This window comes from Chiroxiphia lanceolata, chromosome 5 (assembly GCF_009829145.1).
Source record: "Chiroxiphia lanceolata isolate bChiLan1 chromosome 5, bChiLan1.pri, whole genome shotgun sequence".
NCBI lineage: Eukaryota > Metazoa > Chordata > Aves > Passeriformes > Pipridae > Chiroxiphia > Chiroxiphia lanceolata.
Genome location: NC_045641.1, coordinates 29,853,370 through 29,997,548, shown reverse-complemented (window position 1 = coordinate 29,997,548; position 144,179 = coordinate 29,853,370). Strand labels below are relative to the sequence as shown.

Genomic DNA, 144,179 nt, shown 5'->3' with positions numbered 1-144,179 from the left:
AAAGAAAAACATCTGTTGCAAATAGCCCTCATGGCTAGGCTTCGCAAACGAAGATTTAGGAAGGCTCTATCCATGTTTGTTACAGGCACGCTGGTGGCTAATGAGGCCAATACGAGATAGACAGATCCGATTGCAAAAGGCACAGCAGAAAGACTCCCTAGGTGGTATATTCTGCAGGACACGATTCTTTCTGCATTGTCTTTTCTCCTCGAGAGTGATCCTGCGTGCGTTCTCAAAGGAAACAGCAGCGTTATAGATGGTGTGTCTCCAGGCCTCCCGATTGGAGGCCAGAGTAGACCAGTTATGTTGATCAATATGGCTGAGGCTGGGCGCGGGGTCTCTCTCTCCCCCCTCCTTCCGCCGCGTGCCTCAGCTGGGGTGTGGGGTCTCTCTCTCCCCCCCACCTTGCAAATAGTATTTTTTCTCAAATTACTCAAAAGTCTATTAAAAAAATTATCAAAATGACCAAGTTCAACATTTTTAATACGAGAATTAAAATTTTAATATGAGAATTTGAACCTTTGGTTCAAATAATCTTTCAGAACTCCAAAGTACTTGTAGTAGAAACTGTAAATGAGAGACAGAATCCAAATGAAAATCTATAAATATTGATGTGTGATATTTTAATTTACTCAAATCAACATGTCTTGTTTAATAGATTGCTGGAATGAACATCTGTAAGAGTTTGGTTTTTCATTCTGATTCTAGCTAAAAACTTTTGTCCACATGTCAACTTTCCCAAGAAAGAAATACAATTTCCTCATTGGCCTTAATGAACCTTTCCTCATGAACCTTAACTTAACAAGTGCATGATACACTGATTTCTGTCAGCAGATCACAGTGAGAATATACTGTGGTAGAAATTGACTCCATCTTCCATTCCAAACTATCTTAAGCAGTGCTGTTAATATAATAGGCTTGTGGGCATATATTATACAGTGACATGAGGCCTAACCTTTCTCTTTCAAGCAGTTTCTCATTTCCTGACTTCAACAAACATAAGAGAATATCACATGGTGAAAGAATGCTGTGAAAAGCATATTGAATCATCTGGCACTATTTAAACCATGAGATGACATTTTATTTTGCTTATTCTACATGGAAATTCCTAACATCAGCTCTTGCTCAAATACATCAGTCTGGGCTCTGCTGTTTCTATTCAAACATTCTTTACTCTCCTCTTCTTTTTATATCTTGTTGTATCTTTTTGTCTTTTAGCTTGAATATGGATTTCTGTAGATGTCTAAAAGGAGAAAAACACCCAGGGGTCTGAAGTTTTAATTTTTCTTTCTGAAAAAATATGAATGCAGAATTATTTAACAAGACCTTTTTTTCCTCTCTCTTTTTCTGTTTTCTCTAGACCTCTTCAGAGTCATAACTATTCAATAGGGTGTTAATAACAACTCCTCGATGGCTGCCCTAATACTTCAGGGATGCTCTAATGGAACCTTCAATATGTAAGTGTCAAAATAATGGCATTATATGTGTTTAAAACAATTGATTTCTGGCAAAGTGACTAGTATGCTCTGGAGGCTCCATTTAAATACCACAGTGCTTCTCAGTCCAGACTACTCATACACCTAAAGCTGACCATTCTCTTAAGAGCTTTCTTGGAGGAGGTCTAGAGCTCTCAACACCTTGAACGGCTGAGCCCCAAACACAGAGTTATTTCCCAGAAGAGGTAGCACTTAGTAAAGCTATAAAGGTAACAATTCAGGAAAGAAAGTATGTGACAGTAGGAAAAGGAAAGAAAAATTAACAAAGCACAATAAGGCATCACTTGCATACCTCTAGAGACAAGTAAACAATGCATTACAGCCAGCAAGTAGCAACTGATTGCTGCCATTTGAACAAAGGGGAAAAGGCTGTGTTGATAGCAGGGAGGATCTTAAGACACCACATATGTTTTCATGGATTTGAAACCCAAAAAAGTACTATTAGATCTTCTAGTCATACTTCCTTCATAGTGCAGGCCATAAAAATTCTTGCTTCTCCTTCTATTCAGTAATGACTTGTGTGCTGGCGAGAACAGTCTGCTCCCCAGGGGCACCCCCAGCCTTAACCGGAAAACTTCAACAAGGGAAGAAGTGGGTCTTTTGGCCCTGATAGTCTTGTTACAGCCCATCCATTCCTACAAAGGTTTATAGCCAACATGCACTCCAACACCAATATTACATTATCCAGTGACATATAATTATACATGACAAGCCATGATTCATTGCTTGCTTCAAATGCTCCCAAGTGTATCTTGGTTACTTGCCACCACTGGCAATGGCAGCAGCTCTCAGCTGGACAGGACGCTCCAGTAATATGCTACTTCACTCTAGTGCACGTACTGCAATTTGGAAAGACCTGGCATGGCTGATAATTAATTTGTAGCAGCTATGGTACCTTTGTCCATCATTGTTGCCTAAAGAAAGATAGAGACATTTGAATGTCACAGAAAACTTTTGTTTATCTCAAAATTGATTTCAAATTCTCCATGGTTACAAGGGAAATTACTTCCTACTTCAGCTGACTCCATGGAAGACATGAAACTTAGAGCCAGGCTTACTCAAGGAAAAGGGGAATATGAGATTGCAGCATTAGTTATGGTATTAGAAAGGCCTGAGCACTGTAACCTTACTGTGTTCTTTAGAGTAGTTCCCAGCAGATTTGGGGATTGCTTCAGTGCATATAAAAAAGTACCTTTTTTGAGCATAAGTTATAACAGGTAATTTCCACCAAAAACAGAAAGAAGAGTACATAATGATATTTATCGCATAATATAGATTTCCAAGCTTTCTGGAATTAATTTTTGGGGTTGTTTAGGGGTTTGAGGTGTTTTTTTCTGTTTTGTTTCACTTTGTTTTGTTTCACTTTGTTTTGTTTTGCCTGTTTTAATAGTATGAAGAAAGTTGGAAACTTAGGTAACCCTGCCTGAGTTCCAGTCATCCTAGTAATAGTCCAACAACAACCATGCAGTGTCTGTGAAACATCCAGGAGATGCCAGACAAACTATCTCGAAAGTTTTTCCAAAACAAAAGAGACTCTTTAAAGACATTTTATTATTCATAAACAGTTATGAGACAGATAGCAATTTAAGGAAGACAAGCAACTTCAGAAAGAGTGGAAATCCTGAATTCATGCCTAAAATTAAAATAACTTCTTAATAGACTTACAAAGGAATTAATGAATGCTCTTTCACATCTTTACATAAAGCCAGACTCTGGCAGATGTGAGATAGATTATTACATGCAACATAAACAATATTCAGTCTTTTATCCTGGCAGCCGGGAGTGTACATCTCCATACTTGAACAAAAGACCCTTTCTAGCTTAGACAGGTGACTCTGGTCACCAGTCACGCTCCAGGAACCCACAGGAATACCTGGGCAATGTTTCTACCAAACCCTGAAAGCCAAGCTAAGGGGCAGGTGGGGTAGAACACAGCAGCAAGCCTGGAGCAGTATTTGGTCTGAACACTAGGATTCTTCAGCAGTGTTTGCTTTTGTGCAGGCTGAGGATTGCCAGCCCCTGCCCAGCTGAGCTCTTCAAGCTGTAGCTAGGAGACTGCCTCCAACATGCTAAAAATATATCCCCTGCACCAGTCAGTGGCAGCTTATTTGTAAGTGCAGGGGGAGACCTTAAATGCTGCTGAATTCAGGCTTTGGGAAGGCAGAGAGAGCCCAGGCAATCCAGCATGAGTACACACGGGCACACAGTATCCCGCCTCAGCCGAAGTTGGTCCCACTCCTACCTCATGCACCACTGCCCTCACACAAGCCAAGATGCCACCAACAGACCTGTGGCACCCTGCCCTGATGAGAGGCCATGTCTCCTGGCCTCCAGTCAAGTGGGGCAGAGGAGACCATGGTACCACACACCCCTCTCAGGAGGAGGAATGTGGGACAGGACCTAAGGGCTCTTTCTCATGGGGAGAGCAGAGGAGGGCCACAAAGATGATTAGAGACATGGAACACCTCTTCTGTTAAGACAGGCAGAGAGTTGGGGTTGTTCAGCCTTGAGAAGAAAAGGCTCTGGGGAGACATTAGAGCAGCCTTTCGGTACCGAAAAGGGACCTATAAAAAAGACAGGAATAAACTTTTTAGTAGGTCATGTTCTGATAGGACATTACCTAATGGTTTTAAACTAAAACAGAGTAGATCCAGACTAGATACAAGGAAGAAATTTTTTACAATAAGTGTGGCAAAACACTGGCTCAGATTTCCCAGAGAGGTCATGGTTGCCCCATTCTCGGAAACATTGAAGGTCAGGTTGGATATGGCTCTGAGCAACATGATTTTGTTCAAGATATCCCTGTTTGTTGCAGGAGGATTGAACTAGATGTCCCTTCCAACACAAACCATTTTATGATTACATGAAAATTCACTTGGTGCCAACCCACATTGCCAAAGAGCACAAGCTTTGCCCCTCATAAAGCCAGTCTCCAGCTCTCTTTTCTGAAGCCTGGGTCACCTAGGTTGAGCATCGGGAGACCAGAGGCGATAGCCATCCCTGCTGTCACCATTGCCAGCAGGCTGCAGGCAATGCAGGACCTCTGTCCTTCCATCATTAGGCTGAAACAGTGCCCTGGGGAGCCCTGAGGCAACCAGGCAGTTAAATATGTAGATGGTTGAAGCTGAATTTCTGTCTCCAAACTAACTTGAGCAATGCAATATAGTGCTGAGAGTTGGACTGTGTGTGGTCAGGAATGGGAAGACTGGTTCATCTGGGTCACCAGCCAGTAAGATATGTCGTGCTCACATTGAAAATACAACTCAGGTGAAAATGGTGCTAAAATGTATGCCAGAAGAGAGAGGTCTTTTATTACCAATTATTCCCTCTTAGGGATACTGCTACCACGAACATTGTGCCAAACAATGTAAAACATAAACAATTACGAGATTCTGCACAGATATTTCACTGTCTCCAATTTCTGCAGATATCTGTGGCTATTGTTAAATTCCCATGCACATACCAAGAACACATCTTTGCAACACAGGAATATTTGGTTTTAGGAACTGTGCTTTCATAGTACAGCAGAAGCCTTGAGGAGGGAAGCTGTGAAGAACTCTGTGGGTCCATAACCACAAAGGTACCCTTGATGAACTGGACCTCTTGCATTGCACATTTATGATTAAACTTAGTTAGAAAAAAAATGTCATTTTCTTTAACTAGAAAAATCTATATCTCCTCTGTGACGTTAGTTTCAATGGAGATATGGCACAAAAAATCTATTCTACTGTTGGTTTATGACATGTTCATTCAAAACAGCAGAGAAGCACGAGCACCAACAGCAGTTTAGTTGCTTTGAAATTAATAGATTTACATATCACACCACCCCATGTACATACATGCATACAGTCACAAATTCGCCTTCCCTTCCTTCTGCCTCCATCCCCGGGATTTTCTTCTCTGCTTAATTCCCATTTGAACTAGTATCAATAATTTTTAACATATTACCTTACAGTAATCAATGGAAGTTTAACATCAATCTTTTTCAGCATTTCAGCTACTGTTACACCCTGTCATGAGTCTGGCAGCATTTGGGTGGGCTCTGGGTTTGCAGGAGCACAAAAACAGGTCTGAAAAGAGCAAGTAATGGAACACCAGGTAGTTTTTTAAAAGATCACAGATTGCATAGATCTATTTGAGACACAGCACTGAAACAAGGGAGAGGCCTACTTAGTGTTGTCTTTCCCTTTGTATTTCCACTAATATCCTGATTCCTTCAAGCTGTTAATGATAAGAATAACTTTATTAAAGTTACTGAATATATAATAAAGGACAAATAAATAGAGGGACCTGATACAGCAGGAACTGGCAGAAGTTTGAAAAGCCTGCCTGTTGTTTTCCCTTTGAAATCTTGGCAGGCATGCAGAGTACTCAGACCTGCTCCTGAAGCCTAGTTGTCTCTCTCCATCAAGCAGTGGCTACCTTTATGTAACTCCAGGTATGGTCCAGAGATGTTTATGATTTTCACAAAAATGTCTTGCGCAACCTGGATACAAAACCTTTAAAGAATACATTAGCTCTTGTAGACAGTTTAGCAGACAGCAGCTCCCTGAGACAACCACATGATGGTTTACAGTAAACAGTATCGCCTGCAATCACATATCTGCCTGTATCAAGGCTGGAGGTGGCATCCTGAAGTCCCTTGGCAGTGCAGAACCTTTTGTCTGCACCAGTTCCGTGGCTGGCTTCTCCCTGTTGATAAAAACCTGGTTTAATTTGTTTTCAAATGTGCTGAAAGGCCCTATCTATCTCAGTCAAAGCTCTCTTTGATAACATCCTCTCTTTTCTCAAAGACTGAACATGCCCTTGATCCTACATATCAAATCATCCTTAAAAGGATAGTTGAAAATGTTTCTTTAATTCTTTGTATTTGGGGGTTAACTGAGAAGGAGTCTAAAAAGCACATTTGAATTGTATCTATAAATCTAACTAGTGGGCATTTTCAGCCAGGTTTGCCAGGGTGACAATAGCTCCTTCTGCCCATACTGTCAGTGTTGAATTCAGTAGTCCTGCTTGTGTGGTCAGGTCGACCAAGTTCAGCACCCATTATAGAAACTGGTTGTCAGCTCTTTGTTTGTACAGCTGCTCGAGGTTTGTTCTCCAGTGTTTTAGGGGTCAGGCACGTTTTGCTGATGAGCTGTGAGTGCTAGTACCCTGTCTTCATTGGGGGATGTGGAAGGATGCCAGCTGCACACTCCTGTAGATGCACTTGTCCAATGGGCAGTGCACCGCTGCCTGCTACACCACCATTGCCATTGACATTTTTATAGGAATGTCAGGAACCTGAAGGATCCCCTAGGACTCTTGCACAAGTCTAACTGAGGAATACAGATGCAGAACAGCAGTATTTTCAAATATTTATAGCAGCACCCTCTTGCATTCTTTTGTACACTCCATATTCATACCTGCGTATACATGAAAGTGTATTTTAATGCATAATGTTTAATAATATTCTAGGAATAAGTATCATCAAGACACATTAATTTATGGAAAATTCAATTTTTTATGACTTGCTGACTCCTCCACTTTCTCACTCTAAATTATGCATAGATATATATGTTTCTTACAGTCATTTCTCTACTTTTTAATTTGAGCCTTTCCCATGCTGATGCCACTCCTGTTTTTTATTTGCCTTTCAACACTGTTCCCCATTATCCAGCTGTAACACAAATCTTTCTCTTCTCAAATACTTTCAGAGCACTTTTATTTCAGGTTTTTGTGCTTTTTCTTCACATGGTCATTAGGACTCCTGAGTACTCTCTGAGCTTCCTTGATAATGATTATGAAAATCTCTGAAGCTGGTTGTGGTGGGCCCATCCCAAGCAGTAGAACTGCCTTTCCTCTCACTCTGAGATGGAAAACCAAATATGCATTGCAAAACCCTTTCTGCAGTTGTATGCCCACAAGTCATACCTGCTTAAAGAAGCAAAGGCAAGGGCTGATTCAATGCAACTCCTGAACGGCCTGGGCAATGCGTCCGCTGTGAGTGCAGAGCTTGCACACCCTTGGTAAATCACACTAATGTCTGCTGTGCAAACACTGTACTTGTAAAGTTAAACACAAAAACAGTTTTCCTTTGACAAAGAGCACATACATTTTCAGTGTAATTCCTGAAATATATAGTCATCCATGCCTCAGAGTAAGACTAAGTACTCTCTGTAGGACAAACCATTTGAGAAAATATTTATTATAAAGTGACCAGGATATTTTCCACACATATTAAAAAAAAAAGCAAACAAAACAAACAAAAAGAGAAAAACCAACCAACAAACAGACAAAATCCAAACCCAACCAAACCAACAAACCAAACAAAAATAAAAACAAGCAATCAAAAAAGCCCAAATAGATCCCAAAGAAAAGATAAACTAAAACCCCCAAACTCTTGGGATGGGCAAGGGTCCAGATGATGCTCTTATTTATCTGTATTAGATAACACAATTATACAACAGCTGCAGCCATTTCAGCAGCCACGTTCAGGACAGCAAATAAATACCTTGCAGTGCTGGTCCCCATGGAACAAACCACATTTCTCCTGGTAAGAGAGGCACCACATCTATGACTTGGGGATGTGATGGAAAGAGGGATATATTACACACCATGACAGTCAGAGTGAAGTGGTGTTGGCCATGACTGATTAGGAAAGGAACTGTGTCATTCCTTATCTTGAATAACTTCTCTTATCTTATGTATATTTTGTTTTATCCCTGAAAGAAAATAGTGAAGGTTGGCAGATGGACTGGAGCACAGTTGGCTATCCTTCTTCAAGCAGCTGCGATTTCTTGTGGTCTAATTTTAGCTGACACAGTATGCATTTGTAATTTAAACCAGTCATTTTACTTTTAGGATATCCTACCCTGTCAAGACTGAACATCTGCTTTTATGATCTTCAAAATTATCTCCAATCCATGTAAAATCACCTTTTCCTGTGTCTGTACTTCCCTTTTTACCATGTCTTAGTTAAAAAAAAATGCTGGTTTCAAATCCACAGTCTTACTCAGAAATATCTCAAACAATACGTAGAGTTTTAAATTCATATGGTTCTTCTTATTGACAAATATTTTAATTACAAATCCATACCATTTCAGTAAAGGAATATGACTAATTCAACAGGTTTTCTCCAACATCTGACATATGAAAAATTAATTGATTAACTTACCCATATTTGTTGTGGTTTTCTGACACACAAGCCAAGTTTCAGGTCTCAAACTAGGTAGAGATGTGCCTAACATCATTTAAGTCTGTTCATTGCTATGTATACAAGAATTTACACACCTTTACTTTTTTTTGCCCCCCTCAGATTCTATTTATAATGTTAAATGATTGAGTTAAAAGACCAGTTCATTGAAACTCAGTTTCTAACTTGCTGCTTATGAGGAGGCTCCCTTCGGCTTTCAAGTTCTTGACCTCAACCATAGATTGCAGATGGCTCTGTTGATGTTTATAAAACACCGGTGCATGATTTGGATGTTCTTGGAAGTAGCATGACCCAAATCATCACCAACTTTTGCCTACACAATGAGATTTTCAAAATGAAGCTTTCTTCATTTACTTTTAATAGCAAAATCTGCAAAATCCAGGAAAAAAACCCTAAAATGCACAAGTTGAAACTTGCAAGCTTAGCTGGTTAGTGTGCACCTTCTCTTGTCAACATTCAATTTAGGGCAAAGCAAGGCTATTTTCATACTCAGTCCCTGACAGCTTTTTTCTTTAAAATTAGTCTTACTATTCTGGATTTATAATTTATTTTTCAGGTACAGAATTTTCAAAGAAGGCTAGAAAAAAGTCCTAGAAAAGTAGGAAAAATATCAAACAACTGTTAGGTAATTTGAAATTCTGTTGAATTGATGTTAGTTAATTAAAGTTAATAAAAAATTGTGATAAAGGCATTTCACTGGCAAAGATTATTGTATGTTGTTGCACACTATATTTCTGGACAGAACTGTTTTCAAGTAAAGCTAATGGTGTTTAAACTAAGAACTTGTAGAAACAGTAGGGACTTTAAGAAAAACAGCACATCGACTAATATTTTCCATTTGCACTTTTAATCACAGATTTCAGCAGAGTCCATGTAGTGACAGTGATGCTACCCTAAGAAATTCTTATTAGAATTTAGAAAACCAGCAGTGCTTCAGTCAAAACGCTTTAGTCCAAACCAAAATTGAAAAGAAGTTGTACTTTGTTCACCACAACAAGAAAGGGTTAGAAAAGCCCCAAGGAAAATGCGTGTTTATTCATAGATCCAAATTATATGAACTGAAACAATTAAGTGGTAGTTTAGAAGCACTAACTTTAAGCCAAAGTGCTACAATAGTGTTGCACTGCAGACTCATCAATTGGCACTAAGCTTCAAATAATTGTGTTCAGGGGCTAGCCTTCATCAATTAAAAATGATGTATGTCCCTTTGTCTGAATCACTGCTTGTTTTAAGCATAATCCATCCATCAAGAGGGAAACTTACCCATCTAGCTTTTGACAAGAATCTGTAAACTGATTGGTCGGCATCAGATGGGAAGGTTCAATAATTAAAGAATAATTAAATGTATATTGATTAGTATAACCTTGGCTACATTTGTTGCCTTCTGCTGTGCTATGGTTGAGGAGGGATAGCTTTCTTATTCATTTGGACATCTTTCACTCCCTGGGAGAGTGCTCTAAACACCCTCTGCTACCTACTGCTTTCTTGATAATTGAGATGGGCAAGGATACAATTAGTTCTGAGTTTTTCAGCAGATGCTGGAAAGTTGGGATTAAAATGTCTATCCAAATGTTACTGTCTTTCCACATGTTTATATGAAGGGAAGGGCAGACAGACTTTCAGGTCTGGGTGTCACAGAACAAGCAGTGATACAGAAACGAATGGAGCATGAAATTAAATTTTAGAATTTGTGCAGTGTTTTCTACCACAGTGATAGTCAGGTAATGAAACTCCCCAGGTTCAAGGTATCAAATGAATTTTCCAACCCCACATACTTAATCCTCGAACTCAGCTAGGTAATGATTAAACCTTCCAAAAGAATATTCGGGAGAACATACTTGGATTTGACATAGCAGTCAGGAGTTTGAAGACATTTCAGACCTTGGAATAGGCTGGAAATGTCTTGTTCCAAAGCAAAGGAGCTTTGTTCTTTACCAAAGACTATTTGCTGATCAGAGAAAACATCTGTTTAACACCATCGCTGCAGGAACCCGAACAGGGCTTTTGGAAAAAAGTAACGGGTATTAATTTCAAAGTTCACACAATAATTCTGAAATTCTGGTTTGCATAAGACTGAATGAGGATTTCTTTTTTCTTTCATTAAAAGACAAAAACAAAAAACCAACCAACCAAACAAAAAAACCCACTTCTATGAGCTTTTACTTAGCTCTCATTGTTATGCTCTCTTCATTTTCCAGCCAGTAAGGATGTTTGCATTCCAGAAGCAGAAAGATTTTAGGGTTTAAGTAGTTCTCTATTTGAAGACTCAATAAAGCTGGAACTTTCTGCTTTACTCAGTTTCAGGTCAGGTAGTCTTTTGCAGGACAATTTCTAGCTCTGTGATCCAGTCGCTTAGACACCCTTCAATAGACACACTCTCTCTTAAACTTCTAATTTATTTTATTTACTTTATATTAATGAGAAACAGAAACCTTTAATGCAACCTTACTAAATAAATTTTGAGATAAATGTGAGAAATATAAAAGCAAGAAAATATAACAGAGCTAATCTAGGATAGAACAAGGTTTCTTAAAATAGCCATCCTGTTCATAAAAAGTCTCAGGCTTTACTTGTTCAGTTCATTTTGGACTATTTTTACCCCAAATAGCTGAAATGTTACTCCAGCAGATAACAAATCAGCACATTTCTCTTGATTCTCTTGTCTAAATGATCACATTCTTAGTCTGGTATTTATTCCTACAACTGTAGTGATTAAATGCACTCATTGCCTAAAATTACAAAACTGAAATTTCATCCTTTTTTTTCATTACTGAAAAATGTACCAATTAGAAGTAAATTTTTAAACAGGGACTTTTTCCCTTCTTGCAATTTGCAAAGGATATCCAGCAAGTTTGGGGTGATGCAAAGCAATGCACAAATAACTTCTGCTCTGGATTCCCTCATATGCCATGTTTACTGTCACCAAGGGATTATGTGCCAAAAAAAAACCCCAGTGAAATTTGTAGCATTTCAACAGCACATAGCATGCATGTCAGTGAAACGAAATGCCAATGCATCCAGTGGTGATATGCCACAGCTGAAAACGCCTTCTGTGGCATGTGTTTCACTCCTCTGAAATCCATGCTAAATGTTATAAAATGCTGAAACTCTTTTGTGACATTTAACAAGCCATTCCCATTCAGCAGTGTTTTTGATGGGGGACACCATGAAAAAGCTAAACAAAATGCAGAGTTTTCTACCACATACAAGTGGCTAACTGTTGCCATTTGTGTTTTGTATCTTTCCTGACTTGTCCAATATACTACGTACATTGCTGCTGTCCCAGATTTCTGAATAGATATACTCCAGACATTGATCCAAAAAACTTAAATTAGACAAAAAAGGTCTCAAAACTGCAAAATGCTCCAAGTGTGGGAGTTTGCATTTAATCACAAGCTGGTTGAAATAAAGATTTAACATCTCAGTGTTAAAACTAATCTGAGGAAACGAGTGAAGCATTTGAATGGTGTATAATACTCCCTTAATCTAGTGACATTTTTTTACTCATATGGGTACATGTTCATATGTGCATTTCTGGCAGATCTTCCCTAGATGTACTCAGAAAGGACTGCCCATAAATGAAACATAGACTCCAGAGTCTGTGCTCTTCAGAGGAAGAACTGTGACGCCCTGAGGGTTTGCAGAGTGGTATCTTTGAGCAAGAGCCTCTGACTGAAAGGATAGGGCTGCTGCAATAAAATTTTTTAAAAGCAATAAAAGAAAATTTACAGTGGTGACATGATTTAGGAGTTCATTGGGAAAGGCGTAGCTCTGCATGCCAGAAAGTTCAGGCAGGTCCACGTGGCACAGCACAGCCAAGCTCTGCAGCAAGGATAAGCCCAGAGAAAGGAAGGGCGGTATCTCCCAGAGGTACTTTAAAATAAGATCCTCGGAGCTACAGATTTGTAACGGGAAGAAGGAGGTTTGGATTGTATCACATCCAAGTCTGTTATTGGTTTAATCCCTCACTGTCAAGACCCCAGCTCCGGTCACCCCTTCCTAGAGTAGGTGGTGCTTCTCGCTGCTGCCACGCCACTCACGCCACTCACGGAACAACAGCCTCGCACCGTAAATCACATCCTCAGGCAGCTCCCTTCACAGGCATGTCTTGGGAGATAACAGAGCCTGGCGGCTGCGCTGCCTTCCAGAACTCATCAGTTTGCAGGAAGAGTTGCCTTTGCAGTCACTAGCAGGGGAGGGGCATGGCGCGGTTGGGGATGCCTGGGTCAAGACCAATGGCTGCTCTCTTTTCAGCCCTTGCTGAAGGCTGAGAGAGCCATTGCGATGGCAGAGGAACACTTGTCTACAGCAGAGAATATTTTGGTTCTTAGCAATTGCAATAGCCAGTGTCCTCAGGGCTGACTCTTTCTTCCACTCTGCTTCAAGTTTTTGCTCACTTAAAGGGAATATTTCCTGTTCTGGTGTTGCTTCAGACAGAAATTCCCTCATTTTGCCTTATTTGCCTCCAAGCTATAGGAAGATGGCAGAAAGGGTCAGTCTGACATTTTTCATGAGAACTCATGAGTTCTTCTTTCAATGACCTGTTCACATTCTCTGCAGATTCTTTGCCACAAGGACAATCGCCTGTGCCATGTAGAGAACATGGACCCCCTATGGAGACTGGCAGGCTTCACAATTGCTTCTGAATTAGGCCTCCTGACACCCTTGCTAAGCACTGTTATCCTCTGTCTCTGGAGGAATATTAAACCAGAAAGAGATTAAATAAATTCTTCAAGATTGCATATCAAGTGTGTGACAAAGCTGGGAAAAGAACATTACAAGTCACCATCCTTTGCCTCCATTAGCTTCCACCTTTTGTTGTTATTGCTATTAATAAACACAGGCAGTATTACCAGCAGGCACAATTTCCAATGAGTAGCAGACACAATCGCCCAAAGCATTGTGAAAATACAGGAGAAAGGATGGTCTTTGTCTGGAAGAGGTTGAAACCTTTCAGTTGAAGCCTTTCAGTTCCTCATGTTGCTGGAATGTTCTTGCACAACCTTGAAATTTTCACTGGTCACTCAACATTTTACAGATGCAGCTATCTGTATGAGAAAAAACATGTAGTCCTCTTATGTAGGGCATATAGAATTCCAGTGACCTGAGTGGCACTGAATTTCAGTTTACCCTTTTTTCTGTCTTGTTGAAAGCAGAAAAGCACTCAAAGCAGATAGGATTTTTGCTCATTTCCTGCAAATAGAGCTGAGAGGAAAAGTTACTGATAGCACTGACTGACCTCCAAGAAGCACACACACAGCATGCTCAAAATTCAACTCAATAGCATTCTCTGTACCAGCCAAGCTTGATCTAACACCAATATTACAACATGTGGTGCTGCCAGATACAGGCCTGGCTGACTTTATAGATTGGTCACAGGTTTCCCTTTAGTTATGAAACAGCTTCCAAACTTCAGACATGAACACAATGTGCTGATCACTGCCAGGTATGTCACACACAGCAAATAATATCCAGGAAGTACAAGAATCTGGATTTATTTTTAAACTTATTTTTATCTAACACTTCTTAAATGCAGTAGCAGTAAGTTTCTGCTTTTGCAATTCCTACTTTATCCTGAGCTAGAGACTAAGCGATCAGGCAATGAGTAACTCCAGGCACTGAATTTACAGGGAAATTGTTGCACTTTTCAGGTGGTTAAAGTCATTAACTCATACCTTATTATAGCAGCTGAGGCATGCAATAATCAGCCCCAAAAGTACTGCTCTCTAGGTCTTAATGCTCAATTAATTTTCTGGAATCCACATCAAGAAACAAAGGAATGAAACCACAATAAGAAGAACCAGGGGAAGAGTTATTATGTTTCCTTTATTCTTTCATTTCAGTCTTGGTTTATCAGAATTATAAATACTTCAACAAAAGCCCATGCTGGTCAAGCCTCACTGACAGTCCAAATTATTCTACTACATCTGTTGACTCAAATTGGAGTAATTGCAGAAGGCAGCCATGTGGGTCAGACCAAAAGTCCATCTACTCCAGCACGAGCCTCCAAAAGTGCTCAGCAGCGGATGCCCAGGAAACAGCATACACATAGGGCAAGCAGAAACTGGTGCTTTCTCTGTGATATTCTCAGTGTTCAGTCTCTCTGTGAATCACAGATGGTTTCTTTCTATCTAATATCCTTCATAACACTTCTATTCCATGAATGTATCAAATCCTTTTTTGAAGAGGTCTGTAACATTATCATCCACAGCAATCTATGACATGAAGACCTATGAAATAACTTTGCATGATACCAAGAGGTGAGTCATTTGTTCTGGACTTGGCAATTGCCGTTTTTCTTTGACATCATGGCTTTCTCTTCAGTTGTGTGTTACTGGGGCATAGATGAGAAAACTGATTCCATAGTCATCCAGCCTCCCAAGAGCAATGTTCCTTCTTGAAAGATAACAAATCCTGTTTTCAGGGTGAGGATGTTAAAAGTGCTTAATTACAAAAGAAAAAGGAATAAAATAAGGACAAAATGCACTCAAGCACTTTGCACAGGCCTATGGAAGAGATAACAGAAAGCCTTTACTGACAAGCTACACTTCAAAGCAGTGCAGGCATGCAAGTTTCTGGACAGGGCTCAGCCTCCTTTACTGGAACAGCTGTAGAGGAATGTTATCCATGCAAGCTCAGGAAACAAATATGCAACTCTATATTCATGATCCAAGTGCTGTACTCCCGAATTTTCCTACTGCTTACAAGGCCAGAGAGTGCTTTTCTGATTCTCTAGTCTGATCACGTGGCTATTAATCTTAAAACACATTTTCTTTTAGAGATAAAAAATACACATGCTGATTGAGAATTAAAGAATACTCTCTTGGGTACCAAAAATCTGAGAGACAAAGACAATGTTCTGCATTGGGTTTTTTTAAAATAATAATAACTTAGAAGAAAAATGTAATAAAAATTATGAAAACAAAGAGAAAAGCAAGAAAGTTGACAGCATCAAATATCATGGTACAGTAGGAAGTAAACAAGGCAGGAAAAAGGACATGATAATACCTTTAGGAAAAAAAAAAGATTAAGGACAAATAAAATTTAAACCTAACTAAAATAAAAGAAATCCCAGCAATGGTTTTAATACAAGAGGGTAGAAGTACTTAAATATTTCTGGCCTCGTGGTTGGGGAAAAAGACAGATTTATATGTATGATAAAAGATTTTGCATACCATTATACCCATTTCTAAAGAGGATGCTAAACAACAGATTCCAAACGAAGATTTGTTAACAACAAAATCAGATAATTCAGATGTATGGATTTTAAAAGGGCCAGACAAGGATGTCTTTAGTATTCATCATAATTTCTAGTGAGTTTTGGAACACCCAGTAACTGCAGAGGATTAAAAGAAAGCTCAGTTTGTGACAATATGTTAGAAGTGCAAGCAGATATTCTGAGCAATCACATTCCCCGCAGCCTGCTATCAAAGGCAGTGGAATACCTGCTGTTGGTTTCTACTAATTACAAATTTTAAAAGGTAATAAAAGAATGTCAATCAATATGTATTTATGCAAAATACATTTTGCCAAGTTAACCTGGGAACGTTTTCACAGGATTATATGTTTGGGTCATCTTTTATACATTTATATGTTGGTTAATATCAGCACTGGAGGCAGAGACAGCATGGGGACATCTATCCCGAGAGAAAATGGTGGGAGACACTGGAGGAGCGGGAACCACGGGCAGCACACGGAGAGAGACAAGAGGCTCCTCAAACCATGTCCTGTTAGAATCAGAGGGATGGGTAAGTGGTCTACGAAGGCTATTTAAAGACCATGAATTAAGCTAAAGGCCACCATCAGAGTTCGAGGCAGAAGAAAGGTCCATCTAGGAGGTTTGAGTGTGCCCATCCCAGGCTAGGCATGGTCTTCAGTACAACTTTGCAAAGGGTATTGAGGGAAATCAGTATTAAGACTATATTTTTAAATATGGTATCAGTTGCTCTAAGGTTTATTTATTGCTCCTTTTATTTCAGCACATGCAGTTTTACATCTGATCTTTGCACATGATTCACAAATATTGCATTACCCCGTAAAATCTCCCTTTGACCAGCTGCAAAAAAATGTTATGGCTTGTGTATCCCACAGTGAACAGTGAGGAAGACTGTTTAATGAGATGCAATCCAAGCAGTTTCTGAAAAATTAATTTAAAAAATACAGTCTCAAATAAATGTTGTTGCCTGTTTTATGCATTGTCTGTGTGCACAAAATATGAATAAACTGTGTTTATGCTACAAAATTGAAAACTTTCTTTTCATTTTCTACTCAGTACCAGAAAACCAGTTTTAGCAAATTAATCACTTAATATGTTCTAAAACATTCCTTTGCTTTATTTATTCAGCTCTTTGTTCATTGTTAGTTTCCTAATAAAATACAGTCTTTCAAGTCTGGTTTTAAAATAAACCTAATTTCTCTAAAATGTGAAAATCCTTTAAGATTTTCAGTGAAGTAGCCCATGGATATATCTTCAGCAGTTGCCTTTTTTTCAGAAAGATTCATAATCTTTTTGACACAATTATATATTAAAGAAGGAAAATTAAAGTTCAGATGGCCAGTGCTTGTTATAAACAGGTCTGATTTCAGGAAATACTCGAATTTTCTAGACGGCACTTAGCGAAGCAAGTGTTTCTCCTCCTTTCATCCCCGGATGTTTTTACAAACATATTATAGAGTCATGAGGATTTCTGCCTGTTTAAGCTGAGCAGACGGAATGTATATGAGAGTCACCAGGCAGGGTTTGTCAGGTACACAGACAGGAGGTTTAAGACACAAGGCAAGGCAGCCTCAGCTGTTGATAACAATGGAGGAGGTATTACCCTAAGAAAATGCCAGACAATGAATCTATCAGCTGCTTCTGGCACTCAGTTCCTCCCTCCATTTCCTATTCACTCCCTCTCCGCTGACCTCCAAATCCCCTTGTTTCCTATCTTGTTCATGTGTTTTTCAGCATCCTCTGTTTTCTTCAAGCATTCTGTTGTTGGCCCCCCTTCCTTACTTACTGTGTGCTATTTCTAAGAGATCATTTCTCAGTGAGAGTCTAATACCCATTATATAAAGTGGGAGGCAGCAAAGGGTGAATGACTATAAGATATTAAGAATTAAAAAAATTAGAAAAATATACATGTTGGACTGACTCTTGCAGATCCCCAAAGACGAGAATATCTTTCCAACAACTTACAATGAACTTTGTGGGAAGAGCATTCTAACAAAGACTGAAGAAATAAACCATGCTTAAAAATGCAGGCAGCTGAATTAATTCTTTCAATTCTTTGAGTAGCTAGAACAGCCACTGAAAAAGTTCAGATTTTGGCAGCTTTTATAAAGTCAGATGTTATTTCATGGATGTTTTGAATGAGTCAAAATGGTAATAGTTAAAATACTTTACATTTTAAAAATATATTTTAAATTTTAAAATTTGACCATTTTAAAGGCAGAAATAAATTAAAAATGAAATGTCCAGTGAAATTTTCAACCAATCCAAAACAAAGCTTAAACAGCATGCTACTCAGCTACAAAATAAAATACACCCAATATAAGCATGGCACTAACTATAAACATACTCTGTGTTGCTGAAATACAAAAGAATTCTGCAGATTTAAAAAGGACATAATTTGACTTAGTTTCTTCTACTACCACAACAACTAGTACCTAAACCTAATACAAATGGAAGAGATCAGCTGAACTGTTTAGTCCTTTTTTTGAATAGTTGTGTTTCTGCCATTGCAATGACTCAATTGGACTGGGATGTGCCCCATCATTCTACTTCTTTTCTAAAGCAGCAGCACAGAAATATGCTGCTTAAAAAGCCCAGAAATGTCCAGTAGGAGTGTGAAATGATGGCTGCTTCACAGTATTCTGGTGCTGATATTGCAAGATAGAAATACTACTTTATTTATCTAGGTGCATTCTGAGACTGTTTAACAGGGAATTTTATCCCATCCTCTGGATAGTTCTTGATGAACTTCCACAAATAAAAATGCATCATGTAAGCCCACTTCCTTCCATCATCTGTGCCCATGTAGGGAAACCAGTCTGGCCTCAAATCTGGATTACAAGCATCCTATTCTCCTGCACCCTCCCCCTTCCCCCACACCAAGGCCTAGGGAAATACTTTGCACCGTGCCCAGGTTACCAATGTGGGCTCCAGGGCCCAGACATGATGCACTGACAGGGAGAGCTTCCTTTCAGCAGCCTCTTCACTGGGATATCCAGACAAATGTTGTGGCTGGGAAGTAGAAGAAAAGCTGTCTCTTAGGCATGTGAAAAAGTGACTCAAACTTTTCTTGACCTTTCCTATAAATGGAAAGATAAAACCATCCACAGCTCAAACTGTGGCTACAGCAGTGTGGTTCATATGTGTTTGTCCAATCTCATAGTGTCTGTAAGAATTCAATCAAACTGATGCACCTTTTTTTTTTTGCCCCATACTTGCTTTGGTTAAATGGCTGTTGCGGGTGTTTGGAATCCGGCCAGGGTCAACCCATGACAATGGCATAAACTTACTCTGAATTTTAGCAGATATCACCATGGGAAAACACGACATGCCACCCGGGCACTGACTGGCGACCCTGCTAATCTGAGATCCAGTCTCTGAAGAGGGGAAATACCAAACAAATGAGAGAGAAAAGTGCAAGAACCTTTTCTATTTCACCAAGATATTTCTGGTTGTTTTCTCTGAAAGACAAGTATCTTAAGTTTCTCTTCAAATTTCCCCACTATTAAATTCCTTTAGTCCCATTTCTATCCTTTCAGCACCTGAGTACTAAGAGTGTGATACAGCCGTGTCCACAAATTCATTCCCTCTCATATGAAAAAGCGTATCCTCTTCTCAGCTTTTAACTTCTTGCTGCCTTCTCATGAAGTGTTCTAATTACCTTGCCCGGTGCAGTCAGTACTTCATACGCAGCAGACACATTCCCTGTTGTCTCCTTCCTGAACTAAATACAGAACAAGACATTTTGCAGCACTAAGGGCCGCACAGATGCATGAGCAGCAGCTTCTCGGCTGACCACAGTGTCCAAGGTGGCCACTGTGCTACTGGAACTTCTCTTCAAGAATAGGTGTCTCTTTAAAGTTTTCTCAAGATCCATTTTCTCAACAAGATCTAGTCCTTTATATGCATACATTAGCTAGAACACAGTTAAGCAGTTAATTTTAAAAGAGTTTTTAAAGAGAGTTTGACCTGGCTTTCATTTTGGAAAACATTAACAGAAAAAGCTGGATTGTTCTTGTCCCCGGTCAACTGTCAATTTTCTTTTTTACAGTTATATAATTTCCAAAAACAAGGTATTTCTCAAGCCAATAGGAAGGGAGTGAAACAAGTACAGCTAGTTGCCACTTGTTACCAGCTGTTTTCTGTGTATGCTGACTGGTCACATTGGGTATCAGCTATCAAAAAGTTTAAACCATTTGTGGACAAATTCTGGGTTTTGAGCTCCAGATTAAGTGCCCTACCAAAGTCCAACTGTGTGAATTGGAACAGGCATTAAATCATCCTTGTGGAGAGAGATGGTAGGAAGAAGTATATAGTTGCTTTTGTTTTCTTGCTTATTTTAATCTGTGGTCTGTTCCTGCGCACATGCTGTAATGAGACTAGTACTACTTTAAATCAGGTTTGCATAGAAAGGAGTAGAATCTCAATAAAAAACAGAGAATCAGAGAATATGCTGAGTTGGAATGGATCCATAAGGGTCATTGAGTCCAGCTCTTAGCCCTGCACAGGACCATCCTCACAGCATGTGCTTGAGAGCATTGTCCAAATACTTCTTGAACTCCATCCTGGTGAACACTATCAGGCTTGGTGCTGTGAGCACTTCCCTGGGAAGCCTATTCCAGTGCCATTTGTACATCCTTTTTTTATCCCAGAGAAAATGTCTTTCTTAGATCAGTTCAGAAAGAGCCATCTTCACAAATTCACCAGCTCCTACTTCTGGGAAACCACTACTGCTCAAGTGTCAGTCATATGACTACTATCGGCATTAAGCAAATTTCCAGATTTTTCTCAGTTTGGTCCACAACTTTATACCCAGCTTGCCTAATGGGCTGAAAACTCCTGGATGCTATTCTCAGTCACAAAGTCCTTGTAGAAATTGCCTCTCCTCACAATGGGAAGAACATGGGGAACCACTATGATAAGAATGTTTTAATATAGCTCTTGATTCTTGTGGCTGTACTTTTGTGGCTGGAAACATGAAGAGGAGCCATGAGCACATGACCAGCCAGCTCTCCAGAAGCTGTCATCAAATGCTCTGGGAACTGCAGTTTGGCCATCCTATAACCCCCACTAAATCCCAAATTCCCACTTTTCCCATAGAGTTTCATTCAAGAGCATAGCAAAGAGGTTTTTTAATTTATATATTTATGCATATTTCTAAATTTGTTTATTATTAATGTGGATACAGACATGCAATACTCTGGAACTGATGCTGTTTAGTTAGCGGTGCTGGCTGTTGATCTCAGTTGTTGTGGTTAAGATAGTCAATCCTTAGAATTCTTCAGTGAGTGCCTGTCTCCATTTTCACTGCCTGGCTTCGCTTACTAGCAATGTGTATTCTACTTTATTTTACTCTCAATTAAAAAGCCAAGCACAAGCCTACCTGCAAAATAGTCGCAGCAGGTCTGCCAGGTACCTTCATTTGTCCTAAAACTGTGTACTTCATAAGGGCTCAAGCATCATCTGGGGGTAGGGCAAGACAGACAAATCAGCCAAAGATATCTTCCTAGCTGGATCTCAGGTGTGCAGCTGTGCCCATGGGATGAGCCTCCTGCCTGATCTCCACTGCCCTGAGATTGGCATGGGACCACAGCTCCTGCAATGCTAGTGCCCTTGAGCTGGCAACATGAGCAGATAAAGTGTGGGCTATAAAAATATTTCCTTTGGCTAAAATATCTAGAAAGGTTTCTGGAGGGAGCAAGGCAAAGGAAGCTTTAAACTGTCATCCAACGTCACTAAATTTGAGAGTTTCTGTTCATTAGCAGAAGACATGACAAAAAAGCTTAGGGTCTTCCTAGCAAAAACTGCCAGAATTCTGGTTCCCAGGCACACATCCTGACCAGCAGGGAGGAATACTGATGTATCAGTTGAAAGCAGAGGATCCAAAGTCCCAAACCTGATGGCTGCAAACACATAGGAGGATGTTCTGAGGGAGAAATACTACATGCTGGCCCCTTTTGTTGTACTTTTTCCAAGCATATGCTTTCAGTTGAGATCAGACACAGACAAGAAGGTTACATGGGCCTCTGGTTGAACACAGTATGGCCACTCATGTTCCCAGAAGGGGACACCAGATGTGGGAAGGTGTGCTGGGCAGTCTCCAAGTGCTCCTTCCTGGCTTTCCCAGCCCATCACCCTGCAGCTCCTCACGCTCCCTGTATCCTTCAGTTCATGTGAAGGAATCTCAGCTTTGGAGAGGCATGGTGTGCAGGCCCATGTCCTTCTAACGTGGAGCCAGGACACAGAGGGTGACTTTCCAGGAATGGGTCTCTGAAGCACATGACAAAGATGCTGTAGTATAGACAAAGCCTGTGGAAGCTGCACAACTGATGTCAATAAGAGAAAGATCAGAACCTGGTTCCTAAAATTACTTGCTTTAAGTTAATGTTAAACATATTGCCAAAGCATCTTACGCAATTTCAATTATGCATTAAAAAAATCTGCATTGTTCAGTTAAAGTTTAATTATATTGTCATTTACTCCGAGGAATGCTTGCGGTTTAATCACTGTTTATGTTTATTATCTTTTGGTTTACATTTTTTCCCAGATTAATAGATCATCAGATAACACCACATCAAGATTTCACATTAAGGCAGGATACTATTTTAACATTACATGGTAACTCTGAAAACCAAACAATTGTCAGCCTCATGCTGAACTCTTTGTTCCAAATTCATGTCCCTGGAAGTGCTGGAATGTCTTCATGGTGAGGTGGCCAAATCACTAAACGAGGGCTGGGGTCAGCTCCCCTGCTGGTGGAACGCTAATGACTCCATGGAGCTGAGCCAATGGGGATTTTGGCCCTCCATATAACTGCTCCCAGGATGTTCATTGTTCCATTATATGGAACATGCACATGCTGTGGTCATATAATGTCCTTCAAATAATCCACCTCAGAAAAGTGACCTTGGGAGGCTGGATATACACAGAAATAAGGAAACTAAACTGTATGTTAACCCCATGAATGTGCTCCCAAGTGGCTGCAGGACCCTTTGGTGTAACCAGTAATTTCCATCACAAACCAGCCACATAAATATGGTCCAACTGTAGAACTAATGCTAATCTCACAGCAGCTCAATTGTGGTCTGGGTCCTGATCGTGCCATCAGATAGTAGGTGCCTTCCCAAACTATTCAAAGGTCAGCCCTGACCTATAAATGCTGGACTATGTATGGAAGGCGCTTGCACAAGCCGGCATTCATGCACAGACAAGGAGTAGTCAGCAGGAATCGGATCACCAGGTAGGAGAGTCCTGCATTATCAGAGCAAGTTTTGGTTTATACGAATTTATCAATATCAGTATCAATAATATCATTATACTAACTAGAAAAAGAACTGAAGATATCATGTAAAAAAATGTGTAGTCAGAACACTTCACAGCTTCCAAACGATGAGTAAATATTGTGCAGGAGAGGAAGAGAATGAAGCCATTTCTTCCACTCTTTCTTACCTGGCTTGTTTTGGGAAAGTCATTTGTCCGCATTTCATTTCAGATCACCACGTAAGTAGGACAGAATCTTCTCAAGATGCATTCAGACTATGCAAACACCAGATTTCTCTTCCAGCAAATGTGTGTCGTTCAATGCAGTCTCAAGCACAGAAGAAAAATACTGTGCAGTCAGGAAAGATGGATTATCATAAAATAATAAACATACTGTACTGTACTGGAATATACTATACAATGCAATAAAGATAAATATGCATATATAAATTAACATGCATAAACACAAAAGTACACATATGGGTCTGTTCTTACCCCATCCCATCCCAACAAAAACATACATGAAGTTTTCTTGAGTTTTAATACAGTGTGCATTTTTGAGGACTGCAGAATTTGGTCATATTTGAAGTAGTAAAAATGTCAGAGTTTGTCCACATTCCTCAGATAAGTTACATGCTCAAACAATGTACTGTCGTGTGTACTAATACCTTTCCAAAACACACGTGGCTTGATCAAATCTATAGAGTTAATTCATATTTCCTCTCTGTAATTAAGTGACAGATGTTCCCAGTATAAAACATGCATGTGCGTGGAGACTGTTAAACCACTCATAAATGCAGGTATTTCTGTAGTCAGTGAATCACTTGCAAATAAATTCTGATTTCATTCTAATGCATTCTGCATACTCAAGGATCCAGCAAATATTTTCTGTGAAAAACTCAGCTGATGGGTGCTGCTCAACATTCACTGAGCACATCTAGTAAATCACTGTGTAGCCCCCACCTTGATTGGATGAGAAGGAAGACTTTGTCAACAAGAAAATAAGGAAGAATTATTAATTCACTTCCCATCTGAATTTTAAGGCATTCGGAAACATTCATACTAAAATTCATGAGACTTTGGGGATTTATTCATAGCAGAAAATTTTTTTCAACTCATTTGTATAGTGACTTAGTGAATCACAGAGCAATGACCAGCTCAATTCTTTCATGCTTTTTTTATTCACTATTTATTAGTGGATTTTTTTTGCTTGATTATTTTCTGTATTTGATGAGATCTTTTATATAAATATATATATAAAAAAATATTTCTGTGTAAATAAACATGAATACGATGGTGGTCACCATGACCAGGAAAAACCATAGCAGCCACCTCTATAGACATCTGTAAGGGAGGGGATGCTTTTCAGGTACTCTGCTCCCTGAGTTTTCCTAAATGGAAAGCTAGACTTACAGGAGAATGAATCAGACCAAAATTTAGCCATCCAAAAGTCAGCTAGATGGTCCTCTGCATGCAGAGCAGAGGTGGCCCTTCCACAATGCAAGTCAGCCTGGTAGTCCCAGAAGGGGAAAAATCACCATCTGGGCTTTTTATCTCCATCTGTGGGGAGATGGGTCTGTGGGGACAACTTAGGACAATAGCTTAATGAGAAACTTAAGTTTTATGTAGTTCAGCATAAGTCAGATGAATATCACCCTTTTGCCTGAACTTGGGAAAATAACCAAGTAAAATAAGGAAGTCATAAGAGATCCAATAGTTTTAGGGGTTTTTTATTACACTCTACAAAGCTTCACATACATGCTGGCTAAGGCATTTCTGAATATAGAATAATAACATGAACTGACATTGCTGGCTGCAATTTTTTCTGCTTTCATTCTGCAGAGGCTGAACATGGAAAACAAGTCACTGGAAGGGAGGGAAGCATGAAAAATGTGTCTCTGTGTACAACTGCAACCTTTCACTTATTAATTCTCAAAGGACTTACAGCAGAATCTCATGGAAGTTTAAAATCTGACAAAGCTTAAAATAAAAAGGCAAGTCCTAAAACTTTTAAGATAATAAATCATAGTGTTCAGATTGCCTGTTTCTTGGAATGTCAGTTAAGATGAAAGATTGAGAAGGAATAAAATACTTAATCATTTTTGATTACTCCTTTTCCAAGTCATCATTCCTGTGTTTCTCTCTATTTTGCCTACAGAAGATCCATTTCTCTCTGTGTAACTTACAGTTAATTTGTAGGGGGTCAAACCTTTCTATGGTTTTTTGGAAGGAGTATAGAATAATCTCTGCAATATACTGTCACAAAATAATATCCTAATGTATCATATTGAAAAACTATCTCAACTTCATCTCCAATTTAACAGGAGAAAGAAGTATCAGATCATCTATTATCAGACACAATATCATTCTACTACATATGCCCCTGAAATTGTAGAAAAAGACCATTGAAGTTGCGAAGTACAGAATACAGATGCCATGAAGTCCCCAAATTAAAGATGTCACTGGGACTTCATTACACATTGGTACCCAAGAGCAGTGTAATGTTCCTTTGCTGTGCACAGAACTACCTAGATGCAGCCAACAGAAATGCCAGGCAGAGTGATGTTTCCTCTGCAGCTTATGCAATCAAGACTCAACATAATTATTATTTTCCCACTTGGGATCTAAAATTTGGAGTTTACTTTAGGCAGGTGCAGCACAGGAGGAACTTTTGTCACTATGGCTTATGATGGGAAAACAAGTGAATAGATGAAGCACTTGACCAGGAGGAAATACGAGCTTAATGAACTCTGAAACATCATTTGAAATGAATGCTGACCAGGAAACTCTGCTGACCTCTGTGAGGGTCATCTGGGGGTGGAGGGGAAAAGTCATACCTTCATCTTTGGAAAGCCTCCTACACTGCTGAGCATGGAAGTACCATGACACCAAAAAGACAAGCAGTGAGAAACACTGAGTTCCCTGAGGCTTTGGGCAGGCCTGGCAAACTGGCCTCTCCAGAGAGTCACGTGACATTTAGGGACCCTCTCCACTCACCTATCTGGGTCATGATGTGAGAAACCAGACTGTGCACTCACAGAGAGACAGTTTGCCTGTCCAACCTGCTGTCCGGCCTCCAGCAGTAAGGCAGTAACCATCACTTGATCCCTGAGGACGATTTGGAGAAGAGGGTAAGCAGTACAGCCATGATTCCCAGGTACCTGCCCCACCTTGCAACATAATTGCTGCTGTCTTTGTGTCTGATAGCCCTTGATGGCTTTTCCTTCTGTGGACTCCCCCTCCAACATCACAAATAAAGTTAATCTCCTGCAGTGACAGGGATATTTGTGTCCCCACAGGGACATGCAGGTCCAGAGTGAGGGGCCAGCTAGCAGAGGTGGGGGGACAGGATTTCTGAGCAGCTCCTGGCAACCAGGTACTTCAGCTCCACTCCAGCCTGCCAGAGGTGCCGAAAATAGCAAGGCTCAGTCTAGCCTCATGAGCTTAATGTTCCTTTTATTGGTGAAGTAATATTATAGAACATCTGAACAACAGTTTCAGAATGTAATCTAACATTGTTTTGTTTTGCATCTTTTTTAAATAAAATTAGTAGGGTATAAAGGCATTCTGTGAATTATTCTGGCTTTCATGTGCACTGGAATAGCACGTTGGAATAAGAAAATTCAGAATAAGAGTCTGCTGTGGCAGATACCATGTTCACACAGTTAATGTACTATCTTATGATCTGAGAGAGCACATTTCCAGAATAGACAATCCTTAGGATTTTTTTTATTAAGCTCCTTATCTCTGAGCTATAGTATGGATGTTACAGATGGAGCAGGGATGTTCCTTCAGCATGTTTTAGACATTCTCTGATGGTTCAGAAGAGCCTCTCCTGAGCAGCCACCTTCACAGGTCACCACTGCCTGACTTGGTCCCCTTCATTACCCCTCCCGGAGCTCAAAGGAGACAGTGTGGCTACTCCAGGGAAAGCTGGATTTTTCAAAAGACTTCAGCTCCCACGAAAGCTGAGAGCATTTAAAGTTTCATCACCTCATTTAGCTGCCTACATGGGAACTGGTGGGTGCTGAACTCTTTGGAACCTCCTGTCCGGTGAAATGAACCTCCAAGCATTTTATATCACAGCTGACGGTGTCAGTGTCAACTTCTACATGTTGAGTAAGCAAGGTCCTGACATAATACACTATAATGACTCCCTGTGCAGCCCTTTAAGGCTTTTATGTAAAGACACACTTAGACATCTTAATAGCTCAGAGTTGTTACTTTTACTACTCATAGCTGTCTTACACATGTGGGTTTATATGTCGATTCATGTCGGTGTAGCTGCTAGGTGAATATATTCACATAAGCTTTGGAATTTTTCTTGGAAAATGCACCACATCTTTTCCCCCTTTCTGTGAAATAAATTATATCCATTTGATGAGGTGCTTTCTCTGGTATTCAAAGAGGCCGTTTCTACAAGTGTTAATCAATTATTTGACAAAAAACAGTTACAAAGATATGCCCCTTTGTATACTCACTAAGGTAAGTGTTTTACAGTCTGGTAGACTACAAACAAGTCTACATTTAAGTCTCAGGTTTTTTAATTAATCATTCTTTGTTTTCAGCTTTGGAGAGATTTCTTCATCTAACCGTCAAATTCCTGAAAAAAGGAGTTTATGTTTGGAGCTGTACTGTAACAAGAGAAACAAGCCTTTAAATTGCATGTATACTTTAGACAATACATGTATTTTACAAACATGCTCCATGTGGCTATGTTTAGCAATTTAAAGTATATCGCAGTGAGTGAATGAACATTTAAAAGTAACCATGTAAAGGACAGGGGACATCTCTGGATTAATCACTACAGCTTTTGAGTGGTCCAGGATACGTTTGTAAAGTTTTATGTTGAGCAAATTTAATATTATGCAGAAAAATCACCTTTGCAGGATATTTCATCTCTGCATTCCTGTGTCTGCCTTTCTTCCTAGCAGAGCCAACATGGCCTCAGGTGCTAACAGGGGTTCAGCTCCTGGGAGTGGAACTTCTCTGCAGACCTTTCATAGCTGTAGGACTGACTGTTCAAGCATGTGTTTGTTGGTAGATGATGGACTTTTCCATTGGTACTTGCCAGACTGACAAACCAGACCAGCTCCTCTTTCAGGTGTATTCCTGATGCTGCTGAGACTTTGAGAAGGCCTGTATATTAATATGTGTGGATTCATTTTTGACCAAGTAGACTCTGAACTCAACTCAGGATGAATGGATTTTTTTTTCCCCCTTAGCCTCTAGCAATATGTAAATAGGTGAAATCATCTCTTACATTTGAAAAATAATTAAAAAGGTAGAATACTATCTAACTAAATCCACTTTTTCAGATCTGGCATTTATTTTTTCTCTGTTTACAAAAACTAGGTCACAGTGTGTGTTCATTTCAAAGAAAAAAATTTAAATACACCTTTCAAGCATAAATTAATGCTTCCCAATTATATCTTTCCACGGTGTTCAAAAAACGTTTGTTAAAATAACAAATTTAGCATAGAAGAAATGAAAAAACACCTAGTAAAAGAGAAAGGCTATCATAATTTACTGACTAAAGTTGTAAAGTTATTGGTTCTAGTAAGGTTAAAAACAAAGTGATAAGGCTAGTAGCATCACTCAAAGGATATATTTTTTGGTTATGATTGTAGTGGAGTTGCTTGAAGCCCCACTCAACCTAGTCTTGAACATTTCCAGGGATGGGGCATCCACAACTTCTCTGGGCAGCCTGTTCCAGTACCTCACTACCCTCTGAGTAAATAATTTTTTCCCAGTTTGTAATCTAAACTTAGCCTCTTCCAGGTTAAAGCCATTCCCCCTTGCTCTATCACTACATGTCCTTGAGGTGAGTCAGATCAGAGAACAACTCTTGATAGAGATCAACGAGGAGAAGAATTTTGTTTCCCTTACAATGCTTGATACAGCTGTGGTTTCCCCCAGGAATGGGACCTGTGCTGATAGCTGCCAGCAGTAGCTCTTGCTACCTTCAGGAAAACATGAGCTTATTCCTTGTTCACCTGAGCCCTCTTGGCTTGATGCAAACAACATGGTGAGCTGCAGTGACAGAACAAAGCATATGCACACTTCTGTTTGCTGTGGTCTGTGGCTAGATATGGACTAGCTCTTAGTTAACATCTGAAGTAAGGAGTGACTGAAACAAGACATGAGTTTTAGATATGCACTAGCTCTTAGTTAACATCTGAAGTAAGGAGTGACTGAAACAAGACACGAGCTCTAGCATGCCTGCTGGTGGTCCTGCCACAATGAGTCTTCACCCAGGTGTGGGTCCAAAGAAAAATGGTCCTGTCAGGGTCAAGGCTGTAGGGAGACTGGAGGGAAAACTGGCAGAGATCAAGACAGAAATTTGCACTGCTGCTGCCCAGTTTGACTTGACTGTATGGATAAAAATTTGTCCTTATGAATAAAATGCATTAAAGCTTTTCTCTCCCTCTCCAGCTTCAATTACATTGTCTTTTATCTGTTATGGTTTGACCCCAGATGGCAACTAAGTTCAAAGCATCTGCTTGCTCAGCCCTCCCTGCCTTCAGGTGGGATGGGGAGGAAAGTCAGAGGGGGTAAAATAAAACTCATTAATTGAGATAGGAACAGTCTAATAATTGAAACAAAGTAAAATTAATAGTACTAATAATAGCAATAATAATAATAGGGGAGAGACAGCTAAACCCCAAGAAAAACAAGTGATTCACAATCCAATTGCTCATCACTTGTTGACTGATGTCCAGCCTGCCACCAAGTAATGATTGGCCCCTTCCAGCCAGCTCTCTCCAGTTTATGTACTGGACATGAATATGGAATATCCCTTTGGCCAGATCACGTCAGCTGTCCTGGCCATGCTTCTGCCCAGGTTCTTAAACAAGTCCTCCCTGGCCGAGCAGAGGAAGTTGTAAAGTCCTTGACTTAGGGTAAGCACTACTTAGCAACAACCAAAACATCACTGTCATATCAACATTATACTCATACTGAATCCAAAACAAAGCACTGTACCAGCTACTAAGAAGAGAATTAATTCTATCTCAGATGAAAAGAGGTAATTATCACCCCAAACCCCCCAAAAAAATTCAACTCAATATTAAAACACTCTTCATTACTCTGGCTAAGAAAGGTACTAAAAGAGGATAGATGCTCAAAAAAACTGTTGGTAATGGTAGCACAGAGGTAATCAGTGAGGTTTTCACATGGGAGTTAATTTTGAGAAAACTCAGTAGCATTGCCATTTTCCAGCTCACATTCAACATGTAGCGGGACTAACGACTCATCCTCTAATCCACTGGCTGGAGAGGATACCTCTGCATGTATGTCCACAGGCAACCATGTATTAATATAAGTACAAACAAAGCTGGTGTTCCTGGCCCCTATTGTTCAGAGCTGGCAATAGAAATAAAGCAATAAAACTGTTAATAAACATTTTGAAATACCTACTCAGTCACAGCTAAACCAGACCTAAACTCCGTATTTTTTGGAAACAGGAAAGAAGCAGACACTTCATTTCTGTGCCTCAGCTACACATGAGCACAGCTCTTCCTTGTAAACCTGGCAGGCTCAGGCTTATGGATCTTAAAGTTACAATAGCGTTATGTGCAGAAAGCTGTTCCCATTCATCCTTAGCAATATGTAATTGTGTATCTTTTTTTGACTTGTTCCACAGGAGATACAAAAAATGTTGACACAAAAATAAAACATGCCTGGGATATTCATGGAGAGGTGAGAACCCAGAAGACTTTTTCCCTCGGTCTGGAAGATTTTTTTCAGGACGGTAAATTCTCTGAGAACTGCCAGAATTTAGGACCTAATTCAGCTGTAATTGCAGAGTAAAGTGTTTCATCAAATATGGGGTGAACTGGACTAGCCTTCACTTAAGATGAGCTATAGATATTTATTTGTGCCTCTGCCTCTCCTGAACAATGGAATCATCCCTAATAATCACTCACAGGAGGATCCAAGCCCCACTGATCAAGGGACTGTACATGCAATAAAAAGACCATCTAAAGGAGTTTAGTCTATCTAATGTACAGGCAATCAGAGAATCATCTGAATGCCAACTGTATTTTCTTAGCTGTTTTTTTCTATCTCAAATGTATACAATATGAGGAATTTCTTTAAAGATCAGTTGAATATTAGTTGAAAATCAACTTGATAAATACAATGGCTAAAATATATTTAAAATGCATTCATTCGCTGATTTTATCCACTGGTTATTCAAAATAATAGCATATAATTGAAATTGTTTTGGCTAAACCAAAATATCAGTTGTCCCAAACACTAAAATGTCCTGGCTGAGCTCCTAGGTGATGACAGTACTATATTTAGTCACTGAGTACCACCAGCTGTCTTGCTAACAGAAGTCTGGCATTTTCCTTAATTGAGAGATGCAGTATGTGTGAAATGATACCACTCACACTCACTCATGATAATACTAGCATGACCTAGTTGAAAGCTTTTGATTTTTTTTTTTTTTTGCTTCTTTGTTCAGAAGAATAACAGTTGGTTCAGTACAATGTTAAAAACTGAAACCTATCCAAGGGGTTTATAAGGAATTCTCTTTAGATTATGATCTAGAAACCTCATTTTTCTGAGTCCCCTGGCAGGAAGGGCAGGTGAGGGGGATGAAATGGAAAATATAGCCTTCAACATCTGACAATTACCTTCCCAGTCACCCATATCTTGCAAGTTTGGGTGATGTTTTCTTAATTTTTTTTGCCTGACTGAACACTGAGCAAGAGCTACTCATGGTGTTACATTCTGGTGGACATTACTGCTTTCTGTCAACCTCCCACTTTAAAAGCAACTGTAAGTGGATAATGGCCTTTGTTGCTGAATAGTGAGTCTGTCCAAAAAATGTAGTTTTGGACACAAAAAATTTATTTGCAAACTCCGATTTGCATTCCTAGAGTATAAATTTCAGAGAGGAGTAAACGGTCCTTTTCCCCACTCTTACTCCTAAGCTGTGTTGCCCAATAGGTACAAACATCAGGTCAGAAATGTAACTAAGTGCACCGCTTCCCAGGAGAGCTCCTTGGCACTGGGGTCTGGGCAGTGGGCAGTGTAGCTCATCTATTCTCTCTTGTTGACATGCTTCCACTCATATTCATAAATAAACATTCACTGAAGCAGCAACTAAAAATCTGAAGTTCCTCTTATCAAATGACCTAATTATCATCTTAGAGAGATGTATAGTATTTTTTAACCAATGGGTAAGTTTTCATTGTTAAGTCGTCCAGCCATAACAGAAGAGCCATGAGACCCCCTGCGTCAGCACACGCTGCAGCTTAACATTTGCAGTACGTTCTGAGTGGGTCAGCCTGGGGTTAAAATTCTTGCTGTGGACCAGACAAAAAGGAATTGGACCAAAGGTTTCTCACCTATGATGTGAATATACAGCACCGAGATCTAGGGCACGGAAGGAACAGCTTTACTACCAGCTTCTCCAAATTACCTCATTCCTCTTGTGAATGTGGCCCTTGGGCTATTTTTACAATGTCCCAAAGTGAAACCAAGCTATTCAAGGTGAGTTAAATGTTGCAAGCAGTCCAGCACTGCTCTTTTTTTTTGATTCAATGAAAATGTTGAAAAGCCTTGTCTGGGGAAGCAGTCAACTGCAACAGTCAAAAAAGATGGAAGAAAGGTTATTGAGCAGGAAACATCCTCATTCACTGTGTCTGCTCCTGAAGGGCCAGCTAGAGCTGGTGTGTGCAGCCAACCATCCTTACTGAGAGTGAGATGGCTTGTGAATGGGCAAAATAAATATTTAATAGTATTTATAGTCACTACAGGGAGGTGAGGAGACTGAACCTGAACCTGCAATTTGAAGAGGTGAATTTGGTTCCCAGCTGGGCCACAGAATTTCTGTGCAACCTCAGGTGAGTTGTTTGCCCCCTGGATGTGCAAGCCCAAATTCTTGGAGCTCTGTGAAAGGTTTCTCTGCTTCTGTGACCAGTTATACCAGCTGGAGATCTTAGCACTGATACCTCACGCCCCTTGGTATAACAAGGTGGGTAGTGCTTTCCTAGATCCTGAGGACCTTGGACTAATGATAAAGTCACTAATGGGTCTAATGGGTGCCTGTTGTGATGGGCTCATAAGGACCTAAAAAACCAGAATGAGTAAAACAATAACACGGCACCAGCAATTTATTGTATACTAGACAGCAATTAGCTATGTACTATATCACAATGCTATTGTAGGCTTTTAAATCTTTAAACACAGAATGTTTTCCTGTTCTCACTCGATGCTTCCTCCAAATGGGGAACTTCTGGTGTGTATGGCAGATCAGCGGTTCACATATCCATTGTTCCACGCAGTCACATTTTTCAGGAGTGAAGCTGTGACTTTTTGCTGCAGAGGTGATTACGAAGACAGCTAAAGCTATACTGCTTAGCAAAACAATGTAGCTGGTCAGAATTTCTCACCATGTATTAACTGTGAAATGTACTTGAAAACTGAGATTTGAATTAAAAATCAGTGTTCTTACCTGACATCATTTGAAGGTCACTGAGCAACACAAGAATGCAAATGAGTTCTGGCCTGCTTGTTAACCAGTGGTTAACAAGCCCAAAGAGATGAATAGGAAGCACATAGCGTTTCCCTGCCTGCCAATAAGTAAAGATCATCAGATCTGGTTTTCTGTTTTTCTGTTCCACGCTTGTATCTGCCTGGGGAAAAATCTGGAAGGGATGAGCAGGCTCTCAGTCACTGTTTAAGTACCTTGCTTTTCATAAAATCATGAAACAGAAGTGTTTTGTTTGTCATTTCAGTTCACAGCTTCTGCACACTAAATGGCTTCAGATTCCTGCAGAGAGCTAAACCTGGTGTGCAGGCTGCAGCAAGTAAACAAGGTATATCTTAACGAACTTCCAAGTAACAACATGAGGGAACTTTTTAACATGGCTCTACTTTCATTACTCATGCTAAACTCCATGAGTGCTCTTACAGCCTCTAAGCCCTGAGAAAAACAGGGTTTGTCCCTGTGATTCCTGATGTAATATGACTAGGAGGCACAAACCTGACCCTAATTTAATGCAGCTGAGTCACATGCCTTTGCAAAAAGACTGGGTTAATTCTTTTTAGCATTTTTTTTTAAGGGAAAAGAGAAAATTGTTAAGATCTGCATCTAATTAGCAAAGATGTTTGGTTTCAAGTGTATGCCCAGCAGGGTGGCATTTAGTAACATCGCTGTCTGTTCTGGCAGTAGCTGGTCAGACTGGAGGTGTCCAGTTCTACCTGCTGTTCAAACATGATCTGAGAAATAGGCCCTTCCCAGAATATTTTAGGATCTCAAAATAAAATCTGACAAGTTGGGGCAAGCAAAGAAAGAGGGCTTGAAAGGGAAAGAGGTCAGGGGAAAAGGAAGGTCATATGACAGGACGGTTTGGCTTACTCCAACTCCGCCCATGCTCTTTTAAGAAGAGAAACAAGAGATCCTAATAATATCAGTGAGTACCTTCCATCAGTTAACACTTTGGCATAGACATTGTTGTAATAAGGGGTCTTGAAAACCAACCTAAAGGAAAACAATCATGGAATGGTTGGGGCTGGAAGGGACCTCTGGGGGTTATCTGGTCCGACCCCACATGCACAGACAGGGACATCTAGAGTAGGTTGCCCAGGAACACATCCAGATAGCATTTGAATATCTCCAAGGATGGAGACTCCACAACCTTCCTGGGCAATCTGTGCCCATGCTCAGTTGCTCTCACAGTGAAAAGATATTTTCTGATGTTCACAGGAAACCTCCTGTGTTTCAGTATGTGCCCATTGCCTCTGGTCCTGTCACCAGGCAACTAGGAATAAGTAGAATGTTCTCTAGGAAATGTTTTTCACTCACAGATTGCAAGACTCCAGATTTCTGTGCTCACAAAGCATGGGACGGATTACTTGATAAAATTCTTACGAAATTATTCACAAAGCACAGCATTTAAGAAAAAACAGGTCAGCTGCAGACACTGTAACTTGAAGACCTGGCTTGAAAAGCAAACATACAAAAATTGGAAATTCTATATGCAGTATCATACTTTGCAGTAAGCCAGGGGCTGCATGTCCTGTTTGAAATTGCTTTGCTTCTTAAGATTTTCATCAGGGTTGTAATACCACACTATCACTTCACATGCTTCGACATAATTGTTCTCCTTTCTAAATCAGCACCTTATTGTTGCTCCAGAAATCTAAGCTTTCATTTTGAGCATATTAAAATCATTAGCATAATTAACATTAAAGGAAAATGTCAGGTAGCCACTATAAGTTCTCTGATGTTGCAAACACCATGAAAACAACAGCTTCATTCATCTCAAGGCAATATTAACAGTGGAATATTAATTACAGGCATAATGCTACTTCTTACATCAACATTTTAATCTATTTCAGAGGTCACTATTGTGAAAACAGCAGCAGCAGCAGCAGTTGTTATGGAAAGATGCAACAGGCAGCGTGCAGCTTGTTGTTGTCACTGATGCTGTAGATCTCAAGCATTCTTTGCTAAAGTATAAATTACTTACCAGAAGGACAATATTCTCCAGGTTTTGCACCAAATGAATCTGCTGCCCTCTGTTCCCAAAAATCACAACTAGGTTACAGATCTCTATGTCTCTCCACATACTAGTTCTCCCAAGTCCATTTCCACAATGCATTCACAGTTCTAAATTAGCCAACTGACAAACAACTACTTTAGCACTGATGGTATTATTTCAAATCGTGGCACAGAGCTCACTCCCATCCAGCTGCTTTCATCCTGCCCCAGATTATTTGCTGACTCACAATGATCTATTTTTTAATAGGCAATGTCAATGGTTGCTAGCAACGTATCAGTCAAGTAGACCTACACAGCAGAACATCTGTATTATGCTCTCAACACAGAAGCCAGATGTCTAATAGTACATACTAATGGAGAAAACTGGGGTTGTGGTTTTTCTTCCCTTATATGAAGACTTGACTTAAAACAACAAACATCTAATGAAATTTGCACAGGAACCTTCTGGAGCTGGCAGGCTATCAGGAGTACTGTTTAGGCCATCAAAAGCCCACAAGTAGTGTGTCTGCAGCATCTGAAGTTGCCTAAAAGGCTTTGAAGACCTGAGAACCTTTAAAGACCTGAATCTCAACACTGGAAGGTACATTTCTGAAGGGTGCATTTGGTGAGATGATTGTCATCCAATTCAGGGGGCTACAAACTGCAAAAGATGAATTTTTAATGTTCTCAAGTCTTTGGGAGCAGGGAAGAAAGCAATCAGGGGACTAAAGGGTGAAGCAGCACCTTATCAACTTCTAGACACTATGTGTCTTCCTGCTTCAGATACCCAGCTGTGAAGAGCCTCTGAGTAGGAAACAGGGAAGGAGGAGGAAGATTAGAAGTGAAAAAAAAATTACTGTTTGGCGTGGTCCTCCATCGCATCAGAAATTGGATGACTGAAAGTAATGAATTATACCAGACATTCCTTTGAGGCTGCATCTTTGCCAAACACGGTGACTGTGCAAAGAGACCAGCCAGGGCCTCGGGTGACACATCTGAATGACCAAGGCTGGTGCCTCTTACAAGTAAGCCAAGGCTTGTCTAGCTTAGAGGCTTTGTGTGAATCTGAGGTTGTTAACCCCTCTCTAACCAATTGTAGCTTTTACAAGTTGATTTCTTCCCTTTCCCATATTCTTCCACGAGGGGAAAATAGGCCAGTTCCAAGCTAAACATTTTTTCTGGCTTTGGTCTATCTTGACTAAGCTGAGCACAAATGAGTAAGGAGAACATGATAAATCATATGACAAATTACTCTCAGTAACTGAAACAGAAATCACAAAAATTAATAAATAAATAAATAAGAAAATACAGAAGGATCCATCTATAAAAGCATGTCTCCTTTGCGTTGTTCATTTTTCACTTCCATACATAAACTGAACAATATTTCCACACCTATTTATCTTATGATATTTTTATGGATCTAACCTGTTTTTTCCTCTCTGAAACATTCTAGCACTGTGGTTGGAGAGCACAGCTGGGATACAGTTGTATACTGTCCAGCTTTGATGAGCTATAAACGTTTGCCCTCGTGCTAACATTGTGACATTGCCCACTGTTTTGGTTTCTTGAATGCTGGTGGTTAAAAGGCAGATCTGAAATCCCCAAAACCGCTCCTTTTAGCCAGCCATTGCTCTCCTTTTGTATCAACAGTTTCTAATTAAACAGCACCATACTAGAGGACCTAAAGATCATTAAAGGTGCACTCGGGGTGTCCAAGAATAGAAACACAATGCAGGTGTTGTTCCTGCAGTTCAAAACAGACTGATCAGTTTCCTCATTGATTAGCAATTGTGCTAAATGTCTTATAAAAGTCTGACCCTAACATTGTTAATAACTTTGGTCAGCCAAATAAATTCTTCCAACTTTTCACAGTGGAAAAAGCTTTCTATTTTATGATTTTATACCCCTATCATTAGCAATCTTTGAAACAACATTCCACCCCCAGGTTGAGTTCTGTGGTTACGAACTTCATTTGATCACTGCCCCATCAATTTGACATTAACTGCTGCAATTTACAACTGCTCTGGCTTTCTATCTATTATTGTCGTACCTCTGCAAGTGCAAAAAACTGCTGCCCAGGGGAAGTCTGAAAGAATGTAATATCTTGTTAAAACCTGAAAGGGCAACAGGGGTGGGGGGAACAACCTCCCAGAAGAGAAAACCAAAGGTTTGATAATGAATAATACTTCATTCTCTGCTGTGAACACGGGTGACCTGGCATGTAGACCACAGCAAAGTAGTGAATAATTCACTGAGAGAGTCACAGACCTCCTGGTAGACCACAGCATTGCTTTGTCTCACAAATATGTTCTCCCACAGAACAGGGCTCAACAGGATGTTTTAGTCTACAAATGTTTAAACAAAAGGAGGGTGTGATGGGGTATGTAAGGGGAGAACCATGCATGGAGCAGGCCAGCCTGCATGGCTGTTTTTCCATTAGCAGCTGATTGATAATTCTATAGGCACTGAACATAAAGGTGACGGAGAGTAGAATGGCTTTGATGGAGATGAGGCACCGAGTTCATGTCCAGTTTCTAACCCAGACAAGAAACCAACTGCACCTTCAGAAAGGGACGTTTAAGCAATATTGATTGTCTGAGCTGAAGCAATAGGACATGGACATTTTGAGCAGCAGCTGGAATCCAGGCTGATTTCTTGACCTTTGTGCTCATAAAAGGAAAAGCAACCAAAGGAACCGTTGAGGCTGGAATATGGTCCCAGTTTCCATGTGAATTGCTTTCTTTGCTTTTAAGGGTTTCTTAGTCTGAGAGACAAATTTGAGGCCAGATTGTTTCTGGTTTAGTTTGCAAATGTTCATGTCACTGAACACTATTCAGGTTTCATGTCCTTCTGTCTCTGAGCCCAGGGCTGTGAATATGGGCCTGGGTCTTGGGGGCTATGCTGGGAGCAGAAGAGTGGTGCAAAATCCCATAAATCTCATCTCTGCTCTGGGTTGCAGTTGTGTTTGGGAACAAAGCTGGCAGGCACTTTTTGCTAACTTGGATATCAAACTGTTTATAGAAACTAACATTTTAACAGCTTTTGCCATTTCTCTAGATTTCCATCTTTGTAGCCAGAAATATTCTGAGGCTTATCTTACAGTATATCTGAAGTTTAAATTGTTTGATCTGATAGGGCTTCTGAGTGAGTCACTTCTATATCCAGATCCTCTCATATTACTTTACTCACACTAAAAAAGGTCTTTTGATTTAATTGTGGTCATTTCCTGCTTATAAGATAGTTAATGTCTAGCCTGTGCTTTTCTTCTCTTATCCAGACAAACTGAGCTATTCTCAGGTTCTGTAATTGGCCAAAGTATCAAGCAGAGTATCCTCAGTTCTTCCTCCTGATTATCCTCCCATGTTGCACAACCTCCTATAGATCCTTTTTCTAACATACCAGGCAGCACCTTGTCCTCTCACATGGTGAAGGATATATCTGGTCTGTCAGCCCATGTAACAGGAGCAGGATGTCCAGATGCTAAAACTTTAGTTTGGAACTATGTATGTCCTTTGAGCATGGGGCAATGAGGAGGAGGACATGAGTGCTCATGTCCCCACTGGCGACTGCTGTGCCTGGCTCAGGAGGTCACCAGGCAAAATAGATCCTTCAAAAGTGAGCAGGGTATAATCATCAGTGCATGGGAAGGGGACACAGGGACCAAATGCAGGACTCTCATGCTGTGCATGACTCTGAATGCACCACAGAGGTAAGAGAGCTGCAATCGCATTTCAAGCAGGGATGCTCTGAGAGTCACTGCACAACACCTCCTGCAGATTTTAATAGGTGCCCCACCTCCTTCAAAGAGACCATTACAACTCCAATGGTTACTACACTACTATTTCAATCTGCTTCTTTAGCAGGGTGTTGCCCCTGCTGTGTGAGCATCACTCGCTATCACTGACCTGTTAATAAGACTTTATCTACTGATAGCACAGGCCAGGCCCTGTTTCCATGAAGCACACAGAAAAGGGTTTTCCTTCTCCAGTTACTCCTCAGAAACAGGGCAGACAGAATCTAAGCCTTTGCCCTATAAAATTTGCATGTTGTTCTGAAAGTCAAATGCAAATAATTCATGAATTTTGTAACCATCTCTAAGGGAAGAGAAAAATGGTAGGCAGAATTGGAGTCTGCTATTTTTACCCATGTGTCTAGTTGATTACACGTCATTCTTCTCACCCAGAACTAAATATCTTAAATGCAAATAGCCAGAGGTTGTTGTACATTTTTTGCCCTTTCCACAGCTGTTCATTACAGAGCTCAACAGCAGCTGACAGCAGGTGAATATGTGGATGATGGGCCATGGATATATTCTGTTAAATAGAATGAATAAACCATTAAATGATCCTGTTTCTTGACATGCCTGAATGCAAGCTGCATCTACAAGCAAAACAACACTACATTCTGTGTAGCAAATCCCTCCTTTATTTTGCAGCACATCAGTCATGAAAATTTTATGCTATAATCTTTTAAGCAATTATAACCTCCATTTATTTTTAATTATATAGAGTATCCTTTTGCTTTTAGTTCTAGACAATTGAAATAAGAATGCATGGACCTCGAGTATTAGACTACTTATATATGGTTCATTTTTTAAACTGTATTTGGTGTTTTATGTGACTTGTTTGACCTGGGTAGCAATGAGTGACAATGTATTGTCAATTTTTGAGAATCAGTATCTTCAAAATTCGCTAATATGCTAATTTAGCTGTATGTTTACATGCCACTTCTATCGTAGGAATTGAAAATGATTTAGAAATATCTTTTTAGAGTGAATGCATATTGCATGTATGTAACATGTATGCATGTATACAATGTAGACATAAATTGCACATTTTAAGCAAAAAGAATTAAATATGAAAGAAATTATAAAATTAGTCCTAAAGCATCCTCTCCAAAAAATAAGTACAATATTTTAACCACTTTTGGATTAGAAATATGATGCTGTATTTGGAAGTGCCTCTCCTCAATGACAGGTTTATATTTTCTATAGAAATATTACTTCAGATGTAGCTTTGCTCTCCATTTGCTAAAAAAAGAATTTATTTTCCTGTAGCTCTGGGAATGAAGGACCTCCAACTCTTTCCCCGACAACACCGTCCACACAGACATGACCCTCTGATGTGGTCCAGGAGAGCATGGGTTTTTGGAAGGTCAAGCATATCAGAGCATTCCTCTGTAAGAGGAGGAATTAAGAGGGAGAAATGTAGGACCAAGCTGGGTTGGTGACTCCATCTGAAGGATGGTATGTATCCTTGGCACAGCAATTGCTCTACCTCCAGATCTGAGGTTGGGAAAACAAAGTGGCCAAAGACCATTAAAAAGTTAACCATCACTGCTTTCATGATCTCTTGTGTCTCCTTGCTTAACTCTCCCCATCTTGCTTACACAGCAGAGCTTTTGTCTGGATTCCAAATCTGGGAAGAAGCCTCACAACCTTCAGAGACCAACACTGCATTACCTACTCTGGGAAATTCAGGAGAAGACATTTGTCTTGGATTAGTAACACCTGCCTCTGTAAGACTTGCATGAGTGGTGTGTAAAACAGGATGAACTGCAGAAGTGAGGAGTTCTAATAGCACTAAAGGTCAGGCCTTCTTCAATTCAGTAAAGCTCAGGGAGAGCAAGATTTACTAAAATCAAAACTCTAGGGTCTACGATTCACAAGCTTTAGTAAACCAGAGATATCTTATCCCACTGGCCCACAAGGAAGTCAGACTCAAATTCTCCATAGCCTGATGCTATTGTATTTGTGTGGAATTAGGTTGCATTGTACAGCTGGCATAATTCTGTTTCTTTGCAGCCAACTGTGGACTAAAAGCAGGAGAGAGATTTAGTAAAGTTTAATCCTTTTTTTCTGCCAACTTCTGGAAACATGCTGTGTGCTCTATATTCGGAGCTGTTTTCTTTAGAAAATTCTTCTGGAACAAGCTTCCAGGGAGCCCTTTTTCCAGTCATACCTGCTGCTGTTTGGCCAAAATTTTGATCTGCTGTGCTTTCAAGACATCTGTATAATTTCTCTTATACATTTGAAATCCATGAAAAAGTGCCATACAGTTATCTGAGGATTGTCACAGGTCGAAAGGAGTGGGCTTTGACATTAGCAGAATTGAGGAAGCTTGGTAGCAGAAGCATATAAAATATGCTAATAAGAAGATCTGAAGACAAAGAGCAAAACCAAAAAATAACATGTAGGCTACAAAAACATAAAATAGATGAAAATTTATATATTAATTTATATAGTAATACATATTTTAGCAGTGTTTAGAGAAGTTGTATAATAATTAAAAGCAGACACAGAACTGTCTAGCTATACAATACTACAGATTTTTGCATGTAAAGACTATCATAAAAAATGATCATTGAACTAAACCCAGTTGAACAGACCAGAAAACAAAGAGCAGTGCTGTCAGCATACCAAGTTTCAGTAAGATTAATATGCGTTGCAAGTGTTGTTCCCGATGTATCTCTCTGCACTCATCCATCATCTCCCTCCATGAAGCCCATGTGAGCTTGCGGCCTTTTTGCTGCCTAAGGCAACCTGGTGTCTATGTGTTTGTGTGTAAATACAGATTATTTGTCCAGTCCCCAAACCAACAGTCCTCACACAGTTAATAGCCAGTAGGACATTTTTCTGTCCCCTCACTGGGAATATCCAGGCCTTGTCCTGCTCTCACATTCACTCCAACTTGAGCAGTTAAAAAAATGGTCTTTCAGAGTCGCACAGTAAAATTGGTGTGAAAGAAAAGCGGGGCACTTCTAAAGGAAGAAAATATTTTAGACGCTTATGTTAAAACTATGAAAGACTCTGTGTTAACTACAGAGGAAGCCTAAATGTATAACTCGACCTAGACACCCATTTGTACATGGTTAACAACTGAGGGAATTAGGTGCTTAGAAAGATGCATTCAAACCACACTGCACACATGAGTGGCTGCGACAGTCACCCAGAACCTGCCTATAACCTGAGTCCTCATGGGACCAATGCCTGAAAACAACCATTTCTGGCTTACCAGAAATTTGTCTTTTCTCTCTGGTGTGTTGAAATTAGCTTAGACTAACTTGCTCTCTTTTTAATAAGAACGATAACTCATAGTGATACTTTTACAAGCCCTTACACACAGCATTAGCCTCAACTCCCAGTTCCCCTGGGAACTATATATACAGAATCCATAGTACGCCTCATGTTCACAGGAGAGATGAGGGAGAAGTGGGAATTCTCAGAGCCTTGTTCCTATGTGGTGCCATCTTCTTTCTCTCTCCCCAGATTTTCACTGGTGTCATCTCTGATGTCATTACTAGCACAGAGCAGGGATAACACATATCTCACAGGAATGTTGTGGGTGTTAATTAATAAATGCTTGTAAAATGCTTGGAAACCTTCAGGCTGAAAAGTGTATAAAATCTTTCCTGGAATTATTGTTCTTATTTTCTGTATCCAGATACTATGTCTCCTGAGGTCTCTGCAATCTGAAAGTAGGTCAAAATTCAGCTTTTAATAAGTTGAATTGGGAACTCTGAAATTTTCTTCCAGACACAGTTTTGTACTGCTTAAATTAAGAAACATGAGGCCCTCTTCCCTGCACCCAAACTCCGCTGTGCAACAGCTGAGGACAGCAATGAAGAGACCAGATGTGCTCCTCAGATCCAGCCAAAGTGCATTTGCAAGCCAAATGTTGACCTCAAAGTGCCAGCCCACTCCATGCTAACATACTACCTGGTTTCCATGGGCTTCTACGGTTTTATCTTTTGGCTCCCAAACAAAAGACATCCACACAATATATCATTTAGAGCATTAAATGCTTCCTTTTGGATGAACCAGGATAAGCCAAGTGGATGCACACATTCGATTCATGCCATCTAACGAGTTAGAACATGGGCTGTTAAAATTCTCTGTATGTACCAACCGGAATGGGATTAACTCCTGCAAGAAATACATGACATTACGCTTTTCATTTCCATTCTGTAGGAGCAGACACAGCTGAGACATACAGTGTTTCCTGAGGTTAATGATAACCTGAGGTTAATGGTTTCTGGCTGAACTTTAGGCCCTCAGCTCCCCCTAACCTGTCATTAATCTCCAGGAAATGCCTGAAACCAAGCATATTATTTAAATCTGGCAGCAATTAATTTATCTCTGGACCTTACAGATGCTCATATTAAATTAAAAAGAGGATGATTTATGGACAGTGCCAATAATGTCCAGATCTAGGCAAAGATAGATGTTATCCTTAATATTTAAAATTCAGGTTTCCTTTTTCACTGAGTCATTGACTATCAGCTGTATTAAAGGTTTTTATTTAATTATTCTATCAAATAAGATCTTTTCCCTAATTATGCCTTTTCAAAAACACTTTATCTTATATATCCTGCCAGCTGCATCAAGATTTTACCTCTTTTCCTCTTTGGGAGTGTTTCATGAACATTGTTCACTGTTGCTTCTGAATCAGAAAATAAGTGTATTTTTAGCAACTTACTTAAAAAGAAGCAATCAGAACAAATGCAGTGGTACGTGTAAGAAGTAAGAATTATCCTCCTGCTCAGCAGTAAGTCTATACGTCTCAGACAAAATAACAGCTGTGGTTTTATTTCTACATATTAAGAAGATAGACCAAAAATACAGTGTAAAGTTTTCAGTTTCTAGAGAGCCAGAAAGTAAAGCTGTACTTTGGTTTCTATTCTCAGTTTGTCTCTGACTTTTAGGCTGGTGCTGCCAACAGTGTGCACACTCTCTATTACGGCCCTCTGAAGTCTTACCAGAGCTCTCAGTGGTGTGCTTTGGCAATAGGTACCACTAAAGCAGACATAGGCATCAGTGCAGTTGGCTCCATAATTGCAAACAGCAGCCATAAATCCATTGAAACTAATCCATGTACCAACTGAAAGAAAATCCTTAATCCCACCTCCTTTCTGTTGTTTAGCTCTCACTTTCAAGTCTTATCACAGCACAATATTGTTAGCCATACTGATAAAATGGAGTCTTCCAGACTCCTTAAAATCTGAAATTCTGCTATAAAAACAGCTCAAGAAAAATATTCTGGACCTTCTGAGTAAAAGATGATCTGCAAGGGGACAAAAATCAGAGCTGTGTATTTTTTCCTTCTTTGAAGAGAATTCCTCCTGTAATATGTCTCATAATAAAATGATTACTGAAAAACCGCATTTTATGCTTTAATATTTCTGTAAACTGATTAAACCAATTCCCTATAGAAAAATTACTGCCTGCATTGCAATAAGAGCTCTACAGATATGCTGGATTATTCCACTCTTAGAGAATAAGAGGAAAAATTTCACATGTGTATATGTGGTCACACATCTGGCTTTGTGCAGCATTAGCATTCCCTTTCCTGAAATCAATCTCTCTTGACTATTTTTTTCCTTAACAGCCTCTTCTCACATGCTGGTTCTGCTGCCTTTCAGCAGTTTTATGTATAACCCACCCATGGAGAAGAAGACAGGGCAGGTGCAGTGGTTGTGCTATTCTGGTGAGACTCCTCCTCGCTAAGGTGGGTCTCAGCCCCAGCACTGCCTTCTCTGCAGTTGTTGCTACCGCTGGTAATACCAGTCTGTACATGTTGGGAGTACATCTACACTGCTGTACACATGTGGCTATGAATACTACTGTGAAAATTTTGTGTGAGTAATGGAAGACAGACATCAGCCTCCTCCACTAACGTGGCTCCTTTGTTCCTGAAGAAAATTATCTCTTTTAAAGTTCTGTTCAGAAATGCTTTTTAAACCCACTTCTTATTTTTATGAGCTTATCTTCATATAGCTTCAGCATACCTTTTTACTACAATATTTTGTCTCCATTTTGAAAATATCACTATATGTGTTTCAGCCACAGGTGTTGCCTCTTTCGTAACTTATTAGAATACATATACTGCAGCATCATTTTTTAACAGCTAAAAAGAAGTTACAGAAATATGTCTATAAAATGCCAGCCAGGGAAGGTAAGGGCAGTTTCTGCCACAGCTGTACCTTCCTTTTTTCTGCAGTCATGTGCAGTGCCCATTTCTTCCAGGGTGCAGTCGAGCAGCTAATGAGTCTCATTGGTGCACTGGAACCTCCTGTTTCAGCTGACACAAGCAATTTGGGGTTTTTGCCTTGGGGCAGTAAAAGTGTTTTAACCGTGACAAAATAACTGAAATGCCCACAAATTGTAATGACTTAAAACATATTTCTAGCATTCCCCTAAACACTCAGGATCCGGTCTGTACACTACATAGTTTAGGAATGATTTGCTATGCACTTCACTAAACCTTGGTGTGAAAGATATAGAACGTACTATCACGTGTGTTTTGTGGACATCTTTATGACAAGAGTCAAATTCAGTGATGTTTACATGCTGTTTGGCAAATGAATAGTATTCCAAGGGAAAAGAAGTCAACTGTCATTATACAACCACATTTCTTATGGTTTCCTGATTTTCTGCCTTCTGGTATACCTAAATCCTCTAAATATGAGCTACCGAATCAGCATTTTGTATGCTCAGATGTGATTAAAGCTGTTCAGAGGACACGGATTCCATTTTGCTGTAAATTTCGAGGTTTCAGAATTAGTTTTCACTTTTCAGAGGAATGAAAATAAACCCCTCAAACATTTTTGTAAATGGAAATTGTTATGAAAAGTCTGTTTCTGAATATAAAACCTGATCTTTTCAGCTCATGTTCTTTTTCCTTTAGCTGTAAGTGACAAGGGAACCCCAGGCAAAAACTTTCTCAAGAAATATTTGTCAAAACTGATATGTTGATATAACATTTTGGCTTTGATGAAGTGACATATTTCATTTCACTGAAAATATTCTGACCAGCTCCAGATGGGATTGACTTATTTAAGTTGAGAAAATGATTCATTGTTGGAGTCTGAATAATCCAATAAAATAATAGAGTAATTCATGGGAGAGTCTAAATAAGCCAATAAAATCAAAGAAAAAAGCAATGTTCTTCAAATCAACATCATTGGATCTGAACTCTTGTCTTTATGTATGAGATAAACTCATAAAATATAGACAAATTCAAATAATAGGAAGTATGATTATGTCCATCCAGTATAGACTCCTGGACAATATTGGCCATTTCCTTTAGAATCTTGGAGTCTTAGGAAAGTAAGGTCTGAATCCAAATTTCTCCTGTGCTGAAGAACTTATACATGTAGAACACATCTGAGAAAAATTTGTGAAACCTGTTTTTAAAGTTTTCTATTAGAAGAGAGTCTAAAACTTAGATAGCTGTTCCTTTATTATTAGGGTATGCTGATAATTGAAAATGATCAGCATTGTTTTACTACAACCTAACCTGCGTTCTCCTGATGAAACTTCAGCTAATTAGTTTAAGCCAACGTTTAGAGGGTAATCAATCATTGCCTTCAATTGTAGTAGTTCCAGGTGTATTTCAAATATATTAAAACTTCTCAAGGTCCACACTTGTAAATCATTTTTTTTAACTAAATAAAAGTTTTCTTGAAGAGTTGCCCAACTATCTGTGTTTTCCAACCCTGTCTTTTTGAAGAGAAGAGCAAATGAATAAATTTTGTGGAGCAATTTCTGAATCCCATTCATATTACCTGACCAGTCATTTCAATACTTAACCATATATTATAGTATTTGGGCTACATTTTTTACACCAGTTCAGTTATTACACCATGTTTAGTAAGGGACCTCAACCTCGATTTCAACAAGAGAAAGGCAGGCAAACCATCCACCAGTTCACCATCTCAGACTGTCATAATGACGTCTGGATTTAAGTGGAGCTCTGAACAACAGCATATGTCATGAAAGCCTTGACATGGCCACCAGATGCAGAAAATGTAGGGTGGCTGACTTCTTGTGAACTTCACACTTATCAGGAATTGGAAATTCCTGCCTGAACTACAGTTTTGAGTATCAGCTGTGGAATTTCCTGAGCCATCTCACAAAGTGCAGGCACTACATCAATAGCTTCTGCCAAGCCATAGCTGTGATCCAAACATCATTTCCTTTTTAGTCTGTCAAGAAGATTGGTGTGCTATCAGCCCAAGCTAGAATTAAATCACAGAAATCATTTTGCTGAACAGAAAAGAGGGGACGAATAATCATTTGTTTTGTTTTAAAAATCAGAGAAGACCAAGACTTGCCACATTGATTTTATCTCAAAATCTATAAACGGAAAATGTGACTGTGCCTGAACAAGGCTCTACCACAGTCGATCAAGGAAGATAACTTTCAAAATTAATTTGGGATGTTTGCCTAATTAATATAATTACAGTATCTATTTGATCCAGAATTGATGTAATTTGGGTGAGGTTCAATCACCAATAGGAAATAAAGCCCGATTCCTAGTCTTGTCTCTTGGAAACAGGCTGTCCAAGCCCACATAGATCAGAAAATCTAATTCACACTGTTTTCTTTTTAAGAAGACTCCTGGGGCCAATGGAAACATATGAGGTTTTATATCAGGTCATTAAATAGTCATGCTTTGTCCTTTGATTTAATTAAAATCTTCTTAGCTATTCAGACTTCTGTGCTGCAAGCTGAAATGTAAATGAATGACAAGATGAATGGTTTAATATAACATCTGCAACTCTATATTTCTTCTTACCTGAGAAGTTAAAATTTGATAATATATTTTTAACTCCACACAACCATCACTTTTCAGTGTTCAGAATAACCACTTGTGTTAGAAAACTAGAAAATATATTTTATAGTTTCTATACTACAAATATTCTCAGAAAAATTACCTTCTCTTTTTCTGTCCAACAAATGTTCAAACTTCCATGAAGTTTAAGGGACTGAACAACATCATACAGACCATTTTGATGTTTTTATATTTTGATTAATTAAGCACACAATTGAATTGATACTGTTTATAAATCAATTTCTTCCTTTTTTATTCCTTTGTTGAATAGGAAAAACACTTAGTCCCATAGCTATAATCTATTTTCTAATATACTACTAATGATTTATTATAGATGTCTCTCAAGAAGAAGAATAAGGTTCTTCTGCATTCTTCCTCTGCTAACTTCAGCAATATAATTAGACATTTTATTTTATTTTTGCTGATATCACTAAGTTCTAAAATCTAAGAAAAACGTGTATTCCTTGATACCACTGGAAACAAACATTCAACACAGATGTTTGTGTTCTGTGCGTATTCTGTTTTAAAAATGTCTGCTTAGTGTAGATGATAACCTACTCAATTACTCTCCGAGTATTTTTCTCTGCTAGACAAAACATCTGCAATTCAATTAAATGTTTCATCTATTTTCTTCCTATCATTCCAGGATATAAACCTTGATTCTGTTAATCCAGTGCTGATGCTTGTTGTGAAAAGGACATTTTGAAATTCTTTAAAACAACACAATACTTGAGAAATTAGAAGAAAACAGAGTATTTTAACTTAGGAAAAGTTACTATGGGATCAGATCAGTGATTGCTCCATAATCACAGCTTTTCCCTGGCAGGCAATTAGAGAAGATCATATATGCTGAATTTCTCTGAGGGCACTGAAATGCTTCTGTTCCAACTCCGACTAAAGAAAGAATTAACAGTTTTACAGCTTAAAATTCCATTAACAGTTTCTGATTTTTAGATAATTTGGTAATAATTTCTGCAAGAAAAAGTCATAACTTTCAAACAGGGTATTTGCAGCAAGAGATCTCACATAGATTGCTGTGGAGTAGCATATCAGACAGCCTGCAAAAATAGCTGACATTTCTACAGATAGGCTAAGAAGTGCCTACTTGTCTCACATAAACACTTTTGCAGGCTATTCTACATGACACTGACTTTTGTAAGACCGTGTCATTATAGCATCTGAGCACATCCAGGCAGGATTAGGTGAGAACATTAGTGACTGTTGAGTTTTCTTTCACTCTCTGTCTTTTCTTCCTTGTAAGGACAGTAGAGGACATTTTTCCTTCTAGGTCCATTTGCTTAATGTGTGTCCAGTGCTTGTATGAGCCCAGTTACTTTGGAAAGTCAATCTACTGTCTCCAAGGAGGTCTCTCTGCTCCAGGAGGTTGTACTTGTCTGTTGGACGGAGAGGTGCCTGGCTGCCGCTCACAGCTCCCCCTGGGGACATCCCTTGGGTGTCATCCCTAGGCTGATGAATGCATTCAGTGCTCCCAACATCAAGGCACTGAGTGCAGGGGCGAGCAGGGGCACAGGTGGCAGCCCCAGGGGCCTCTCCTGTGGGAGTTTTACCGGTGCTTCCCTGGTCATCAGATTTGTGGTGCTGCTGGCTGCCTTCCCCGGGATCCTGGTCCAGTTCCTTCCTTGAGGTATCTCAAAGGCTGGCTCTAAACACTGGGCTTCATCTTATATCAAGAAGACTAAATTTTGGAATTCACTGTCTGTACAGCTGCCCAGATCCAAACTACCTCTCCAAGCTAACTTTAAAAATGGAGTGGTTTAGAAACGAGTTCTGCACCTCAAAATTGTCTGTGTCCTTTGTCTGGAGCATGTACTCCCTTCCCAGCCTTATCTTTTTCCTTCTCCTCATTTGCATCACACTTTTAGCTTGCTAGACCAATGTGCTTTATGCCCAATCTACAAAAGACAAATTATTCAACCAAACGGTACACAGAGGAGACATCTTATGACAATTCCACCAAGTGTTAATTCCAAGGGATTATTATTTTATAATAGAAGCTAGAACAAATTGTTTTTTGTGAAAGAAAGTCTGCTTTCTCAAATGCATAAAGTTTATATAATGGTCAGAAATTGGCCAGTTCAGCAGATTTTATACACATAAATACTATATGTAATATTTTATGTATAAATGTTCCAAGTTTACTCTAGTGTAAAGCTTTCCTTTAAAGAGTAATTCTCACCCCATAATTCACTTTTATGATTTTCTTAGGGCTTTAAGTGTAAAAGATCAATCTGGTTTTGTTTTACCCTTTTTTTTTTAAAAAAAAAAAAAAGGAAAAGGCACAGAGCAAGTTAATTTTTACATTTAATCTGCCAAAGGCACATTGTCAGATATGAAGCTAAACATGTCACTTTTGCAGACACATGCACACACAGATGTGCACATCCAGATACACAGTAACTTTTTAAGACTTAATAACAATAGAAATAGTTTCATGTAAGTGGAAAAAGGGAGGCCCCAACCAGAGTCGATGACTGCAGTAGGCTGTGCTCATTCTTGGGCTTCTCTCCAACCCTCCCTCCAGCCCTCCTGTTTCACATCTAGTGTAAAGATATTTCTCTCCCCCAGACAGTTTCTCACAAATCTGAAACTTGGGCTCTCTGCCAGATGCTGGAACTTGGGCTGAGTCCTTTGCCTGACCATGACCCTCTCCACGTCCTGTCCCTTTCCTTTGGTGTCAGACAGCAATAGTCAGGTTCTTTGCTTCTTCTTCCTCTTTCTCTCCTGCCCCGTACGCACAGAGAAGAGCACTGACTCCTGCTCAGCCATGGGCACACATTCTCATGTGTTTTAATATGACCTCAAAGGAGAGGATTTGATGAGGTAACTGAGGAAATCAGGTATGTTTGGGCTGGAACGTAATCAAACCACAACACAAGTTCTGGGCCCTTCCTGGATTCGTCAAAGTCAAGGATAGGGCTGCAGGGATACCTGCTTATTCAATCTCCTTCCTTCTTTGCCGGCTATCCAGCTTTCAGACGTACAGTGCAACCACCCACTTTTTGCCCCCCAATATTGTATTTTAGACAGAAATTATTCCCAGTATATTCTAGGATCTAAACAATACCTGCTGCCAGAATTGCAAAACCAAAGTCATGCATGGTTTGCATTACCAGAACTGACTCCACTAGGATCTGAGGTGCTAATACATTTTCTCCCCATATAGACTGTGCTGTACTTCAGAGCTGCAAGGATTCCCTTTGCATTCCACTTCATAATTTAGCACTTTTAAACTCATGTACATGCTGCAAATTGGAAATGTTTTTACCATCACTATGCCATACAGAAGTGTTTAAATCCCCTGCTCATCCATGCAGGCGTTAGCGCACAAATAATGGCAGCAGACACTCCACTGCCACTACCTCCCAAGTCAGAACCATCTTACTGCTGTGACAATTTCACAGGGATGATGCTTAGTAAAGTAACACTTTGGGATCAGACTAATGTAGTCCCAAAGTTTATAGCATAGCACATGGAGTGACTTACAGGATTCTTGCTGCTCTTGAGCAGCTTACAGTTTCTGGTGTGAATATTCCTCAGTTATGTTACTATTTTCTTGGCAACAACAAGAGATTTTTCCAGTCAAAGGAGATATGTCCAACTCACCAGAGGTAGTCATTCAGACTGACTACCAGAAATGAGAAATAAGCATCGGTCTCACAGGATTGAAGAAGATTCCTAGAATCACTTACACTCATGATTATCCATGGTGCTCATATGTTGGTTACTTTTCAAGTAAAAAACAACTATGGTTCCCAAGGCAAAAGCTGGGTGCAGTTTCAGAGACAGTTTAGTCCAGGAACTGCTGCTGACAGTGACAAGCTTAGTTCCCAGAAAGCCATGTAATACATGCTCACACGTAGGCATACATCTAATACTCTCAATACTATCTCATAAAAAACACCAGTTTGCAACATTGCCTTCAGGCACCTTACACTGAAAAATCACTAGTAAAAATAGGCATTTATGTATACATGCCGACACACACACACACATCTTATGGTCGCTGGTGCCTCTATGCACTCAGAAGCTCTGCTGTAGAGAAACTTCCCCAAAAGAGTGCGAGGGAAATTGCTCTATCTATATTGTTTAGGCAGTGTTTGGTACCAACCAGCACCATCCTTGCTGTACTGGAAGAGACACATTTCCTTGGAGCACAGTAATCACTCTTTCAGCAATTTTTGCATAACTGCTAAATGAAGTGTGTGATCCTGTAAAAGAAAACCTACAAAGAGCACATCAGAGGAAGGGGACTAGCATCTTAAATTTGGCATTTCCTATCCTATGAGTGACATCAGTGCAGATTTTGTATTTTATTTTACTATGAGAATTCCTGTCCTCATTGTAAAGATATTTCTCCACTACAGCTCACAGGAAGTTTGATTTGAAGTGCTCCAAAATGGGAGTACACCCTCTTTATCTTGTTTCTGGATCCACATCAGAATTGGCTAGTTTAATGTATCACCATAACAACAGCTGAGCACTTCGATTTAAGTATATTTTCTCCACTATTTTGTTCAAGTCATAGATTATGTGAGACATAGATTTCACACGCTTATTTTGAAACAGGCAAGACAACCATTTTTGACTGTCCTTGGCATGCAACAGACCACAGGCTAAATGTTTCCTTGATCCCAAGGAGTAAAACCACTGAAGAAAACACTTTACAGGCAATATAATTGTTGTGTGATCAGACAAAATTCATACTTCTGATGAGATGTTAGTAGCTTTTGATTCAGTTACCATTTTTTAAATATTTCATTTCCATTCCTAGCAAATCTTGAATCAACATAAATAAATATATCTAAGCAACAGATTTCATATATCCATATTTTCATGGAGATTTTTTTTTTTGTGAGCACATCCACATAGATTTTCAGATGAGCTTTAAAATTTCTCTACTGGAATCAAATGTTTGATAATAAAAACTTTACCTAAAGAAGCTCATACTATCTGAAGGAACAGTTAGACAGGGTTCATCTCTGATGGGTTTAAACCAAGCAGGATTCTTAGTTTTAGAAGTACTCAAATAAAATTTTGTCTCTTTAATAACCAAGACTTTTTCATATTAAAAGTAGGAAAATAATCATAAACCTCCACAACTGATTCCCTAGAGAACTCTCTTTGCTTTACTCACTTATTGGGGCTGCAGACACCAGACACTAAGACACATGTGGAGACCAAGCTTCTACTTGCTTCTGCAATTCAGATATTGAACTATACAAATAATTTTGAGACACTGTGAAGAAAAAAAATCTCAAATATACATGATGCAATATAATTTGGAAGAGGTTTCCAGCTCTGTCAGGTACGAACATCAGGATTAGTTTAATGAAGGAGTCAGTTCTGCCATACTCTATGAATAGCTATATGTGTCAGACGCAAAACAAAACATTGGCCAATATCAAACAAAAGCAAATGCATATCACACCCTTTTGTTTTTTACACCACTTCTTTTGAGTGGCTGCATAACATGAATACTTTTTAGTTTTCATGTTAGTGATGCTCCTGGTGATATAAAAAGCCAAAATAACATCCTGAATGCTGGAATCTTAAAGCATTGCAGATGCCTTTGAAAGCTCATTTACACTAGTTCAAATATCAGCTGTAGAAATCAGTCAGCGAACTTCTCAGAGATGTTCTCTAGCACACTGTAAATGGATAAGATGTAGATCAGCTCAACACAAATCCTCCTTTGGACTTTCTACAGATGAGACCACAGCTGAACACCTGTAGAAAAGATTATGTACAGATGTCTTCAAAGATTCAAACAAAGAAGAATATTAAGGCAAACAAGGTGCTGTGAATTCAAGAAACTATATTTGGATCACTAGTCACCAAAGCACTGCAAAAGTCAGACTAATTTGCCATCTAAAAAGCCAAAAAAACTAGATCTGTCAAATAAATGTGAACCTCCACCAGCCCCTATTCTGTTTCATGGTTAGAAATACCCATGATTACTTTGATTAGGGAGCTGAGAAGATAACTTAATTAAAAACTAATAAAGCAGCTTGTTAAGATCATAGCAATGTTCTACCCCACAACTATGTAGATCTAGGAGTGATTTACACAGATATGGATCATTCACTGCCATATTTTAGGGGTAAGACCCAAATTTTTAAACAACACCCAGTGACATATGTATTCACGAGTATTTTCTCAGACAGACCAATTTTCTTAAAAATCTTGATTCTGAAAGAGCAAATGGATGTCTAGAGTATTTGAGGCTGGACCAAAACCCACTTTCGATATCAATGTTACCTTGTGCCCACAATGCTCCAACATAGGTCTCTTGTTGTGCCAGTAGCAATCCTTTTATCTCCACACTTTTATATGATTACCTACTGACTCATTGAGAGGAAAGGCCACAAGCTATTATTTTGAAATATATAGATTTAGTGGCAATTCAGGTCAAAATATTTCATCGCAAATACAGTTGTCATGCAAAGTAGTTGAAAATATAGGACAAGCTTTTCTGACTGAGGCAGAGACTAAATCATCGGGAACATATTGAAGTATGCAGTGCGTATCTTTAGAAACGCTGGCAAGATTTCCATGGAGTTAACAGATTCTTATCTTCCCTATAACTGAAAAGGATGAACCAATGCAAGGAAAAGTGACCCAATTTCAAAAGAGGGTGCTTCAGATATTCTTCTCTGACAATCTAACTAAAAATTCCTGCTCTGCATCCAATTCTGTGTTCATAAAGTAGTTTCCCTTATTGCACAGGATGTTATGAGGTTGTCCACACTAAACAGTGCGAGTGACTCAGTAGTACAATAACAGTCATCCAATACCCTAAAATAAAAACAAAAAGAAAAGAAAAACAAACCCAAAAAAGATGAAATCATTGAACTCTGTTCTTCCTTGAGAAATTCTTTTGAGTATGTTATGCAACAGCTTTCCATGAAAAACTTCAGCAAATCTCTCAAATTTGAGACTCATTATATGGTCTCAGTTTTCACTGATGTATGCTAGTAACTTCAACAGGACCAGGTTGAAATGCCTGTACATAGATGTATGTTCTTGTTTAGTCATTAGCAAGCTCCCTGTGATCTCTGACAATTACAGCTTATAGTCTTCTCACCTGGGCAAGAGTTCTTAAGGAAGATTGCTACTAATTGGCAATGGGGAGAAAACCACCCTGTTTTGAGGGGGAAAACGGTATGGCTAGAGCTGTGATGTGTTGTTTGCCCTCAGAGTGCCAAGGGCCGCTCACTATCAATGCCCTCAGGCCATGGTCCACACTATTCACCAGAATAGCCATAAATCACAACCCCTGATGAAACACCTTCCACAGCTCCTGAAAGACAAATTCAGCATCTTTTATGGTATTGTTGATGCTTTTAGTATGCAGTGAAGCACAAGGCATAATAGGGAAATTTTTCCTACTATGCCCTATTTCCATAACCTTCTTTACATTTTCTTTAAATCCCAGGCATGCATTTCTCTTCATTATGGAAAATTTATACTTAATTTAAGGCCCAAAGCAAAAATGCTGCTTACAGGAATGCTTTCTTGAGTCTTATTAACTTATGAACTCTTGGTGTGTTGCCGAACACTCACAGCAGCTTTTGGGTTATTTTCCAACCTACATCAAAATGTTTGTCTCAAGGGCCTGAATTTTTTTAATAATTTTCAGTGAGGGAAAGAATAATTTTCTAATGTTAGTTATGTGTGCTGTAACTGCACTTCTCTCTTTACGCTAAGTTTTGCAGTTCCTCTACACTTAAAACAGAAGGGAAGTATTACTCAAGTGCTAGGCAAGTGATGTGCAGGTTATCTGATGTATTATTCCTTCTAGTAACCTTGGGAGTCAGAAGAGGCCCTTGGTCACACAGTGTGAATCTATATCCAAAGCTGCTTCTGTTTCAATGACTCAGAATATTACACAAAGGTCACAGCAGACTCCAGGTGAACTAGAAGGCACTGCAACAAGTATGACACGAGCTTTTGATTACAACAGCCCCTGTCATTCCCACATACACTAGATCCACATTCATGAGAAGTATGTATAAATTCAAATAATGATCTCTAGCTAGCAGCATTCACACCTGAAGATGAATCATGGACAGTATGGATTATTCAGGTGTGCACGCTCGGAACAATGACAGACCTTCCTTCTTTTCCTATAATGCCTATTTGTACAAACAGTCCCTTTCCCCCTTAATTACATGAAGCCAGAGCTGCAAAGTAAACACATTGCTGATAGGATGCGGAACACTTAGAGCAGAATATCTGACAGACTACAACCTCTACTTCAGCATGTATTAGAAAATATTTAGGCGATTAGTATCCATACATTTCCAGAACCGTGAGGGTCAAAATTCATTTAATAACAATCACTGACCTGTATAAAGACTAATTAGCTTCCCCTGATGCCTGAAGAAGTAGATGTAGTGTCACTCAGTCAGAGATGCATGAGCACCAGAAAGCCCCTCCTGCCTCTGTGCAGTTGAAGTAGGACCTCCATGCACATCACAGCGCAACACGCCAGTTTGTGCTCAGGTTCAGCTCCTGCTCACAACCAGAGCTAGAAGTCAGTGTGTATTTTGCCACTGTATTTTACCTCAGCAGTTTCTGGAAAACTTGAGAGTAGATTAGCAGATTTTAATTCTTTCCACTATTTATCCTTTTCCTGGCTAGAAACAAAGCTCTTTTTTTGTTAGCCTTTTCAGACGCCTTGCATGGCTACTGAAACAGTGAAAACTTCAAGCTGCAGCAGCACACAATAATGCCAGCAATTGTGAACATTTATTGCCTCAGCAGGAGACTGCAAATCAAACATGGCAAACCAGCAGCTCTCCTTTCAGCAAAAAAAATGTCCTGCCTTCACTTCTCAAGGGATCAGAGCTTCTTGGCCTCTGGCCTTTACTTCTTATAGAAGAAAACTACTTACATCTATAAGCTCCAGAGATCTGTTTGACTAGAATTGATTCTTAAAAGCAACCTGGAGTGGACCTAAGTCCACAATGGTATTGCTTTATTTTGCTATGTGAGATAAAGAAGCCACAGTGACCTTCTAATGCAACTCTAAGATTAAGGGCAAATAAGCACGATGGACATGGATCTGCAAACACCAGTCAGGCTTGCTCTTTAATACATACCACAAAATAGACACAGTCACACACTTGAGAGGAGTCTGGAAAGAAAAATGGTATTATGTCTTGCTTGTTTTTTTCCTGTGGAGCAGGGAGTGTGGGGATTAATCAATACATCTGCAATGTGGATAAGACTTTGGCTCACATGGAACAGGGCGAGATCCAGCCAGAGTGGGCAGCCCCTTGCTGGGGCTGCATTCCACTGCCCTGTGCTGCCCCGGAGACCTGCCCAAGAAAATCCAAGGATGTCACCACATGGGCCTCCCTTGTGTACCAAGGGATTTGCTAAAGGAAAGAGGAGTTCAGGTTAGCTGTTCCTGACTTTCCTCCAGGCTGAGCCTCCTGTACCACACTCCACAGCAATACTACACCAAATCAGCCCTTTCAGCTCTGACGTTACCCGGATTGGGTAAGCTTTAAATCTCAGGCTGAGCTTTGCAGCTTAGAGACAGCTCTTTTAGTATGTGCTGGGTGATTTTATGCTATGTGTAGTGTATGTAATTCACCATATATCCCTTTTCTCATTGCAGCTTCAAAGAAACATACTTCTAATTTAAAAGTAATTCATTCATTTGGAGCTACAGGCAACCTTGCGTGACCCCAAAGGCAGAGACAGGTAACAAAGACAAGACCTAATCCTGAAGTATGTTAGTGCTGAGTTTTGTTGGGAATTTTGTCAGAGCTGGGATAAGAGGAACTGGCCACAAAGAATTTGTGGAGGCACGACTCTCTCAGAAAATGTAACCTATTGAACTCTACCTAATTAGTAATCAGGCTCCTTTCATTCATCTAAATTACAAACACCAGCAAGAGAGGGAGGGAAAAATCCACACTGATGCTTTACATCAATTAATTCCAACAGAACGTCAGAGTTTATGTATTATTAACCTCCTATATAATTATACCTCTTACAGTGGTTTGTTAGATATCTTAATTTTTCACTTTTTTTCCTACATCACTCAGTCATTTCTTTCAAAATTTTCTCTGTCATTAAATAGTTCTTTTCTTTTTTAAAGAAAAAAATCTCACAGTTCTTTGGTTCTGATTAGCCATATTTTATTGCTAATGTTCATCTAACTTCAGTAGTAACGAGGACCAGACTGTGGTCCCTTATTCACTGTAGCCAAAAGCTGTGTGAACCTATGCTGACTTCAGTGTAACCCCTTGTGTGAGTATCTGTTCACCAATGGAAGAGCTTCACAATCTGGCATGTGGTGCTTTGTCACGGTCATGGGCACACTGACACTTCTGTGTTCAGAGGACTTTTGAAAAGATAGTGGCTTATTGTTATTCTGTCATTGATTTAAATCTTGACAGTCTTATAAATAAGCACAGGTAAAAAAAAAATTGTCTTGCTAGCCCCATTTTATTGATGAGGAAATGTGGACAGGGGGATGATGTACTGTGTCTAAGCCTTGCTTCATAAGTATTTTAGAAATAAGATGGAAAGTGACTGCAGCACTCAGTACTGTGGCTTACAGGCCATAAGGCAGATTGTCAGAAGACTGCTGTCTGCAGCTCCTGAGTTCATGCCTTCTGAGGCCAGGATGAAATCCAGACCTAAGTTGCTCCTATCTGTTATTTGTGTATTTATGGGGTGTCAGTCACTGAAGTACTGAAATGCCAGAATAGCCCAAGGCCACAGACTCAGCATCCAACTGGAGTTCAGATCTCAGGAATTCCTCTGTCCCATTCCCATGCTCTGTCACCTCCTCTGTGCCACATGAAAACAAAAATAAAGCTCAGGCAACCTTTATATCTAGGACTTTTTGATTTCATATAATAGATACAAGTACACTATCACCGCTGCCAGAAAGTATTTACCCATTTTGTCCACCTTTCTATAGGAACTCTATGATGCAAAAGAGCAGTGCTGCAATCACATGTATCAGGAGACTTGTTTCAGGATTGCCATAATAAGACAATTGCATTCCCTTTCCTTGGACTGGACATGAAGGAGTAAGAGAAACAGTGGTGATAGAAAATAGGTGTTAACTTTCAGCTGTGTCTCCAGCTTGCTCAGCAAAGTGCTTGTTCATTGTCTTAATTCACTCTCACACTCTTTTTTGTCTTGTTCAAGACAAAAAAAAATGCAGCTTGGGAAAAGAGTGAGGCAGTGCAAGAAGGGAATAGCTGGATTTTTTTTTTTTTTGTATTCTTTTGTTACCCTAAGTGATTACCTTTTTCTAGCAATAAAAATCATGTTGTGAGCAGTGAAGGTCTTTTGTACAGGTCTTACAAACTACAGGGATTTGGGAACCTCAAATCTAAATCTTCTGAGGAATCTAGAAAAGTTAACTCTTGCCTAAACCACAGTTAAAACAGAAGAGAACCAGGCTCACCTAATGAAATATAACTGACTGTATTTGATTTAATTATCAATGTTCCTTCTACTGCTAACAGAAAGAAATAGGCAAGACAGCTAAGGAAGGCCAAGTAAATTTTACTCTATTTCTTTCTTTTCAGTAGTTACATAGGGAGTTTGTTGACTGCCTTAAACACGGTTATCTATACGAAACTCCTATTAGATAAATCCCAATCTGAGTCACCACAGTTTAAACAGCTTTATCCTTATAGTTTTTGGATGATGAACAGTTTGACACAAGGCGTGAAGTGTATAACCGTTTATTTTATCTTCTTGAAATAAATTTCATAGCTTATAATTTCCCTGATCTCTCTGAATGACTCAACCCTAAGGGTCTAATTCAGTAGGTATCATTCAACCACAATTTCTCTTTAATGAGTAAACACAAGCGCCAAAGACCTGAAGAGCTCACAGAATTTTCTCTGCACTCCTGTCTTTTAACTTCTCTCCAAAGTCTTTTCTCTCACCTAAGCTCTCATCACCATCTACAGCTTTTAGCAGCTGGTGGTCATGATAAAGCAGGTCAGCTGCTGAAATTCTTCAGAGAACTTTTAACAGTCAATTTGGATCAACAGTCTACAGGAATAGTGCATTTCTGAAAGCCATACTCACTTTATACCCCGGTGCAAATGGCTAATGTTCAGATATGTCAAACAGCTCAGGATTAAGTGTACTAGAAAGTATGAATTTAATTTACTCTGTTTAAGAATTAGAAGAGAAGCTTATTTTTAAATTTCACAGTTGTAGAATAGTCATTGCGTTTGAATTCAGGATTGTTTTCTGTGAGATTGGGTGGTTGGTACCATGTACAGCATTAATTCAACAACACACTTAAACACAGAGAGTTCTAAGCAAGCAAGTAGCCCTAATGAAATAAAAAAGTTAATATTGCACAGTCCTTCAGTAGTCAAGATTTGAAAGTCTGAAAAATCATTTCTATTTTTATCTCCACAGAAAAAGCAACAGAAAAACATTTATTTTTTAAAAAAACCTATTCATGCAGTAGCTAATGGCTTGACTTTGGACTGTAGCATTATCTTGATAAACTTTCTTTCCAAGGTACTGCTTAGTTTCCTCCAAACCAGGGAGAAAGCAAGCAAGCAAGAAAGATTGGCATGGGGTTGTGTTTGAGGCCAAAATTACCCAGAGGCAGAAAGTGGTGAGCAGCCTTCCTTGAGACCCTGTTCCAGCAACATAGTATGTCTTTTGATTATAGAAAAACTGCTTTCAAAGGCATCATAGCAACTCCTGAAGGACTCTCTAACTTTCAAAATGGGACAGAGAGTTACTGTTTAACACTGAAATACTGTTTATTAGATAAACATTACATTTAAGTAGCAAGAAAACACATGAAACCATTGCAAAAGTTAATGTACTTTCTTTGCTGCAGCTTTGTTCTTCATTTTATTTTTCTTGAAGAAAGAGTTTAATATTAAATCACCAGCAAAATAAACTGAAATTTACTTGTTCAGTAATACTGTGTGTTCTCCATCACTGATTTCAATTTTTGCTCCTGAATAATTGCTTTCTTTTTCACAACTCAAGGATTTTCCCCTTGGTGCAGGAAGAAAGTAAAAACTCCTCTGTGTGTGACATCAGTCTGCTGCCACAGCAATGTGTGTAATCTTATATGTAACCTTTCAGTCTTAATTCTACTCTTAATTACACTTGATTCATGCTGTTGGCTGCATATTTTTGAAGAAATTTAAGAGAGGAGATCATTTACAAGACTGAGTACAGCTCTTCTCCCATACTAATCTTACTTCACTGGTTTCAACCAAGTTGCTCCTGATTTATATTAGTTTACCAGAGATCAGGTTCAAGCATGAAAATTATCAGGAACTTATAGACCTTTAACCAAAACAAAAATATTTTTTCTCATTAATCAGGAAAGGCTATGGAAAAAGTAAGTTAGTGACTTTACATTTGGCTGATATGTGGGAACATTTGCTCAAGTACTAAATCCCCCTTTAAAGAAAAATAACATGTGCTAAAGCTTTAAAAAAAGTCCAAATAGAGGATTAATTGAGGAGATTGATTTCAGTTCTCCCCACCCTAATTTAATAGGCTTTTTCCCAACTGGGTTTTAGGGAGTTTGGTCTTTTAGACCACTTATTCTTAACAGCAGTAAGGAAGAAATCTGGAAACTGATTTATTGTGAGGATTTTCCATTGTACTCAATGGACATTCTGTACTGCCTTTTTTTTTTTGTTTTTTGCCTACTTTCTAGCTAATATGAATCTGTTAGAGTTTATACTTTGCATCTACTAGTACCATATATCGTCCTTGGACATTGAGCACAAAAGACCTGGAGCCTATTAAAAAAAAAAAAAAAAAAGAACATTTCATAATAGTATTTTACTACAACATAGAGCTCTTATTTTCAGGTTGCTTGGGATTGTGAACTTGTTGATACAGTAATGTGCTTTAGAACTGCTGTGTGTTAGCTGAGGGGCATAGAGGTAGGTCAAGCCTGAGAACTACAAGTCTCCCACAACAAATACAGCATTTGACCAAAGACCAAATCCTAGTTTGGTTTTGGGTCATAAAGATACAAGTCCCTCATCAATCAAGTTCTTTTCTGAACTGATCCAATTCCAAGACATTAACTGAGGACAGAGAGGAAATAACTCCTTTTAACAGATGATGCTCTTGTAACTGCAGCACCACGACACACCAACAAAGACAGCTGTGTCCCATGCTGCAGGAGCCAGGGCTCAGGGCAGCTCTCGCAGTCATTATTACAGGTGAGGACATGCTGTTGGAGGCAGCTATTTCTCCACATTGCTCTAACCTCCTGCTGTTTAAAACTCTGGCACAGATCAGTCTCCCCTGCCTTTACTACAGCTCTGCTAGCAGATTTCGTCCTGCTCCTGCTCTGCATACACCGGTGTAACTCAGAGCAGAGTCAGACATGCCAGACCAGCCCCTTGGCTGCATTCACAGACCACACACCAGCAAGCTGAGCCTTACCTTGGCTAGTAACACCTCAAGCTGGTCAGAAACCAGAAGGGGAATGCTTCTGGATTTTTAACAGCATAGTTTTTAACTGCAAAAATGTTCTTCCAGGTTTATTTAAGCCACAGGAGATCAGAATGGCAGAAAGTGGATCAGCTCCCCAGGAGAGTATTCAAGACCATGTTGGATGGGGCTTTGAGCAACCTAGTCTAGTGGAAGGTGTCCCTGACCATAATAGGGCAAAATAGCAGAGGATGTTGGAACTAGGTGATCTTTAAGGTCCTTTCCAACCCAAACCATTCTATGATTCTATGAAGAGTACCCTAGAAACACCCCTTTCTCTCTAGGAACAGATATGCCCATACCACAGCCAGAAACTGCCAATTCTGTGATGCAAAGCATGTGATCTGGCCCCTGTACTACATTTCCTGTCAAAGCTGCACCTACAATTTATGAAACCTGGTGATCTTTTTTCCCCTGTTCTGTTTTAGATCAGGCTGAAAATTCATCTGAGTATTCAGAGATTTTTAATATCATCTTTTTCTGGCTAAGCAATTGTAAAGTTTTATTATTTTCCCACACTGCAGGCTCTCCGAAATGTACTGCTTTTATAAATGTAGGAAGAGGGAGAGAAAATGGGTAATTATATCTCCTGTCCCTTCTTATCAAAGCTGTGTGTTAGAAGAGAGGGAGAAATTGAGAAAAAAATGAGAATTTATTGTAGGCATTTCTCAGTTGAATGTCTTCCAACTAAGCTTCCTCTCCCAAACCTTGTGATTTCAAAGACTGTGTAAGATACAACTTATATGCAAGGCTTTAAATGTGGGGGGTTTTGCAATGCAAGAAAATAATGTTTCAAGTCTAACTTAAATACCAAGGAACAAAAGTGTGTTCAGTGATATCTCCCAGAACTACAGCTGCATTGTGATTGTTTAGAGATTTTTAAATACCTGGCCTGTCTATAGAAACCAGCTGTGGAATAAACCCCCGAACCTATTCCTACAGGAACCTGAAGGAAAGCACAATTAATGGATGTTCTCACTCACTCTCCAAATACTGTAGCATGTGCTCCTTTCCCCAGGACATATATGAGTGATCTCAAAGGGGCGTTTGCCTGTCACATTACGCTCTGGATCAATATTTGCCTAGTCCTGTCAACCTCAAGCGCTTAAAAGTCATGACTCCTACCCTAGGCCAATGTGTGATGAGCTCTCAAATACTTAGATGCTTTTTTCTGACTATTTCATTTTGCATTAGAAAGCTGAGATCATGTTTTTAGATCATATCTCTCCTTCCCAGATATCCATACAGTATTTACAGTACTGCCAGATCCAAAATATTGAGAATATTGAGAAGTACTTTTGGAATTTCTTTACAGGAGTCCCACTTGGGAGCCTGACCTGCGGTCACTCCACACTGTGGCTTTGTTTGGGCATTACATCTCCCTCAGTTCCATGCAAATTCAGGGATGTTCATGTTCACATCTATAATATAACTTTGCAAGCAGCTCAACCCAGAAACCAAAAATAAGAACACGCTCTCCAGCTACAGATCAGTTCAGCCCCCAAACTCACATCTGTTTCTTGACCTAGCATCACCCCTGCTCCTTTTGCAGCATTGGAGGCTCCTCATCCCATAGGTCAATCTAGGGAGGGTTCAGCCCTTTCCCATCCTCCTTAAGGATGACTGAAAAGGGAAGTGCCCTCTGCTGACACAGCAAGATGAGGAGAGGAGGGAGTGGGCACCAAGCCCACAGTCCTTCTGAACTGTTGGATCGTTTCATGATACCTTCATCTTCTCTCCTGTGCGGTTGATTTTGGGTCCTCCCTCTCCCACATTCCTACAGGAAATGTTGCCTGCTCATGCACAAACGGAAAAGAGATCTGTGGGCTGCCCCTAGCAGCCCTGCTGTCTTTCCTGTGGCTGCTGGGGACAAAGCAGAGGCAGCTACTGAGGACTGCAACCTGCTACCCCACTGGGACCTCAGTGTTTGTTGCACATGCTCATAATACCAAGTCCTAAAATGAGACAGTACTATTTCTTCCCACCTATCCCATACAGCCCCACTCAGACTGATCATATTCAACCACACTAGCAAGAGAGATGAGATGTTGTGTCTAGAGCTGCTTTCCAGTGACTTCTTTTATTTCTTCAACTAGAAATTCCCTGGCACTCCCTTTCATCAAATATCCCATTTATCACTGTTTCTCATTACATTTAGTGACCAAGCTGTACATAAACATGCAGCTATCAGTTACACTCACAGTTCAACACTCAAGTAGGAAAATTGTTTAATCACTCAGTCACCCGAGAGGCAAGCTTCAAGTTTAGCCTCGGTTTCTGAGGAAGATTTTTGTAGTTCTTAGTTTAAAACATTGTTATAATACTTTGTTAAACCAGCTATTGGAGTTACCCCAGCACCAGTGAGAAAATGAGGAAATCCTAATTGATTTAGGCATAGAGCATGCATCAAATTCCTTGAATGAAAGCTGTACAGGATGACATGGGTGTTATGAGTTAAGACAAACCTGAGGGCCCACATGAAAGTCATGTACACCATGGAAATTCAGTTTTGAGGTGAATGTGTGTTGCAGTCCAAAATTCAGATACCAACAGAAAAGGAACTGCTAGGATAAAACAGGAAACCTTGAGCCATAGGGGCTGGGGAAAAACCCACTGTCTAAAAGACCAGACAAGATCCATTGACCTGCCTCCCCCAGCAGGACGTAGAGAGACTTTGCATGGTGCTATCAGATATCCCATTGTCTTCTCTCTTCCTGGGGAAGAGCTGATCACCCTTCCCCAGTATAATCTTGCTTACTGGAAATACCAAATCCTTTTTCCCCCAAATGTAAATACTGGACCCCAGAAATTTAAATCCCTTTTTCCCCTTATGTCACCCCTGCTACTGGAAATGCTAATAGATTGTGGAATCCCCTATTTGGCATACCCTGCCTCCTTTTTAGCATGTTAAGCCCCTGAGACCCTTAAATAGTGGTTCGCATATTCAATAAAGGTATTCCAGTTTTTGCCTCTATATCTGGGATCGTGTTAGCTTTATTGGGCTGTTACGAATGTGGGCTTTGGATTTGAACTTAATGTAGGATAGACTTTTCACATTTTCCAATGCACCCTGATTCTTCATGTTTATTTGATGGTCATCTGTTGGTTTTCTGAAACTACAGCATTTCATAGGTAAGAAAGAAGAAGAATGGTTATCTGTTTATGAGTATAAATTCTACCTAGTCAGTGTGATGAAGCACAATGAATACTTCCACACGACAGTATCTTTAAAACTAGGTCCAGCCTACCAAGTAAGACTGAAGAGCAAAGAGCTGGGGAAGAGTGTTGCTGCATCCCAAATCCCTATTCTGTAGTATCAGGGAAGTTATGAAAAATATGTAGGCAGGGGAGGTTCCCATAAGATTTAGAGCAAAGAATATGGAAATCATACATGAAATGAGGTTGAAACACTCAACAGAGTTAGGAAACCTAGCAACCTAGAGGCATCTGCCTGAAAAATGGCAGGAAGAGAAAGTGGTGAAACAGGTTTTCTATGAAATACAAATAACAGTTAAGAAGTTTGCTACTGATGAATCCCGTAGCAATAGGACAAGATAGGATGGTGATGAAAAACTCAGTAGGTTCTGGTTATTCTTTTTATGTTGGAAGTTATTCTTTATATACTTTGTTCAATCTCTTGGGACTGGATTAGCAGCCAGTAATCATTACTGGCTGCTAATCGTAATCTTTCATTACGATCGTACTTGTCAAAGAAATTGTACTTATTTACATCTTTTCATCTCTGGAACTCCTTTTCAAAGGACCCTTCTTGTGGTGACTTAGATCTTGCATGTGGGACATGAAGACTTGCAAGCATCTTACAGATTCAGAGGGAGAGTCATGGAAAGCAGAGCTCTCCACCACACTGATGTATAACAGGGAATCAGTCAAAGGAATCAAGGGAAATGCAATGCCTCCAACAATATCCACAATCGGAATGATTTTGATAATTGTGTCAAGATTTATTTCATTGTTTGACCCTTCCCACCTCAAATGTATTTACTAACACACTGTCTCACCCTCCACTACACCTCCTGCTAGCCTGCTGCATCAAAGAAGTATAATTTTGCACACTGATAGTGACTCAGCATCTCGAAGGTACAAGGTCAGCTTTTTCCATTTGAATTGGGAGGGGAGGCATGTAAAGAAAGCAATGTCAGAAAATTTCAAGCAGTGAGGAGAGAGCATAGGCTCTACTAGATTCTGTTTTCCAGGTAAAATTCTGCTTTCAAAGTAACACAGCTACTTCTCACTGACCTCGGCAGAAGTCAACAGTGAGTTTGTTCTCTCGATATTTTTGTGAATCAAGGAGAGAGAAACTGGTTGTTCCAGGATTTCCAAGTCCAACAAATGCAACAAACATACCCACAACTTCATATACACTTTGTGCATACTCACATATTACCCTGCACCTTGTATTTCATTTTTGTTTGTGAAAAAAAAAAACAAAAACAGGAGCATGTTTCTTTTGCATTCCATTTCTGTGAACAATAAATCAGGCTCCAGAGAGCTCATAAATTTTGCTTATAGGAGTCAGACTGATAAAAAACATCTTTTGTAGATACAGCGCTGCACCCCTCATTTTTGAATGCTCTCTTCCTGGAACAGAAACGAGTGCCCTGACCCCCAACAAGGGAATAAGGGAGGGAAAAGCTCTTGACTGTTGCTGTCGTATCTGTATCACCATCCAGAACCCCTGTGTCTTGTTTCTCCCGTATGGTTTTCAAGTCATTCCTCTGCAGGGTAGGAGATATTAATTTTAACCCTTAAGCTGTGAATGGAAGAGTAACAAGGTAGTGAAGCCTCAGGTGAGTGTTCTGGTGACCAGATTGATGTACAAAAGATGGGAATCATGCTCTCCACCATCAGCTATGTGAACCTGAGCCTGAACTACTTTCAGTAGGCACGCACTCCCTTGATTTTCCAAGACAGGACCACCTTTTAGGAAGTACCAATGCAAGTGCAAATTTTCAAAAGAGACTGCTCTCCTCACTATCTTAGTATTGTCTGCAGTGTCTTTGACTAAGTCTTAACTTCAAAACTATATATATATATTAGAAAAGAAAATGCTTTCACTTAATGAATGCCATTTCTTCTCTCTTTTCCCCCTTTTAAAATCTGTTTTCATTTTGCGTGTGTGTTAGCTGCATTTGATAAATCATGAGCTAGAGGTCAGTGAGATTTTGCCATGGTTTGACATAGATTTGACAAGTACTGACTAATCCTGACAAATTTCCCACTGATTGCAATTCAAGGTAGATTTTTGCCACTGGATCAAAGGATAGAGACTTTGGAAGATACCTTTGTGGGTGACCAAATTTCTTAAATTAGTACAATGAGAAGAATGAAAGCGATCCTTGCTAACACAAGCACAAGAAAATACTGCTTTCTAAGTATCAAAGAAATTGCTGAAAGATTTTTACAAAAGGTTGTGAATCTGTATTTTTCGTACCCAGTTTTAAACACATTAGGTCAGATGCTTTCCTTTGATGCAATTAAACAATGTACAGCATAAAATCATTCTGTACTACAGAGAATCTTGAAGCAATTGTTTGGGTTCAAACTGAAAGAGGGAAAATTTAGGTAGATATATGGAAGAACTTCTCTACAGTGAGCATGGTGAGGCACTGGCACAGGTTGCCCAGAGCAGTTGTGGATGCTCCATCCCTGTAAGTGTTCAAGGCCAGATTGGATGCGGCACTGAGCAACCTGGTATACTGGGAGGTGTACCTGCCCCTGGCAGGGGGGGTGGAACTAGATACCTTCGGTGTCCCTTCCAACCAAAACCATTCTATGATTCCACAATTTCAACACTAAAATGAGTCCTGAGACTTTTTTTTCTTCTCAATTAGCATAAGCTGACTGAGTAATTCAGTGTGAGTTTGACAAATCCTGTTTTGCTGACTCTTTTGTTTTGACTTTCTGGAGTTTCCATTATGTCGTGTTTAACTACATAAAATGCAAGCAAAAAAATATAAGGCATATTTAACTGATAAATCAGGTGGCTTGACATATTTTCATATCAACCTTGACAGATAGATAGGCAGAGTCTGAGAAAATGACAGGTCCAAATGAATAAGCATGCCTTTTTATATCCAGTACCTCAGCTTACTTAAGTGTTGACACCTCAGAGAAGCAACTAATATACAATAAACCGTACAGGGTGGAGAATGAAAAGTACAAAAATTCGGCAACACTCCCCTCTGACTAGGTCTAGAGAGAGACTTAGCACTAAAGGGAGATGTCAGGGCTATAGCAAATTGTGATGTGACACTGCATGGAAGAGAAGAAACCTGAAATACAGATGAGTGCTTAATTATCAACTGTTCGGGTAGCATCACTACTGAAGAGACTTGATATTTGAATCTGGCAAAAACTGTGGGGAAAAAAAAAGAACAAGCATTCAAATTCTGTAAACATTCCTGATTTTCAGAAATGCTACCCACTCATTATCCCCTTTCCCTTCTGTTGGATTTCTAGCTCTTAACCATCTCCAAAGAGCATCCTTTGATTTATTTACTTGCAGCTTTTATGTTTCCATGAACTCCCATGTTACCAAGTTTCAGAACTCAAATGTTTTCTGAAAACGCATTTCAAAGTAATTTCAAACTGCTTAAGGAAGCAGAATCTTAAATTTGTCAATATAGACACTAGCAGCATAGTGTGTTCAGCCAATACGATAGTAGAAACAGTGTAATGCTGCCTAACACATGGCAATACTGATAATTTGAATAATGAACACCAAATTCTGAAAACAAGATATGCCTTTAAAACACAGAAAGATTTATTGTATTCTTTCAGTACTGCAAATCTGAGGATTTTTTTACTTTGTTTGGGGTCTGTTTTTTCACATTTATTTTTTGAAGTTACTTTTAACAAATGTTGAAAATAACCAATTTGTTGATACAATATAAAGACACAATAAAATGCAATTTGTCTAGCAGAGAGGAGAGAGAAAAGAAATAGTTCTGATGACATTACCATTTCTGCCCCACTGTAGAGGTCTAGCTAAAATGCTATTTAAATTTGATTGAATTCTATTTATCCTTTTCATTTTTCAAACCAATGGTTATTTAGGCAATGTGCATTTATCCATGTGCATGTATGTTACCTGCAAACTTTGCATTTATGGCTTCTGAACTGGTTGTTACAATGCATGCTGTTGAGGCAAAAAGACATTAAAAACTGTTAAACAACTCATATCTAAATCATAGTCCTAATCATAACTGAAAGCATATTCCCAGTACATGAATTTCAAATCTACCAAATATTTGTGATCTGTGTATTACTGCACTCATCCTATCAGCATCAAAACAATATCATGTGAGGTCATTATTTGCAACTAATAGCTGCATGCAGCTACATAGCTTGAATAATGATTACTTCTAAAGAACAGTTAATCCCTGGTGTTAAAAAAACCCTAACTTTATCAATCCTTCTGAAATATTTCTTTTTTAATTTGAAAAAGAAACATAATTTGCTAGATTAGTGACCTTCCAGTTTACTTCTTCAGGTGAAAGAAGATCTAATTCTTTTAACTTTTAGAATGATAGTAAAAAAATGTTGAATACTTGAAAAAAGCACTTACATATGCTGGGGACTGCTGTCAAGATCAGGTTTCACTTTTACCTGAGTCCAACTGACTGAGAAATTATTTCATTAACAGTGTTTATGAGTAAGACTAATGTTGACGTTTTTATTGTTTCTTAGAGAATCTTTTTCTAGGTATGCGACATGACTGAAGACAAAATGATACTTTCCACTGATTTAAATATCCAGCAAGTCAGGTCCTGTATTCATGAAAATAACAAATCAATTAGTAAATTCAAAAATCCATAAGACTTCCAAACCCAAATTCTTATAGCAATGTAAATTTATCCATGTTAATTTTTGGCATTTAGTATGAAAAAACACAAGTTAGCCTAAAGGTAAATTTAGCAGAGGAGTTAAATATTTAATTTGTTTTTAAGAATGTGCTTTAATTTTTGTAACTGGTGCATCGGTCACATAATAATGGAGGAGACTAAAATCTATAATAATAACAGCATCCTTGCATTAGACAGAAGTAATACATGAGAAAAAATAGAAAATATTTCAGGCTACGGATGTCATCTGTGTCCCCGTACATGAATAAGCTCTTTCAGATAACACTTTTGTACAATCATTCCTCAGTGTCTCAATCAGGTAACTCACATTTAATTTCATTTTGATTTAATTGCAAGAATTGTAATTTCAAAGAAAATTATCAGTACAGAATCCAATAGTGTTTTATCTTAATTACATCTTATTCTTCATGTCTCCTGTTCTTCTCTGAGGATGATGAATAATTGATTACATGATTTGCCACAATTATTTGATGAAAAATCAATGGTATTCAATCAATTTGTTTAGCGATTGTACTTTGCAATTTACATTTAAGTAAAAGATTAAGATCTTCTGCATAGTTAAATAACGAACTATATTTAAATAATGTTAAAACTGTAACACAGTGAAACAAAAGTTAATAAAGTTAGGGTTGTGATTTGCACTTGTGCCATCATAGAGAAGGAAAAGGAAAAATGGTGTGGCATATTATCCCTAATTTCTAACACCCTGACTTCCCAAAGTGTAATTTTTAAGTAAACTGAATTTAATAAGAACAAAAGATACTTAAAGTCATTATAGATATTTGTACAAAATAACATTTATTGCCTTCTATCAAGGCTGGGCTTTTTTTTTCTGTTTAGTAGATACAAATCTGGGTTGATCTTATGAAAGGGCTAATCATCAGGTGTCTTAGTGGATGTGGGATCAGACATATGCTCTCAAAGCTGTTTCATCTCTCAAAATGGGACAACAGAAGGTTGTTCAATCTCAGTGTCTCCTGTTCGAACAGAAACACCTCCAGGTAATGAAATGGCCACACTCCTGGGGCATACAGGAGATTGCTAGAACTAGGAAATAAATATGCGAAGAACCACTGAGTTTCTGAGGATTCATCTGGAACTAGAGAAATGCAGGGAGTTTTTCCATTGTTTCTTGAATACAACTAGTTTCATCTGAGACCACTCAGAAGGCAGAATACAATCATCCATGGCCAGAATAGTTACAGAAATGTTGGGATGTTTTCCAAGAGCTGCTACAAATGTCACTACAGCTCACAGGACTGACTCCAGCTCTGGCAGAAGGGAGCACAAGGCATTGCAGCAGATCTTGGAACCAGGACTAGGATTACTTAAATGGATTGTAAACGAAATGTTGATTTTTTGTCATCTCAGTCAAGTTGCCCATTTTATCCTAGCCCACAGAAGATAACTAGGCTAGAAGAACCAATGGAGCACTCTGATCAAAGGCAGAGCAGGAAGCCTTCATATAAGGATAACATTTTGGCAGAGATGGATAGGACTTAGAAAGTTAAACAACCAGCGAAGGTGCCTGGGAAAGAAATCCATAAGAAATATTTTTTTAGCTGGCCATGCAAGGATTCAGCTGACTTCTAAACAGAGATTAGGAGCAACTATACAGCTGAAAAAGTTATGGAGCCATAGGATAAGGCCAAACCAAACAAAACAGGCAAAATCAGCAGGAGAGATCTTACGCAAAAATGAAGGACCATTGCAAAAATAAATCAGAAAAGAAGACACCGTAAACTGGAAGAATACTTGAACAGGAAAGCCTAAGAAGCCATCCCCTCTCCAAAATACAAGCATGCACTCCAGCTTTGTCCTGACTCTGTAGCCGGATGCAATTCCCTCCCTCCATGCATGCTACACTCAGGTTTACTTGGGAAAAGAAATCAAACCTGGATGCTGTGATGGGAGTCATAGTACTCTGTCCCTGCTTTGACTGACCAGTGACCAGGTTTCCAACTACCCTGCAAAACCATCCAGCACTCAGAGTATGTCTGATGTAGATTGTTGAGTCTCATGTGGATACAGAAGAGGAAAGCAGTACACCTGCCAAGGTTGTGGGGAAAACAGCTCTCTTAACCATTGACATTTTGAAAACTCATTATTACGACTGGGGGTTTTTTAAGCCAAATCTATACAACTGATAAAGAACATATTGCTGGGTGCAAGCCAAAGAAAAAAGAGGGTTTTATAAGAATTAGCATTTGAAAACTTGTGCCTAATTGCTTCCGCCAGTCCACATGACTCCATTCCAAGTAACTTGGTAACTTAGACAGGCTTTATTTCTATCCACGTGTCTCTGTGAAGCAGCCCAGAAACACCCAACACAGAACTTGAACAAGGTGCTCTTGTTAATATTAATAATTTGTGTGCTTCTATACAGATTTTTGTCTGAAAAACTCAAGTGTAGCATAAAGATTAACTAAGCCTTTGCTTAGACTTTGCATGCAAACAGGGAAACTGAGGCATTCCTACTGCTACTTAGAGGTACAAATAGGAAAAGAATGGCAAGGCACACATTGTGGGATCCCTTCCTGAAGAAAGACTACGGAATAAAAAGAGAAAGTAAAAATCTAATGTACAGCATTATAGAAAGTGAGCAGCAGAAATTAAAGCACCGTTGCTCTCCTAAAATGCCCAAATGAAGACAGTTTGTGCTTCACACCTTAGAGAAAAGCTAAACCAAAACCTTGAAGAAATTCAAATCTTGCCCCTAATCCAACACAAATTTTGTTTTAATCCACAGTAAAACCACCACAGACACGCGTAGGGTGGCCTAATGTCAGTATCAAGACTGCTATGCTTCACTCAAACTCTCCATCTCGAGGGACGGCCTATTTCTATTCCCCATACTTACACTGCTTTAGTAACTAGACAACATAGTCTGACCTGTATCTTCTGTACTGGCTGAATCCAAAAGCTCTAGATGACAGGATCAGGGTTGGAAGGGACCTCTGAGGGCCTTTCCAACCTGGTTCAGCCACCACTTCCAAGCCAGGCTAGCCTCAAAGCTATATCACTGATAGACTACATTTATGCTACCAAGCTAAGGAGCTACTTTTGTTCACTTACCGGCAGTTACAGTTGTAACTCTGTAGGTATGATTTCAATATGAAAACATGTGACACTTTAAAGATAATAAGAAAAATTTAAAGTATTCACTGGAAGAGGTAGGATTGGAAAAGAAGGTCTGGTGGATTGCTCTAGGCATTTCCTTCCAGGGTACCCGTATGAATCTGTGTGGATGCTTTCCTCCTACTTCAAAATCGCACAAAAACTTTTCATATTTCACATTTTTAAATTTTAACCTCCTGCAACATGGGCCAAAAATTCCATTCCTCACATAAAATTAATGATAACTGTCAGCATTACTTTCTGGAGAAAAATCCTAAATATAGAACATATTCTAGAAAATATTTTTCGTAAAAGGGGCAATAGTCTCATGGAATCTGGGGCTTTTACTATGTTACAGTAACAAAGCTGTGACTCAAGCCCCTTTTAAACTTGCTTATCAGTATGCAACAAAATCACAGGACAGCTAAGTAGTTCCTATAGAAAGTTCAAAAAAATTGATGGAGAAGATTATATTCCTTTCCTCAGCAATTGCATTTGCAGGTTGTATTTTTTTTATCTTATTTCCTGAGGCTTGCAGTAGCTGTGTTCTCTCTTGGACATAAAACAAAGTCCTGTATATACAAAGAGAAAACTGTCTGTGCTGTTTCCTCAGGACTACAGTTGGTAACTTGGACAAACTTTATTTCTGTCCATGTTGTGAAAAACAGGGCAGGTTATAACACTATTAAAGCAGCTCTGCTGGATTTGCATTGCAGACATGGCTGTAGAGTGGGTAAATTACATTACTGTAGCAAACTTCCCAGGCTATCCATATGGTTAAGTAGAAACTCAGAGTTTATAGCTTAATTAGAGGCATTTGTGAGGATCAGATAAACAGATATACAACTTAAAAGAGTGCATTGGCCATAAATTCTTTCATTCCAGATTCAGATCTGCTAATATATGACTTCAAACACCTTTGACAAGGTTATTGAACAGCCAAGCATCTTATTTCCTATGCCTTTGGAACCTGAAGTGGGAAGAAGTAAATGGCAGAAATCATGTAATCCTGCCAGCAGAGCCTAAACATATTTAGATCTTTGTGATAAGTGTTACAGAAATGCTTGAGTAGATGGCAGGGAAAAACACAGGACAAGGAACAAACAACTCTAAGGGGAGAGATGGCCCTTTTGCCATCTTTTGCCACCTTTTCTTTGCATTCCCTTTTTAATTAATTTTTACAGTATTATGATATAATTTATTTTTATTACATTATATATTTTACAATACATTTCTGTTTTTTCACACTCTTCCTTCATCCTCTGTGTTTTTTCTTAAATTACAGATGAAATCCAAACTCATTCTAATGGAAAGGGTGATAGAAGCTGACTCTCCTGAGGTTTCACCTGCCTGTACAAGTGTCTATCTTTTCTCTCTGAAAACTTCCACAGAGATGCAATCTGGAAGTGTTTATTTTCAGACTTGGTTAGGATTTAAAAGGCATTGCTCAGCAATGTGATGGTGATATTACATCCAGGCTGCAAGGAAATGGCAGAGCAGAGCAGCCAGGGCTTGAATTGCAGTTGAAACTTTTAAGGTGACAAGTAGGTTTAACACTCTTGCTGTAGCAAAGTTGTAGCCTTGGGTTGTAGTCTGAAGTTGTTTCCTGTGAGTTACATTTTTATTTTTTCATTTGCAGAAAGATGATTTTGACCAGATTGGAATACAGATAACAAACTTACTCAGCTAACACAGGAAAACCAAATATGTTTCAAAACAAGATGGGAAAATTGTCATTTCCGTTTCCTCATGTAATTCCTTTCTTAGAAAATCAAGACAGACACTGCCACACAACAGACCAGATTTCAGCTTAATATAAAACAACTTTTGAGGTTTCAAACATATTTGTTTCACCAAGTGGGGAGAGTTTGTGACTGCTTAGAAGTCACTCTGGCAAAGTTATCTCATCTTCCAATTTGCATCTACAGAAAAAATATAACGTTGAGTTAAACGCCTTCATTGTTACTCATTCTTTGATGTTTCCACAGGGGTTTTAAACACTGTGAGACCACTAGAGAACCAGGAGCTCAATCCACGTTGCTCAAAGTGAGTTAGGTGCAAGACGCTGAAACAAGGGCTGCAGGCTCCGGCCGCTGAAACAGATACCGAAAGTGCCGGTAACAACATAGCAAAGGGATTTAAACGTGTGCCTCGCTGCTTCAGCGTCCCTTTAATGCCTGCCGCCTTTCGTTTTGCGCCCCTCTCGATGTTAACGCCAGGGTTGCTTTGCTTTGGGAAGTGTCCGCCCCCGCCAGCCCCCTCCGGGAGCTTCCCTAAGCCTGGCGGCTGCCGGACCCAAAAACCCTTCTATCCAGCAGTGCCCCGGCTGCCCTCGGTGGGTATGCGCAGCCCACCGACAGCACCGTGGGCCACGAATCCCACCGGAACGGGCTCCATTGCCCACCTCTCCACAGATCAACGGGAAAAAATTTCCATTAACTTTCCCCCTCCCGCTCCCTCGGTGGAAACTGGCGTTTCCAGAGTTCCGTCTGACCGGGGCAAACGGAGCAGGGAGGCTGCCCATCCTCCGCCTGCTACCCAGCCATCCCAAACCGGGGGGAAAAGGGGTTCCCCCAAGTTTTCCCGAGTCCCCCCCAGCCCCACACGGCAGCGCCTCCTCCGCGCGCCGCTGGGCCCCGGGCCGGGGTCTGCCCGGGCCCCGCCCCTCGCTCCGCCCCTCGGCCCGAGCCCTGCCCCCCGAGCCCCGCGAGCCACCGCCCGGCCTGGCCCGGCGGCGATTGGTGGGCGCGGCGGGCGACAGCCAATGGACGCGGCGGAGCGCGGCCGTCGCGGGCCGGGCGCGGGGCGGCCGAGCCCCATTAGGGCGGGGAGCGCGGGCGGGCTGGGCAGTCGCGGCGGAGGCGGCAGCGGGCGGTCCCTTCGCGGCGCGGCCGGAGATGCGCGTCCCCCGCCGGCGCTGACTCCGTGCGGCAGAGCCGCGTACCCGCTTCCCTCGCCGTCTGTGTGACGGACCCCACCGCCGCTCTCCGCTAGAGAGTACGTCGCCGTGGTCCGGCCGCGCTGCGGGGAGGGTAAGTGGCGGCTCCCCGGGGTGAGGAGTGACGGGCAGCCTGCGGCGGGACGCCCGGCGGGTTTGACGGGGCTCCGTCCGCGGGCAGCACTGTGCCCCTGGTGGCGGGGCGCTTCCCGCGGTGCGGTGGGGGTCCTGCGCCCTGCGCGGGGCTTGGATCTACAGGGCGTGACCGCGAGGAGCCGCCCGACGCCGGAGCCGGCGCTGTCCTGCACGGAGTTGTCGGACGGGGCTGCGGGCTTGGCGGAGCAGGGGAGGAGGGGGGGCGCGGGGAGTTCCGCCGAGCCCCGCGGCGACTCCCGAGGGAAGGTGTCGCGGCGCCGCCGCGGTGCCGGCTCGGTGCGCTCGGCGGAGGGGCGCGCCGAGGCCGCCGGGCTGAGTGAGGGTTCGGATGCGGGAGCTCAGCTGTTGCCTGTCAGTGGGTGACAACTGGCTCCTGCAAGGCAGCCTCCGCCTCCTCCCTTATCCTGAGCGAAGTGTCCGCCTCTGAGTCCTGCCCCGAGCGGGGACCCTGGCCGGGGGGGAAATCTCGGTCTGCCATCCCGGCAGCATCTTCCGCACTGTTCGCTGTTACTGGGGGTACCCCGTCCCCGCATCTCTCCGCCGCTGCAGCACGGACCTCGCCGAAGTATGTGGGTTTTTTCCTTCCTCGGTGAAGAGAACTCTGAAAGGGCGATGGACCCTCCCCGAGCCCCTTCTCCCAGAATATTTATGCCCACCGCGGGATTTCAAACTCCAGCAGCCACCGTTTATCAACCGACCCGGCTGGGTTGAGTCCGGGAGCCTTCGCTACGGTCCGAGCCCGGGGCTGCTGGGTCTGGCCTTGGGCAGGAATCTCTGACTGTCCCCCAGCGGGGTGGCCAAGAAAGGCAAAAGAGAGCACCCGCCAGTGTTTCCGAATGCCATCAGCTGGAGAGCGAGGAAACGCAGCGGGGGGTATTTTACAAGCGCGCTGAGAAGCGTTTATACAGCGGACTTAAACGTTAACAATGCGCATTCCCTACATGCTAAAACCTAAAAGGTGGCAAAAATGTATGACTAGCATTATTGCAGCGAAGTTCCCTGTGATCGTTGTTTAGCTGGTAACTGAGGTCTTTAAACTGCATGTTTTGCGCGACACTCAGTGAGTACTGAGGTTTTCGAGCAGGAAGGGGGTTCCCCCCTTTAGCTCTAGTTATTGTTATTATTTCTAGGAGGAATTACGTGATTTGTACTACTCCTTTACAACACAGGTATATCACAGTGGCCAGGTTTTCATCCCAAGATGTGAGTAGGTCAGAGTGGGCTTGGATGAAGAGCGAAAAGGGAGAAGGAGAGAGCAATTACTCTGATGCAGTGACAGATTCCCTCATTTCTCCCTACAGAGCCCCGGATGAGCCGGGCTGGTGCAGTTCTGCCAACAGCACGGTAAACTGTGTCCTGTAAATCAAGGTCCACAGAGCTGCTCTCTGTATAACAAAAGGTTTTGTAATGAGTAAGCCCAGATCAGTAATATAACAATTTTAACATAACTGGGCAAGGGGTGTGCATCTGTGTGGATCTTACAGGGTTAATAGCTAAACTATTAAGATTGGAGTCAGATGTGGGTAAAAGCAACAGGAGAGTCTGGTTTTTCCTAATATCCTGTAGTATGATAACTCTGAAGAAGGTAATTGTTTAAAAAAAATCTGTTTCAATTTAAGATTTATTAAGCAAGAAGAACCTTATGTAAACATCAGAATCCCTTTCTTGTTTCATAAGACAAGAAATGGCTAGAAATGTCATTTGAACTTAAAGACTACAAACTATGTGTGGATTTTCATGTGTATGTGCAAGAATGTTATTAATCTCATTTTCAACTCAATTGTTCTACTTCTTAGGGGGACTGGGGTATTTAACTCAGGCTTTTGGCAAAATGGCTTCTGCACTTTTAGGTTCTGTTCCCTAGTAAATGAGTTTTTCCTAGCATTTAATAGGACTTTTAGAATATAGAAGTAAGAGATAGCAAGTGCCTTCCAAAGAAGGAGAAATGGAGGGGGTAGAAGGGGGATGCAGAGTTTTACTTACATATGTTGTAAGTTGGGAATGTATATTTGTATATAAGAAGATCTGAGGAATGACTTGGCACGCTAATGACCCGGCTTTTCAGAACTTCAAGAGTTTGGTCTGTCTCCCCCTATGGTTATAATAAGAGATTAAATGCATTTGGAATATTTAATTAATTAGCATATGAAAATACGATGACTTTTACTTTGTCATTGTTTTCCTGTGAAACTTTTCTATGCTAATGAATGTCTACATTTTGCAGAGTAATTTAAATGGCATGGCTTTGCATTATGTTTTTGCAGATTGCTTTGACCCTTTCTAATGCTGCAAGCCTTTGTATCATAGCCTAAAAGTCCTTTTGCTTTGTCATATTAATCTATTGATAAATATGTTGTCAATGACTGTGATACACAGCTTCTAACAGAGTAGACTGAGAGTTGCTCTTAAATTTAAGGCCTCTATTTGCTTGGGTGCTATATCTTGTGCATTCCAGTGTTAACTGGATGTGCAGTGATGAAGTCCATTTAAAACAAACAAACAAGCTGGGTTGTGTTTCTGTTTTCTACCACTACCTTAACCTAAAGTAAAGAGATCCCTGCTGTGATATAAGACCATGCTCTGAAACATTACTCTTGCTAATAATTGCGAAACATCATTCGTGCTTTTGGGAAAACTGTTGTATGATACAAGATTGCATTAAGAATGCTTGATTGAGATGGATGCATAGTCACCAAGTGGCTTATATCAATATTCACTTTATCGCCTTGTATTAGGATTTAAGCTTGAGTTTGGCCAGCTCTGGTTTTTACTTATGCTGTTTAAACAGAGGTAAACTTGAGGTTAGCTCTAGCCATTAGTATATGCTTGGTGTAAGCCATGCATGCTTAGGTCCTGCTCCTGGAAATGTTTACAGAAATGAGTAACTTTTACTTGAGTGCTTAAATTGTTTGGATTAGGAGTTGTATAATGGGAAGAACCAGCTTGGAAGGATACAGCACAGCAATCACTCATCTTTTTCCCCTCCCACCTTATGGCTGAAGAAACATGTTTTGCAAGTAATAGCATACTGAATTCGTGGCACTTCTGGCAGAAATTCCCAGATAGACTATCAGATCAGTTTGCCAAAATTACGTGCTTTTTTCAGAAACAGCTCTTTGGGTGCTGGTTCATTGACAAAGGACAGTTCCAGCTACTGAAGAAAATTTCATAGGTGGTCTGCTATAACTCTTCCTCTTTGTATTTTACTTGTTTGTAATATGTACGTTATACTTTTTTTAGCAAAACTAAATGAGCGAACGACTTTTTAGCACAAACTAACAATACTTCTCAAGCATGTTTTTGTGCAAGGAGGTTTTTCTAAATTTACAAAATGAGTGAGGTGCTCATATACAAGAGGTATGAGCCAATACAAATATTTTTGGTATTTTTAAAATATCTGTAAGTGACAGCTTTTTGCAAGTTTACCTTTTCTTGGAACTCTGCCTGGAAGGCTGACTCCTTAAAAGTTCTTCAATATAGCCATAAGCTTGATGAGTTGCTTTTCAAGATTATTTTGAACCTATCAAGCTCAGTGCTTTGCTAGCTAGTAAACCTGGGGTAGACAGTCTCTCAGGCAGGCCTTTCATTTCCAGTGGATTACGCATCAACAAAAGCTGGAACTGTGTTATTTCAGTTGTTCTGCACCAAAGTCATGTACTCCTGTCTAAGGTCTGTGTTTGAAACAAGAATTTATAGCACCTGATAGCTCTTGCTGTTCTGCCTTCTGTACTTCTCTCCTTCCTTTTCCTCCCCTCTCTCCCCTCCTTAAGATGTAAGAGTATTATGGAGTGTGCTTGCAAGTTTGTATCTATAACAGTTTTATTCAGTTGTCCCCCTTTTGTCTAAGCACAGATCCTACAGCTTGCAATTACTGTCTTTGACTTTAGTAACAATTCTTTTTTTTTTTTAAATGGTTCCAGTTACATACAATATCAGCTTTGTAGAGCAGTTGCGTGCCAAAAAAGCATTTTCAACTGCCATCCAAATATTGAAATATAATTGCTTGCTTTTATATAAAGTAAAATTTGGTTCCTGTGATTTTTTTTAACCCCCTTTTTGAGCTTGTTGCTTTCTAGTAATCCCAGTTTTAATACTACATGATTCCAGAACTAGGCTTCTCTGTCGGCAGCATGCCAAATCCTGTCTAATGTCTGTCTTAATGTGGTGTATATGAAAACTGACTTCTCTGTGGATCTGATCACTGATTTGTTTAATTGCAACCAGCGTGATTAAAAATCTGCATGTCAATATCATGATGCTTATAGTAAAATTAGTTTGGTTGTTTTTTTTTTTTTAAGCAGAGTGATATTAGTCCCTTAAATTTTCTCTGAGAGAGTCTTCATTGTCCAAACATCTTCATTTCTGAATGTTTGAATGTTTTAAAAAGAAAATAACAACATGGATGCAGTTATGAATATAACAACATAGGCCTTGGATTGTGCTGTGTGGTAGGACTCTTGCATCCTCTTGTTCTGTAGGAAAGCTGCATCTTCTCTCACCAGTCTTAAAAGGACTGACATGAGAGACTTGCATCTGGAACCTTAAACACTTCTAGACAGACACTGCTGCACCATTTCTCAAAACACACATCCCTTCTGTATTCCTATGCTCCCTGCTGGAGCCCCCTGACACAGGCACTGTAATTGTTTAGCTTTCCCCATTTTGCCCTCTCCTAATCTCTTCATTAACAGGGTGCTCCTGTGACAGAGTAGTGCTGGCTCAGCAAGAGGCTCAGCCCAGACACTCTTGCTCAACCTGTCCAGCACATGGGCTGGTTGGACACTGCCCTCACCCATGGCCCATTTCTGTGGCAACACAGACACACAATAACCATGGCACAAATTGAAAGCCACCTTGCACTTTCAGGTGTGGATCAAGTTGTCTAAGAGCAGTAAAACCTGACTTGTTTTCAAGTATGTTAAAAATTAGTGCATGATTAGTGGAGATGTTTTTTAAGGATCTCTTTTTGTAATCAAGTGTTAATCACCCAGAAGTTCAAAAGTGTTTATGTAAAGACATTGCATGTGTTTGTGTGCATACTTTAGAACTAATACGCTTTTACTTTATTTCAGACTCTTTGTAGGAATTGGTATTTTCATATAAAAATAAAAGCTTCACATGCTGAGATGACTATTCAAAGTATGAATATTTATGTACTTTGAAATGAATTTTATGAAGGTGCTGAAGAAATGTCTGAACCTAGCATATTTGCATCTCTATATACAGACTCCTAAATGAGTTATGTTAGCTCTAGAACCTCACTAGTGAATTGTAAATGTCTTTTGTAAAAGTATACATACAGCTTTCTGAGAGCTTTGAACTGTTTTCTCATGCTTTGCTCATCAGAAAGATCATATGGATAACTCATGAAAGGGCTTTTTTTTCTTCCAGTCTTGTTTGCAAAGCATGGTGGATCTGTGTGATAAATATTGAGTTCTTATTCATCCTGGGACTGAAATGAGTTCATTCTGTGCCTATGGAATATGAGAAAAATATATACAAAGGATATGTTTATATTTAATAAAATTAATAGCATAAAGCGAGTGCAAAGAAACTTATAAGCCTAAACAGCTTGGCAGGCCGATAGCCAGCAAATGTCTTAGAGTACTGCCAAACACGTAGAAAGCAGACCAGGCTCTCATCTGTTCTGAGGTACCAAAAAACTATGTAACTTCCAGCCTCTTAAGGATGTTGTTTACCCAGGGTGCAGCTTTGTTCTGTCCTATCAGCAGCTCAGTATAGGTTTGGATTGCAGCAGGTATCTGCTAGAAGGTACCCCTGCCATTCAGGAGAAATGTGACTGCCTAAAAAAGCAAGCAGTTGTGCTACAGCAGCTCTTCACAGCCAGATCCCAGAGTGCATGTCCCCTTTTACAGGGCATTGGCATCCCCTTAGGAGGCTCTGGGGAAGGAAGCTGTGTTACCAGGGTAAAGCTGGAGACAACATCCACGTGGTAAGAGGGAGTCCTATGTACTGCTGTTGTGCTCAACTATGAGCTGCCAAAAAGCTGTGGAAGTGCTCTCAGCAATGGATGCTGCCGAATAGGTTGGTGAGCTCAGTGGCTTCTTTAGCTGTTTGCAAATCCAACAAATGTCAAGCTTTACCCCAACCTTTCATACAGCCCCTCTGCTTGGACAATATTTGCAGGGGATTTTGGGTGGTGTGAAGCTGTAGTTCAGTGGTCCAGGCTATTAGCCCATTTTGTTCTCAATATATAGTTTTCCAGTTATATAAAACTGTTGATTTCATGCAAGAACAACTTGTATGGTTTTAGAGTAGCTGTTAATATGCTGAAACTGAGCAATGTAGGTATTTGATTGAACTGAAGTGACCGCAGTGACAAGGGGGCATCTGTTTCATTGCTGTGGATTTATTGCTTTTCTCATTTCTTTGCAAGATGTCCCCTGACACTTGGAGCTCTACTGTCTAGTTTTCAATCTGCCACCTTTTAGGCTGTAATTTTGGAAGGTTAATTTTTTTATGTCTCTCTGTCTATCTTGTACTGTGACTATTCATAAACATTTTTAACATATTAGTGGATGTCTTATTAGCGTGGAGCTGATACTGTGAGGAGGTACTGATATGATGAGGGCTTTTTCACAGTGGTGTACTTGGCGACCTTATTTTAGGAATTGAAGTGATACCAGCCTCTTTTTTTTTTTTTTTTTTTTTTAAATTTGATGCCTAAGTCAGTGTTCAACATCTAAGTGCTAGCTACAAAACGCTCAAAGTTGGATATTCCAGGGCATATGCTTGTTCTTGCATCTCTTTCCATATTCCCATGGCCTCTGGAAGGAGACATGCTTTGAAAGAACAGGTCTCATGAAAATCAGGAGGTACATCTTGAATTATGCAACATTTTTTCTGCAGGTGGAAGTCATCCTCCTTTGTGCAATTCTGTGCATTTACCTTCATCCTGCTTTGTTGTGTATTAAATCAGCTGATATCTAATGCAATTGGGAGAAGATAATCTAGACTTGTTTTTAAAAGGAAAGTGATGGCACGTTGTCCTGCTGGAGTGCAGGGGGAGACTTAAAAACCAGTATGTGGGCTGTGACACCGGTCATGCATATGAGTGAGAGTAGGGGGAAAAACACTTCCAAACAGGCAGTTACAGTAATATTCTGCCAGAGCTGGACTCTGAATGAGTATGAATTACTTCAATCTTGCATTACTGTTGTAAATAAAACCTGATAAAACAATGAATTAAGGCTGTATTCCCTCTGTAAAGTACTCGAGCTATTTACCTTATACTGTCGCATAGTTTTGAAGGCACAGTTTAAGTGGGGATGTAGAGATACTTTGGAAATATTTGGGGGTTTTCTTTTTAATTTAAGTGAGCTTCCAGATCAGTCTGAACAGTACAATGACTGTGTTCATGCACACTAGGGTGTGGTGAAAGAGGAGCTTCCTAACCACATGCTGCTACCAAAAAAAAAAAAAAAAGGAAAAAAAACCCCAACCATAGACCATAAAGCTGTAGCTTCTGTTCTGCTGTAGCTCCAACCTATGAAGTGATTTTGTCACTTATGTCACGTCTATTACTTTGTCTGACTGGAGTTCCAGTTTCAAGTGGTGCTTTTTCTAACCACTGTAATATTAGTTCAGATGATCCTGAAGGGTTTCGGAAGATCATCTGCTTGGACTTGAGTATGAATGATGGTTAGGCACTATTTCTAGTGATGAAAATAGTTCAGATCTCTGGTCTCACTTCCCAGTTGCTGGGAGTGGAAAGTCTTTGTGTCCTTCAGAAATAAAATGGCCTGCTCCTCATTTTATGGAATAACTGTAGGAAAATAAAAATCAATGAAGTCTGTCTGAAAAAAAAATAAAAAAAAGCAGTATTTATTTCTAAACTTTTATTTTAGAAGCCAGTGCCTGAGCTTCTGACTTCCTAACACCAGTTCCAAGTCTTTAAAAAAAAAAAAGAAAGGCAAACCCTGGGTAAGCTGCGAGTTCTCTGCACCCCCACCCCCAACTAGAGCCTCTTTGCTTGTGTACTCTATCGGTTTCACAGTTCATATACTTGTGGGTTTTTTTAAATCTCCCCCTGCACTCTGGTGGGAAACATGTCTGCTGTTTCCTTTCAAACGCACAAGGCTTGATTCTCCTCTCACAATGGCATAAATTGTGAAGAACTCCACTTGAAATCAATGGAAGTAAAGACATGTAAAATGGGGTGAGAGAAGAGCCTAGCCTCTGGTTTCTATTTTTAAGTCAGTCTGGTTAACCTAAAATTGTTCAATGTGCCACTGTGACTTTAGTTTGTAGAAATCAATTGCTATGCTTGTTTCTTTTCATACATAATGTATCATTTTCATATATAATACATCACAGCTAGTACCCCTAATCATGATGCACATGTCTTTGACTTAATATTTTGGTACTACTATGTCAGTTTTGGTAGTTAATAAGTAATATGTATGGTAAAGTACTTAACTTACTAGAGTCAGATCCTATGAAAAGTCTGAGTTATAGTTGTATTCCTGTGCAGCTCCCAAAGGAAAGAAAGCTGGATTGGCTCTATCGCTACAACCTAAACTTTCTTTGTGGTTTTCTCCTGCTTTAGTAGTTCTAATCTGTGAATCTTGTTCCTCATTATCCAGGTTCAAGATATTAATTCTACATAAACAAAATTTTCTTGGTTATTGTTGTTTTTCTGTGCATGTAAAGTGTTCAGCTCTGTTCTTGTGTTTTGTACATGCTTAAGAACTTGCTACAACTTCAAATTTTCTCTGAAAAGTGAAGTACTTTGTAATAAACCTGGAATATCTGCACACAGTTTTTGCCGCTGCCCAAGTTTTGGAGGTTGTACACATTTGTTTATTTTTTGGCAATGGCTTATGGTCCTTAATTACCATCAGTAGTCAAATAACAGAATGAGATTATACAGCAGTGCTGTAAAAGCTGTTCATGCTAGCTATGATCTGTACATGTGTGGATATCTTTGAGAACAGTCACCTCATTCATTAACCAGTGCCACAGACTTCCAACTTTACCACTATTTAGTTTTTGAAATTACTGCAACGTTCTCTACCTAACTGAAACATTGCTTTGACTGCCTCTTTCTGTAGTTTAAAAACCTCCCATGAAATAGTTGCCTCCTGTAATGTATTCTAACTTGCAGTAAATCTATTGGTGCATTTGAATTTTTGTTTTCTGCTAGAGTAGCAAATCACAGGTGTCCACAAGGGAGTCTCTTTAAACTTGAATACTGTGATAGGCTTAATATATCATTTAAATTTTATCTCTAATTTTATTATGAGGAGAGTGAAATTCCTGTGGTGTTTAGCTGTTGGGTCCTTGAGCTTTCCCCTTCCATTTTAATCCACTAGCTCCTCAAAAAGTCAAGAGGTTGCTTAGCTGATACGTGGTGGCCTTTTATATCAGGGACAGAAGATGCCACAGAAGCTTGCTGTGCTGCACTGGGTTGTGGTAATGCAGATCTCAATGTTCAGTGTGGCTTCCCAGCCACAGAGGTGATGCACAACTGGCTTCTTACTTCTTGACTATAGTTATGGATTCCAAGAGCAAATCCTTCCTTGTCCCTGCTAGGTTTTGCATTACTTACATTACGGGGAAAATGGTTTATCATAGTCAATTCACTGTAGCTTTAACCATGGCTTTTTTGAAGTATAGTTGTCTGACAGGTAGCGTGGTGGAGACTAAACCAAGATGTGGTGTTCACTGCTGCTGTGAACTGCTGTGGTCTTGTGCAGCAGTGCTTGCCTACAACTGATGTGAGGAGTGGTGGGGGCAGAGAAGGGTGTATGATAGGGATACATGTGCTTGTTGGTCGAATAAGCTTTTCCCACCTGGAAGCTGGACACTTCACAGCTTTGTTCAGGTAGAGCAGTCTTTGTTGTGGAGTGGGGAACTGACTGCCTTCCAACTGCAGAGATGTGAAGATAGTCTTTCTGGTGGTAGGCTTTACTCATTTTTCATCTAATGGCTTTGAGACTCATTCTGTCATATAATTTTTGGAGCACTTTTAAGCTCTTCTGAGAGTTATTATTGTGGAGGCTGCAATACGTGTCTGGAACAGAAACTACTTTTGGTAGTATTTTTAAAGCATGAGGTCTGGTGTGCAAGTCATTTTTGGGCACAAGAGAAACAAAAGGTTCTGTGGATAGAGTATCAGAATCTATGAGAAAATTAGTCTCTAATGCAAATTGGTACATACAGTAAGCCTGAAGAAAGACTGAAATCTTTGCCAAGCAATATGAAGCACCTTATCATTTTCATAGATGAAGCAGCCTCCTATGAAAAAGATATGGGAATAGAAGAGCATGTTTTTGGCTCTTTATTAGTTGTAGTGGTTAAGAACAAATCAAAGATAATAGCGTGTTATAAGGTTGGTGACTTAAAGGCTCTGAACAAACTTAAGTAACTTTCTGCCTGTTGTGAAATTTCGTCATGTAAGACTTGATCTCAGAAAATGGAGATGGGTTTGGAGATCCAGAGCTTGAGCTTGTTTATAGTTAATTTTGAGGAGTTGTCACCACAAAATACAGAGCTGATAGTGCCATGCTTCTGCAAAACACAAATCTCTTTTGGAAGTAGCAATAAGGCCAATGTAAATTTCAGAAAGCAGTCCTTCTAGTAAATAATTCCAGAGCCATTTGCTTTCAGTCTCGATTTGTATGTAGGCATCCTGAAAGCTCTGACTACCGAACAGTTCACTATGTATCTATTTCAGCTGTCTTTAAAAGCTACCTTTTTTCGCATAGATGCTTTCTGACAAGAGACCTCAGACAGATGCTTGGCACTCATGTCTTTTGTGGCAGAAAGCAAAAACGTATGGGATCAGAAGTATGAATAGATTACTCCTGAATAATCCTTCTATTCAGTTACAGGTCTGTGTCACGGCATACACTGTAAGAAAGTGTTTAAAACTCTTTTAAAAAAAGATGCATGTGTTAAGGACAAAAGTGTGTGTGGTGGGAAAGTAAAGCAATGTTTTACATAACACCAGCAGGCTCTAAGGTTTTATCTGACTGTCCTGTTTAAGGAAGGTAAAAATGATTAAAAATTGGTATGCTATGGAAGGGTGCACAGAAAATATATATTTATTGGTATCCTTCCAGAATTACTATTTAGAGACAATTTTGTAATGTTGGTGTCTAACAGCATTCTGGTAGCCTCAGTTTTCTTTTCCATGGAACAGTTCCAGCCCTCACTTACAAATTAGCTTGCTCTGTGATACCATATGGAATAAAATAAATATCAGGACACACTGCAAAACATTTATGCCTAAATTTCTGACCAAAGTATGCACATAGTTTGCTATAGCTATGAATTTGGCCCTTTAAGAAAATCATTTTGGAAGACACCTGATCATGTGTGCACATGCTGCGCCTGTGCCACAATAGATGCACGCCAAGCACACTTCTGTAAGGAAGCCTGGGATCCTCTCCTCTAAAGCTGAAGCGTTTCTGTAGCTGTTAGGCCAACGCTGTAAGGTGCACTACCAGCATGGAGGGCAGAGCGTACCGGCCTGAGAAGGTGTAGATGCTTATCAAGTCTGTGCTGTGACAACTATCTACAGAAGAAATGCTTGAGAATAGTCACCTTGAAGCTGCATAGATGAAAAATATGCAGAATTAATGATAGTCCTTGACACTTCCACTAAAATACTGAAATATGTGACTTGAGCTCCAACTACACTTCTGGGTTTGCAAAGTAAACCAGACTACTGTGATAGGGCCTGGCTCAGCTTTTTTGCAGCTGGTGACTTCAGGGAAGGGCTGAAGGATAGGGTCTTGCAACAGGGAGGGTTAACAGCCAAATCTGATCAGGTAAACACCAAGCACAGACTCAAAGATGACAAATGTAGTAGCTAAGTGGTGGAGTATGGAAAGCTTACAGCCTGTGGTGTTAGGACTCTGGCTGCTACTGTCCAGTGCAGGCCTCGCAATCCTGGTGGAAAATGGCAATCTCTTCACTGAGGAAAGGTGCAATGGAGCTGCAACCATGGAGTCAGTGTGACTCGTGATGGTGGCTTAATGTATAGCTGAACAAAAGGTTGATGAATTGTCATAGAATGATTTGGGTTGGAAGGGACCTTAAAGATCATCTAGTTCCAACCACCCTGGTGTAAGCAGGGACACCCTTCTCTGGACCAGGTTGCTCAAAGCCCCATCCAACCTGGCCTTGAGCACTTCCATGGATGAGGAATCCACAGCTTCTCTGGGCAGCCTGTTCTGGTGCCTCACCACCTTCACAATAAAGGATTTCTTCCTAATATCTAATCTAAATGTACCTTGTTTCAGTTCAAAGCCAATACCCTTTGTCCTATCACTGCATGCCCTTGAGGTAAGTCCCCCTCTAGCTTTTTGTAGGTGCTGGAAGGCTGCTCTTAAAGTCTCCTTGGAGCTTTCTCTTCTCCAGGCTCAACAACCCCAGCTCTCTCAGCCTGCCTTCATAAAAGAGGTGCTCCAGCCCTCTCATCTTCTTCCTAGCTCTCCTCTGGACTTGATCCAGCATGTTCAGGTGCTTGTTGTGTTACGGGCCCCAGAGCTGGATGCAGTATTCTGGGTGGGTCTAATGAGAGCAGAAGGGCAGAATCACCTCTCTTGCCCTGCTGGCCACGCTGCTTTCCCTGCAGCCTGGGACACATTTGGCTTTCTGGGTTGCAAGTGCACCTTGACGGGTTATGTTGAGCTTCTTCTCCACCAACACCCCCAAGTCCTTCTCCTCAGGACTGCTCTCAATCCAGTCTCCTCCCACTCCCTCCTTGTGCTTGGGATTACCCGGGCCCCGGTGCAGAACCTGGCACTTGGCCTTGTTGAACTTCATGAGGTTCGCACAGACCCACCTCTCAAGCCTGTCCAGATGCCTCTGGATTGCATCCCTTCCCTCCAGCGTGTCAGCCACACCACACAGCTTGGCGTCGGCGACCTTGCTCAGGGTGCACTCGGTGGCACTGTCCGTATCGCCGACAAAGATCTTAAACAGCGCCGGCCCCAATACAGACCTCAGCCGAACGCCACTCGATAGAGGGCTCGTTCCGCCCGTCGCCTCAGCCTGGGAGGGCGGGGGGCGGGCGGGCGGTCCCGGCGGGGTCGCTCCGGCGGCGGGTCCCTGTCGCCGCCTCCCCGCTCACGGCACCGGCGGCCGCTGCTCCGCCCCGCCCCCGCCAGGTGGCGCCCGTGCGCTGAGCGCGCGCCGGCTCCTGCTCCTGCCGCGGCCGGGATCGGGATCAGCCACGGGAGAGGTGATGTTACACGGAGCAAGGCCGGCCGCGAGGAAAGGACAACGCTCCTGCTTTTCGCAGCGCGCTTGTGGCACTCAGAACGCTTCTGCCTGGCTGTGTTTTCAAGGCTAAAATTATTTCGGGAACGGGTTTGCAGTGGCACTAAGAGCAAAGCAAAGTGTGCTTTTTTTCATTCCCCTCACTTTGCCATCATCCTGCTTTAAATGAGTGAAATTAGATGGATTTGAGGGACAGATGACAACCTGCAATGAAAAAAACCAACAAAAAAAAAAACCATCAGAGGACTGCCTATTTTTTCCTGTTCCTCTGCATGCTTGGTCTCTGTTAATTTACTACTGTTCCAAATTATATTGAAACCCAAAGGAAAAGGGAACAAGCTTGAAGGTCCCAGCCCATCTACTCAAAGATCTGTGTAGGTGTTCATCTTTTGGAGTGACATCTTGTTTCACTTTTTCTGTCAGGAGAGGATGGACATGCCTTTGTAGGTAGAGCTGGAGAAGTGAAGTAGAAAGTAGCCCTTGGCCTCTGGTTGCCCCAGCTGGCCAGAGGGTATGGCTGGAGCCTGGCAGGCTGTGGCATTCCATGTTGGAGACTAAGCTCTTCCCCACCCCAGAAGACCCTCTGGACAGGCAAGTGTGTGTGTTGCCTGTTGTGGTGGCAGCTCCATGAGGGTGCAAGTGGTCTGAGTATGTAGGCGGAGGCAGGAGCCTTCTCACAGCCAGTCCACAAACACGGAAGACAACACAAGAAGTCTATGCACTTTGATGTGGTTCTCTAAGGCCCTGGTAAGCTGCCCAAACTAGTTTAACCAGGCCCAGAGGCAGCAGAGTGAGGAAGAAATGGGCTCTGCTGAATAGCCAAAGGAGCGCTTCCTTATCACCCTCATTCCTGGGGAGCTTTTTCCCAGAACTGAGCTTGTCCCGAAGATACAGGAGCGAGATAGTCCTGCCTGAGACTGAAGGAGAAACATGTTTTGTTAATAATTGTGAGGAGGCCATCTAGGATCAGTAACTGTTGGTTCTCCTTTTCAAGGAAGGATAGGCAGGTGCTAAATTCAGGCCTGCAGAGTAATTCTGCTTGGGATGCAAGCTATGACTGCCACTGCTTCCCTCTAATGGCCTTGGAAGGAGAAGGGGCACCTCAGGAGGTTGCTAAGATTACAGGCAGATTATGCCTTCAAACAACAGTGTCCATATCTTTTGATGGATACAGGGTGACTGTCAAATAGGGAGAAATGTGACTCACCTGGCAAACAGAAAAGGGTGACAGCCTGAGCAGCCTGCAGCCAGATTTGTAGATCAAAGCCTTCAAGCGCTGCACCCTGAGCTGCATGGTGATCTCCTCACATGCATTAAACTAGTCTAACAAAATGAACGGAATACTCAGTATTCAGAAAATTTTCTGCAGAAAAGAAATGGGGAGGAATTACTGGCCCTGCAGAACTTGGGCATCTGGCCAACTTGACCAAAATATTGTTTAAAAATAAGATTATGATTTCTCAGAACTTTAGGCATGTGGTTTGAGAGTTTTTAGTTAAATCCTTGTAAGCATTATCCTGTTAACATGAAAAATGTTAGCAGTTTTATAGACTTTCTGATAGGGCTGTGAGACAGAGGTGCTAATAATGAATCACCTGAGTGGCAGGTGTTGTAACCATTCTCAAATAGACTGGAAGGCTTTCTTTTTTTTCTTATTCTTTTACAAATACTGATTAGTCCTACACCAAATAAGACTTGTCTCCTTTTGTACCCTTCTTCCTATAGGAGAAAGAAAACATTCAGGAGGGATTTTTTTTTTGGTTGGTTTGTTGGTTTGTTTGTTTGGGGTTTTTTCGGGGGAGAGGTGATGTTCCTTGATTTCAGTATTGGGAAAGGAAACCCTCAGTGGTAAATAATTGGGTAAGGATCTAGCAGGATGGGCTTAAATGAAAGTGCCTCATTCAGCAACTCCTCTCCCTTCTTAATTGTACAATGGACTTTCTCAACAGTGTATCCTGGTATTTATCCAAGACCTTCAGCTCTGATACCTGTAAACAATTATCATTCTCCCACATGGTACACAAGCACTTGGGTTTAATAGTGTATTTGTGTGTGGCAGCAGTTTAACCTCCTCAAGGAATTTTTCTGTCGTCCTTCTGTCTTTCTCTTCTGTATCCCTTCCTTGCAGCTGTTTGTTGCTGATTTATTCCATTTATATGCAGATTCTAAATACAGCTGTTTCTATGTGATGCTACTGTCTTCTCTCCCCTATGAAGCTATAATTGCACAAAAATGTCAGTTTTTAATGGTATATATCTAGTAGTCCCTATCTTATGTTCACACCTGCTTTTTAGTTTGTTATAGCAATAAGCTGCTGATGGGAACATGATGTTCCACTATCTCATACTGCAAAAAAATGAAGTGGTTCCCGCACCTTCTGTGAGGTTTCTTTTATTGCTGTCCTCATCCTCTTCTGCGTTTGAACCGAGTACATTATTAGTTGCCTCTTGACTGGTCAAAAGCACAATACCGGGACATGGAAGCAAGAACTCATACATTTTAAGTATATTGCCTACTATTATGTAGCTTGGCCATTGGGTGACAGGGATTTAGACCTGTGGTGCAGAACCTCTTATATAAGGTGTTAAAATGAATTGAAAATCAACATCTGATGAGAGACTCTTAAAAGTACTTTTCCGGATCACAGGACTTACTGATGTGGAATATGTACAAATGAGCACAGTTTGGGAACTCCTTCTTAGCCAACTGAAAAGTAAAAATGGTTGACTCCTATGTGCCTCCAGAGAGTAGAAGGTCTGCTAAACAACAGCTTTCTTTGAGTGAAGCGTTGCTCAGCCCTGGTGCTGGTTTTATTGTGCAGTCATGAGGCATGAAAATTGCTATATAAAAGTGCTCAGTGCTGCAGTACTACTTTTTAAAAGGAAATCAAGCCCCAAATTTTTCAATGTTGTTGCATTAGCTTCCATTTTTCATCAGATAATGCACAGCCTGAATGATAAGTTTACAAAAAACAACTTTTTCAAGTGTGATAAGGTAATAGAAACAGCATAGTTGCATCTGCATTCCAGTCCTTTGAGTATCAGCCGCAGTTGAAGCACTTCAGGATTCAGTGTGTAATGCCTGTAATCATCTTGATCTTCAGCAACCTGTACAAGAAGTTGACTTCAAGGATCAAAGTTATCCATATCTTACACAGAAAAGTGTGAATAACAAATAGCTGGAAATTTACCCTTCAATGATTATTTATCTGTCAATAAAGACCTTTATAACAAGGGAGAAATGGAACTGGCCCTTACTTTTTAAACAGTTTTTTTCTTGTAATGACTAAGGTTTCTTAACCAATATGCTTTGCATTTAAAAGTGGAAATACTTTTACATGGAACTTGGAATGTGTAAGTCTTACTGCAAGTACTAACTGAATGTTTTGTCTGACTGACCATTTCTTATTAATTACAAAGCTAAAAGTAGATTGGGTTGATAAGGCATAACCCTGAAGCTGCTTCCTGTACGTGATCTTTAGTGTTTTTAAAATTCTTTTCTTATCACATTCTTATTATATCTAGGATCATGACACAGGCCTTTAGGGGATGATAGGCTGTGGTCCTGTGGGATTTTTATTTCAGTCTTCTAGCATTAGTTTTAGGAAGCTTCTATTGAGAAGGTAACACTTTCAACTTGTCAATAGCATGCTGTCTGTACTCTGGCATGCAAAGACTTGTAGAGGAATGCAAAACATTGACATCACCCGCAACAGTTTGAAGTTGATATTCCATAGTTCAATGTTTGTTCTGTGACTAGAGCAAGCTAAGATTTGGCAGGATTGTAAGCTCAAGGAAATCCTAGTGAAGTAAATAAAACTGTCAGTGTTGCTTCAATCTTAAAAAGTATCTTTTAAATGTAGACATCTCTTGCCCCTCACTGAAGCTTGAACTAAATATTGAAGACATTTCTTGAAATAATACAAAATGCATTGGAAAACAAGAACAGGGTGATTTTGTTTGTTCTGGAAGTTCAACTAAGTTCACTGAAGGGCTGACATTACATCCATGACTACTGCTGATTGCTGTCTTCACACGTCACCTTTTTGCATCATAAAACCATTTTTAAAATTAAAACCTAAAATATCTCCTGTCCCTTTCTGTAGAACCTGTAGCTCTGGTGCCACTAACTGTCTTCTTTTATTTTTTTGGGGGGGTAGGACTGAATCCATTTGATGGAACTAGTTTGTGAGCTTGGAAACAATCTCTGGAGCACAGCTGGTCTAACCTTCTCTCAGAGCAGGATCAACTGAATTCAGACCACCCTGTATCAATGCAGCGTTTGGATTTGTGGAGCATGCAGCAGGTCTCTTAATAAATAAGCCAGTGTTTCTATGAATTGTGTCTTCATAAATTAGAAAGCCTTTAGTAAACCATGTGTTCCCACTGGAAAAATGGGGATAATAGAAAAATCCCAGTTTCTTTCCTTGTGTGTACAGTTACTCTTTGCGGGTGCAGTATGGCATCATGAATATGTTGACCTGTTTGTCGGACTTCCTTCGTTCATGGATGCCTGGTTGCTAAAGTAGGTTTATGGCTGTATGGTCGACTAAGTGGCACTTGAGTAACAATATCTTCCAGTGCTGTTAGAAGGGGATTAAGATTTAAGTAGGCTCTAAGTTGCTTTTCTTTTGAAAGTATCTTCTAAAATATTAATTTAGAGGCTGTATTCATTAAATACAGGCTTCATGTTGCGGTTTGGAGATGTACTGTAAGTGATGGACAACTGAGTTTTGTCATGCTAAAGCGACTTGGTCATTAGGTAGGACAGTAGATCCAATCATTCACAACCCATGAATGGTCAGGGGTTTGTTCTCAAAACGTTTGCAAGATCAGTAAATTCTTCAGAAACAACTGCTTGTGAGTACCGTGTAGAATACTTCCAGAGGAATACATAAATAAAAGGTAATAAAGATTGTCATCTTCTAAATCTACATGGTATGAAATAAGGTTGAGAAACTGGTCATTCTGGATGAGTAGCAATCTTGCAGCTCAGCTTGAACCTCTGAGTTTGGTTTGGTTTTCATATTCAACATATTTTTATTATGCTCCCTTGCAAGTAGCTGAAGTTGCATGTTTGTACCTTTCAGACAAAATTTTTATGAGTGTGGATTCCTTCCAGGTAATTTGGTTGTAAAGGGGAAGTTTCATTAAGTCATAGTTATGCTTTAAAGAACAAAGTTTTGGATGTCCAAAGATAGCTACAGCAATTTAGTAGAAATTGGATTTGAGTGGGGATTATCATGGAGACTGTCATTCGATTCCTATTGCTTTTCTGGGCATCTGAAGATGGTTAGGGAACTGCTTACGTGACAGGCCTATCTACTGCCAGTGAGTGCTGGTGACACTGGTAGGTAAGTTGGCCATGCAGAGAAAGCATGTCTTTCCAAGGAATTCCACTGTTCTGCACTGATGCTTTTTTTGATTGGGTTTGAGGTTTTTGTGTTGCCTTGTTTTGGTTTGTTTTTTTGTGTTACTGTCTAGCATGTCAGTCTATTACTGTTTCATCAGTTTAAAGTGTTCTATACAGGTAATTGAAATACATACAAATAGCTAATTCCTACCCACAGTAAATCTATCTCATGTTCTTCCTCGCCTACCCCAATGTGCAAATGCAAAAGAACAGAGAGGTTCAGGGTACCACTCTGAATGTGAAAGTGGAATCACTCAACATGGATACAGCAATAATAGTTTGAGAATAGCAAAGGGAAAAGTGGTCACAGAGGGCCTGTGGCTTAGAGCCACTGTCTTAGAGCACTGTTTAGATAAATGCTGCTGTGATCTGCCTCTCCCCTTGTAGTGGCATTCCTGCCTGTCTAAGCTCATGGTGAACTGGTTTAAAAAAATCAAATCAACAGGAAATTTCACTTCTTTTTTTCTTTTGGCAGAGTTAGCTTTTTGCTTGTTTAAATTCATCTGCAGTCCCACCATGCAATCAGCTGAGTGCCAGTGCTGGCACAATGCCTGTTGTCTGCATGGAGGAAGAATACAGAGTCCATGCAGTATCCCAAACATAAATGGGTTTCAGTCCTGTCTTTAAAGTCCCCAGTTATGCAGTTCTTGTGCATCTTGCTTTGTCTTGTTCTTCAGTTACACCTACTTCTCTCCTTCAGGTCTATTTACATGGCTCACTTTTATGACTTCACTAATAGTGAAATGTTCCACAGAAATGGTGGCACCCACTAAAATAGTTGGGAATGCTATTGCCTGTGATTACTGCTCTCAGTGGTGCAAAGATTATTAGGGATTGGAACCCTTTGCCTACCATTTCTTCATCAGCATGGCTGTCACCCCTGGCTTCTTTGCCAAAACTTCTTGTCCCTCCCTAGCAGAGATGATGGAGTGTAGGGTGGGTTGACAAGGTTTCAGTCTAAACCAGGGATAGAATCATAGGTCTAAATCCAAATGGTAGGTAAAGAGTATATGCTCTGGGGGGAAAAAAGTGTATCCCTAGATCTAGGATGGGGGAAGTAATTACAAAAGCTGAGGTTTCGTATATGACAGACTTTTAAAAGACATTTTTCCTGTAGATAAAATATGAGAAGGTTTGTCCCTAGTGCCTTTTTTTTTTGTTGTTGTGTGATAGGCTGTGAGATGGAATTAATTCCAAATAAAAACAAACAAACAAACATTTGTATGTAACTATGTGTTTGGTTTTTAGTTTACCACCCAATCTTCTGGGTCTTTTTCTAGGGTACTATAACTTATTTTGGTTTGTGGTTTTTTGGTTGATGTTTTGATGTGGGGTTGTTTTGCTTTGTTTGATTTGGTTTGGTGTGGTTTAGTTTTGGTTTGAAGTGCCAGGAATAGACTCCAAAACCTGAGTTTACGTTTTTCCAACAAAGGGTTTTGTGTGTCTCACTTGTGCCATAATGATCTTGTTGCAGATAAGGACAGCAGTGGTAAGAGATTTAAGAATGCTTTACAGTAATTGTCAACCTCTCAAACTTTCTGGAACTTGCTACATCTTGAATGCTAGCTCTCTTCAGTGTAATTCTGCTATATAGTTTTGTAAATATCTCCTGTGTTTTCTGTTCTTAGTTTGATTGTTTGATCTGCATTGTCAGGTCTGGTGTTTATAAACAGTTGCTTGTATACGTCAGGTATACAAAAGCAGAAAAACAAGAACAAAAAAACCCTGTTTAATGCATTCATACTGTTCACCACTGTGCTCTTAATGAGGACTTCAGAAGTCCCACATCTAAGGGCTTGTAGAGAAGTGCTGTGCCAAATTGTCTGTTGCTTCCTCATTAAGCTTTACTAAGTACTGGGTTTTGGTGTTGTCAGAGATTAGTTCCTTGAGGAAGGGAAATTCTACACAATATTAAAGGTTATTTAAAAGATGGTGCTCTGACAGTCAGTCGACGGCAGCAGCAGCAGAGGTGGTAGTGGCAACCAAGTTAAGCCCGGGGTTTAGAGCTGTACATTCAGGCAGCGCAGGGAGGTTCCCGAGCCCAAGGACACTTGAGCAGCAGCCCCGCCCGGACCCGGCAGGTCTTGGCAGCCAATTAGGCGAGCAAGGGGCGTTGCCAGGACCATCTGCGGGAGATTTAAAGGGCTCCCGGAAGCGTGAATGACACGGAGAGGGTAAAGGGGAGTGTGGTGCGGCGGTTCGTGCAGGAAGGACACAGCTGCCTTCCTGTCTCTGGTTGTGTGTTAGGTGTGGGTATGGTGGGTTTTGTTTTGGGTTTTTTTGTTGGTTTTCTTTTTCCTCTCCAACTTGGCTAGATCCAGCAGTGGTTTACAAACGATCAAAAGCCATCGCTGCTGCAGCTGCCGGTGATGGAGTGTGGTGACCCAGCCAGAACACTCCCAAGAAGGACGCAGCTGTGTCTGAGTCTAGTGTTAGTACTGCAGGATAGTGCAAAAGACACCTGTGAGCAGTGTGAACAGGTGAATGATCTGCTCTGTCTAGTGGCAGAGCTTAAGGAAAAAGTGAGAAGGCTAAGGAGTATTAGGGAAAGCAAAAGAAAAATAGACTGGTGGAGTTTCACCCTTCCAAGCCTGAGAGAAGCTCAGCAGGCATCAGAGATGCCCTGCCCCTCTTGCCATCAGGCAAAAGGAGAAGAATCTAGTGGATGGGGGGGAATGGAAGTGAGTCCCTGCTCAGGGAGGTAGAAGAGTCCCCTCCCAACCCCTATCACCTTCCCAGGTGCCCTTATGGAATAGGTGTGAGACCCTGGATCTAGATGGTAGGCAGATGACACTAGAGAAAAAAATCTGGAGGGTCTCCCAGTTGCACTCCATCTGTCAGACAGATTATGACCTCAGGTATTAAGAAGAAAACAAGGGTAGTTGTAGTAGGTGACTCCCTTCTGAGGGGAGCTGAGTGCCCTGTCTGCTGCCCAGACCCGTGCCACAGGGAACTTTGCTGCCTCTCTGGGCCCTGAGTAAGGGATATTACCAGGAGATTCTCAGAACTAATTCAGCCCTCTGATTATTACCAACTGCTGGTTGTCCAGGTTGGCAGTGGTGAGGTTGACAAGGGGGGTACCAGTGTAATTAAAAAGGATTTCAAGGCTCTGGGTCGATTGTTGATGGGACAGGAGAGCAAGTGGTACTCTGTTCAGTTCCTTCAGTAGCAGGGATTAATGACGGAAGGAACAGGAAACCCCATGTTACCAATAAGTGGCTTAAGGACTGGTGCCATCAGTGGAATTTTGATTTATTTGATCATAGGGCAATTTTTACGGCACCAGGCCTGCTAGGGTCAGATGGGCTTCATCTATCTAGCAAAGGCAAAAGGATTGTAGCCCATGAGTTGGCAGGGCTGACTGAGAGGCTTTAAACTAGGTTTGAAGGGGGAAGGGGATGAAACCAGGCTATCCAAAGATTTCTTGATTGAAGTACATTATTGTGAATCTCAAAAACTGTTTATGATAAACTTCATTAATGTTTGAACTAAAGAGTGATTAAGCTTGATTTAGGCAAGTTGTGGCTATGAAGTACTTGCCAAAACTGTTACTTCATTATATCCTGCTCCTAGGGAAGGGAGATCCCGATTGCAGCTGTGTAATAAGTAGGCCACACCATGCTTTAGCAAAGAAGCCAAGAATATAATGTATAGAAATAAGTTCATTTGAGGTGATACCTATAGTTATGTGATGAACTGATGCTGAAACTCTTTATTGCCAGCAATCTGTGCTGTTCTTACTGTGTTTAAATTTTCTTGTGTATTCTTGTAAATACAGATCTTAAGAAGAAAAAAACAAGGCATCAGATTTATTAATGCAGCTAAAAATATGCAAAACAGGCCATGCATCTTCACATGGCCCATTGGACTGCTACGTGATATCTTCTACTGTTACACTGTGCAGAAACTGGATATTTTAAAAAAAAATTATTAGAAAAAAGAGAGCAGGCAAGGACTGGAAGATAAAGTTGTCAGATTCTCCAGCTGCAGTAAAAAGCAAACTCAGATTCTAGTTGCTAAGGTTTCTACAGCACTTGGCTAATAATGCATTATCTTGCTGTATTCTTGACTTTGAGCAGCTATTGTGCTGAAGTGTGGGTCCTGGCTGTCGGAGTCTTTCCCACTTTGTGTCCAGGAATGGCTAGAGCTCTGAGAAAACAGATTATCTGGCTCTTTTTTTCCTTTCTCTTTAGCCAACCTTGTTTCCAATCTGGTCTGTAGATAGTAAGCAGGGACTGGCTATGAATAATGTCTGTGTTGCTTAAAAGTGACATCTGTGACTTGCCAGGCTGCCTACGTGAAATGCTTCCAGTGATCTAGCTGTTGCTTATGCACCCCTGTAGGAGGGGCACAGTATAGCCTTAGGGCAGAACCAAGAGTGCTGTGCTTCACTTTGTTGACCTTGGGCATGCACTGCTCTATCCCGAGATCCCAAATTCTGGTGTATGTGATCCACTTTGAAATGGTGCTGAGGCTGGAGCAGGGCCACACGCCACTCCTGTTGCTGCTGGCTGTGCCTGCTCCTGCTGTCATGCAAGTGGTAATATGCCAGAAAACCAGGAATTCAGAACCCCTGATATGTTCTGATATGTTTCCTTTTCTTAAAGAGCTTATGTATCAAGGTTGACTCATAAGAATTTCACAGAGAAAGCTGAATTTTCGTTTCAAGGGTTAAAACACAAATCTTTTGAAAGTGATCATATGGACAGTAGATCGTTGTGGTGGCTGCTGAGAAGTATATTTTAAGAGACTTCTGAGCTTCATCTGCCTCTAAGAAGGGAACAGGGTAGTTGCTCAGCTGTAATTGAAACCAGGATCTAAAAGGCTCTCATTTCTCTGAGGTGCAGGCTTACATAATGCAATATAAAATAAATTTTGATTCGAAGGGCTGCAGTTACTTACTGCTTGCACCCATAATCTGGAGAAGATACTGATGACAGATTGCTCTCAGTCATGGCAAGTTCTTTATTCCACTATATTTCATGATGCTGCTAGGCTTCAGCCTAGTGATTGTGGCATCTTTCCCTACCTGCTCTAAAGTGTGTGTAGTGTTTGTACTCTGTATGTTTACAGGCAAGTCAGTGTTTGCAACCATTCAGAAGAGATGGAAATACCTTTTTTTAGGAGGGAGGAAAACTAACAAAGACAGTTAATTGAACAAAATCCACCCATTTATCTGTAACCTTTCACATCTGTTAGCTGTCCTGAGTGTTGATTTAACAAGGAATCTAGAGATACACTTAAGTACTGAAGAAAGGTTGTTTGCTGTGCTGACATCTTTCTTCTTAGTTGGTAAAAACAGGAAAATAACTCTCACATATGGGTTGTAGTTTGTTGTGCAGAGAAGTGGTTTTAAAAAGAGTTCTCATAGTGAATTCTGTCTCAGAAGCACTAATTACAGCTTTGAAATCTACTGAAGCAAATGACTGAATGCTGTCTAAGAATACTCTTACTTTGAGTTGGACTTGATGATTCTTGTGGGTCATTACCAACAGGATGTTCTATGATATTTTAAAAGCAAATCCACAACATGAGATACTTAGAAACTTAAATAGGGTTAAACTTGTCAACACCCAATTTATTTATTTTTTGGCCTTTTTATCTCGGTTTCTGTTGAGACAGTGTGTAATTAAAATACGTTATAGCTTGGGTCATGTTAACTTAATAGCATATCCTGAAAAAGATCCCCAAAACATAACTATTACTTGTTTTTACCAATTGATCATGAAAAGTCAAGGTACTGAGTTTAGTTATGCCTAAGGAAATCAGATAGGCTTGTAGAATAGGATGCCTTTGCACACAAACTGACCAAGTTTGTGTGCAATTTGTCTCCTGGATGTTCTTCTGGGACTTCTGCTGCAGACAAGCGAATAAAGCTTTACTGCTGTGTCAGTATTTTTTAAGCCAGCAGGAGAGATTTAGGGCTTGGGGTTTTCACTCCAGAGTTGCTTTTAACTTCACATCTATACTCTCCAAAAACCTAGCAGCCAACAGGATGGGTTATTCTCCATTATCCATGTAGTTACTGATTGGTTGTTTTGAGGAACTATAGTATATATATATGAAGACAATCCTTTGAAACCAACTCTTGCATCCGCACACAGGGTTTCTCTTGCAATGGATGAATAACTTGGTCACAGATGCTGAGGTGTGTATTTACACAAGTTCTGTTTCCTGTCTAACCAGGAGATGGCTCTATCTAGCCATTCCCAAAGGACATCAAGATTTCTGAAACTAGAGATAATTGGTATTCTTTGGGAGATCTAAATTTGGTGTTTTATGCATCTGTTAGATGAATTTCGGGATACCTGTAGGGAGAAGCTTGAATGGGAAGGAATTCTTAACAGAATTACAGTAAGAAAAATGGATGCATATGGAGATGATTGCCTGTAATTGGAAATCTGTTTGTAGAAGGTCAAGGTAAAGATCTTACAATAACCAGAACCTGGCTAAAAAAGCCTGGCAAGCTCTCAAAGAGTTGTCTTGCTGCTGGAAACACAGCCTTTGAGCTGAAGCATAAGCAGCTGCAAAGTATGTTTTTTTATTTCTCTACAACTGTTGTTACACCTAGTATCTACTTCCACTGATCTTAAAATAAAATAACAATGGTACATGCTGAGTGGCCTCATGCTGTTAAGCCACTGATATTTCTTCCTGTGACTGACACGGGATCAGAGAAAGGAGGGCTACTGATCCACTGCTTGGTACTTAGTGGTCTACTACAAGACTAGAGGACCCAAGAGTAGAAATAAACGCAGACTATTTTACTAAGTTGAAGCACCAAGACAAATACTTGAGAAAACCCATTAAGAGCAATTGACCCATCAGCTTAATATTCTGCAAAAAAGTGAGGAGAGCACATGTTGAGAGTCTTATGTGCTGCACAGAGTGAACTATCATGTGAAGAAAGTATTATGTGTACATAGATTTTATAGTTAAAGGACTCAGATGAAATAACAGTTACAGTCTGACTGTGAATTGTATTTTTCACCTATTAATGCAGGTGGTGATCACAGTTCTTGCAATTCATACTCTTGTGTCATCTAAATATGCACAAGTGAATCCTTGATGATTAGATCAAGTGAAATGATTACTGAATATCTTGTCTACCGTCATAGCTTCTTAGGTCAAAGAAAACAGTCATGTTTTTCTGATAAGCAGTAGATTAACTGCTGCTTTTTTCTAAAATCAAATTAAAATCAGGTAATTGGATAGTATAAAACTTCTTGTTGTTCTTGTGTTGTCTTCTCTGTTGCATTGCAGATGACTTGCTAAATTTAGACCCACACTGATAGATCTGTAGAGTATTCACCAAACATGGGCCTCTTTAAGTAGAAGATTTCAGTCTAATTGTACACTTCACTGGTGACAAATGTTGCTAAGACTCTACATAAGCAAACATTACTGAAAAAGGAGGAACTGCAATTTCCATCCCTGAAGGCTTCAAGTGAAGTCTTTGTCAGGATATTCCAGGCACAAAATGCCACATTTAAAAGTATTGTTGTAAGATTGTCTTAAAATGGCCCATAAATGTTGGTTTAGTTTCATAATATTTGGTGAAATTTTCATCAGCGTTTAATGCTGAGAGATCAGCCTTCAATCTGAAAATAAAAACCTAGACATTTAAACTCAGGAAAATTTCTACTGAAAAAAAAGGAAAATATAAGCTTTTTAAAGTTGGAATAATGTTGGCGATGTGACAGGTAGCATCTGTTTTTCTGGAGATAGGACTCAATTTAGGACTTAAGGAAGTTGATTATGGAATGTTTTGAGGATTTTTATTTTCTGCTTCCTTTATAGACAAGTTGATTTGCATTTTTCTTGATACTAAGATACCTGTCTGATCTTGAGGTAAGAATCTCGAATTAATTCAAACACTTCTGGAAACCCTGGCTAGTAAATATTAGTAAATTCGACATTATTATTGTCCTGGCTTCTGAAAAGCTGGACTTCTCTGTGAGTTTGCACTGTTGTTGGTTTTGTTTCGGGAGAAATGTGAATTTAGTTGGTTGGGTTTTGTCCCAGTGGTTTTGTGGAACTGAGTAGCTTTTGGGCACACAAAGCTGACTTGTTTGGATGTATTTTTTTCTTTTTTTTTTTTTTTTTACCTGACACTTAAATCTTTATATTATAACACTCAAGTATTTCTGACCAGTTATAAAATCTGTATGGCTCAAAGATCTTCTGTAAATATTTTGCAGTGTGACAAGGTATAAAGATCTAATCAGTAGAGGGAGCTATGTGCAAGACCAGTGGTTTTCTTCCTTTCTGTGGTCCAAGTTCTGCAAGGCAAGACGAGACCATTTAAAAAAGTTTTGAAAACTGGCTGACTTGCTATAAAAATACCACTGGCTGTTTACTTAAGGCACTGGTGTAACCTGATCTAAGATGCTTTAGGGAAATGCATTTCTATACAAATAGGTATAAACTGCAATTATCCTTTTTTCAGATGTGCAGTGAAATCATAGACTGATCAAAGAAAAGTTAATTTGAGATGCAGATCCCAACTTGTGCTGTACATGTTTGAGCAAAAAGTTGTAAAAAGAGAATGAAAAGCAGCCCATTTGAAAATCTCTTTAATATCTGTGAGGCTCGTCAGTACAAGGGATATCTTTGTCTTAAATTTTCAGAGCTCATTACAACTGTATAAATACCCACTAAGAAAAGTTATATGTACTTGATTTTTCCCCCACCCTCATTAATTCTTGTACTTTCATGGCTCTAAAGCAGGATGGCTATAACAGCTGCCTCAAGAGGCAGCTGAGACATCCTTATTACTGCTCATCTAAGAGAAGGGTGGGACAGGCAGGTGGGGAACATTTCCTTTACAATAACAGAGAATCTAGAAATCAGACTTTAGCTTACTTCGTCTGAGTCTTCTAACTCTATGAGAATTAATGGGTGACTTTTGGTGGAGTACTGTGAAATAGAAGTTTGGATTAGAAAGCTCTTAACTTACATGCACAACAGCTGGTTGCTAAACAGGTAATTTTACCAAAGTTAAAATAAGCAATTTAAGGAAGAAGATTTTCTTGTAACTTGTGCATTGCATGTAATTAGTAGGTTAAAACTTTTCCATCTGTATGATTGTTCTTTTTGCATTACATAAGTCTTCCAAGAACAGGTTTAATTACCTAATTAAGGCTATGGTTATTATTTCCTGTGGAACATTTTAATTACAAATAAAATCTGAGGTGAAGCATCTAATATTGAAGGAGAAGGTTTGTTCTGAGATTTACAGCCATTATGCTGGTATAACTTAGTAAATGTTTCCATATGAAACCTACAGGAGCAGAAAACTCTTATTTACATATATCCACCCACAAGAGCAATTCCTCTAAGGTAGCCTCCAGAAGACATTTTTCAAGGTGCTCTCAAGCCACTTCATACCTTGAAGTAGAAGGCCTGGAAATGGTTGCAGTTAGTGGTATATATTCTTATTAAATAATTGTTTCTTTTCTTAGGTACAAAGCGTGTTGGATTAGTTACCTAGATCTTGATGGAGTGGTGGTCGAGGTTCTCCAAAGCATATGTTTTTGAAGGTTTGGGCAAGGTACAAGGACAACAAATGGAATTTCTTCAAAATTCACATCACTGAAGTATTAGAAGGTCTTAATTAGTTCTTTAATGACTAATAAAAAAGAATTCTCCATTTAACACCAAGATTTTCTTCACGATAAGAAGACAATAGAATAAATACATACTTAGTACTTTCTCCAAGTTCCATGATTCTCAGGACAGAGGTTGATCTTTCAAATTAAATGTGTGAAACCTGGAAGCAGATTGGCTGAAATATGCTTTTCTGGTTCTTCAGATTTTATACTTTTTAAGAAAGGGACATTTTATATGGAAGATGCTCTTTCTCTATCCCTCAACCTCGAAGAAATCCAACCAAACCCTCTATTTTCCAGCCGTTTTGTCAACACAGCAACAAAAAGCAGATAATCCTATGTGTATGACAGTGGCACAAGAACTAGTTCTTGTACAATCGACCTGAGCTTTCTGTTAGACAAGACCTGAGCTTTGGTGTGAAAATGATTGAAAAGTAAGAAAAACTTACTCAGAAAAGGACACTATAAGGTTGAGTCCACAGTCTGCTTTTGTGAAGTGAAGGAAGCCAAGTTCTTCTTTTACAGTAAAGAAAGTGAAACAGATGGACCAAGTGGTTTGGCAGAAGCAGAAAGTTTTTATTGTTGGAAGGATTAGAGCTTAGGAATTTTGGTTTAGTGGTTTGCACACACCCTTCTGACTATGTACTTATTAATTTTTTTAATAAGGATGTGGTTTGAGATGCAGAATTTCTTGGGGGTTTTTTTTGAGAGGTGGGGGAGTAGGCCTTTCTACAATTTAACTCGTATGTGCTTAATACTATGCACTGGAAATGCAGTACAACAAAGCTCCAAAGATCAGCTCCAAAAAGTCTCTGTCTTGCTGGGGAGAGGGATATCCATGATTTGTTTGCCCTAGTGAAGGAATATGTGGTCACAGATATGTGCTTGCATTCAGGCCTTCCAGTGACTGGAAGAGTTGTGGTACAAACTAACCAGATTTTCATGCCACTCACCAGAACACGTGTGAGCCTGTTTTGGGACAGGCAATGAGAGAGGTTAATCTATTTCTTCTCTGTTGGTGAAGCCTTGTGAAATGTACTTTCTGTGGGTGGTTCTTGGTCCTAGTGGATTTCTTTCTCCTTCAACAGTCCATGTCTGGCTCAGGGCTGCAGAGTGTAGCAAATCAGGCAGGTGGAACACATGTGTCACCTGGCTACTAGGCTAGCACTTTTAGAAAAGCGGTCATGGCTTTACACAAACTATAACTATAGCTATTCCAGCTCTAACCATAGGATGAGATGAAGAGGAAAAAAAACTGGCAATTTCAGGCTTGTTAAGCTTGAGGATTTCAAGTTAACTTATTTCAGGTTAAATGCCACTTGTTCCCGCACAAATAATTAAGAAAGTTCTGAAGTCAGTTTGCGTTAGTTACTCTGGAAACAGATTTTACTGAATACAAAATGAATTATTCCACCATAAAATAGATGGAGCTACTTCTTAGAATAAACTACTTTGCATCTTTTAGCTGTCAGTGTGCTCTTTTAAATTGTACTATTATTTACTTGTCTCAGCCTGTCTAGTGTTGTGTCCTTAAGTGCTCTGGAATAATCTCGCTTGCTTATAGTCTTACCTATGCGTGTGTGTACACATACATATACACACATGTAACGTGTATCTTGTATGTACGTAGAGCAAAAACCTGCAGCCAAGCGTGTCTGCATTGTAGCTTAGTCTGTGTGCTCCGCTTCCCTGTTGCCTTGGTTCAACATCTTTCCCTCCCTGCACTTCAGAGTCCTGTCCTGAGAATAGCAACCAGACTGTTGGGAGAGAGGCAGTGTGTCTGGATCAGTACTGGCAATGGAAGTTGTAAAAAGTGAGATGGCCTTGGGGAGAGAAATCCCAAGGCCTGTATGTGTCACTTCAGATAGTAAGACAGATGATGGGGCAGGTCTTCCTTTTGCCAAGCAGAACTGCCAGGGATACTTTTTACCATCACAAAACAGTTGAGACCTGAAGCACCATTAAGATCTTAAACAGAAAGAAATCTGATGCAAAATCCAGTGGTAGTGCTGGGCAATCTGTAATTCCTGGGCACAGGAGTGAGCACGCGGCAGGTGCTGGGCTTCATGTAAGCAGAGTACATTCTCCACTGAGCAGCTTATCCTCTCTAACCATGGTATACCATGGCTGTCTGGCTTGCTCTTCTGAAAACTGTGCCTTTTGATGGAATGGTCTCTCTGCACCAGCAGCGTCTCCACTGCAAGGGCAGCCTCTGGAAGTGCAGATGCTGTTACTGCGCCTGCTACTGCTGTCACTTTTCCCTTCCCTGGGATCTCCTGGTCACTTGCTGAGCCTGGTAGATCAGAGTCCAATCTCAAACAGCCTCCAGTGCATGGTCAGAACTCCTCATCCCAGTACTTTTCCCTCCTATAAGCAGTTCCAGTGATTTATGTGGCTTAATGGCAGTTGTCTTCGTGTTACCTTTCCCTTCCCTTCTGTGCTCTGCACAGGAGTTGCCTTGTATTTTGGCCTAGGGCTATGGGCCTCCCTGAGGAGCTTTTCCTCCTCTGAGTCCGGGCTCGATCTGCTGCATGGTGTTGGCTGTTTCCCAACATTGCCAGTGGTGATTGTGCTGTTTATTTATCCACTGGACATCGTTAAAATAAAGTTCAGTGTAATATTTAGGCTATTCAGTGGATAGCTATTCAGTCTACCTAAGCTGTTGTAGTCTCACCGATATTCAGAGGTTTAACTGAAAGCAGCAATCTTTCCTGAGTTCTGTCAAGTACCGAAGGCCTATTTAAAACCTACATTTAGACAGCTTTGCACTTTGAACATTTTTCTTTGGTATCTTTTTCCTTCTATGAGCATCTGTTTCTCAGATCCAGACTGTTGGTGTTAGCTCCTGTTCACCTGAATCACCCCTTCTGCTGGGTATCACAGCTGCTGTTAGGATAGGGCCTGGGGATGGGGAAGGAGGTTGGTTGTTAAATCTCTTCCTCCTTTCACTGGCAGAAAGATGGTGATTCATCCTGTCAGCTTTCACTCGGAATATTTCTAGACCCCAGATGTGTGTTCTGAGCACTCCCAGATTGGCTCTACTTCCTTGGAAGCAGAAGCTGTGGGGGAATGCAATATAGACATCCAATTTTAGCGGCACAAGAGCTATGCAAATGCAGCTATATTGTTGCTGGCTCAAGCTGAATATCCAGCTGCACTGCATCATGTGGCTTTATGAGCCTGCATCGCGACTAGCTCATGAGTCTCTGTTTCTGATCTGTTTCTTGGTGTAGGCACGCACATCTTTGCAGATGTGTGCACTCAAGGGTTCAGTCCGAGATGGTTGTAATTCTTTATTTTACCATTTCAAGTACTGGCTCTTGAGCTGTGACTGGCAAGGAGCCCAGCAGCCGTATGGCGAAGGGCATACTGCCCAATGCTGTATTCTCTTCACTGACTCCATTTGAAGTCATATCTAAGCCTTGAACCCTCCAAACTTTTGGATGGACTAGCCTGGTCTTCCACTTTGAAGCATTCTCTCAGGAAACAAGTGGGCAACTGTGATCCTTTAACTACAAAGGAGAACGCAAAACCTTTTTCTTACTAGCACCGTGAAATGAACTCTCCAGAGCAACTTTTCTCAGGGAGCCGTGCTTGGAATGTGATAAGCAACATAAGCAAACCCAAATGGGTGATGATGGAGTGACTCAAGATAATAGCATTAATGAAGAGATCAGCTCTTCTAGATCAGTCATAACTATTTTAAAAAACCTAATCCATCAGTTCCTGGTAAACATTACCGTATTGAATCTTGCTTTGTTTGGCTCCCAGGGTTGTCCTGGCTTGCTTGTACCTTATGCTGTAAAGTTAAGCATGTGGTATTTTTAATAAATGCTTATTCCCGTATCTTGGTCCAGTGAAGAGATGCTTCAGAATAACCAGAACATTGCAAAACCTTATTTCAGCATTTTGTTTCTTTTTCCTCAAGTAATGTACAAAATGACAGGCTGCATAGCAGCTGAAGCAGTGTTCTCTAGGAAATCATCTAGATATGAACTGGTGAGATCTTAACTAAGCTTTTCATGGTAGAGCTGTTTGGGCAGTCAGATCCCTGCTTATTTATGCATTGGAAGAGTGGAATTAAATTAACTGTTGTCCTTGAGTTAAAAATTACATATGCTGTTCCATAGTTTTCTACTTCAAAATTTGTGAAAAGCAGTGCAGAATGATATGATTAAATCCACTGTAAATTACTTGTTTTAAACAAATGTGTGCAATATAGGTAGAAACTCATGCCTCTGGCATGCATGTAGTACTTGCTAAACTTGAAGTCTTAACTCTAAATTTTTCCTTCCTGTAAAGCCTGCTAAATATTATTAAATACCTGAAGATCATGGATAATTTTTCAGTAATACTGGCTTCAAGTTTCTTCTAAAGGGAAAAATTAATATGCTGCATCTAAATGCTAATGGAGAGAAATGGCTAGATGGTCCCTGGCAACCACAGGAGTAATAAAACCCTTCCTTGGGCACACGTTTAGAGCATCCTCTGTCAGAGTAATGTCATGCAAGTATGGCTCATGGGGTCAAGGTACATGACTTGATATTGAAATGCTTTCTATTTCAAGTGTATACACCTAAAGCAACATGTTTACAGAGGCTCAAAGACTTATCTCTACAGTTGCTTCTGATGCTCAAGTTTTGAAGTCTAAAGAAACTGGGCAGCTCCAAGGAAGGGAATGCTGTACATGGTGTACGTGCTGGTTGTGTAAGCATAGCAGTAGTCACCTGGAAGTCTCAGGCACAACTGCTTGCTTTTAAGCTTTGAGAGAATCCTTCCTGAATGTATTTGATAGAAAAAACTATGTTTTTATTAGGATTTGCTATTTAAAACATCTCCTACTTAATTCCTCCAATTTAGTCTTCTCTGAAAAGCAGGTTCTTTCTGAAAAGATTGCTCCTCCTAGAGACAAGGCAGGTACTAAATGTATAAATGATAAAAGATCACCCAAAACATCAGAAGAACTGTGTGTTTTGCTGTAGTCCTGACTACAGTTAGTCCAGACTAACTGAAAGAACACAGTAGAAGGGAGGTGAGAGGGAGAGGACAAAAGAGAGGAAGAGAGAGACTACCTGTGTGCAAGTCACAATCACAAGCTGTACTGCTTTACTGCTCGGGGCATGGAAGGCGAGGGCATATAAAATGTGTGTTAGCTGAGATGGAATACAGCCCTAAGACAAAACTGCTTATAACTTGAGTGTTATCACACATCAGCCTGTCACCACTGCAGATAAGGGTTTTATTTTGCCTTGGTCAGTTTTATTAAAACTACAATGTGCCCTGCCTTATGGATGTGCACTGCGAGGTGTCATACATTGACGTGAACTTCTCTTGCAGCTTTGCTGCTGAGACAGGTGGGAAGTATGTGGGGCTCTCCTGGTACAGTGTAACTTGCTGGGATGTTACAATAATAGCTTTCGTCTGCAGCCTGTGCTCTTTGTAATCGTGCTTGCAGAAACTGATCATGGGAGGTCCAAGTGAAAGTTTCTTTTTCCCATCTGGATGGAACTAGAGTAACTAGAAAAAGGATAATTCCTTCAGTGAAGATTGAATCTAACCCTATCTGAGTTTAAACTAATTTCTAGAATTAAAACTTAATTTAATTTGGTCTGTTTGTGCTTTCAACAGACATGTTTTAGAGTAGATGACCTTGGTTTGCTGTGGGTCACATGTTTACTCCTATGTGTAAACTGTGGCTTGTTGATCAGACAGGAAACGTTTTGGTTTGAAAAGCTTCCTGTCATGTCCTCATTCATGTGAAATGAAGCTCTTGCTGTTATAATCTTTCTGGCACATCTTGTTACCGGTGTCCCAAGCTAACAGATCGAAGGAACTGCACTGAAGACATTCCAAGACATTGCAGTGCTCTTTCCAAGGATGCTGCTCTATCCAAGCAGTGGTTGCCAAAAAAACCAAGGCTGGGGACTCTGGGCTGGCGTCGCTCCAAAGAAACTGGGGAGAGAGCTAAGTGAAAAGGAATTTTAAAGCTGAATGACATGCAAACTTGTTATGCTCAGTTTAGGAGATCTTTACTTAAAACATACGGTTTATGTGTGAGGGGAGGTCACAGATCAAATACTGGGAAAGATCTGAGGCAAGTCATCTTAGATTAGATAAAGGTACATGCATCCAGCGCTAATGCAAACTGGCAGATGTGGGATGACCACGTCTGCACCTTAACATGCATGATCTATATCATGTGATCCTGTAATAACTGGAGAATGGCCAGTCGGTCCATGCTGACTGTGCCCAGTCTCCTCACCTTGATTCCATATAGCAAGCTAACAAACAAACCCCTTGTCTCTTTGATCATCCAAGGGAGTGCCAGCTCCAAGGGAGTTCCTGCCTATGCAGCCAGCTTAAAATGAATCCAGGCTGGTGTGTCAGGCAAGCAGCTAATCAATAGATCTGCTCTTCCAAATGTCCACTCCTGTAAGTTTTCCTCAGTAGTACTACTGTCTATGTGTTTTCTCCTGTCCAAAGGAGGGTTACAGGTTTGTGGGATAAGAGCAGGTCCTACTGGGCCTGGCTTCCTGCTACAGCAGGTTTGTCAAACCTGATACTGTAGTAACCTTGTTTCTCTCTTGGCCAGGTATGGGCTTGTCTGAACCTAGGAAAACAAGGGGACCTGCTTTGGAAGTAGAGGCACGTGATGGATTTGCTGCATTTCACACGACTTTTTTATTATCTGCTTTTCATTTGGTCTAGTGAAGACAAATACCTCTGCATGAAAAGTCTGTTGGATAGTGATGGCATAGAGAACTTGGCAAAAACCAAAGCATTTACAACATCTGTATCTTTGAAGTGCCTGTTTAATAGTGCCATTGTCATTCCAGTTGGAGAAACACTTCTCTTTGCAACTGAAAGGCTCAGCAGAGCTAGCTGATAAGCACTGGTGCCCTGCTGGGAAATTGACCCTTTGAACTGGGAAGAATCTCTGCAGAATAAGCAAGTAATGGAATTTTTATCAGGTCTTGCTTTTTATTTGTAGGACGTTAGAGTTGTCAGGCGTTTCTAAATCGCAAAAGGTTTTCTCTCTAGCCTAGTAGTGGTGTGGGGCAGTGTAATAGTCACAATCTAAAGGTGCTGCTTCCAGGCTTGAAGGGGATAACCATGTCTTGAGCTCACAGAACGGAAAGAAAGCAATGACAATATAACTTAAATACAAACGTATGTTGATTTAAGAGCCAAACTTTCTGAGCATCCTAACTCCCAAGGAAAGGAGTTTTGAGGATACTCTTAGCTCTTTGTAGATATAAAGATATAAAGTTTTTTTCACTGTTCCCTTTTTTCTAAAACAAACAAAAACAAACAAACAAACAAAAAACCACAAACCAAACCAATAAGTCAGGAAGTTATTTTACAAAACTTCTGTTTTCATTCACTATAGAAATAAATGCTCTCTCTACATTAAACTTCATAGATACATTTGTCTCTAAAAAGATAACATTTGTCTCAACAACATAACAATGTTTGCAAGCAGAGGACTGTTAAGCACCAGGCTTCTTCTGTGTGGGTGAGAATCTGCTTTATTTAAATCAGGGATCAAGCTTTTCAAGGCTTTTCTTTCTGAGCCCTAAAATTGAACCATTAGACTTACCTCAAATCTCAGTATCAAGAAAGCAAAGAGAAGGAAACAAAAATTCAGACTTGAACTGAGTTTGAGCCTTGTTGTGTCCCTGTCCTGGATACTGTTGATGTTTCCAGTATGACCATTCCAGGAAAGCACAGTGTGGGTCTTGTGGAAGGGCTGCTGTTGCCTATGGGAGTGTTTGAGTTGGATTTGCATGTTTTGAACCAGGACCTTGTATATTCAGCCGGTGCAATCTGTTTGGCAAAGCAGCCGTCTCTGGCAGGCTACACATCCAATACAGATGGTTTGATTAGTGAAGTTTGAGACAATAACAGAGAAGAGATGGCTCTATTAAATATGTTGATTTGAACAAATTTGTCTGGTGGACAACCTGCAGATCAGAAGAATGCTGTAAAGGAGAGTACAGCAAAATGATGTGGGAAGCTGCTGCCATTGCAGTGGGGGACGGGATACGTTCCTCTGAGTACAAATTAATCAAGTTCAGGCTGACATTCCTTCGTGTCAGGTTTCCCCTTTGGTCTCCCTGAGACACTGCTGCAGTGGAAAACCTTTCTCTCTAAATAGTTTCATTGCTCTTTAAAGTGTGCTTTATTCCTTGCTAACGATATAGCACTGCTGTGCTATATTAATGAATTTGTAATTTAAGGAAGGGTGGCAGGGGCTGACATATGGCAAATACATGCTTTAGTTCTGGTACGCACATGATTTTGAAGGTAAACAAAGCTGTTTCCTTATCCTCAGCATGTATTTATTTTGTTTTGCTGATAATGAGAAAAAATTAACAGTGTTAAACATGATTGAAAACAGCAGTATCTTCTGAAATTAATGTCTGTGTGAATGGCATTGATAGTCCCTTTGCTTCTTTGCATTTACTCTAAACTAGAGTTCACTTATAAGATGTATTAAAAAATCATCCAAACTCAAAGTTTCAAATTTCTCTATTTTGTTTTCAGTTTGATAAAAATGGTCTCTCTGCATTTGCTTCTCAAATACGTATAAAACTAAAAGTTATTTTTATTAAAAATTGGATGCTATCAAAAAGTTTCCAAATGATAAAAGAGTTTCTGAAAGTATTTTATAACATAGATGTTTTGCATTGAAGTTTGTAACTACATCCAGCACTCAGGCTGGAGTAAATCCTAGTTCCAAAATTTTTTTTTAATAAGGAGGTGTTTAAAAGACATGTAGATGCGGCACTTTGGGGACATGGTTTAGTGATGGGCTGGCAGTGTTAATTAACGGTTAGAGTTGATAATTTTAAAGGTATTTTCCAATCTAAATGATTCTGTTATTCTAAGGAAAGTTATGAAAACCTAAAAATTCAGGGAAGGCAGCAGTTATTCTGCTATTTCCCATTTTAACCGTGTTTATTTTATTAAAGTCAGTGGGAGACTTCTCAGAAGCCCAAGACTATATCTGTCTGGGCAGTGTTTCATTAACAGTAACTGGTGCCCTGACCCTGAGACCGGACTGCCCAAATCCATTGCCCTTGGCCATAGTTGCCCTGCACTGTACACTGCAACACATACATGCCCTTCTCAGAGACATTAATCTTTGGTGGATTGTCTTTTTTTACATTCAACATGCTTGAAATATTCATCATGGTGCTGAGAGTCTGTGTTGCAACATATGTGTTGCATATGTTGGGGTACTACATGAAAGCATGACTGAATATTCAAAGACTCTTTGAGCTAGTACTGGAGGACTGTGGAGAGAGGATGGAAATACTCAAGCCCAATCCTTTCCTGGCCCACCTGGTAGGAACGGTTCATGGCTTTTCTTGTATCCCACTCACTGTGTCCAGTAGTGCTGATTACTCAAAACCACGCCATGGACTGTACCACCAGTGAAAGGGTGTGAGTGGCTACAGGCTGGTGCTTGCACTTATGCCCTGTTCCTGTTTAACTTATCAGTGCAGAGATGGTTGGAGTGTCCTTTCCGTTAAAAGAGGGTCAAGGTGCTCTAAGTGCCAGTATTTGGGGCACTGTGGGTATTTGGAACTGAGCAGGCTGCAAATGCAGTGAAAGCTCGTGGCTCACGTGTCATGGCTGGTCCTCCCAACCCATGCTCTGATGTGAATGCTCTCCAGTGCCTCCTGGGCTGGGGGCCAGAGGTTCTCAGCACTGTCTTCTGGCAGAAGTGCTCAGTGTGACCTGCTCACCCAGTCTGCTCTGGGGGCTTCCTTTTTGATGACTGCCAGTTTCCAAAGGGACAGTGGGCTGGGAGGCCCCAGAACACCACTCTACAGCTACAAGAGATATATGCGGTTAGATCATTATTCTGCATAGGCAGTACATGAGAAGATAATTTAAGGTGTAAAAAGAAGACCTGGGTGAGGAGGTGCTATGATGAGTACTCTTTCTGAGACCAAACTGAGATCAGTGATCTGTCCAGAAAAAAGTTTGGCACTGCTGCCTCACATACTGTGCAGAGGTATCATCATCTCTAACTCTTTACTGAAGCATTCTAGCAGAGGTCTCATTGAGCTCATGGGAACGGAGGCTAAAGCCATCAAAACAGGAACTAGTTTATAAAGATCTCTGGCATAACCTAAGTCTATTCTCAGTTTAAAAGATAAGACCCTTCTTAATACAAAACCAGCCTCTGAATGACATCTCTCCACCAGATCTGAAAATGTCTTTGTGCCCTTGAGTTTGTGGGAGGAAAAAAAGAGGAGAGCATGCAATTTGGAGACCTTCTGTAATTTTTTTTTCCTATTTCTTTTAAGTAGAGAGGTGATCTATCCCTTCTTATCTTTTTCCATGGACAAGCTATACATGTAACAATTTTTTAACCTTTGTTGTTAATGCTATGATGTTCTGCTACAAAATCACTGTATTGTGAACAGCACAGAACAAGGCAGGGGTTGTTTTATGCTTGTTCATAATTCCTGATTAATGATGTCTGGTTTCTTCGAACACCTCTCACATGAGGGTTCTAGCTCTGGTCTTTGAAACAGATGTACAGCTATGACAGTAATTAGATAAACTCCAGTGACTGAACTTGGCGTGCACTCCCAGAGGGATTCTCTGTTTTGCTTACATCAGTGCCCAAGAGCAAGAGACGCACCATGCAGAGCAAAACATGTTATTAGCCGGAAAATGGATTCTGTTTTGCACTGGTCTTCAAGAGAAAGATGATGCATGATTGAAACAGGTTTACTGATCAAGTTCTAGTCATTCAGAACAAAACTAAACCTTACTGTTGTCAGTATTCATGAAGCTGTTTTCTTGTAAAATAACTAGACTTTCTCCATAAATTTTTAACAGTGTGGACATGCATTTCTCTACTGTTGTGAAAAGCTTTCCTTTACCTCCCTTTAATAGCATCAAAGTAGCAAAACTTTGATAATACAACGATGCACTATTTTATGCTATTGTCAAAGTAGCATTCAAATAAGTAATAAATCTTTGCAAAAAAAAGGTGGTATCAGCCCATGTTTCAGATGAGGAAAGCTGACAAAGAATGCTGGTGATGTGTTAGTAGTCACAGGAAGGTGATACTATACCTTGATCCATATTTGAAGAGTTTAGTTTGTATGGGGCACTTGTTTTCATAGCTGCAGTATCTTTCTTTAGATGTTCTGCATGGGTCTAATGATATAGAAGCTTCATTTGGTCTCATAGATCAAAATTCAAGGGTAATACACAAGTATCTTCCTGGGAAATGTGACAAGATATTATTTGGCAGGGGGTATGCTTGCTACTGCTTCGGGTAACTAAGAAATGTACAGCTCTGCCTCAGGTAGTCAGCATTGTCCAAAAAAAAGCCCACTGTTCGAGGGATTCAGTCTTTCTCAAGCAGACCATGTACTTATTATTGCCTGGGTGTTCAGGCAGAGACTGGCTTTCTAAAGGATGGGCATTGCTTGGGTTCTCATTCAGTGTTATGTGCTGTAGTGGACACACATCTGCCCTGCAGTGTGTCATGTGCTATGATGCTAATCAACATTCAATACCAAAGGAGGAGAGCAGCTGCTCCGCAGTCAGCTGTCTGAACAGTCCTGCACCCAGCAGGGTATCACTTAATTCACGCTAATGGATAAAAGAATGGCCTCGTAACACTTCTGTAAATGAGGCTAATGATCAGGGAAAAACGCAAACTAGTTCTCATTTATTCATACAGATAGGTGTAATTAGAGGTAATAGCTTGATCCAAAAACTTGCTCTCCAGCATTTATTGTGGATAGACAAAATGTGAAGGCTTGTTCCACTGTTTGTCTCTTGTGAAGTTATTAACTTCACATAGAAGTTGAAATATGTATGCTCTTAAATTCTCATTGAGAGAGTTACAAGGCTTAATGGGGAAAAGCTACGGATAATTGCATCTCTTAAACTTACCTCAGTCGTTTTCACTGTGTGGTAACGGATCTCTATTGTAAATCCACTGCTGAGGAGGATCAGTTTATTGCTTCAATTTTTTGACTTTTTTCCATTAGCTCCACTGTCTTCTGTAGATTAGAGAATCAAGAGGCAACCTGTCCATGCAGTTATGTGCAGCTGAGTAATAAAGTCATAATTAGGTACAAGGTCTTACTCTAGCATCTAAGCTGTAGAGTACTAACTGCCCTCTTCCATTTCCCCGGCTTTCTTCCTCTTCCTCCTTCCTGAAGGTCTGTTGTTCCCCTTGCAGGCTGTGTTGTCCCAATGGCACAGCTGATGCCATTTGATCATTCATGTCTTGAAGAATCAATCAGTCACAGTGACATAGTACAATGGTATCAAGCAGAAGTTGATCAATCTGAAATTTTAACAAGTCATCATCTACTTGGGTTTGCTATGCAGTGCCAAGTGCATGCTTCTCACCCTACTCTACATGCTGGTTTTGACTATGCAGATTTCTCCAAAAGTGGTCTTCCCTACTGTGATGAGTAGGGAAGAAGTATATCCAGCCTTTATCTAACTTAGAATTGGAAGCTGAGTAACACTGAAGCTCTGTTGTCCCAACACAGAGCCAGTCTGGGTTTATACAGGCCTTCTTATTTTCTGTAGTTTAATGTTGTGCAAACTAGCTACATAAAATTCTGTGAGAGCGGATTTTACTGCAGCTGAGCAGGCCCCTTTCTGGATCTTTGCATGGTAACTAAGTCTTGCAAAATTTTAGGTATTATCTGACATGTACACCAAGAATTGATTGAGAAAGAACGTTCTAATCTAACTTGCCATAATGGCATCAAGTTGGTGAGAAAGCAGTAGCAGTGCTCAAAACAAGGTCAGGATTCTCCATTCTTAATTCATCCATTTCTAATGAAATTGTAGCTATTTTAACTAGATGATGTTTTCGAACCTTTTATCTTTTTTCTCTTCTTTGATGTGCCCATTAGTAATCTCTTAAAGTCCTCTTTCTGCATGGAGCTTACACAGCAGTCTGGAGATGTGTGTGGGATATTTGCTGATGAAAGCAATCATCCAAACCTAAAATGTGGTTCTTGCCCAAATCCCCACCCTGCTCTTGTTGGAAAAAGTGGTTCTTGCTTTTAAAACTTGGACAGTGGAAGGTTCAGAGTACCTTCAAAAGACTTGAGTTCCTGTTATCACGTGGAAGGAAGTCCAGACCAGCTGTTAATCAATTGCATTTACAAAAACAACACAATTATCACTGACTCATTACTTCTGCCTACCAGAAAAGGAGTACTGTGAAAGAGTACCAGTGAAGAGAAAGTAGACGATGACTGAGGAGGGAGGGATGCGTGTGTAACAGAAAAATTCAAATATTACATTAAGCTGGAGAGTCAGGTGTATATATGGCTGTTGTGGAACATTTATTCTTATCTTATCCCCTGCTTAATGATTATCTGAGATTAATCTTGTCCTAAGCAATATTTGCTGTAGACAAGAAAGCAAGTCAGGAAAATACGCAAGTTAAAGGGACTAAATAATTGAAAATTGGAACTAATACTAAGCATACATGAGTATTCTCAGGACTTTTTTATAGACTCTGTATGTACTTGCCATTTTTCAGGCCTCTAAAAACGTCCGTGTCTGACAAATCACCTGTCAGACATATCCTAAAGTCATATTGAGCAGCTCTGATATTCACAGTTTTACTTAACAAAACCTGCTTTGTCAAAATTTAGAGTTTTGCCTTGAGTTCATCTTGCTCTCTTAAGTATACGCTTTCAGAACTGTTTAAAGATAATGAAACATCATGTATTGGAGAAGTTTGAATGTTTTTCTGTTGTCTTATGCTGAAAGTGATGAACTTTTTTCCTTAGAAACTGCAGAATTCTAGAAATTAGTCTTGAGCTATCTTTGTGCAAGTGGCTGACACTTGAGTAGATTAGTTCAGCCTCTGACATTGGAAGTTGTAGCAATGGTAAAATGGTTCACTTCATGGTGGCTGAAATGTAAATATATTCTAAGAAAACGGGGGTGGCAGTTGTCTATTCTAGAAGCTTATGTTGTCTATGGCCATAGCTTGCATTACCACTTGTTCACTTCCATTAAATTCTGGTACTCTTTCAAAGCTAGGCATTACTACTTCAAGGAATCCAGCCCTGAGCAAGCTGCTGAGAAAGCTGGGATGTGCTGGCAAGCCCAGGTGGGGTGTAGCTTAAGCTCAGAGGCTGCCAGCTGAGTATCAGGTGTCAAGTATTGTCAAGCAGCTGCTGTTTCAAGCAGCTGACACTACCATGAGGACTTCAGGATCAATGGATGCTTCTACAAAGGTCACTCATGTCAAGGGTACCAGTTGAGTGTTCTTAAAACATCTCATTTGTACTGTTTGCTTCATACATATGGATTTGCAGTACTATGAATAATCAAAAATATTTTCCTCCTAAAATATCCTTATATTCTTAAGAGTCTGCAAACATTTCTATAAATACAGTTAAGAATATACATATGTATTGGAGACTCCAGAATTTTCTGTAGTAATGTCATGCTGATGTTGAGATGAAGCTTGATATGTAGGGGATTTAAACTAATTTTCCCTATTGTAGTTACAATTAATTATCTTACCAATTGGTGTGGAAAGGATAATGACTGCTAGTTATGAAACATAATTAACTGGATTTCTATTTGAATAATTGGTTTAACTGAGATCTTCAATATTATGCTCCTGAACAAACAGACATAACTCGCCTCTTGAACAGACACTGCCTGCCCACTTGGCCTTTCAGTTCAAGTGCAGTGGAGATGAAGAGAAGGAAAGGAGCACTTTTATATGTCCAACCACTAGATGCTTACTTCTGTAGTGAAGGGAATACTCTTTCATAGTATCACCACTGAATCACAGAATGGTTTGGGTTGGAAGGAACCTTAAAGATCATCTAGTTTGAAGCCCCTGCTATGGGCAGGGACACTTTCCACTGGAACTGGTTGCCCAAAGCCCCATCTGACCTGGCCTTGAACACTTCCAGGGGCATATCGGGCCATTGACTGCAGGTCTTTGAGTGCCACCATCCAGCCAATCCCTTATCCTTTCAAATGCCTGTGGATGGTGACTCTACTAGGTCTGAGGGTTTTATTGATCTAGCACTTCTTGCCTAATCTTTCTCCTCAGTTCATACTTCAGTGTCTGTAATCCGAAGGTTACTTGGCATGCAACTGAGAGAAGTGCTGTTGAAGCCGTCTTCCTGACTGCCTTTTGATGTGGTTTTGATGTGTCAGTGTAGTTATGATAGATAGCTTCTTACTAGGAGTGGGACCATGCCTCTCAGCTTTCCTCCTATCCCATCCTAATACTGACAGTTGTGCTCAACTCATCCCGTTCTGTGAGCTAAACCAGCAGAGAAAAACTAATCATGCTTAGAGGAAAAAAAAACGCAAAACCAAATAAACAACCCCAAACCAACCAAACGAACCAACTCCCCCAAAAATAAAAAAAAAAGAAGCAAAAGGTGGGGGGTGGGGAGGTGGGAGGAAGTAACCTCCAGATCAGCATTCCTCACTATGTTAAGCAGAAAGCCTCTTTGGGTTTCCAGAAAATGTGCTGAATCATCCCCCTCCTAGGAAAAGAAACAGCAAACTTCAGCCATGCATGTTTACCCCATATCTTATTGGTCATACACAGTTAGAGTAATGTTGGTGAGGTGAAGTTTGTACTAAGGGCAAAACCCCCTTAGCACTAATTTTTATTTGCCCAGGCATGTAAACATGGGCTGGTTTGGTGCCCATTTTGGAGTAATGGGTTACATTAACAGTACTTCCATTGGGAAACAAGACACATATGCCAGCATATGTAAGTTTACAGTGCATTTAAGAACAACATGGGAGTGAGGGGGAGACCTTCATGGCTCTCACTGAAGGAACTTCAGTTAGGTGGAGAACTTTTTCTTATTCCTCTTTCTTTTTTTTTTCTTCCTATTTTTTAATTTTGTTTCAGAGTTGGAAAGAATAAGAAGGTGGAGGAGGAGATTTGAGTATCATTTTTGTTTTAGGGCAGCAACAAAGTATGGGAACACATTGAAAAATTGTGTGTTAGAGTCTGGAGTCAGTGTGTCATTCGGATGCTGACTAACCCATGATAAGCTTTCTAAAGCATGAAGAAAAAGAAACCTTATACAAATCAAGAAAGCTACAGTAACAGTAGTGGCAGAGAGCATGAGCTGGCTGGATAGATGAGCAGTGAACCTCTGGTGAAGTAGAAGCCCGCTCAGCTTTGAGACAGGGGTTTTTGTTTGCTGAGCAAAAAGTGAGAGCATTGTTCCTAGGCTCACCTGGCTCAGATAATTATTTAGCCATTGATCTTTCTATGCAAAATACTAAAATACTTACCAGGTTTTGGTGATGCCTTTTGGTAGAGCTTCATGGCCTTCAGCCTTGACAGCTGACATCAGGTGCTGTCTCTTGCAGCGCTGTACTAAGGAAAGCTAATAAAGGTGTAATGCATCTTGTTATCCACCTGACATTTGTGCATCCTTCTTGCATCACTTTCTGCCCTGAGGTTGACCTGTGAGATTAATTTGGTAAAATAAACTAATAGTTAATCTAAGCATTGTTCTCTCCCCTGTATTTGTAGTGTGCTGTGCATGTAGCTTGTGGAAAATGGTCACACAGAACTGTGTAGGGTACCTGTTTCAATGGCTGTTGGATTTCCCTCCTGCAGATTTTAAGCAAGAGAAGGTTACCAGAAACCTTTGCATATCTCATCTTTGGCTTAAAACTGAGTTCTGTTTTTCCTGGATATAATGCTGCAGGAGCAGTTGTAATCCTCCATGTCAAACTGCCTTCACTTAAACTCAGTCACTTTTTCCCGAGTTCAGGTTTTTGAAAAGTATTGCCAGTGACAGGGAAGACTGAGTATAACTGGAGCATCACTTGTGCAATAAAACTATACTCACAAAGGGTTTGAAATTTGGTTTTAAATACTAGTCAAATATTTGTTTGAATTATTAGTTTATAATATTACTTTGTTGTTGTTATTATTTTCTTTACATGGATGCCCCACTCCTAGGGTCAATGTCCCTTTGTGTGTGTGTATAAATGTTGACCACAGTAGAAGATCCACAGAGTTTATTTGCCCAGGCATGTAAACGTGGGCTGGTTTGGTGCCCATTTTGGAGTAATGGGCCATTTCCTTTTTTAATCTAAATCAATTTCCAAACCAATTTAGATAAATTGTGAGAAGTTCTTCAGAGGCAGGTCTGGGAGCAGAGCTTGACATGAATAAGAGTGTCATCATGCACCATCCACACAGGCTTTGGCACAATACTTGACTGAAATTCCCTCAATAAGCAAACAGTGCATTAGCCCTGGCTCTGCAACACCTTCCCCGTTGCATAATGGTGTTTGTGCTGGGGTGTTATTAAAACCCCAGGCAGCGATTCCACCCTGCCTCAGCCTCTGCTACTGGCAAAATGTTGCAGGCACATGTTGTTGCAACGCACTTTGTTGTGCCTTGTCCAGCCTGGGAACAGGGCACTGATGAACCGTGGGTGTCAGCGTGGGCAGGGAAGCCCCACTCATGCCCATCAGCTGGTGGTTGTGGTGGTGTTGTGGGGCAGTTACCTCTGCCCTGTGTGACTGTGGGCTGTGCAGAGCCAATTACAATAAAATCAAGATTACTGTCTTCAGATGAGCCTGTGGGGTTAAGAGTTTCCAGATACAGCAAGAGACCTGTTGGTTCAGGAGCAAGTCCTAGCCCGATCTGACAAGGAATGGCATTTTAATGAAATTTTAATTCTTTGCTCCTGAAGCGAAGTAGGATTGTGGTTTTAGGTGGTGTGTTGGTCTTCAACTCTGAGAGCATTAAGGAAAGGAAATAAAATAAACCTCTCTTAGTCAAGCATTCCCAACACAGTAGCTGATGCCAGCCAGTTCTCAGTCCATCTGTAGCTGGTGTAAGCACTGGTTCTCTCCTTGATGCTTGATTGCTTGATGCCTCAGCGGATCTATGTACTACTGGTTGGTGAAAATAAAAGCGAGTTTTTGTATTATTATTATTTATTTGCCTAGTGCTACTTGATTGTCTCATTTTGTTATCTGATGTTATTATTTCCACTGGATGTATTGACTTACTTTCTAAAGTCGTTCGTGGCAGTGTCCCCTCTGCATTGACACTGAGGCAGGCAAAAGGCAAGCTTTAGGATGACAGGGAATGCAGCAAAGAAGAGAGTGGAAACTAAGCACCCTCATTTAATCACAGACCCTTACTGGGCAAAAGTAATCTTACTCTTGTTTTTTTTTAACTTGTTGCATTTCACATGCATTCTTCCTTTTAATTCCTGTATCTCTCCTCTATTGCATATCATCTCTTGTGTTTTACTACTGTCTCCTACAGAGCTGGTTTTCTCTGGATTTTAAATGTTATTTAAATGTTATTTTTAAACATTATTTAAAAATTGGCAAAGGTCCAGACTTTGGAGCCATCCGAACTCATAAGATGCTGCCTCAATGCCCTTTCTCTGTAGCCTCAAGAAAGAAAATACAGAAAGACACCAGTCAGCAGCACAGTCGAGAGACCCCAATATGTTGGTAACAGCACTGGTTTGCCTCTGCTCCCAGCAGCACATGGTGATCCACTGTTGGCACCAAACTCTCCCATTTGGGTGGGCAGGAGGAAGCAGTGTTGAACGGGGAGAGGTTTCACCTATAGCAATAGGCATGAAGTAGCTCAGACAGGGGTTGGTGGCCCATTGGGGTCCTTCAAGGCTTGAGCTTTGCTTCAAGGACATCCAGTGTGTCAGGTGTCTCCTAGTGATTGTCTATAGTGATAAAATAGTGCAAACTGTTCCCACCTATGAAGGCATACTTCCACCCGCTCATATCCTTAACCTGTGAGAGGAAACCTAAGGCTGGGTTTGACAAGACATTCCAAGTATCTAGAAATGCAAGTGGATGTCCACAGGGGTTTCTGAACACACCAAGGCAAACATAGTAAATGTAAAGTGGTCTTGGAGGTCAGGCTGCTTATATACCACCTAAGCAAGTGTGTATAAACAGCCAGTTTTCCCAGAAGACAGAGGAAGCAAGGCCGGGAACTGAGCCTGCAGCTCCACAACAGTCCAGCCTCAAAGGACTCCATCATGGTTTTTCCTTGTGCTAACACTGGCAGGTCAAGGAAATTAAACCAGCATTTTTCACTGGATTGGGTTTTGCAGTAGATCATCTCAGATCATGGTGAAACTGCTTCCCTTATTCTGGTCTCTTCACTTCTTGGAGCATACACCAGGGACCACTGAAGGTAGAAAGGACTTTGGTGCTGTAAATGAGTCCTAGAGCTCCCTGTGCTGTAACCTACAGGCAGGACCATACATGGTCAAGTCACTGTCTCTACAGTTCCTGAAAGGCATATCTGCCTGCCTGCATCAGAGATTGGCTTTGATTTGTGCATAACCACCCCTTGGGTTGTAATTCTGGCTCCATGGACTCCTCCTGTGCTGTCAAGTATATGGAAAACCTTTCGTGGTTTGTTTTATTTCAAAACACAAAACCTGGTTTATTTTGAAGAGTTTTCTCACTGACTTCTCTGAAAGAATTATTACTGAGATTTTTTTTTTTGTTCTAGCTTCCATCCACCTTACTGCATGCTTTTACCTTTCATAGCTGACTCACGACTTTTTATTTTAAATGAACAGGGGAGATGATGCTTAATTAAAATTCTTGGGATGGAGGTGGTGATCATTACAGGGTGATGATGCAGAGGGTGAACTCTTCTGTTTATCTACAGAGCTAATCGGGCTTGAGAGGTGGGTGTTAAGCCACTGTCCTACCTGGAGAAGCTGCCTCTGAAGCACAAGCGGTTAATTAGTTTTCTGCTCCTTGGTCTCTCTTCTGTGATTGCCAACAAAGGTAGCAATTACCAGGTTATGTCAGGGGATGGTCCCTGATGTGGATAACTTGGAACTGGGAAACTACACTGACAACTCAGCAAATTTCTTACAGGCCAGAGAACACCTTTGGCCTGGTCAGTAGTAAAAGAAAGTTGTTACCCAGACTAAATTTGTGCTAATACCTTAGGGCAAAAGGTTCCATATCCATTACAGGTCCCTTGAAGCATTCGGTTGTTTGAAGGATCAACTCTACCCAAACACAGTCAAGAATGTGGTACGTGCTGTAAAGGGCGAGTTGTTTTGTGCCTGTCTTTTCAGTGTCTTTTTTTTTTTTAGGCAACTTCTGTAGCATAGTTTATGCTTCACATAACAAGTATGTATGCTGTAGTATTTGTTGTGTAAAAATAGAGAAAAAAATCATAGCAACACACTTGTTCTTGTGGAAGCAGCGTGAATCAAAGGAGGTGGTTCAGGAATGAATTTCACAATTTGCAAATGCCTAAGGGGAGTTATGATAGCTGGTTCTTTAGCCTAACGTTCAAGGGTACCATACAATCAAGTGTTTGAACACTGAAACACAGCAATTTGAGATTTAAAAAAAAAAAAAATAAAAAAAAAATAAAAAAAACAGTGTAAAATAATTGACTACTTGAAATAATTTAACAAGGACTGTAGTGGATTTAACAGGAGTTGTAGTGGGTTATTCATTGCTGGTACTTTTGAATCAAGATCAGATGTTTTGTTCATGCAGCCAGTAATGGTAGGAAAATCTTATGAGCACATTAGTTCAGACTAGAAGATCACAGTGGTTGGTTTTGGTCTGATACTCTATAAGTGCACTGTCCAGAACAATATAGTAGTTTCTGTGCTCAAGCCAGAAAAATCCAGGGAAAAAAGAGCCATGCAGCCAACTGTCTCTGTATATCCTCCGACACTTCAGTGTCGGGGAAAGCTTTAGTAAATGGGGGACAATTTGACTGATCAGGAGTGTAAGTGAACATCTCTTTGTTGGCTTCAGTAGACTCATGGTCAGGAAACTTCACAAACTTATCTGCAGCCATTGTGTTGATTGTGGTGCAGAAGTTTCCAAAGGTGATTCTCATTTTTGCAATGTGCTGTGCAGAGGTGTTGAGCCCCTGGTGTGGGGAGGTGCTGCGAAAAGGTCAAGCACCTCTGGAAAAGGATATATGCAAATTGTTGGTATTTATTCAGTCACGTAGTGGGAAAGAATAAACATTATTCCTGACATTTCCATTTTTGACTAATGATGGACGGAGTTGGCAGATTTTCAGCTGGCCGCCACATGGGGTCTGCTCAGTCCAACAAACAGAATAGGAACAGTCTGGGTCTCGTAAAGTTTGTCCAGGTGATATGCCAATTTTGACCTCAAAATTACTTAGCCGCTTCAGAATGGAGGTAGTACAACCAGCGAAACTGCTTATGGAAGCAAAATGGGGTGTGGAAGGATGGGAGCTGGTTAGTTTGCTGGAGTTTCAGCAGGTTTTTTTCCATCGCAGGAGCCACAGAGTGTGGCTTTGATTCCCTGAGGCTGGATCCGCGCGGGGCCTCCTGAATTCACCCACGGTTACAGGTGTAATGGTCTCTGGGCGCATCTAGTCGGTCGGTGGTGGGGATCGGGTCGGGATCGGGTGCTTTTAGCGTCGCTAGCCCGGGATGGGCTGTGCCACGTGAGATCAGATAGCCCGGCGTTGGTCCTGATCCATCGGCCGGCCGGTCTGTCTGCCTGCTCCTGGCCGTGGGGAATCAGCCCACGGGAGGAGGGGGTGTGGGCTTCTCCGTGAGAACTCGCGTGTGCCTGGCCGAGGGTTAGGGGAGCCCGTGGGGACGGGGGGGATAAGGGGCTGGGAACATGGACGCTGCTCTAGCGGCAGCCGCCGTGCCTGTACCCATCAGGGCTGGCTTCCCTCAGCGCCCTGCGGACAAAGCCATTCAAATTTAGAGGAATGAATTTGAATCCATGCAAATTCGGTTCCTGGGGGAAGCGATAAGTGTCTGTGAAGTGCCCCGTCTCAGTCCCGCGCGGCGGGTCCTGGCAGATGAAGCCGCCCCCGGCCGCGGGACCTCGGGGGGAGACGGGACACGACACGACACGGGGCTAGGTCACCGCTGCCCCTCGCAGCGGAAGCGGGGTGGGTGTGGGGTGTGTGTGTTGCCGCTTTGACCCCGAGATGCAGCGCGAATAAATTCCCTTTGATAATGACTTCCCCAGGGAGACAAAAGAGCGGGAGGGAAGAGGAAATTTGACCGCAGTGTTCACGGTTACATTGGCGGTGCCGGGGGGAAGGTGGCCGCCTGCCTTTGAAGCCGAAACAGCCACCTCTCGGTGCTTTTTATGCCTACGGGGGTGGGGGAAGTGGTAAAAGCGGCGGCTGGCAGCCGCTTAGGATATGCACCGGTAGTCCCGGTGCTACTTCTCTGTACATGTGTTGGGGCTCGGACACCTCTTTCCCACTTGAGATGTGCCAGAAGAGACAGCGATGAACGGCTGCTCGCTGTGGTCGTCGGCTTCAAACTGGGTTTATTATTTTTATTATTCGCGCATAGCGATCTAGAACAAATGATTTCCCGTCCTGACCCGAGCCCTTCCCGTCCCAGTGCGTGGGGCGGCAGTAGCTGGGCCGGGCAGGGTCAGCCCGGGGCGGCCGGAGCGTGGCCAGGGTGGGGTGGGAAATCTATTTCAGGCGTAAACACGAACAAAAGCGCTGTCCATCGTGTCCTGAGCGCAGAATTTATTGCTTCTGCAGGCGCTCGGTCCCTCGGGTGGGCAGGCGGCGGGGCCGACGACCCTTCCTGCCTTGGGACCGGTGGCAGGAGCCGCTCCCCCTTCCCTCGCTCCCTCCCCCGCCTCGGGCAGCACTTTGAACGAAGATCGCTGGTGGGAGAGATTCTTCCCGCCGCCTGACGAGGAGCGGTGACGAGGAGCGGCGCTGGGGTACGGCGGGGTCGGGGGAGCCCCCCGGGGGGAGGCGGGAGGTGCTGCCGCTCCGGGGCGAGTCTGGGGAGGAGCGCTCGGGAGGCTGCTTCCTCCCTGGCTTGCCGCCCCGGGGGAGGGGGACGGAGGGCGGTGCAGGTATCTCTCCCGCTGCGCTTCCCACCAGGCGGGACGGGGAAGGGAAGTGGAGGCGCCGCCCGGCAGGGACAAGGCTGGAGGAGCTCCCCGCCGCCCCTGCCCTCGGAAGAGTCGTGCCTGGCGCTGGCCCCTCCTCGGGACCTGCCGGGCACGGGAAGGAGCCGCGGGGAGCTGCCGGCGCCTGGCCGGGTGCGCGGGTCTGTGCAGCTCCGGGTCTCGGTGTGAATCTGCCGCGACGGGGCGCGGGTCGGGTCTGCAGCCGGCATCGCCTCTCCTGCGCCGCCTGCCCCGGCTCCGCGGCAGCCTGGCCGCTGTTTTGGTGCCGTACGGAGGTAATTTGCGGTTACTTGTATCCGCTCTCCCTGGAGGCAGCTCGGCCGGAGGGGCAGGGTGAGTGGGTGGGTGCCAGTGGATGCCGGTACCTTCGCCCATCCGGCTGCAGAGCGTGGGGAGCCGAGGGGCTGGAGGCGCCTCTGCCCCACCGTAACGTCTTTGGAACTTGGTCAGGATGGACAGAACCCCACCTGTCCTTCAGGGAGCTCTGCCTGCTGAGAACGGCACCGTCCCGGCTCCTCCGGGATAAGCGCTCGCGGCGGGGCTGTCGGTACACAAGGCTAGGCGCAGAATTTTTTTATTTTTCTGTTCTTTACAATTCCAGCCTTGTGACTTATTGAACACTTTCTTCAAGTGTTTTCACTGGAAACTTGTCTCAAATGAGGGCTGTGAGCCCTAACAAAGAAGGGTGTTGTTCGAGAGCCAACAGGTGACGGGGTGAAACCTGAGTATATGTGTACATTGGAGTAAAAGTCTGGCTGCTGTTTAAAATAGAATTTAAAAAAATCAATGGGAGACTGTAAAAGGCAAGATTTCTTTCTTTCTAAATCTGTACACCCTCCTAAGGAGAGAGGGGGGAAGCATCCGTGAGAATACGGCTTCCTCGGCTGGAAGTTTGGGTCTTGCCTTACTGCAGTGTGCGCTTGAGTTTCCATCAGCGCTGGAAAGTGCCAAGGATAACACGGCCAAATCAGATGTGTTGGCGTGGGGTGATGCTTTGTCATGGGGCTTCCTCCTTTTGTTAATGAAGGTAGCCTGTCTTTGCAGTGTGGCTCGTCAAAAGAAAATACCCTGAGAAGGACAGTCTCATTTTCAGTTGGAAAAGTAATCTTTGCGCTGGAATGCTAGAGGAGGAAAGCAGTTAACTCATCTGTCGGTCCTTGTTCGCTGGCTAATGAAAGGGAAAAAAGTTCTTACTTTTAGGGTCCATCTAGAGGTCCGTTGAATGGACAAGTAGACAGGCTCCGTTCTTTCCCCCACTGCTCTGGGTAGTTCGTTACTCAAAGGAGTCAACAGCTGAAGAAGTCGCTGGTGCTGATACAGATTCTGATCATCAGTTGGATCCAGATTTTCCAAGCACAGAGCTATAAAGATCACTGTAAATATGTTACTTGTTCTGTAGCTAGGGAATGGGACTTCCTGATGATGTGCGTAATACATATTGGAAATAGTCTTTGAATTATTAATAGGTTACTTTATGGTTGTTTATTGCTGCTGTATTACGCCCTTCCTCTTCTAATGTAGTTATCTTGCACCAGGGATTAAATACGCAGGGGAATGAGCCGGCCACGCTAATCTTAACTCGTTGAGCCTTCATTGTGAATGGATGCATGTGATATGCATCTTGTATCCCCTACAGCCTTGTTAACAAGCCTTCTAACAAAAAAAGTTGTTAAAACAATTTACCCTGCAGGACAGAGTAAAACAGCAGGGGATGGGCAAGGAGATGTTTGTCTAACTGTGCTCACAAATCATGACCTTTCTATCTGGTCAGGGGGGAACATAATCAGTGAGCTGGAAATCCTAGCACAGGGATAACCTTCAAATGGACTTCAGCAACAGCTTTGTTCTAAGTTTGATATCCCAATATTTTTTGTACCCATAGGTTTGTAATTAGGAGTGTAGTTTGTCTTTGCTTCTAAGGAATTTCTCATATTATGGTTGTTTTAATTCATCAGTGGAAAAAAACACATTAATTGCTTTAATTTTTAAGTCGAATTTAGCTGTGTAGTTCAATTATGTTATTCATAGTTGTCAACCTGCCAGTGAATACCTCCTTGTAGACTATAAAGCCTTTTTTAAGAGGTAGTATTTGAACAGAGCTGAAACCTCAAAATGTTCCACAGACTTCAAGAAAGCAAAGCAAAACAAAACATCCTTGCTGTGTTCTGTAGGTGTCATGGCAGGAGTAGAAAACGCACCTTTCTACTCATCCCTTGGAAAGCACTTATTTTTTCAGCTGTTGTTTATATTCATTTGAATCTTCCTTAGGATGTAATCATTTTAAACAGATCACTTTGAAGGATGAGTGTGGTTGGGAGGCAGGGAGGAAAAACCCTGTAGTTTTAAATGCAAACCAAATCGCGCTTGAGCAGGAGAGGAAGAAGAACTCCTAAACAAGCAATTGCTAAAATAGTTCTGCAGATAGCCTGCTGTTAAACTAGGCTGGATTAGAAACCTTGCTCTCAGCAACACCACAGTATTTGTGACATGGCCATATTGATACGTGATGTACTGTCAGTCATTTTATAGCCAGCTTTGCGTTTGCTCTGTGGGAGCATTTTTCTTTGAAAGTGAATGATGTCCTTTTGAGTAATCTCAGTTTACTGAAGATTTGTGAACCTTGCTTTGACCATTTCCAGTTGCCTTATCTGGGGAGGAGAACCCTGACAATAAAGTTGCATTTTAGAGTTGGAGTTAAGGAGTATTTTTCCTTTATTCTGTATCATCCAAACTTTCAACTGTCCTGTATGACTGGAAACTGGACCTGTGGGTCTGTGGTTTCCTCTTGTTGGTGTGCAAGCTTTCTTAAATGGATTGGTCAGAGGATGCCCAGGCAGGACCAGTTTCTGCAGAAAAGCAGTCTGGTCTCTTACCAGTGCCTTGTCTTCCTTAGGAATTAGGCAGCACTCCTACACTTACATACCTTTGCTAGTTGAAATCCTGACGTTTCCCAGCACTGCTTTTTGCAGTGTGGAAGTAGTATTTAGCCTTAGTATTCAAAATACTCAGCAAAGTTAACACATCACCATGCATTCAGATTTTGGATTGTTTCCTTGCCTTTCAAGAGAAGTAAGTCAGAGAAGTTAATCTCTGATCTTACAGAGAAAGGGTTTTGCACAATCAATACGAAGCGATTACTCAGTTACTGGTGGGCTTGTGAGTGTTTGGCACTGTGTGAATGGGGCAGGGGTACACTCTGCTCAAGTGCCGAGGCACTGCCAGAGCTTAACCTGTCTCTTTGCCTAAATTATGTTTCAAATCTGCTTTGTGTGGTGTGTGGTTGAGGTCAGGCTGCCTAATGAAATATTGGCAAAGACATTTCACCTACTGACTCCTTTTATTCCTGGGTTTTTGGGCAGGAGTCAGTTCTTGAAAACTCACTGTTTGACCACCACAAGTTCTTGCGTTGCGATGCCATAAGAATTGGAAATACCAGCTCAGATGTCAGTGAGTGACACAGTATTGTAAATTAGATATCTGCCTCTTTCTAAGGGGAAATGGTAGAACAGTTCATCTGCTGCTGAGATAATATTGGAAGGAATTGGGCTTCTCAATGATCCTCATAGTGACTTTTTACTTAAGAGTTATTTGGATATAGATGATGCAGGACACAAGCTGCCAACCTGAGCATCCCCATCCCTCAGCAACAGTGAGCACTGTTGCCTCTTTTTGCTAGAGTGATTTCCTAACTGCATCTCAGTATTCCTCTATCCCTCCTTCCTCAAACCCCAGTTTTATGCAAGTAATAACAAAAACATACCTGATGCTTAACTTTACTTCCATTAGTAATTTGAAAAGGGAAACAGTCTCTTGTCATTTGTTTCTGAAGGCAACTAATTCAAGGGATATAGTAAGTACCAGGAAGTCTGTTTTCTATTTGAAATACATAGGATTGAGTTTGGTTATACTCACCTTCCTTGAGAAAGATGGTGATATGGCAGTGTTAAACTCAGAAGCTATTTTGCTAACCTTCAGTTGTTCAACTTGAGTAAGATTTCAGGCATGTGCCTGACAGCTCACCAGCTTTCCAGAAATAGCCTGTTCTCAGAAGGGAAGTTGGCAGGTTTGCTTGCCCCATCAAATATTAAATTAATCTCTTATTACAGTGCAGCTATGAAGTGTGTTGGCATCTCAGCCATGCACCAAAAATAATGCCTATGTTTTTGAACCAGAAGGTTTTGGAGTAAAGTGAAATAACTTAATTTCTATGAGCACTAGCCCAGTGGAAGAGTTAAGTAATGCCATCTCTTTTTATTGGGTGTGGGAATGTATAGATGTATAGAAAATAGGAGTAGATAAGACTGTATACTACTGGATATTGTAATTTCTGTGAGTTTGTTGCTCTGGATGCATGTGGGCACTTTTTATGGAACAGGTTTAGTTTATGTGCTGAATCATCAGAACTTGGCACTAACCAGTGCCTCATGCTTGAAGGAGAAACTCCTGTTGAGTAACCAGCAAAATAGTTGGGTACACAGTCTTAAATCTTCCGTCTGTGATCTATCAGCAACTTACTTTCTCTAATATGGTGGTGATACACGGGATATGTAATAACATGGGACTCACCAGAAGTTTTTAGATTGCTCTCCAAATTAGACCCACCAGCAAGGTTATATGGCAAAGAGATTAGAATTTTCTGCTGCTCAGATCTAGCACTCACAAAATTGGATCTGTGTTTAGATAAATAGGTGAAAGAATGTCCTAAAATGGGGAAGACATAGCTCATGTGTAATGTGGTACTGTTACAGCAAGCTTGTTCCTACCCTGACTGGTCAGGATGTCTGCCATGTTAGGACACATCCTCTGTGGGTTTGATTATCTGTATTTATACATATATATACATATATATATATATATATATATATATTCATTGAAATTCCTCGTCTGAATTTCCTAAGAACTGCTAGACATTCTAATGTAAGATATTTATCTTAAGCTTTTTACTGCAGACTGCTATGGATCTTGGTGAGAGCCTTCTTTGCCAGTTGTTACTCAAAATGATCCCAGTGATATTAAGCTTTGCAGGCTTCATGAATCAACAGAAGCATCACCCTGTAGGGTTTTAAATTGACAGAACAATCATGATGTATTTTACAGAGACTAATCTGGCATAATTGAATTTCAGATATTTAGCAGGACCAACGCCCTTCTGCTCCCATACAGCTAAAACAAAGTTCTCAGAGGAATCCAGCAGATGCTTGCTGCTCTGTGCCTACCTTGTGAACAACAGGATGCTACTTGCACAACTATCTTTCCCCAGTAATTTCTTTAGTTTTTAACATGTGGTTGTCATGTCTTTTGTTTTACTAGATTAGTGGTAGTAATGGCTTCAGGAAGAGCTTGTGTCATTCATGTTGTTAATATCTGCTCAATGAGTCTTTCCTGGATATACCTATGTAAAACCTGATGTGAAACAAGCAGAACTGTAAAAGGTGACAAGTGTTAATATTGAAATACATTGTGGTTGCCAATTGTCGTAGTGTGTGTCTAGGGTTTGTTTTGTTTTTTTCTTGAGTAGTTTTATTTTTATAACTCTTTCAAGAACTTTTGAATTGCTTATAGCAAGTTGTAATGAAGCTTCAATAATTTATAATTCTGGACAACAAAAGGAATACTGAACTGTTTTAAGATCATTTACACTGATAATTAGTTGCTGCATGTTCAAATTTATTAAAGCTCTATTAATCTCTTTCTCTAGATCAATTTCTTGATGAGCTGCAGCTGAAATATTTAACGCTTCACACTCATGCCACTGGAGATGGAGCCCAAAGCCAATAACCTCATTTTTGGGTGTCAGCGAAGCTCAACCTCTGATGATGACTCTGGCTGTGCCTTGGAGGAATATGCTTGGGTTCCCCCAGGCCTCAGACCAGAGCAGGTACCAACTATACTTCTGCATTTTAAAAATAAACCTCATAAGGAGGACTGTCTGAGGGAGTGATGTGTTGCTTCTACAAGTGTAATTAAATTCTTATAATGTATAAAACTTTAATTCATATAGAACTTTTCACTTCTTTTTTTGTTTGTTTCCTGTTCCAATGAGGCTGTGTGTAGGGAGCTTAAAATCCTCAACCCTGAGGAGTTTTATGTTCCAAAGAACAGTTCCCAGTCAAGGTTTTTCACTAAGTATGTGCTGCAGAGATATGTATTGTCAAGTCTAAAAGTAGCACAGAAATGTGCTTTTTCTTTGAAAGTAGTTATTAGGTTAAATTAAATATTATGGCATACCTCATGGCATTGTGCTCTTTGGCCAAGTACTTCATTGCACTTGGCAAATTAGGCATTTGACATCTAGAACGTGGATGATACTACAGTGCACGTAAATGCAAGTGTTCTATCACTGTGACAAATAATAACATATTTTACACTTGTTTAAATAGTTGTATGCCTGTCATTTGTCCCTGCTAGGATTCCTCTTGCATGGTGTCTGGAGCCGACACTCATGGGTTGGTTGGGCTGTTCCTTCCCCTCTCCTCATTACCCTTTTTTTTTGTATAACATCACAGTAATGGAAATAAAAGTAAAATTATTTATGAGCAAGTTTCTGTGGGAGATCAAAATGAACCTCTCATGGTATTCATTTACTTGATGATATTGTAACTGTGCTTAAGCTGTGTACTTGCTAATATCCAGAACTCAGACTTTAGTGTTAAATGGCCAGAGTGGCTTTGCAACATCTGCTAGAGGAGGCAGAGCAATCCTGGCAAGCTTATACAGTTTGTAGTTAAAAAAAGTGCAGAAGATGTCTCCTTTTTGCAATGCAGAGATATTTTCTTAATAGTGAGTAAAGTAACAAGTCAGCAGGAATGGCAAATAATGGGCTATTTTTAGGGCAACTCTTTTTATCACTTACTTAACATCTATAAGAATCCTAATGAATCAGACCTTAAGGCAAACAGCAAGCTAACATTCTGCCAGAACAATTAAATGCCCTAAAATATCCTCATAATCTCAGCTAGCTCAAACTCCCTGAAGATTTTTTTTTTTCCCAAGATAAATTACTTACTTTGAGAACAGTGCAATAAACTTGAGAAAAGGACAGAAAGTATCTTTAAAGCTTCACTTCTTGCTGCATGTTATCTTTTTTCAGAGCTTTTTGAAATACAGTTAGTAGCAAGTGGGCTTACAGTAAACTTCAGTTGTTTTAAGTTTTGGTTAAATGAAGACTAAGTCATGTTTTGTACAGCCTGTCTAATAATTTTGATTGCTTCCTGCCTTAAGTGACAGATTACTGCTTCTTTTTCATCTGTCTTGAACAGTAATAAGCTGTTGACCTGAGAATTATCTAAATCTGGATGGCAAGTAATATTTTTCCCAATAGCAAAATTTACAGCCCCAGGTCTCATGACAAGCTGGAAGCTGCATAGGAAAAACAATAAATCTGTAGCTGTTCCACAAAAATATTTTTTGCCATTGGGCTTTGTCATAGTGTTCATTACAGCTTTCCTGTCATAATATTCTTCTGAAAAAAAAAAAAAAGAGTGAAGATTGATAAAAAAACATTCATCCCATGAAAATTCCATGGTTAACTTGCACCTGATTGAAATGTGGCTGGATCCAGCCTCCTCCCAAGGGAAGGATGTTTCCACCTTCTTACCAAAGCCCACATGGAAGCAATGAAAACCGATGCTTTGGGTGAACCTGGTCAGCAGGAGACTACAAAACAGCTTTTGTCTCAACAATGTGTAAAATGCAGAGAGCAAATTAAATTTGTTTATATAGTGGCTGTTTTCTGGAAAGCTTCATGCCTTGTGTGGTAAATTACAGAGGGAAACTTGGAATTTCCACAGAGTTGTTGACCAGCCCTAAAGGGGGTGGGAATAATGAGAACATTAAATGTGCATAATTTATGATACCCCCCTAATTGTCACTGCAAATTGCATTCCAGAAAAGCAATTCAGCAGCTGGGTGCTAGTTTTATCAGAGACAATTCACGTTTGCTGAGCTGGTTTATTTGGGTCTCGTATTTTCAGCAAAAACCCTGTCATAGGTCTAATGTAGCGTGACCTCCTTCCTTCATAAATGAGACCTGAGATAAAACAGTAGCTAAAAGATGCTGGCAGTGCTTGGGTGATGCATCTCCCTTGGACTGAACTCTGTGTTTCTCCTGGTCAGGTCCAGCTGTATTTCGCCTGCTTGCCAGAGGAGAAGGTCCCTTACGTTAACAGTCCTGGAGAGAAACACCGGATTAAACAACTTCTCTATCAGCTGCCACCCCATGATAATGAGGTAAATACAGAATTTAGCATGAACCGTCAGGGCTTGGGGTCTCCTTGCCAGCTTTTACATTGAGAATTACCTGTCTGTGTATTTATTACAAGCCTAAACCATGGCCTGCAGTGGCATCTGAGCTATAAAGCAGCATGGTGTGTACACTGAGTCCATTGTTCAGCTGTCCGCTCGGCCTGTGTGCAGATAAGAGCTGTCTGGAAGGACACTGCTTCTGCTTGTTAGGGAGGTTGGTGTCACTGCAATAAACTTAACACAAGTTGGTTTTATAGTGTTTGCAGCCACCCACCAATTACCAGGAACCTACAAATTCCTGAAATTGCATTGTAGCGCACAAAAAGGATGCTTTGTGATAGTAAAAGGTTTGCATCTCAGTTATGCAGTGTAATTTGGAGTAGAAGTGGAAATAACAAACAAGCTCTTTGTAAGGAAAGGGGCGCGGATGTCAATACTTAAGATCTTGTGTCTACTGCAATACTTAGTTGTGGGCACTTAACCATAAATCTAAAAGACAATGTTAGGGCTGGTTTGGGTTCATTCCATTGTTTTAGGATAGCAGCAGATTTTAGATTGGCTTTTAAAAATCTTTTTTCTTTCCTAAACAACTCCTTAGTTTAGCATGGTGGGGTTTTTTCCTCTAATGCACAATCTCTCTCCATACTACTTTTGTGTTATGCCATATTACCTAAATATTAAGATGGCAGAGAAGGCAAGTTGGAAAAGTTTAATGATGAGTGGCAGCAGGCCTGATGAATTCCTTGCATATATGCACTTACTTATTAATGTGTTACTTTAAAGGCTCAGTGTATAAAATAAGTTCTCTTGTGTTTTCACTGGAAGGTGAGATACTGCCAGTCTTTAAGTGAAGAAGAAAAGAAGGAACTGCAGATATTCAGTTCTCAGCGCAAAAAGGAGGCACTTGGCCGAGGCACTATTAAACTACTCTCAAGAGCAGTGATGCATGCAGTTTGTGAACAGGTAATACTCCTAGTGCCACAAGCTGACTACCAGGCTGAATAATCTAAAACTACAGTATCTCAGTATTAAAATTTAAGCTTATCTCTGCCTATATCTGAAAGCAACAACAAAACCAAAAAAAAAAGGATTTTTTGAAGCTGCATGGAAGAAGAAAGAAGGTAGTGCTTGCTTAAGCAAAACACAACCTTTGATACTGGGAATGAACTGAGTCTTTGATGTATTTCCTACTCGAAAAAAAACCCTAATGCTGACTCGTACTAAAGTAATGACAAATGAAAAACAGACATATGCTTTAAAATGCTATTTTGTATAAAATAAACTTATATTCACAAAAGGTTCATTGAGACACAGTTTGTCTAGACCAAAATTGATAACATTTTTTCCCTCTTGTCAGAATTTTGGAATAAAATCTCATACTGGGTTTGGTGTTTTAACTTAGTTTAAAGGCAAGAAGCTAGTAGTTTGGGATGGGAACTGTGTTCACTTTCTGCGTTTGTTCCTAGTGTGGTACCAAAATAAATGGCGGTGAAGTTGCAGTTTTTGCCTCGAGAGCCGGGCCCGGTGTGTGCTGGCATCCCTCGTGTTTTGTGTGCTTCACGTGCAATGAGCTGCTTGTTGACCTGATCTACTTCTACCAAGATGGAAAAATTCACTGTGGCAGACACCATGCTGAACTTCTCAAACCTCGATGTTCAGCCTGTGATGAGGTAAATAATTCACATTTTACAGCCAATCTACACTCCTGTTCAGTTAAGAAACTGCAGTTGGGAAATTCATAACTTCAAATGCAGTCACTTAAGAAGTCAGAACTCTGCTGCACAGATGTGTCTGGAGGCTGAGGGGTATTTAATTTCTTGTCAAATTGGCAATATTACAAGCAATATGATGGTATTTAGAAGGCACAAACCTGTTTGTGTTTAGAGTTGAACCTTGTAGATGGAATAAGAAAAAGTATCTGTACAAATATTCCAAAATATCATCCTTATAGAGGCCTCTTTAATGGTTGAATTCTTAGGTTCCTTTTTTTTTTGCTTTAAAATGTGCTGGTTTTCTTTTTTTTTTTTTTGTTATAGAAAAGGTTGGAATGCCACAATTGCTGTGGGAGGTCGTTGTTTCTATCTTTGTAGGCAAAAGGCAGCTAAATAAAAATAAACTTAGTGTATGAACTGCAGAGCTAGGATATTTTACATACTCTAACTCCCAAGGTCAGGTTTTGGCCACTTAACTAAAAGTATACATTTTATTTCTGAACAGATAATTTTTGCTGATGAGTGTACAGAAGCTGAAGGTCGCCACTGGCATATGAAGCACTTCTGTTGCCTTGAGTGTGAAACAATCCTGGGTGGACAGAGATACATCATGAAGGATGGGCGGCCGTTCTGCTGTAACTGTTTTGAATCTCTCTATGCGGAATACTGTGAGACCTGTGGGGAACATATTGGTAAGTCCTTTTTAAGCATTAAAGTTACAAATTAAGGGAAAGGGAAAGCCAATTTATGAACTGATTTTACATTCCAGAAGCATGAATTCTGCAAGTAATTTTTTAGAGAAACTCAAAGCACTGCTTTTCTCCCTTTCTAGGTGTTGACCATGCTCAGATGACCTATGATGGACAGCACTGGCACGCCACAGAAGCTTGCTTTTCCTGTGCTCAGTGCAAGACCTCTTTGCTTGGCTGCCCTTTCCTTCCAAAGCAAGGGCAGATTTATTGTTCAAAAACCTGCAGCTTGGGAGAGGATGTTCATGCCTCTGACTCTTCTGATTCCGCGTTTCAGTCTGCTCGATCCAGAGATTCCAGGAGGAGTGTCCGCATGGGAAAAAGCAGCCGGTCAGCTGACCAGTGCCGTCAGTCTCTCCTCCTGTCACCAGCCGTCAATTACAAATTTCCTGGCCTTTCAGACAATGCTGATGATACTCTCTCTCGTAAGTTGGATGATTTAAGCCTTTCAAGGGAAGAGGCAAGCTTCGTTAATGAAGATTTCTGGAAAGGAAGAGTAGAGCAAGAAATGCCTGAAGACCCTGAAGAATGGGCAGAACATGAAGATTACATGACTCAACTTCTTCTGAAGTTTGGTGATAAAAGCCTCTTCCAGCAGCCCGCTGAAGTAGACATTAGATCAAGTGAACACTGGATTTCTGATAGCATGGTCAAGAGCAAGTTGGACTTGAAAAAAAATAATCCAAGCCTAGCAAGTAAGAAGTATCAATCAGACATGTACTGGGCCCAGTCACAAGATGGTTTGGGAGACTCTGCATATGGCAGCCACCCAGGCCCTGCCAGCAGCAGGAAAATCCAGGAGCTAGACATGGAACATGGGGCATCAGGATACAAACATGACCAAACACCATGGTATGGAGGTTCACTCGAATGTTTGTCTGACTTGAAACAGCAAGAACAAAGTGTTCGAGACTCAATGGATTCCTTGGCTTTGTCTAACATAACAGGTAATGGGGAAATAAATGAATGGTTTTGATGGAGAGGTCAACCAAAGTATGAGTGTTGGAGTATTTTCAACAAAGATTTTTCATTCCTGTGATTTCTAAAAAGCTTTAGTAGTAGGAGATGCGTGTAAAGTAGGCAACAGCTTTAATCAAGCACATAATCTTTAGTGAGATATGTTTCTGCTACTTAAATTCTATTAGACTCTTCTCCTTTCCTTTTGAATTCTCTTTCTGTGTCAAACAGAGTAAGAATGGTCTTAAACTGTGCATTTGTTATATACGAATCACCACTTTAAGCAAATGACAATTTATTTTTGCCATACCTTAAGTACAAGAAGTTGCATTATATATTAGGATAACATTAATCTGCAAAACACTTTAGATAATTTCCTGATTTGCTTGTAAAAATATGTAGGAAGTCTGAAAGGATGGTAAACTTCTTAGCCTTAGGAAATTAGGTTTATGAGATTATCTTTCTCCATTGACTAAAAGGAAACTGGTAATCCGCTTTTGTGAATCTCCTTGTGAAACGTGATTGTCAAAAGTTACCCAAAGGGATAAAGTGTGTGTTAACCTTCCTTTCCTATTTCCCTACAAAACCCCCAAACCTGGGAGTTAGAGACCCATTTTAAAAGTTTTTCAGTCATCTTCTCCATTCTTTTCCTCCTGTAACCTGAATTACTGCAACTACTCATGTAGCTCAGGCCCAACCACAGGCTGGCTGCATTTGCCAAGCAGTAATGAAGGAACTGAGGAGGGGAGGTTGTTTCAGGGAGCACAGGAGGAGAATGAACTAGAGGTGTTGCACCTGGGACCATCACAGGGCACATGACACTGCTGTGGGAATGAAGGGTCAGTAGACACAAATGTGGAGTACACCAGGCCAGCTTATTGTTGATGCTTTTTGGAGGGTAAGGATCCTTCTTTGCAAGGCAGTAAAGCTTGGCTTTCCTGTAGCAACAGCTGGAACATGCATTTGGCAGTACCAGAAACATGAATTATTTTAACCCTAAAAATGGCAAGCATAGACTGCAGAATAATTTTAAATAATCCTTTTTTCTTAAAGGCCTAGCTGTATTCATGTTTCAAAATTTTAAACTAATAGAATTTCTGCTCTTGATGTCCTCATGAACTAATTCTTTGGTAATCAGAGCTAATACTTAAATGTTTTAAGTCAAAACCAAGTTTAATCTTCTATGAAGCTAGTCCTTTAGTTCTGAATAGTTCCAAAAGGTCTGCTTTGCTGACAAGAAACATTTTATATTTTGTTATAATACTTGTCTCCATCATGCTTCTCTCATTTCCTTTTCCTCTTTTTTCCCCACAGGGGCTTCAATGGATGGAGAAGGCAAGCCACGGCCATCTCTCTACTCTTTGCAAACTTTCCAAGAGCTGGATGTGGAGGACTGTGAGAAGATGAGCAACATGGGAACTCTAAATTCTTCAATGCTCCACCGGAGCACAGAGTCCTTGAAGAGTCTGAGCTCAGAGTTGTGTCAGGAAAAAGTCTTGCCAGAGGAAAAGCCAGTCCATATGCCTGTACTGAGAAGATCTAAATCCCAGTCTAGACCACAGCAAGTGAAGTTTTCAGATGATGTCATTGATAATGGAAGTTATGAGAATCTTGAAATACGTCAGCCTCCAATGAGTGAAAGGACTCGTAGGCGTGTTTACCATTTTGAAGAACGTGGAAATCGGCCTTCTCACCATCGCAGAAGAAGTAGGAAGTCTCGTTCAGATAATGCACTTAACTTGGCCACAGAAAGAAGAAGCTCTCCGAGAGAGAGATTTCGTTATTACTCCCCTCAGGATCATGAAAAATTTATTCAGAATAGGAGCTCACGTGAGCTTCGGGCATTTATTCAAAATGCGGAGCTGTATGGACAATATGCCCATACTAGGTCTGACTATGCACTGAGGAATCAGGTGGTTGATAAGTTTTTTGGATTGTATGGTGATGAAGATGACTCCTGGTGTTCAACTTCATCCTCATCATCAGATTCTGAAGAGGAAGGATATTTTCTAGGACAGCCAATTCCACAACCACGGTCACTGAGATATCCATACTATACAGATGATCTTTCTGGTCCAACTACTGTGTTATCTACTTCTCAGTTTGGACAAAGGACAACCAAATCAAAGAAGAAGAGGGGACCCAAAGGAAAAAATTGCATTATTTCTTAATTAATTCTTAATATTTCTTAATTGGGAAGACCAGTCAACTCTGTAGCTACAGTATGAACCACATCTTTTTATATTAATAATTGTACTTAGACAAGTTGCTAAAGTTCTTAATGCTTTGCCATTGTAAATGATAACCCTGCCAGAGTTTACATTGTACAAGTAACATTCAGAAATGTCCCCACACCAAATGATCTGCTCAGATACTGCTAGGTTTACATACTGTGTTTCAGCTGTCAAAATACTGTTACTGCAGTTCTTGATAGAGACTTTTTGTAGACATTTTATTTTATGCTCGCTATTCACCTACTGAATTATCTGAGAGAGGATTCAACAAAGATAAGTAAATAAAAATGTCAGTCCTGTGCTGTAGCTGTATCCATATAGGTGACTTTTGACTTTTTCCTCTTGCTGCTAAGAAAAAGAAGGCTCTATGCTGTGTCTTTTCTTCACAGATAAAGCTCATTCTTCCCCTTTCAAAAACTGGAACTTTATTTTTTTTTAATTTGGGAAAATGCTCCTTAAAGAGGTAAAAATCAGAATGTGGGAGCTGAAATGCTTGAAGCCTTGATGTATCCTAGAGCAACAGTAAATGGTTTTTACACTTAACTTTCATGGATTTTCCTCCACAATTTTTTGAGAAAGTGTAAGGTGGTTGTTTTGGATTTGGGGGTTTTTTTGTGCCTGCTTAAAGGAAGGTATTAATCCAGCTGCTGGAATTGGACTTAGCTGCCAGTGAGTGGTGATGTTTCTTCTGTTGAGCCCCCCACCCCTCAGCAGTGAGAGAGGTAAAACTGCTGGAGTCCTTTGCTCAGGCACGTAACCCCATTTAAGTCAATGAATCTACTTACGTAACAAATATTTTCATAAGGGCTTAAAGGATTAGGCTCCAGAATTGTGTCTTTTCACATGCATTATCCAGATTTTAAAATGTATTAGCTGCAATTCTAAGTCAAAAACATTGATATTTATAATGTAGTATTTCATAGGCTTAAATGTATTCATAATTTAACAGTGCAAATACTAATGTACATATTGTACAGTTAAAATTTTAAAATCTGAATATTTTTATATCCCTGAATTTGAAGAAGTTTGTTACAAGATCAAACTAGATTTGTTAAGGGTTTAACAGCAGCATTATGGATGAAATATTGCTTGTATTTTAGTCAGGGGGTTTAAGCTGAAAAATATTGAAAAATGTTCAGTGCAAAACAGCTTAATTTTGTCTACTAGGTATTAAAAGCTCTGTATGCATGGTGGGGCTATGTAAATACTCTCTATGGCCCTCTTAATCTTGCAAGTGTTATTTATGCGTCAAGCAAAATGTAAACTATATAAATGTAAAAACCACACAAGCCTGGAATATATCAGTACAACCAGTATGCAACTCCTGTGGATGTGGATTTTATTATTATTGTTCCCCCTCCTTTCCCAAAAATAATTTCTGAAGTTCACCTACATAAAGGAAGAGAGATACTTGGTGGTTAGAGAAGGCAAGCTGGCAAAAACTATAACTTTGTAGGTAATCTCAAAAGTTCCCTTGAACTGAGATGTGGAGCACAAGCTACTTTAAGTTATAATAAACTTCTTCCACTGTTTTAAATAAAGGGCAGAAATTTGTTAACAGTGACATCCACTAATTAAGATAGTAAATGCTAAAGCCATTGGCTTTCTGACCACCTGAAGAAAGGAAATGAATGAAATAGTAGATGCTTCTTACCAGGAAAAACCTGTCAAATCAAACTAAGCTTGCCTTTCTTGACGATATAGAAGTTGTAAACAAAAGCAGCTAAAAGTAAGGAATGGATACATGGGCACTGGCTTACACCAAAGAAAATGAAGCTATTGCGAAGGATACATCAGACTAGCAGTTACTTGCTTGTATTTTTCAGGGTAAAATGAGTAACAGATCCTTTACTCCCAGAAGTGGTTACTTGCTGTGTAAGTTACTTTTCTAGTACAAACAAGTCTTGTGTATGTGAAAGCTGATCAAAGCAATACACTGTTACATCGCATGGGCCGACAGGCACTGTGTGGGATGGTTCCAGCTGGCAGGCTCTGCCCTGGCTCAGGCACCACATGCTTTACAGCCATCAGACTGCCAGGAGTTACAGGGCATGAGGAGAGATGTTGACTTCTTAATACCTTCCCCAAGATGCTCCAACAATTATTAGGACCTTCCCTTCTTGCCTGCATTTCCAAAAATGGGAAACCAGGGTCCTCAAAACCAAAAT

At 40.6% G+C, this 144,179-nt stretch overlaps 1 protein-coding gene across 2 annotated transcripts; it reads left to right on the top strand.

Annotated features, from left to right (window-relative positions):
• The first annotated feature begins 76,636 nt into the window (after positions 1–76,636).
• Positions 76,637–143,332, top strand: PRICKLE1 (prickle planar cell polarity protein 1). 2 transcript variants are annotated; one of them, XM_032688542.1, is made up of 8 exons: positions 76,637–76,820; positions 133,814–133,993; positions 136,231–136,344; positions 137,185–137,322; positions 137,826–138,029; positions 138,577–138,763; positions 138,904–139,767; positions 141,092–143,332. In XM_032688542.1, the coding sequence occupies exons 2-8, from the start codon at positions 133,862–133,864 to the stop codon at positions 141,946–141,948; spliced, it is 2,496 nt and encodes an 831-aa protein (XP_032544433.1). In that variant the 5' UTR covers positions 76,637–76,820; positions 133,814–133,861; the 3' UTR covers positions 141,949–143,332. The 2 variants fall into 2 exon arrangements, with proteins under 2 accessions (XP_032544433.1, XP_032544432.1); XM_032688541.1 differs by lacking the exon at positions 76,637–76,820 and adding an exon at positions 127,802–127,899.
• The last annotated feature ends 847 nt before the right edge of the window (positions 143,333–144,179 follow it).

Coding starts and splice junctions, on each gene's coding strand:
- PRICKLE1 (XM_032688542.1), top strand. CDS start 133,862: ATGCCACTGGAGATGGAGCCCAAAGCCAATAACCTCATTTTTGGGTGT. Junction 137,323..137,825: donor TGCATGCAGTTTGTGAACAG/GTAATACTCCTA, acceptor GTTTGTTCCTAG/TGTGGTACCAAAATAAATGG. Junction 139,768..141,091: donor GGCTTTGTCTAACATAACAG/GTAATGGGGAAA, acceptor TTTTCCCCACAG/GGGCTTCAATGGATGGAGAA.